Below are 136,567 nucleotides of genomic sequence, written 5' to 3' on the forward strand. Positions count from 1 at the left end.
TACAAAATTGTTCATGATTGCGTTTCATTCATACACTGTTCCAACACCCATCCCTCCACCACTGTAATTTCCCTGCACCAGCGTCCCCAGTTTTCTTCCCACCCTTTCAAGCCATACCCTACCCCAGCCTGCCTCTATAGCAGGCACCTCTCTTCTCTCAATCTCTTTTGTTCTCTCATTTTAGGCACAGATGCTGAAAGGTTATTACATATATCCCTTTACCTGCTAACAAGATTTAGTTCTTGTTCAGAGTGATAATTTTTTACTAGTGTTGTCATAGTGGATTCTCTCTATTTTAACTACCATCCCATACCATTAACCAACCATTGATGAATCCTCCTGGCCCGTTTTCCCTGGCACTGGGCATTAGTGTCATGCTACTGTATACATATTTATATATAATTATATTTTTATATATTTTTATATATGTATACATATATCACAAATCACTGTCTGTCCACTGTCCTCCCAATGTTCATCGATTTGCTCGAGCGGGCCCAGTAACGTCTCCATTGGAGACTTTGTTGTTACTGTGTTTGGCATGTCGAATACTTCACAGGTAGCTTGCCAGGCTCTGCCGTGGGGATGAGATACTCTCGGTAGCTTGCCGGGCTCTCCAAGAGGGGCGGAAGAATCAAACTCGGGTCGGCCATGTTGGCTGCATGCAAGGCAAACGCCCTACCGCTGTGCTATCAGTCCAGCCCATATCTCACAAATAAATGCAGTAATTCTATATCTGTCCCTTCCTTCTGACTAATTTCACTCAGTATGATACTCTCCAGGTCTCTCCATCTATAGGCAGATTTCATGACCTCACTTTTCCTAACAGCTGTATAGTATTCCATTGTGCAGATGTACAATAGTTTCTTTATCCATACGTCTGTTCTCAGGCATTCAGGTTGTTTCCAGCTTCTGGCTATTGTGAATAGTATTGCAATGAACACTAGTGCAGATGTTGTTTCTGCTGTGTGTCTTTGGACTCCGAGGGTATATTCCCAGAAGTGGTATTGCTGGGTCAAATGGGAACTCAATTTCTAGTTTTTTGAAAATTGTCCATATTGTTTTCCAAAAAGGTTAGAACAGTTGGCATTCCCACCAGCAATAAATAAGGGTCCCTTTCTCCCCACAGTAGTGCCAGCACTGGTTGTTCTTGTTCATTTGTATGTGTGCCAGTCTCTGTAGTATGAGATGATATCTCATTGTTGTTTTGATTTGCAACTCCCCGATTATTAGTGATGATTTTTAGAGCATTTTTTCATGTGCCTTTTGGCCATTAGAATTTCTTCTTTGAGAACGTTTCTGTTCATTTCTTCTCCCCATTTTTTAATTAACTGTGGCTTCTGATCTCTTTTGAGATTTATTGCTAGCTCTCTGAAGCATCGCCGATAAATGAGCTTGTATAACTGAGCCAGAGGTGGTTTCTGTGTGTGTGGGGGGGGGGGACTCTGGTGTTTACAAGAGTATAGGGAAGTGGGGGGTAGCCCATCCAGACCGTGAGAAAGTCTGGAGATTTTAGTCACAAAACCCACATATTGGAATTTTCCTGGGATACAGGTGGACATGCTAGGGACACCTGACCCACAGGTCTCATTTTCTAAACCAGTGTTCCTGGATCCTCTCTCAGCCCTCTCCTCTTTTTTTCTCCCAAACCCACAGGTTTCTCTACTGTGTAGCTTCATTCCTTGGATCAATTCATCACTGTATCACTATCATCCTGATGTTCATCAATTTACTTAAGCGGGCTCCAGTAATATCCCCATTTGTCCCAGCCCTGAGATTTTAGCAGCCTCTCCTTACTTGTCTTTCCCAATGCTGCCATATTGGAGACTCTTTCAGGGTCAGGGGAATGGTACCCGTCATTGTTACTGTTTTGGGCATATCGAATATGCCACGGGGAGCTTGCCAGGCTGTTTATCTTGCCAGGCTCTGTTTGGATTAATTCATAGGTTATTAACTTGGTCCTTTGTTATTCCCTTACTGTGCTTCTGTTTTATCCCACAAATCAGTCAGATCATTCTGTGTCTGTCTTTTTTTGACTGACTTTTAGGAAACAGCAATTTCATTTACTTGATTTATTTATCTTTGATTTGGGGGCCACAACTGGTTGTGATCAAGGCTTTAACCTGACTTTACACTCATGGTTCATTCCTAGAAGACTCGAGGTGCCAGGGATTAAACCCAGTTCAGCTGCAGGCAAAACAGTGCCCTATCTTCTCTGGCCCCAAGACAGCAATTTTAAACTTGTCTGCAGTGTTTAAAATAGCAAATATCAAAACAAATAGCAAATGACAAATGTAAACATTATCTTAGTCATTATCGCACTTATTTTAAAGAATATAATTCCTCTTTATGGTCTATGACTACAGCCATATTTTAAACTTTACACTCATTAATTTGCTCTGTTTTATCCTTCATTTCCTTTTCCTTCCTTCCCTTCTTCCTTCCTTTCTTCCTTCAATTTAGGCCCATATAAGCCTAGGTATGCTTTTTTGATTCTAGATGGGAAGGGAAACCTCTTATTAGAAATCTCACTTAGGGCTCTCCACCACAGCTATGGCACCAGAGTCACACGGACCTAATCCAGAGCCCGGCAGCTTGCGGCAGAAATGTGAATGGACCATGTGTTAAACTATGGTGTCATACCCCCCCAGGAGGGAAAGGGTGTCTGTCGTCTGTTTCTTCTGCCTTTTTGCCCCTGGCAGCATGGTGGCCACCGCCTCAGAGCTTATTGGAAAGCCAGGTATGAGCCGGCGGTGATGGGGCAACTGCAGCCTCATGGGATGGGGGCCGGAACTGGCTCATCTTTATGCCCTACCAAGGCCACGAGGTGCACAGAAACCAATCTCATAATTATCCAGCTCTTGGCAGAAGTCCCTCCAAACTTAATTAGTAAAATATCAGAAATCCAAAATCGATAGCAATAGCGGCAGCACAAGATCATGATGTTGTGAAAACTCATAACCAGCAATAGAAAACAAATTATTTCACAATGTCCTTTTGGCAATTCTGATTGTTGGGGGTAAATTCCAAACAACAATGGTGCATCTTTTGTCGAAATAATGAATGTAACCAAAATAGAGAGTTAATTAGAAATCATCTGCTTCACAGGCATCTGGAGGAGTGAGAGGGGGGGTATATTGGGGTTCTTGGTGGTGAAAAATAATTACTGGTGAAGGGAAGGATGTTTGATTATTGTATGACCGAGACTTAAACCTGAAAGCTCTGTAACTTTTCTCATGGTGATTCAATAAATAAATTTAACAAAAAAAATTCTCACCTACAAGAATGTGGTGCTGCCAGCAGGTCACCATGTACCCCCAGGGCAAGTGCATCAGCAGCCTGATGGTGCCTTCAGGCTTCCCCAAACTCGTCACTGTGCCTCTGGCCAAACCCAAACAACTCAGGACCAAGTTTCTCGAAAACTTAAATGGCCAAAAGTTAGGTACATGGGAGCCGCACTCACAAATCTCCTCTGACTCAGCTATACAAGCTCATTTATCAGCCATGCTTTAGAGACCCATAAATAAATCTCTATAAAGATCAAAAACCACCGTTAATCTCAGACCCAAGCAAAGCTGAACAGACAGTGGCAAATCGAAGGGAGGTGAGTCAGCCTGGTGCCCGCCCAAGCAGAGATCCCATCAGCCCCTGCCATACCCCTGGCCAGATGCCACTGTCTTGGGATGGACCTCAACAAGATATCATCTGCTGAAAATTCGGGCATGAGGGTTTTGTGACTGAAATCTCCAGGCTTTCTTCGGGTCAGAATGGGCTATCTCCCCCCACCCCCCTGTTCTTCCAGAAGTAGTGATGTCTACGCTCCAAAGCCACCACCCAGTTAAAAAAGCCTTATCTTCCCGATAAAAATACTGAACGCCCTGAACAAACATGATGACCTCTTAGCACCTGTACTGCAAACCATAATACACAAAAGGAGAGAGAAAAAGAAGAAAAGTGCCTGCCATAGAGGCAGACTGGTATACTGGTGGTCAGCAGCGGGCGAGGGGGTTGGTGGGGGGTGGTGAGAAGGAAACAGTGGACACTGATGGAGAGATGAGTGTTGGATTCCTGTATGACTGAAACCTAATAGTGAACAGCTTCGTAATGGTCTCTCTCATGGATATTGAATTAAAAGTTATGTACAATAATCTTCAGGATGCTTTTCCGTGCATATAATTCCAGCAACATACCCATGACTAGTGAACCTCCCTCACTCTCCTAATGTTCCTAGTACCCTCCCTTTTAATTTTGCACCCCACCCAAATAACGCATAAATGTGGGACTAGTTCTCCCACTGTGTAACCTTTGGACCCTGATGATAATTTGCTGTGTATCTTTACACCCCACACATGAAAGAGATCATTCTGTATTTATCCCTATTCTGACTGACTTCACTCAACATAATAGCCTCTGTATCACAGAAAAATGCACAATCAAGAATATACTTTAGGTTCTAAGACAGAAAAAGGTCAAAAATAAAAGGATAAACACATATAGAATATAAAGTGAATATTGAAGAGAGCTTGCATGCCTATGCAAATATCTCATAGAGAATTAAAATTAAACAGTGACTTGAAATGAAGAACACCTTGTAACACAATTTAAAATAATTTCTTTTCTATCAGAGAACCAAAAATATTGTTTTATCTGATCAGTGCTGCTCACTGTGCCCACCACCAGAATCCACCTTGATTCCAAGAGCCCCTCTCACCCCCCCCCACCCCAGCACCCTTGGTATATCACTGCTATGCCACTGATTCAGAGAATCCAGTGACATTAGGTATTGTGGTCCAAGTAGGGAAATGGTCAGTACACGTCCTCACCAGGGCTACAGTGAGAACCCTATAGGGGATCCATGAGACTACCAAGCCGAAGGTTGCGGAGGTATCTCTTTTAATTCCTGCTCTCAGAATGATTGAAGGTCAGACCATAAGGCCTAAACTAAGTGCTAAACTATGATGCCGTTGAATCACGATAGTAAACAATCCTTGCCTCCACCAGGCAATATGTAGGTGCCCTCTGGGGGATAGCTGGACGGTTTGGGGCTCCTGAGAGGTATATAGGCTTCATGGGCCGTATTCGTAAGCTGTAGCTTAGACAACAGAAGGGCTCACAGAGTGCACAGAGTGCATTTCTTGCTTAAATGGGTGAAACAGTTGAGAGGAGCAGCCACAGCTGCGGCTCTGGGAGATGAAAATGCAAACTCAGAGTCCCTGGAAGATGAGCAGGTGTGCGACTACTGCCATAGGAGCACCTTTTCAGGTGCTCTATCACACAGCTATGAAGATTGTGGAAATCAAGATGGAATGTTCCATCTTCTACACACACAAATGTGATTAGAGACAAAAATCGCTTTGTAAGTGGTCTAAGACTTATGGTTTGGTGTACTTTCTGCACTAGCCCTGAGTTTTAATTATTCAGGGCTGTCATAATGTAATAGCACATGCTTGAGGGCTTAAAGAAATAGATTTTCTCACAGTTCTATAGTTTTTGTGCTCAAAGTAAAAGCCACTGTGTTGGCAGGTTTTCCCCATCCCCCCCTTCCCACGTGTCTCCACAAGGTCTCTTGGCTGTGTGTGCTTTCTTTTTTTAAATTTTGTTTTCATAAAGTTCGCAATAATTGATTATATTCAAGATTTCAACACCATTCTCAGCACCATTACACCTTCCCATCATCATTATTTTGAATTTTCCCACCGTCATTCAAGCCTGCCCAACAGGCAGATGCTAGATAATTTATTTTGTGTTGCTTGTTGTGTGTGTGTGTGCTTTCTGCTGCCTCTCCTTATCCTAGAAGAAAATTATACTTATATATACTAGGTAGGACACCTCACAATGGCTCAAAACATTTACCTACTAAAGACCCTGACATGTGAAAAGTCATGTTATGGGGACTGTCTTCAACACAATGAATTGGATTTGGAGGGAGGGAGTGAATCCTCTGGACTCTCAAAATTCATATTTTAGCTATAAATATTCACCTTGTCAGTCCCACCCCCAAGATGTAACTCCACATTGAGAATCTTATTTAAATCTCATTTAAAAATCAAGGGTAGTGAGACTAGAAAAACATTTTATCCTAAAACAAAAAATCCGGTTCAAATAATGTCTGAGTCACTTACTACAGTGGCAGTACAGGTACAGAATTCTCATTTACATTCCTAAAATGGAAAGAATCAATGAACGCAAGGTAAAATTATGACCTAAAATGGAAAATTTGAGGCTTTCCAATAATCTTGCTGAATGCTGTGACACCTGGTTCTGTGGGTTGGGGCTGGGGTGGCAGTGGATCCTGGTGCCCTGAGATTATCCGAGAGACCTACTGGTACCTTCTGCTCTCTGAACATGCTGAGTCACACCTGCCTGCTGACCTCTCGGTCATCTTTGTGGGACATTATTTCTTCTTGACAGGTAACATGTCTTTGCAGCTGGATAGCTCTCGTCTCCTTGCAGGTTCCCAGAAATCTGCCAGCCTGCCGTCAAGTACTGTCCTGCCTTCAGTCCAACCTGGAAGAGTGTGCTGAGATGGTTCATTCATTCCAAACAAGTCTTTATCTTTTTTTTTCTTAGAGTTGTGATGCAAGGATTGAAACTGAGGACCTCTGTGTGACCTCCCCAAAACTGAACTAGTCTTTCTGATCTCTGTGCAGCCATGCCATTGTTCTTCAGAATAGACTTTTTGCTTTCCACAATATGGGCAGGGATGCTAACTAGTCCCTTCAATTTCTTCTTCCTCTCATGTTATACCTCAACAAATAAGGGGAAAACAGGCCTCACCTTTAACAGCCTGCCTATCTTTTCATCTCAATACTTTCACTTATGTCACAAGTTCATCCTTCTGTGTAACACAGGGACTCACAATTTGACCAATGTCGTCAAAACCTTTAGAATGAGGATTATGTTTCCTGAATTTTTCAGTAACATGCAGTACTACACTAGAATTACTTTCAATGTCCACTTTCTTACCAATATCCTCTTAAAGGCAATCCAGAACTATTAATGAAAATGCCTTAAAACTTTTCCAGTCTCTACCTTACTTGTAATTCCAAAGCCACCTATTCTATTTTTAGGGGTGTTTTATAATGTTATCTCCCTCTCAGTTCAAGAATTATATATTCTAATAGTTTCCATGGCAAAGCAACACATGGATCTATGAATTGAACAGAATAAATTATTTTTTTCATGTTTGTGGAGACTGGCAGTCCGTGATCATGGTGTCAAGGGCTTGCTTTCTACTACAGATATTTCCTTGGCATGCAGACAGATGTCCTTCTCTGTGCATGTGGCAGATAGAGCAAGTGAGCTATGGTGTGTCTTACTTTTGTATGGACACCACCTGATCGAAACAGCCCAATTTTAATTAAATCTTCCCTACACCTATATTCAATAATGTCAATGTTGAGCTTCTAATGTAAACATTTGGGAGAAATCCCATGCATAAAACATTGTGCTTTGAATCCTGCAGAATTTACAGGGTTGCTCTGACCTTCCCTCCATCCCCTCCATGAATATGAAGATGACAGATAAAGGTAAAGGTAAGGCCCTCCCGTTGATCGTTGATTTGCTCGAGCGGGCCCAGTAACGTCTCCATTGGAGACTTTGTTGTTACTGTGTCTGGCATATCGAATACTCTCCGTAGCTTGCCGGGCTCTCTGAGAGGGGCGGAGGAATCGAACTCGGGTTGGCCATGTTGGCCGCTTGTAAGGCGAACGCCCTACCACTGTGCTATCGCTCCAGCGATAGATGACAGAATCACTAGGAAATGTCTCACTGACCTGAAAAAAATGGAGAAACAATTGCTTTCTTTCAATGTTTGTGAGAGTTTTCTAAGTTTCAGTTCTTATTTTACTGTTTATTTTACTTTATTTATGATATTTTATATTAACAACATGGGATTGAGGAAATTATTAAAATTTGTAATTAGTAAAAATACAAATAAAAATTATGTAAACAACTTCACACCTGAACATGTATCTTTATTTGGCTACCACCAACCTTGTAAGAGGTATGGGCGAGTCACTGGGTACTGAGTTCTCCAATGCTGGTCTGTGTGAGAGGAGAGCACTAGAAAAACCTTCATCATCATCCCTTCCAAAAGTCTGAAGCTAGTCCCATTCATCCCCACCTCTTAGACACATTAGTTTAAAACCCTTCATCATGAAGCTCCATCCTTTCAGCTAATCAGAAGCCAGAACATAGTTCAAGTCCATCAGCTTCAACCCTTGTCAGCAGTGTTCCTCTCATAGATCTGGAACACCCAACTTGGCAGGAAGGTCGAGGAATCACCACTTGCTTCTCTCTCTGATATCCAGAACCCAAACGTCTCAGAGTCTGATTGCCCTTGAGGCCTAAAATGGCCATGTCCCCTTGCCTGCCATGACTGACCACTATACGATTATTCTCCCTAAGCTCAGAAATATTCCTGTGGTAAAGTATAGAGGCAATAAACATTCATGCTTTTCTAATTAAAGTCCACTTTTTTTTGCTTAAGGACCACACCAGCAACGCTCAGGTTCTATCCCGGCTTTATGCTAAGGTATCACTTCTGGCAGTGCTCAGAGGACCACATGCACTGCTGGGCATCCACCTGCAAAGCAAATGAGCTACCCACTATACTATCTCCCTGGCCCCCATTCTGTCCACTTTTTTAAAAAAGGAAGCAAGAACACACCAGTAGCAGTTATTTCCCCGTCTTTATTACATTGAAGGTAATGAATTATATGCACTTTTTTACTCTTGTATTTTAATGTAATAACATTTACTTAAATCACCACATACTATTTCATTCATTTTCTTCACCCTCATTGTTTTTATCAGATTCATTTTACTCTGTTGTGTGCACACACCAGTGTATTCAATTAGTTTACTCACGTAGCATCTAGATCTTACTCTTTAAGAATTTTTATGCTCTAATGGGTTCTCCAGCTTCTGGGACTACAGCTCTTTTCAATTTAGGGGGAAATGTGTATAAGGTGATCCTAGAATACCTTACTGGACCTGATAATAGGGAAGTGTAAAAAAACATGACGGAACAGTGGAGATATTTCAAAGGAGTTTTGACACACTGGCCAAATCTGGGGACAATGAGCACTAAACCAAACAGTAAACAAACGACTTTGATGAACTGGGGGCACAGCAAGAAACTTGTAATTCTATAATGAAATTATACAAACGAATGAAATCTCCTTTTGGTTGGATAAAAACAACAACTGTTAGTTTCACATTTTTCTCTTAACATTAACATCTTACATAACTGCATTTATCAAAATTGGCATTAATTTGAGATGACACTATTGGTAACCTCAGATGCAATTTGTATTCACAAGTTGTCCTTGACCAGATTTGGGATTTCAGATTGCAGTCAATCATATTGTTTAAATCTCTTTCGATCTGTGATAGTTTCTTGGTGTACATCTTTGTGATCACAATATTTGAAGAGAAACCATGCTGCTGGACCCCGTGTCAGGCTGTTTCATCTGGGTGGCCCCAGAAGGGGGTGGAGTGAGACCCCTCCCTGCCCCAAGGGACCCAATCCCAGCAGCCAAAAACCTTGAAAACTCAACTGCCACCATGCTCTCAGCCACTCTCCACATGCTCCAGTCAAGTCTCACCCACGAGTGAGCCCCCAGAAAACCCAGGTATGCGGGACTCTGTGACTGAGAACTCTGGGTTCAATGGGACCAGGAACAAGGATCCTGCACCCATATCCCCCTGTCTCTGGCAAATCAGCAGTCACACCCATAAGCCACCTCTGGCTGGCTCCAGATAATCTCCTCATCAGTCACCACAACAGTCACATGTGCTTCTCTCCCAGAAGGGAGCATAACATGACACACACCATAACAATGCTGCGAGACCCATGCCAGGCTATTTCATTCGGGGCACCCCAGAGGGGGGCAGGTCAGACTCCTCCCCACGCCGTCAGCTAAAAACTTCCAGAACTCACCCACTACCATGCTTACTGCCACTTTCCATATGCTCGGGCAGAGCCTCACCCACGAGTGAACCTATTCTTGGACTGTGCGACGAGAAATGCATACTTGACACTTCATACCACACACCCTACCCATACTCTAAGAGTACTGCACCACATTTGATGGGGTTCAAAGTAGGAGACAACCAATCTTAGAGGGAAATTTTTTACACACACACACACACACACACACATATGCACACAAGGCTCAACCTTTATTTTTATTTATTCTATTTATTTATTTATTTTGGTTTTTTGGTATCACCTGGCGATGCACAGAGGTCACTACTGGCTCTGCACTTAAGAATTACCCCTAGCGGTGCTCAGGGGACCATATGGGATACTGGGAATTGAACCCGGGTCAGCCTCGTGCAAGGCAAACGCTCTGTTGTGCTATTGCTTCAACCCTAAGGCTCAACCTTTAACAACATGTTAGTGATCTCTTATAGAAGGGCTTAATGGCTCCTCAGTGAAGAACAACAATCTTCACAGTCTTTCCTCTAAGGAAACTTTTTTTGTGCATTTTCAGCGGTTTTTTATAACAAACAATACAAAATATATTATTTCAGTTCTGCTTTGGGGCAGGGGTTGGGGTTCAGGATGGAAACCTCCAAAATATGGTGATGGAAAGTTGCAATGGTGGTGGGATTGGTTTGAATATTAAATGTAATCAAATATTGTGAACTACTTTATAAAATAAAAAAAATTTAGAGAGAATATGTCGGGTATTTGATAGAGGGCACCTGATTTGAGATTATGTGATGTCTTTTCATTACTAGATTTTCATTATTGAGTTTGGGAGAAATATCACAGCAGTGACTTTCTAAGACCAAGAGATACAAGACACAAGCATATAATAGGCTTAGCTCCATAACTAATCTCAAAGAGGCACCAAACTGCTGAATAATCCCAGTTCTACAGTTCCTGGAGCACATATGCAAATGTGACACCTCCAAATCTCACAGTCCTAACAGCCCAGTAGGAGCACAGCAAAAATGGGAAGGTTGTTGAGAAGCCCACAAAGGTCAATGAGCAAAGACAATAAAACGGAAGACTCAACTGGCATATCCCTGCTTAGTAAATCCTCAGAGTATGACTTAGCAATACCATTGTGGGATATAACAATTTTCACAAAATTTCTGTTATTGGGATATTTTTTGATACTTTGCCATTTTGTTCTAACAAGCAATATAAAGTCAATTATTTTGTGCCTCCTAAGGGGGCAGCCTTGGGATGAGTGGGAAAGTGAGAACATAGCTTGTGGGAAGGTCATACTTGTGGTGGGATTGGTGCTGGACCATTGAATGCCTGAAACAACTGTATTATGAAAAACTTTATGAATTACAGTGTTTAAATAAAGTTTAAAATGTTAAAAATACTTCAATTAAATGAGACACCTGAGAGAGTCCATTTCCAATTCAACTTGAAGCCAACTGTTCATAGAGAGCTTCACAGATTTCACATAATTGTTTCACAGACACTTCTTAGCACACTGTTAACCATGAATCTATGAAGAATAGATCAAGCAGCTTATAGAATCAAAAAGATATGAGAAAAAAGCAAGAAATAAAGTAGGGATCAAAGTACACTAAGCGGGGACTGGAGCAATAGCACAGCGGGTAGGGCATTTGCCTTGCACTCGGCCAACCTGGGTTCGATTCCCAGCATCCCATATAGTCCCCTCTGCACCTCCAGGGGTAATTCCTGAGAGCAGAGCCAGGAGCAACCCCTGTGCATTGCTAGGTGTGACCTAAAAAGCAAAAAAAATGAAAGTACACTAAGTCACTACATCTACTTTACTAACTGTAATATAACTTTAGTCTGATCACTTGATCACTTGACTTCACGTTAATCGTTGATTTGCTCGAGCGGGCACCAGTAACGTCTCCATTTGTCCCTGTCACGTGCTAGTGTAGCCCAATGGATTCTGTTCGTTCTAGGAACACAAAGAGTCTCAAACCAATCGTTCATGATCTTGATGAAAAAGGTTGACCATCTGGTAGGTGGGCGGCCACATGGTCTTTTGAGATCCCGTAATGGCTCTAGTCCAGTGGTCATCTCTAAATCTCATTACGTGACCAGCCCATCTGATTTTTGACGCCTTGGCAAACGAGATAGCGTCCCTGATTCCTGATCTTCGATGGAGGTCGAAGCTCTGGATTCTTTCTCTTGTTTGAGTGAAACGTGATACTCTAAACTTTCAATTCCTCTTTGGGAGACCCTAATAGGGTTCTCATCCTGTTTGAGTATGGCCCAGGTCTCTGAGGCGTATGTTAATGCAGGAAGAACAGTGGAGTCAAAGAGATGTTCCCAGAGCCGGAGGTTCTTCGTCCTCTTAGCTATTTCTTTGACGCTCTTGAAGGCGTTCCAAGCCGCTCTCTTCCTCCTGTGCAGCTCGGGTGCAAGGTCATTTGTCATGTTGACTTCTCGACCTAGGTACACATAGCTGCTGCATTCGGAGATGGTTGTTCCGTTGAGAGCGAATGGAACTAATGACTAAATGACTAAATTATTTAGTCTGATAAATAGAAACGAATAGTTTTAAGCAAAATGAGGATATATATATATATATATGAGGAGATATATATATATATCCCAAAAGAATGATTGAGATAAAACATCAAAAAGTGAACAGAAATGATCAATATTCATAAAATTTATTCATAAAATATCAATAAAAATTTCAAATGCCCAGACAGTATCTGTCAAAAACAGGACAAAAATGAATATAGTAAGAACATCAATGCAGTGTCAATAAAGTGTCAATCATAGAGCAGTGCTGTTGAAGAATAACTAAACAACAGAGGGTTTAACAGCAGACAAAAAGAGTGGATAGGTAAAAAGTATGAATAGGTGATTTCTAAAGAAAGTGTCAAAGGAAACCACCTAAATAAGGTACCAAAGGTAGTTAAAAATATATTGGGTGGTGACATGTGGTAACTTAACACTATTGCAAACATATGACTTTAGCTGTTCTAATTTAAATTTATGTTTCTACATATATAAAGTAAAGTAAAGTAAAGGCCCTCCCGTTGTTCATCGATTTGCCCTAGCGGGCCCAGTAACGTCTCCATTGGAGACTTTGTTGTTACTGTGTCTGGCATATCGAATACGTCCCGAGGAACTTGCCAGGCTCTGCCATGCGGGTGAGATACTCTCGGTAGCTTGCCAGGCTCTCCGAGAGGGACGGAGGAATCAAACTCGGGTCGGCCATGTTGGCTGCATGCAAGGCAAACGCCCTACAGCTATGCTATCGCTCCAGCTAACATTAAATTATATGAAACAATTTTAAAACTCTAAAATTAGATCAAGGAAATTATTATACATAAAGGGGATAGTAATTACATAAATATAAATATTTGGAATTTTTTTCTTTTTTTCACACCCTGCTATGCTCAGGGATTACTCCTGGCTCTGCACTCAGGAATTACTCCTGGTGGTGCTCAGGGGACCATATGGGATGCTGGGAATTGAACATGGGTCAGCCACATGCAAGGTCAACACCCGACCCGCTGTGCTATCGCTCCAGCCCCTATTTGGAAATTTTTATGTTTGCAATTGTATATATTTATATGTTAATCATCAAAGCAATTATAGAGGAAAACCAAATATATTAATAATTAAGAACTTCAACAATGATCAGAGAATCATAAAATAGATTTAAACCACTGTAGCACTGTCCTCCCGTTGTTCATTGGTTTGATCGAGAAGGCCCACTAACGTCTCCATCGTGAGACTTGTTACTGTGTTTGGCACATTGAATACATCACAGGTAGCTTGCCAGGCTTTGCCGTGCGGGTGAGATACTCTCAGTAGCTTGCCAGGCTCTCTGAGAGGGGTGGAAGAATCGAACCTGGCTCAGCTGGACCGGCTGCACGCAGGCAAACACCCTACCGCTGTGCTATTGCTCCAGCCTGATTTAAAACACTAAAGAACAAAAATACACGTGTAAACTGACATAGTACACACACACACACACACACACACACACACATATATATATATATTACAATCATAACCATCCTGTTATTCGTCGATTGCCTCGAGCAGGCCCCAGTAACCTCTCCTTCGTCCTAGCCCTGAGATTTTTTAAAAAGTGCCATATTCAAGGCTCTTTCAGGGTTAGGAGAATGAGACCCATCATTGTTACTGGTATTTGGCATATTGGGTACACCACGGGGAGTTTGCCAGACTTTGCCGTGTGGACAGGTTACATTTGGTAGCCTGCCAGTTTGTCCAAAGTAGAAATGAGATAATAAGTTGTCATAATAATACTGAAGTAAATAAATCAGTTTTTCTAACTATAAAGACAATACTGTGTACATTAAGTCTACAAAATTCATTTGTCTTTAGCCTACAATTTTTTCCCTTTCAACTCCATACACTCAATATCCTTTCACTAAATATGACACTTTTCATGCTGCTATTTCTATGATTTTTAATTTTAGTTCTACATGCTCGATTTGCTCGAGCGGGCCCAGTAACGTCTCCATTGGAGACTTTGTTGTTACTGTGTTTGGCATACCGAATACATCACGGGTAGCTTGCCAGGCTCTGCCGTGCGGGCGAGATACTCTCGGTAGCTTGCCGGGCTCTCCGAGAGGGGCGGAGGAATCGAACTCGGGTCGGCCATGTTGGCTGCGTGCAAGGCAAACGCCCTACCGCTGTGCTATCACTCCAGCCCTAGTTCTACATATTAATGAGATTATATAGTATTTGTCTTTGATTTACCTCAATTAGCATAATGTCTCTAATTCCATTCATGAAAGAGTATCTTTCTTTCTTGTAGGGCACTGCAGGGGACGATAGGGGGGGAACAGCTGGGGTGGAGGGTGTACCCCTGAGCCTTGGTCCAAGTGGATGAGTTCTAGGTGGCCCCTCCCTGGGAAGGGCCCCTTGGCTTCCTGGCAGCAACTCTTCCCTCTTCAGATAGTTGGATGCAATGTCCAGTCACTATGTCTAAAACAAAATGTCAGGGACCATTGAGCAAGCTAATTGCCAGCCAGCCAGGGAGGGTGAGGGACCAGAGCATCCTGCTCGACTGCTTGTGGGTCTGTGCAGGAAGTTCTCCTCAGAGATGTCCATCCATCGTCCCCCCCCCCCCCTTCAGGCCTATGAACCTAAGCCTGGTTGCAATCCAGCGAGTCTTCCCTGCTGGGACTCCCCGAATGTGTCTGGTCTCTGCATACAGGCTCCAGCTCACCCTCCCATTTCTGCTGTAGCTGGACACCTCCAAGTTTCACAGTACTGAAATTCTAGGAGGGGTACACCAAATTAGATAGAAATAATAACAAAAACAATAACACAAGAAGGTTCAACTAACGATGAACAGATTAGTAAATTCTCAAAGACAACCCCCTGGTGAGATATAACAATTTTCACAAATTTTCTTTTGCTGAAGTAATTTTAATATTTCCTTTAGCCAATACAATACAAATTATTGCATGCCTGCTAAGGAGGGGCAGGCTTGATGGAGGTTGGGAAAATGAAAATAATGGTGGAGGGAAAGTCACTCAGGTGTTGGGATTAATGCTGGAACATCAAAAGCCTGTAACTACTGGATTATAAACAACTTTGTATAGTATAGTGTTTAAATAAAGTAAATAAATAAAATAAAGTTTTTACATAACCACAATATCTTGTCTCCTTGAATTGCTTTTATTCTTAGTTGGTGGAGCAATTTGTCTGGTTAATTCCGAAAACACACACACACACACAAACACACACACACACATATATATATATAACGCAATATATGTAAATATATATATAGCATTCTATGCATCACAATCTTCTCAAGTGCATTTGAAATACTTCCCAAGACTGACCATACCACAAAAGATTCTTAGAAATTTCAAGAAGATCAAAATTACGTCAAGTATCTCATCTTAACACAGTGGCAAAAAGTATACATAAGCAAGAAAATAAAAATTGGAAGTTCACATACACATGTAAATGAAACCACTCTTCAGAACAGATAATGGAACAAAAAGGTGAAGTAGAAGTTAGGAAAATGTATAGAGACAAATGAAAATGGAATCATAACACTGAGATGCTGTACAGTGAGAAAGTTTACATGGGGCAGGAAAGATAGTACAGTGGGTAAGGTGCTTGTTTGTTTTACTTGCAAAAACCTGGATTTGAATTCCTGGCACCACATATAGTCTCCGATCTTTCAAGAGAAATCCCTGCGCACAGAGCTAGTAGTTAGTCCTCAGCACTGCTGGACTAACTAATGCATGAAGTCTCCATCATACATATGTTCATTATATGATGATGAACTGTCACTGTCACTTTCCTCCCGTAGTTCGATTTGCTCAAGCGGGCCCAGGAAGGTTTCCATTTTGAGACTTGTTGCTACAAATATTTACAATTACAAACATTTCCCCCCACCCCACCCCACCCCCGCAAAAATAGTGTGTAAACTCAAAAAAGGGACAGAGCACTGCGGCGGTGGCTCTATCTCTCCCTGCCACCCACATTCAGTAGTCTCACGCAGCTTCCCCCACCCTGGGGAGGTCGATGCCAATGGACAGGCAAGGGAAGGAAACGAGGGCCAGGCTGGTTGGTCTTAGTCACAGTTTATTCCAATCCTCTCTCCATCCACACCAGTCTCTCTTCTCCGCCTATGGCCCTGCTTCTTCCTTCCCCATGCCACTTCATTCTCCTTCTCCGTCCCCCTTCATCCTCCTTCTCTGGAGTCTGGATTCTGATGCTGATCTCCTTTCTCCTCCTTCTAATCCTCCAGCCCACTATTACAGTCTAGTTAAATCCCAAAGCACGAGGGGTTGGGGTAACAATTACACATAGGTGCGTTCACAATCAATAGGGGTAGATTTCTTTCCCTCAGGGAAAGCTGCTCCTAGGACATCCTCTCTCAGCAGGATGACCCACCCTAGAGCAGAATCCCATGCGTGTGTTTCTACTCTCCTTGTCTGACAAGCATATAAGTATATATAATATAAATCATTTTGTATGGATACAGTAAGAAATAGCTTAAACTTATAGAATTGCTCTCTTAGGGCCATCTCGATCTCAGACTACAGTGCTCAGGCCAGATAGTCTTTCCCATCCCTAGCAGGATCCTAGTCTCGTCGTTAGTTTTGGATCATAACAGCATTTGTCTATGATCAAACTCTTAACTTATAGTTAAGAATCGTGGCACTTTGGCGTGGCCCATTTTGATGCCAGGGTAGCTCACCGCTTGCCCTCGGTCTATTGAGTCCCTCGTCGGGACCCTGCTTTTGGGGGGTGAGGAACTAAGGGCAACTGAGGCTTAAGTCGAGAAAGCAGATGCCCGGGAGTGAATAATATTCAAAGCCAATTAAATCCTAAGTTACAAACATAATGTTAACAGTCTTCCTGTATCCATACAAAAAGGGCATTGCTTTAAAGTAAACTGTTCATAAGGCATAAGGAGAAGAGAAAGGCAATATTTCACGCATACATATAAAATCATAGATTTCTGAGGAATATAACCTTACAAGTTAACAGAGTCTGATTAGGGGGAAAACTGATTAACTGGTTGGGGAGGAGAGCATAGGGAAAAATTTACAGATAAACACAATGGAATGGAAATGCTTCAGGAGCACTGTGATGGGAGCACTGTGATGGGTGTAACCAAATAAACCTAAGCTCCTTGTGGAGAAAGGGAGAAAGGACAAGGCAATGTCATCCTACAGAAAGAAGTTCACATTGGAGTATGTCATACTGAGTGAAGTCAGACAGAAGGAAGGGACAGATACAGACTGATCTCGCTCATATGTAGGCCGGAAAGACACACAGCAAGGTAGCAACAAAAGGCCAAAGGCAACACAATGGGAGAACTGATCCAGACATTAAGTTGGTGGGATGGAGGGGGAGGGAGGTGATGATGTTAAAATGTTAAAGGTGGTGTTAAAATTATGCGCATGCAAAAACTCGTTAACACTATTGTAAAGAACTTTAATAAATTAAAATCACTTGATCACTTGACAGCCTGTTACTCATCGATTTGCTCGAGCGGGTGCTAGTAATGTCTCCATTTTTCCCTGTCACGTACTAGTATAGGCCAATGGCAGCTGCTTGGTCAAGGAACATGAAAAGCCTCAAACTGATTATTTAGGGTCTTGATGAAGAAGTCTGACTATCTCATAGGTGGCAGCCATGTGATCATTTGACATTCCGTGGAATCCAATTGGTAATGGCTCTAGTCCAGCGGTCATCTCCAAATCACATTACATGTCCAGCCCATATGATTTTCGACGCCTTGGCAAACGAGACAGCGTCCCTAATTCTTGACCGTCGATGGAGGCTGGAACTCTGGATTCTTTCTCTCATTTGAGTGAAGCGTGATGCTCCAAGCATAGCTCTTTTGATTCCTCTTTGGGAGACCTGAGTAGTGTTCTCATCCTGTTTTTTTAGGGCCCAGGTCTCTGAGGCATATGTTAGTGCAGGAAGAATGGTGGAATCGAAGAGATGTGCCCAGAGCTGGAGGTTCTTCATCCTCTTAGCTATTTCTTCAACGTTCTTGAATGTGTTCCTAGTCACTCTCTTCCTCCTGCACAACTCAGATGCCAGGTCATTCGTTTTGTTGACTTCTTGAACTAGGTACACGTAACTGCTGTATTCGGAGATGTTCGTTCCCTTGAGAGTGAATGGAATGTCAAGATCGAGTCCATTTCTCATAAACATTGTCTTTGTGAGATTCAGCTGCAGTCCAACCTTTCCACACTCATGGTCGAAGTCAGTCAGCATTTGTGCCGCTTAGCTAATGTTTGGTGTTATTAGAACAATGTCATCAGCGAAGCAGAGGTAGTGTAGTTGCCGACTGTCTATCTTTACTCCCATTCCTTCCCATTCCAGTTCCTCGCATGAAGTTCTTGAGGGTGGCACTGAAGAGTTTCGGTGAAATGGTATCACCCTGCAGAACCCCTCTCTTGATGTCGATGATCACTTCCTTGTAGAATGGTGAGATACTGGTAGTGAATCCATAATACAGCTCATGGAGGATCGAACACCCTGTTTGGCTAGGGATTCGATGATCGTTTCAGTCTCAACCCCCAATACCTCCACTACCCAGCCACCGTCATGCTCCAGGCCACTTTCTGGACCTCACATCATAAGACACTTAATACACATCTTCCAAGATTACTGCACCATATTTGATGGGGTTGAAGTATGATTTGAACCATGGGAACACCTGCAAGGGTGATTAGAGGCCGCCCAAAAAGCCTCTATCCCTCTCGCAGACCCCGGCAAGCTACCCAGAGTATTCTGCCCGCATGGCAGAGCCTGGCAAGCTATCCATGGCATATTCGATATGCCAAAATCATAAATACAATGGTTCTCATTCCCCTGACCCTGAAAGAGCCCCCAATACGGCAGCGTTAAATCAATTAAAATAACATTTTTTAAAAAGAAAATACAAAAATAAAGGTCCACATTAGCAAGCAACAAAATTTTCAAATAAAAGGGAAAAGACTGACCAACCCAAACATTGGTTCTGGAAAGATAAACAAAATTAACTAGGGGGAAAAGAAACACTGTCTTTCCACTGTCCTCCCGTTGTTTGTCAATTTGCTCGAGCGGACCCAGTAACATCTCCATTTTGAGACTTGTTGTTACTGTGTTTGGCATATTGAATACGTCACAGGTAGCTTTCCAGGTTTTGCTGTGCGGGCAAGATACTCTTGGAAGCTTGCTGGGCTCTCTGAGAGGGGCAGAGGAATCGAACCCAGCTTAGCCGGGCTGGCTGCACACAAGGCAAACACCCTACAGCTGTGCTATCATTCCGGGGGGAAAAGAGAAATGACCTTAAATGACAACATTTTTTTCCCTTCTTTTTCATGTAGGAGTACTACTATTTACCCAGCCACTGATCAGCTGATTGAATTGGGCATGAACTCCAACTTACTTTTTCTTTTTTTATTATTTACAATGTTGTCCATTAAATCACTGTGATAGCAATCACAAAACTTATGGGTTTAAGTCTCGGTCACACAATGAAACACCCATACCCTCACCAGTGCCCATTCTCCACCACCAAAAACCCCAGAATACCCCCATACCACACCCTCCCCTTACCTGTGGGGCAGATGATTTCCACATTAATCTCTCTCTACTTTGATCACATTCAACATTTTGACACCAGACCCACCATTATTATTTGGGATTTTACCCCAACACTCAGATCTGCTGAAATGACAAACTTTAAATGAAAAGAGGAGACATTTAAATCAGTAACGGAAATGCAAAGGAAAATCAGGCTACTGGGAACAACTCTACACAAACAGATACTGAAAAATAGATTATGGGTGAGAAAAGGATTTTAAAAGATCTATTACTTCTAAGTTTAATGAGTCAGTCATGAAATATCTCCCAGCAAAGTAAAGCCCAATAGAGGGTAGTTTCGTTGATGAATTTTACCAAATATTTGGTGAGACCTGAAGCTTTACTCCTGCTGCTCAAACGCCCAGCTCTCAGTTCCACCAGCTTCCACCAAAAAAAAAAATCATCTTGGAGTGAAGATCTCAAGATTAGACCAGCATCTACAAAACACACTGAAGAAAACATACAGAACTATTTTGGATAGGGACTTCAGAAGTGTTATTAGTGATTCCACAGGACAAAGAAATCAAGAGCAGAAATAAACAAATGGGACCACACCAAACTAAAAAGCTTTTGTATGGCAAAAAAAAAAAGGCTAAAATTAAAAGGTATCTTATTGAGAGGGAAAAAAACATTTGCAACCTATGCTTTTGATAAAGAAATTGATATCCAAAATATATAAGACTAAAATACCAATAACTCCATAAAAATAAAGATTGGTCTATAGTTACTGATGGCAACATTTATGTCCTTAGGGGTGATGCTACATGGAACACAGGATGAAAACCATATTGTATGAATACTACACCTGTACCTCATTTGCAAACACACCCACACTGAACTTTACTTCCCCCAGTACACAGGCACCGTAAACTCCTAAAGAGGCTCAGAAGGAAAATGACGGATGCTGACCCTTCACCCTCACCCTTTTCTGTGTCCTGAAAGGCAAGCAGTAAAGCTTCCGTGACTTGCTACTCCCAAGAGAGGATCACACAGTAAACTGCAGTCTTCTCTGTGCCCGTACAGCATCTTCCTCCCCGCTGGGGTTTCTCAAGACTCTTTCCAATTGCTCTTTGCTCGCCCTTTTGATAGCAGACATATCCTCCCCTGACAAAGTCCTGGTGGGGTAAAGGAACCAGAAGTAGCATTGTCCCGGTACCAGAACCGCCCAACACTATGGTTTCTTCTTGTTTGATGGGTTCGACGTGCTCACCTCTAATCCAGCAGATTGCTTCCCCAAATAAACAACACAAAATCCATGCCTCTACCCACTAGCCTTTCTAGTGCTCTCTTTGAAATTAAGGTGCTTGAACTATCAGAGGTCTGGGATTGCAGCATCTCACTCATGTGCTTGCAAGAAGCAAGGACTGAAGTACCATTGCTCTCTGAAAAACAAGGATCTGTGCCAAACAGTATCATGGAAAAAGAGCAAACACTTTACAAACTAAAAAAATATACCAAAAGTGTAGTTCCATTGTCAATTTAATTTGCTCAACTGAATCTGACCTGTTTGGATCACACCCAGTGATGCTCAGGGGTTACTCCTGACTGCATTCAGGAATCACTCCTGGAAGTGCTTGAGGGACCAGTGTGGGATGCCAGGGATTGAACCTGAGACAGCAGCATTCGAGGCAACACCCTACCTGCTGTCCAATCACTCCGGTCCCCAGACCTAATTTTTTATGTTTGCTTAACTCTTACACCTCCTGCCAACTTAGGTACCAACTGCACCATAATTGGGCATTCAGGTAATGATGATTTCATTATTCTTAGTCAACAAAACTGTTTCATTTACTGAAAAGTGCTGAAACACAGATCTTGGTTTCTAATTCTTTTAGGAAAAGAAAAGTGAAGCTCTGAGGAGTATGTTAGCACTAGTACATTTTCCCCATGTACTGCTGTGACCCGAGACACTTCTTGCTCTAGGAATAAGGATTTCAAATTAGGAACAACTTTCGGCTGGCTTTTGCATCACTGCAAACTGGCTCACAATGCAGCAGAGGTTTGTTTTGTTTTGGTTTTAAGCCACACTGGCTGTGCTCAGTAATTCCTTCGCACTCAGGAATTAATCTGGCGGTACTCAGGGACGGCAGAAGTTCTTGCTGTGGGGATGGAGTCTCCTAAAGGAGAGAGAAGCCGTTTGAACAATATAAAGAAATCACTGCACATGCCAGCGGGTAGAACATACATGTACTTTTAACCAGAGAGGAAAACAATTATGAGTTCATAAAAATGAGATCCTTTTGGGTTTCAGCACATAGTGCATGTCTAGAAATATGTTAACAACAGAATACCAGTTTTGTGAGGGAGAGAGCATTGTACTAATCAGAGAAAGTTGAAGGGAACACCCAGCACTGCATTAAACACACATCATTGAGCCTTTGGCAAAACTTAGCTTTGAACAATGAAAGATATTCCTCAATTCAACATTATATTTAGGAGGCAGATCATCCATAAAATGTATAGCAAATGCAAAGAAGTAAGTTTGAATATGGTCATTGTCTCAACTTGAGGCTTCATGGCTATTCCAGGAAGGATAAGAGCTTCCAGTAGAAAGAAACTTTGAAAATGTTAGTCAAACATGCTAGACAAATCTACATTCCTTTCAGTCCTAGGGACTGGACCCTAATGAATGATCAGGAAACAAACAAACAATAAAGCAAAACCCACTGCATTTGCTGGGGAAAACTCCTCTCAAATTGTGACCTCCATGGGTCCACAAATCACTAATGACTGAATTTTTCAAAGAAAGAGTAGCCTCTGTTGAAGGAGGTCAACAGGGAGAGAGGAAGGAGAGAGATTTGAGGGGCACACAACTAGACTGGTGGATAAAGTATTGAGATACAGCAAAGACCAAGCCAACCTGTGTGCTGAGAATGGGGAAACTTTGTCTAAGTTGCTAGAAGAGGCCATGTGAGCTGCGCTGCCACTGACCAGTTTGAAGGAAAGATCTGGTTCTGGCCCTCCAGTCAGAGCCCTTCACGGAATGTTTCCCCAGCCAGGCCCTCCTGGCCCTCCCCTCCCCCACTGCAGAATGTCTTGGCCCAACATTCTGAGATTTGAATCCAAACCTCTCCCTCACCCACTCGGATCCTGAGCATCTGCGTGAGCAGTTCACTGTCTGATACAGGTCCTGCCTTTCGCCACTGTGAAGGCTGATAAGCTGTAGTGGCCTCTGGCCTCGTCTACAGGGATGGGGTCAGAAGGAGGTAAGCCTGTGAGGGTGTCTGTGTATGTGAGAAAGTCTCTGCCACCTTGAAAGCCTTTGGGTTCAGAGTTATCCTGACTGGGGACACCATGTTTTGAAGGGGTAAAAGAGGAGAAAGGCCTAGGCTCCATAGATAGCTCACCTGCACAGCAATGGGAGCCCAGGAGGACCTGAGGGGACTGGGAGGGCATCCGTGGAGGTGTGTCAAATGACAGGGGGAAGGTCGTGAGTATGGACAGAAGGAGGTAGCAGGCATATTGTTGCTTTGTGTGTGTGTGTCCCTGCTTGTGGATGGGAGAACAAGGCCATTTGTCGTGTGTATGGAGGGTCTGTTTGGTGGTGGCACAGGGAACACCGAGGCATGCTGAGTCCTTGTCCCCTTCTGTGCTCTAGAACAAGTTTAGAAGGATTTGGACTTGGGCTGAGCTCAACCTGATGTGGGCAGCTCAGCAGAGATGGTCCAGCCTGAACCTTGTTGAGTGAGGTTGTCTGTGTGCACTTCTGCCATGATGGGTCCACGCGAGAGCTGGGCTACAAGTGGCTAACTGCCACAGTCAGAGCCTGACCCTCCTGCAGATGGGAACTCTCTCCTGGCTGAGCCCAGCAGCTGTCCTGGGTCAGCAGACTGGGAGACAGGTGACTTCAGCGTAGTTATGACTCAGACTCCTGAGTTGTTCTGGATTGTTCTTTTGGTGAAGTTTGTTCTTCCATGATCTGGCATTTCATGGTGCCCAGCCTGCATTTCAGCTCTGAGGTGAAGAATGATTGGTAATCACATCCCCCCTCATACCCTAGAGGGGTGTAGGGATGAATGTGTGTGTGTGTGTGTGAGAGAGAGAGAGAGAGAGAGAGAGAGAGACAGAGACAGAGAGAGATGGAGGGAGGGAGGGAGGGAGAGAATGTGGGGGGGTGAGGGGGTGTCTGTATGTCTGTGGGTGTGATTTGTTGGATTTTCCTGAGTACAGTCTGTGAAGGTCTGTTCCTTGAGGGGAGGTGGAATGTGCTGAGGCAAAATGAGCATCCTCAGAGCAGTTGGAGCCTCAGGGCCTCTGTCTTGAGCATGATGCACACAAGCTCTAGGGCGTCTCTAGGACGAGTCTCTGCCTGAGTTCCTCGTGTGCAAGAATGGTTGCAGATAATTTTCTCTCTCCTGGCACCTGGTTTATGCCTGATGTTTAGGATCCTGTCACTGGGATAAAGTCTTAGATTATTTAGAAGATGTCACCAATTTTCAATCTAACATGACCACCAGCTCCAGAACTCTGGAAACCTCCCAGTGTCTGACTGGTGAAATCTCTGGCCTTTTCCATACTTGCTATCGTCCCTGATGGAACTGGCGTAACTCATGGAGCCCAGAACCACTCTCCAGGCCCCTCTCGTGGGAAGGGAATGTTGGAGGTAGAAACTGTGACTAAGTGTTTGAGAGACAGGGTGGCAACACCCGCCAGTGTGGAGGGTTGACTGTGGGTTTACTGTGCACAGGCTAGGCAGTGGGTATTGTGCTCCTGTCTGGGTCCCGGGCACTTCCTGGGAAGGACACATTCTCAGAGGTGTTTGCCTTCTTAGTTAGTGAAGCAGGAGGCCCTGATGAGCCTACAGCCTGAGTAGACAGTCTGTCCTTTAGACTCTGTTGTCATGGGACCCTGTAGGTGCTGAGCACCTGTGGTGCGGCTGGTCCAGTCTCTGTGACTGACCCTGCAGAGTCTCTTGCCGACATACCAGTGTGTCCAGGTACATGTTGGGAAGCTCCAAAGAGGCTGGAGGGCAGGGTGCGAGAGGTCAGTGTGATCAGCATAGAGGCCATCCCAGGACACAAGGACCCTGGCCTTAGGATCTCCACAAAGCATAACCCAGTTGGAGGGGAAGGATGGCCTGTGTCAGGGACTCAGGGCTGAGACAGGGCATGCCGCCTCATTCCCATCAAAGGGCCTGATCTAGAGATGGTTGAGCCAATGAGGCACCACTGCTCCCTGCACCATCCCCCTCTCATTCCCCCTCCCTCCTCTCCACAGAGTCTTCCGTGGTGCTCCCAGAGATGACCATGAACCTTGGGGTCTCCGGAACTGCTTTCAGGGTCTTGCCCTTTCTCAATCCAGGGCCTCCCCCAGCCACCACCCTGGGAGCCGATCCAGATGCCCCCTCTGGTGACCTCGGCCAGCGCGCCTGGCATTCCTCTGGTGCTGTCACCTTTCCCCATGATGCCCGTGGTGGCAGGAGCTGCCGGTCCTGGCCCCCACAACCCTGGACCTTGCAAGGTCATCATCCAGGTCAGTCCTGAAGTGGGGCTTGTGGAGTCATCCCAGAACCAGCCTGTCATCCTGACACAGGCTCCACTCAACTGGGGGGCCGCAGAAGCTCCTACTGCGGTGGCCGGGCATCCTGCACCCCTCTACTTGGTGTCCTCTGGGCCAGAGACAATTATGCCCATCCCAGCTACTACTGTCACCCAGGCTGGGAAGGAAGACCATCGTCCTCAGGCTCCACTGCCAATGACCCAGGTGGCCCCCATCATCCTCCCATCCAGCAGTGGGACACTGACCCATTAGGTTTGTGGGGACAGTGGTCCGGCGGCCACCCGGAGCCAGGCACCCCCTGAAAGCTCCAGCAGCTCCAATAGCGTCTACGAGATCTTCCGGCCTTGGCAGCTCTTCAAGGCCCTGACCCGGAGGTATGTTCCTCAGACTCCGGACACTGAGGCCCTTTCCTGCTTCTTCATGTGAGTCCCTCGGGGGTCCTGGAGCTAATGGGAGCTTCCCAGGAGGGGACTGGGGTGACACCCAGGGTAGGGTCCATGGGAGAGCTGGAGGAAGGATGAGGACCCTGTGCCCAGGGATAGCACATACAGGAATCACCCTCAGTGCATCATGGCCTGTAGGACCGGTGACCACACTGCCCAGCACCTCAGCACAGCCCCACTCACTGGCTGTACTCAGGAATGCCATCCTGGGGTTCCGGCTCAAAGGCCCGTAGCGACCAGCCATGCCCTAAGCCTCACCTCAGTCCCCTGATCAGGGTTGGTCCCGACCTGTGGTCTGAAGGACAGACATTCCGTTCCGAAGACCAGACACAGCACAGATGTACCAGGATTCAGACAGGCTATGACTGCTTGGCCTTGGCGTCTTATGACGGATCCCCAGAGCTAAGAGTGGATGCCAGCACGGCCACTGGACTGGGGTATAGGAGGCAGAGTCCACTCTGGGAGGGGAGACCAGGCCGACATTGGGGGTCAAGGCACGGGTGTGGGGCGGCGGGGGCTCCCGGCAGACGCAGACCCTGACCGAGCCTGTTCTTGCAGCCCGGTGCTGCGAACCCTGGCCCGCCTGAAGCCCACCATGAGCCTGGAGGAAGGCCTGCGCCGGGCCCTGCAGGAATGGCAGGGCAAGAGCAACTTTGACCTCATGATCTACTACGACATGGCGGCCAATTGAGTCAGGCCTGGGCAGAGAGTGGGTGTGTAAACACACAAAAATAAAAAGGCCGGCGGTCAGGCCGTTTCCCCACTCCACGGAGATCGATGGCGATGGTCAGGCGAAGGAAGGAAACGAGGCCAAGCTGGCTGGTCTTAGCAGCCGTTTATTACATGGAAGAGATGTATGTCATGGAGGCCTCAGGGATCCTCAAGCATGTGCGCCTTTGTTCTCTCAACCTGTCCTCAGCCCCATCTTCCCAGGTTCTCTGATGCACGTGTCCCCCAGAGAGCCCTGAAATCTACCTTATATAGATCATAGTACCTCCAAAGGGCGCAATATAGTGATGTCATCAAAAGGAGTTACAGAAAGAACATTGAGGGGGCAAACCATACATTGTTTCTTTACATCCACATTGTTTCTTTACATCAGCAGGCCAGGAATCCTGGCCTCACCTTTACAAGCACTTGGATTTACATCCCAAAGACCAGCCTGGCCAGAGCTGGAAATCTACATCCCAAAGATCAGTCCTGGCTAGTACCTGAGATCGGCATATCCAAGACCAGCTAGGTTTCTGTGGAAAAGGGAAGCTGCTTCATTATACTGAAATCATTTACAGAAGGCAGTTTGGAGGGGAGAAAGTTCAGTCTCATCCAAGCTAGTCAGGACACATAGGAAAACTGCTTCTAGGACGTGTTTCTCCTCTCCTGGTCCAACCAACATAAGCACACATAATATTAATCATTTTGTATGGACACAGTAAGAAATACCTTGAGCTTATAGAATTGCTCTCCCAGGGCCATCTCAATCTCAGACTGTCGTGCTCAGGCCAGATATCTTTCCTATTCCTAGCAGCAGGGTCCTAGTCTCGTCGTTACTTTTGGATCATGACAGCATTTGCCTATGATCAAACTCTTAACTTATAGTTAAGAATCGTGGCACCTTGGCCTGGCCCATCGCGATGCCAGGTTAGCACATAACTTACCGGCTTGCCCTGGTTCCATCAAGTCCCACGTCGGGACCCTGCCCTTGTGCTAGGAAGTGAGGGCAACTGAGGTTTAAGTTGAGAAGACAGATGCCCAGGAGTGAATAATATCCAAAGACAATTAAATCCTAAGTTATAAAGCATAATGTTAATTAATTGTCTTCCTGTATCTATACAAAAGGACATTGCATTAAAGTAAACTGCTCAAAAGACATAAGGAGAGGAGAAAGACAATATTAACTTACAGTACAGCTTCAGTGTCTAAGCAGGATGAGACCTTACAAATTGGTGGGGGAAGAGAGCATAGACGAGGTTACAGACAGGCAAAGTAATGGGAGTGACTCGGGAGCATTGTGATGGGTGCAACCTGATAAACCTAAGCTCCGTGTACTCCAACATCTCACCCTTTTCTGTTTACAAAAACACAAAAATTTGAAATAGACAAAGGAACAATTCCAATCACAAAACAGTCACATATGTAGTAGTAGTAAAACTTCAGTCCGCCCCTGAACCCAGAGCAGTGCTTGTTGTAAAGTGTCCAATAGTCCTGCACTGTTCAAGGATAATCAGAGTCATTTAGTTGCTTTTTGAAGAAATGAGGTGTGCAGATCACAATTTGAAGAGTTGTTTTTGCAACAGCAGCAGTAGTAGTCACAGCAATGAGTCCCAGAGAAACAACTGTTAAAGAGTCCTATGAACTTCAGGAAGCACTGGATCAAGCAGGGAGCACTGGAACAGGAGCATCACAACTTCTGTCAGGAGCTCTTCAGCAGGGGAATGCAGCCATTCTCTGTTCAGGTTCACGGCAGTCATAGATGTGAAACCTAGCTTATGTGTGGAAAAAACACTTTTAAAAAGTTATCAGAGGCTTTGAGCATTGGGGTTTGGTTCATCTCCATGTCTGGGGGTAGAGAAAGAGGCAGGGGGAAACTCCGGGAGAAAGAGTTATCCTAGAGAGAAATTAAAAGGTGTTCCTATTAAAAGTTTTTCCTTCCTCCTTCAGGAGATGAGGCACCTGTGAATTCCAAGGAGAGGGTAAAATTAAAGAATTGTTAATCCAAAATATGGGGTCCAGGCATTGTCAACCCACAACCTATAAGCGAAGGGTATAAGGAATACTCTTAATTTGATCTCATGATATGTTAAAGGCCATTGCTTCAGGCCTTCTGATGCTGGCTCCTCTGATTTCCTTGTGAATTCCAGGTGAAATCAGCTTGGCGATGGCTTGGAGCTGGAATTTAGAGAGTTGTAAGACTGCAAAGGTCTGAAAGTTAATGCAGGTAGATGAATTCGGCTCCTGATGAAATGCAATGGGACCCAAAGTTTCTTAGTGGAGTTATCTGTTGAAAGAAAAATATAGCCTTTTCCTTGAATGAGGTGTCTCCCTGCTACCCTGTCTTTGTCAATTTTTAATCAAATTAGGAGAAAGTTAATAATTTTCTGAGACTGTGTATCTTCCTGAAAATGCTTTTCAGCTGCTGTATGACTCCCCTTGAGGTAAATTCAAAAAATTTTAAAGAAAACAATGTCAAAGAATAGGAGTCAAATGGGGCATTCCTCCTTATTTATTTATTTATTTATTATTAAATGTGCCCGATTCATAGGTCCGGGAGGACCAGAATGAGATCTGATATCAGTAATAAAAACAAGTTCAGAGCCCTTTTGTAAAAGAGCCTGTTGCTGCTGAAGCAATTGTTGAGCTATATAGCATTTGATGATGTACTTAGAAACTCAGTCACAATACCAGGGAAGAGACCAACATAAACTGAATCTGAGATGATATTAGTAGGCCCTGGTACATGGGCCAGTGAAAAAAACCAATGTGGCAAGTTATAGCCTTCATTGGAAGCTCTTTCCTGATATCAAAAATAACCTGCTTCATAACCATACACACACACACACATGAACATGCAGAAGTATCCTAGCGACAATGCCTTCTGTCCCTCACCAGACTCAGCATCTGTGATGGCTGAGTGGGTGAGCACCCAGGAATGAGGCGTCTCTGTGCCTCCTGGGTCAATAAGCAATGGCTGAGTGGGAGAATAACCACGTACCCATTGGCCCTGAAGCCGTTTTCCCAGAGGTGGCATCTCACAAACTAGAAGTAGAAGTTCACTTTCCCAAAAGTAAAACTGTACCAGCCTGAATCTTTGAATAACCTTCCTTGGAACTAGCACTTCACCATTGGTTCTGTTAAAAAACCTGAGAGTCGGTTGTCCAGACTGAGCTCCTGGCAGATATTCTTGGGAATCAAGACTAGAAACTAGAGAAGGCTTTCTCCACCTCTGACCTGACTGAGGTCTCTCAGGGAAGCTGAGCCCTTTTACACAAAGTTCTGCTCGGTTTGCAAGCGCAAATTCACCATAGACACAACGCTTTGATTCCAAAGTTTCTCACTTTTTTCCTGGCTCAAAACCTGATGCACGTTAGGTGCAGAACTCAGCTCCGCATGTCCCATACACGGGATAGCTTGTTCCCTGAACTCAACCGTTTGTCGGTGAGCCTCTAGATACGCTCCTTGAGGAACAGAGTCAGGGATCGGAGATGCCTTTTCCTTCCCTTCCAGACAACCATGAAAACCTGATGTGCTGCTTGTAACGTTTGCTTGAGCAAACTCCCTTTCTACCTGGGGGTTCCAATCTTGTCCCGTTGCACCAGAATTTAATCTGCAGGGACTCTGGGTGAGAGAAATGGTGACTGTATCAGAGCAGGGAATCTTCAAGGCGGCACTCCCTGCTGTGGCTGGTAGCAGTGAATCTACTGACTGGAGCTCTGAAGCTCCACACTGGGGAGAAGGGCTGCAGCTGGGAATGTCCCCTGATTTTGCGGGGCCTGGGGCTGGCCCCACTACAAGTTTCCCGAAATGGGGTCACCAGCTACGCCAAGATTGGAGGGGCAATCTCTGGCCCAATGGTTTCCATTATGGCATAGTGGACAAGGTCCAGGTGGTCGTCTCACAATTGCACGTTTGGGAGGTGCCCTGTAATCCTTACGGAGGTGGCCTGACTTCCCACAATTAAAACATTTGGCCTGAATACGCCTCTGTATGGCATAGGCCTCGACAGCATTAATACGTGCCTGATGTTTGACAGAACCAACATTCCGACATGCCTTCAAGTACCCCATTATGTCCTCCTTCTCCGTAATGGGGTGCAGAATGGCCTGGCAATCCTCAGTAGCATTTTCAAAAGTCAATTGTTTGGACAAAATCTCCTGCGCTTCCTTACCCTTAACCTGTCTTTCAATGGCTTCCATCAACCTTCCTATGAAGTCTGCATAAGGCTCTGTGGCACCCTGAATAATCTTTGTATAGCTTCCCTTGAATTCAGCATCTGCATCAATCCTCTCCCAGGCCCACAGGGCGGCGTCACGGACATGAGCAAAAACAGCACGAGGCAAGGTGACTTGCTTCTTAGGGTCGTGCCATTTCCCTTCACCTATTAACATCTCATAAGTCAATTTAATCCCTGAAAATTTCCGTCCAGCATGGCCTAGGCTCTGAAGTTTTGCCTTGGCCTCATCACTGAACCACATCCTCCACTGGATGTACTGAGAAGGGCTTAAGCACGTCTTAGCAACCACATGAAAATCTTGAGGTAGCCAGTGAGCCTTTTTATTCCAGCCTGTAAGATACTCCTTACAGTAGGAAGATGTAGGTCCGTAAAGGGCACAGGCCTTTTTGAAATTACTGAGTGAATCCATTCTTCACCCTTCATAAGACGGAGACTGATTCTCCTCCAGCTGGATGGGAAAAAAGAGACGGAGCTCATGGGGTCTGGGTGGGATTGACCACTTACAGTCGAGAGGTTTCAGCTGTAAGCTTCTATCGGGAGCGTGTCCCGAGCGGCCTGGAGGCCTCTTGGCTGAGGAGCGGCGGCTCCTATGAGAAGCCTCCTGTACCAAGCCGCTCTCAGACTCAGAATCTGAGGAAGTGGTAGCTGGCTCATCATATGCATCACTTTCCTCTGACGCACTAGAAGTGGAGTCAGACAGAGGAGGTGGGGGTCTCTCTGGCTTGATATCAGTAGGGAACGTTAATTCATCAGTGGCAGAGAGATTTTTGCTCTGAGAACGTGTTTGTACTGTAAATGCCTTGAGCTGCTTTCGGGGCTTGGGTACAGGAGCAGTCAAACATTGCGCATCAGGCTTCTTTCTAGGCTTAGGTATGGGAGGAGCCGAGGGTAAGGCTCTCTCAGTAGTGGGAACTTTCTTAATTTCATCCTTAATCTTAAAATCCTCTCTGTTTAGCTCCTGAGGAAAGCCTTCCATAGTATATCTAACATCCTTCTCCTCGGAGCTATCTTCCAAAGCCTTAAGAACGGAATAGACAATTTCCCAAGTTACCCAGAATTGTTTAGGGATTTGAGCCCCTTCCTTAAATTCCCTGAAGACATTACCTTTAACCTTTTCCCAAACCTCAGGCGCCAAAGTACCCTTATCTGGAAACCAGGGATGAAATTTATAAACAGTTTTTAGGCAGGACCGGAGTTGGTCCCGAGAAACACTATGTCCAGTTCTATTTGCAAAATGCTTAATCTATTCAATAAAAAAATGGCCACGATCAGTTTGGCGTGAAGAATTTTTAGAGGAATTCACGCGACTCTGTTTTTGTCCCATCTTAGTGGAGGAGTACAGCTAGCAGTTTAATTCACCGCACCACAAAATCTAAGTTCTCCCACTGAACTTTGCTAGAGTGGGGGTGTACCAAGCGCTGTTCTTACCTTTAGTTGTCCACCGGTTGGAGGCTCGTGCCGGCCCAGGAACGCCAGTTGTGTAAACACACAAAAAATAAAAAGGCCGGCGGTCAGGCCGTTTCCCCACTCCACGGAGGTCGATGGCGATGGTCAGGCGAAGGAAGGAAACGAGGCCAAGCTGGTTGGTCTTAGCAGCCGTTTATTACATGGAAGAGATGTATGTCATGGAGGCCTCAGGGATCCTCAAGCATGTGCGCCTTTGTTCCCTCAGCCTCTGTCCTCAGCCCCATCTTCCCAGGTTCTCTGATGCCCGTGACCCCCAGAGAGCCCTGAAATCTCCCTTATATAGATCATAGTACCTCCAAAGGTCGCAATATAGTGTTGTCATCAAAAGGAGTTACAGAAAGAACATTGAGGGGGCAAACCATACATTGTTTCTTTACATCCACATTGTTTCTTTACATCAGCAGGCCAGGAATCCTGGCCTCACCTTTACAAGCACTTGGATTTGCATCCCAAAGACCAGCCTGGCCAGAGCTGGAAATCTACATCCCAAAGATCAGTCCTAGCTAGCACCTGAGATCTGCATATCCAAGACCAGCTAGGTTTCTGTGGAAAAGGGAAGCTGCTTCATTATACTGAAATCATTTACTGAAGGCAGTTTGGAGGGGAGAAAGTTCAGTCTCATCCAAGCTAGTCAGGACACATAGGAAAACTGCTTCTAGGACGTGTTTCTCCTCTCCTGGTCCAACCAACATAAGCACACATAATATTAATCATTTTGTATGGACACAGTAAGAAATACCTTGAGCTTATAGAATTACTCTCCCAGGGCCATCTCAATCTCAGACTGTCGTGCTCAGGCCAGATACCTTTCCTATTCCTAGCAGCAGGGTCCTAGTCTCGTCGTTACTTTTGGATCATGACAGCATTTGCCTATGATCAAACTCTTAACTTATAGTTAAGAATCATGTCACCTTGGCCTGGCCCATCGTGGTGCCAGGGTAGCACATAACTTACCGGCTTGCCCTGGTTCCATCCAGTCCCACGTCGGGACCCTGCCCTTGGAGTGCTAGGAAGTGAGGGCAACCGAGGCTTAAGTTGAGAAGACAGATGCCCAGGAGTAAATAATATCCAAAGACAATTAAATCCTAAGTTATAAAGCATAATATTAATTAATTGTCTTCCTGTACCTATACAAAAGGACATTGCATTAAAGTAAACTGCTCAAAAGACATAAGGAGAGGAGAAAGACAATATTAACTTACAGTACAGCTTCAGTGTCTAAGCAGGATGAGACCTTACAAATTGGTGGGGGAAGAGAGCATAGACGAGGTTACAGACAGGCAAAGTAATGGGAGTGACTCGGGAGCACTGTGATGGGTGCAACCTGATAAACCTAAGCTCCTTGTACTCCAACAAGTGTGGGTCAGGGTGGCTGCAGGCCCGAGCTTCAGGGGCTGCACCCAGATGGCCGAGAGGCAGGGAGGGCTTGGCAGCTCCGGGAGGCCCTTCCCCTGCAGAAACTTGTTCCTCCCGGAGCCGGGACACTTTTCCCCAGCCCACTCTGGGGCTCCTGACCACAGTCTGAGGGTCACAGTCCCTGACCTGCTGTGACCCTCCAGGGCCAATGTGGGGGATCGCTGGGGGTGCTGGGGTCCGTGTCCACCCCATTCTCTACCCTCCTGGGGACTGGGCCATGAGCATCGCCTGTCCCTTACACATCCTGCTCAGTCCCGTTCAACCCGACTCATCAGGGCCTGTGTTCCCCACACCAGGTTCATGGAGTTTGAGGGGGAGGAGGAGATGGAGGTACAGAAACTGCAGTGGACGAATGGGGTGCACGGCCTGCCACTCCCCGCCCCACCCAGGCCTGGGCCTCAGGGGGCTCCAGGCCCACCGCCAGACCAGCAGACAGGTACGGACCCTGCTCCCAGCTAAGGGCCACAGGACCTGGAAAGGCCCTCGTGGGTCTTGACCTGCTAGGAGCCTTCACTCTCCCGATGACCCCCAGACCAGTGCTCAGCGGCCCCCTGTCCACGGGTTTCTCCCTCTCCTAGCACACCCCACGCTGCCTGAGGCTTCAGACTCACCTTTGAAGTGGGGTCGGAGACCCTGGGGACACAGTTGGTCCCTCCTCCCGTTGAGGGCCACCTCATCCCTCACGCAGCCACTGGATTCTAGGGCCCTGATCCAGCCCACAGGGACCCGTCCACAGCTCTGTGCTCAGTGCTGTGTGTCTGAGGGCATGGACGCAGGGTCCCCTCACATCCTTCTCTTCTTCCTTCCTCCTCAGCCTGTGTCCCCAAGAAGGCCAGACCCCGGGCTCTGGCAGTCCGCCCCAAGACACACAAACCTCAGCAGCCGCCCAAGAACAAGGCCCCCAAAGAGATCCCTCCTGAGGCCGTGCAAGAGTACATGGACATCATGGACGAGCTGCGAAAGGCCCCAGATTCAGTCTGCAGGGAGCCCATCGGCCGACGGGCAGCGGACAGGGAGGAGCAGCAGGAGGAGGCTGGCACATGCCCTGAGCCAGGATTCCTGAGCTATATGGATGAGCTGTGCTCCCACAGGCCTTTGTCACCAAGGTGGGGGTTTGGGTGCTGCTGTGGGGTCCGAGGGTGCAGGGCTGCTTCTGTCCAGGGCTTGGCAGTGATGTGCGGTCTTTGCTTTTAGCGCTGTGTGTAAGTGCACACCTGTGTTTGCATATTTCTGCTTGTGTTTGTGCGTAAGCGGGCAGAGGCCACTGTGAAGGCACCTGGAGCCTCTGCCCCCTCTCTGGGGAGCCTGAAGTCCCCACCCCTGCAGGCAGGGCCGGCCCCCTGTCCCAGCCTCACTGCCCCCACTCTGGACAGCAGGGCTCCCCGCATGCTGGGAGAGGCCCCTCCTGGCCTGGGGAAGGTTGGGGCAGCAGAGGGCTCCAGTGAGGAGAAAGAGGAGCTGACCAGCCTGGCCTTCCTCCAAGCCTCTTACAATAGCCTGCTGCTCTGGGGCTTACCCACGAGCCCTGGCCCTGACACTGGCCCCGAAACTGGCCCCCACCTGCCTGGAGGTCAGGGGGATGCCGAGCTCCCATCCACTCCCACAAGGGCCTTCAAGTCTACTGACCCTTCCAGGAAGCGTCCTCTGTGTGGGGGACCAAGGCAGGGCACTGCTGAGAAGACCCCCTGCCCAGGGTGCACCCCAGGGTGTGTAGGGGCTCAGCCTTGACTGTGGATCAGCAGGGCCCCTCCCGGCCCCCCCCAAGAGAAAGTTCCAGCCTTCCGTGGCCGAGAGGAGGAGGAAGGGGCACAAGAGACCAAAGGATGGCTGCAGGGGCTGCTCCCAGATGGCTAGGGGAGAGGAGGGTTGGGAGGGCCTTGGCAGCCCAGGGAGGCACTTCGCCTGGGGAAGCTTGTCCCTCGGGGAGTCGGGAGGCGTCTCCCCACCCCGCTCTGGGTCTCCTGACTACAGCCTGAGGGTCAGAGTTCCTGATCTGCTGTGACACTCCAGGGCCAATGTGGGAGATGGCTGGGATTGCTGGGGTCTGTGTCCACCCCATTCTCCACCCTCCTGGGGGCTGGGCCATGAGCATCCCCTGTCTCTGCCTTATCCTGGCACTCTGCTTGGACCCGGGCAACTCGACTCAGCGAGGCCTGTGCTCCCCACACCAGGTTCAAGGAGTTTGAGAACGAAGAAGACATGGAGGTGCAGAAGCCAAATGGGGTGCAAGGCCTGCCGCCCCGCACCCTGCCCAGGCCTGAGCTTCAGGAGGCTCCAGGCCCACCGCCGGCCCAGCAGCCAGGTACTGACCCTGCTCCCCAGCTCAAGACCACAGGCCCTGGGAAGGATCTAGGGGTCCTGGCCCTGCAGCGAGTCTACACTCTCCCGGGGACCCCAAGGCCTGTGCTTAGTGGCCCCCTGTCCCCGGGTTTCTCCCTCTCGCTGCATACCCCACGCTGCTCAGGGCATAAGATTCACTTATGACTAGAGCTCAGAGACCATGGGGACATGCTGGCCCCTCCCCCATTGAGGGTCCCCTCGTCCCTCACGCAGCCACGGGACTCTAGGGCCCTGACCCAGCCCACTGGAACCCGTTCCCAAATCTGTGCTCAGTGCTGTGTGTCTGAGGGCATGGATGCGGAGTCCCCTCACGTCCTTCTCTTCTTTCTTCCTCCTCAGCCTGTGTCCCTAATACGGACAGCCTCTGTGCCCAGGAAGCTCACCCCGAAACACATGAAACGCAGCAGTCCCCGGAAACCAACGCTGCTAGAGATCCCCCCTGAGGCCGTGCAGGAGTACATGGACATCATGGAGGAGCTGCTGAAGGTCCCCGACACAGTCTGGGGGGTGCCCCAAGACCAATGGGCAGCGGGCAGGAAGGAGCAGCAGAAGGAGGCCGGGACCTGCTCTGAGTAGGGGTTCCTGAGCTACGTGGACGAGCTGTGCTCCCAGGAGGCCTTTGTCACCAAAGTGAGGGTGCGGGCCCAGGGCATGCCCGCACCAGGGCTGCTCTTGTCCAGGCCTTGGCAGTGAGGCCTTGGCAGTGACATGCAGTCTTTGCTTTGAGCTCTGTGTGTGTATGCACACCTGTGTTTGCATGTTTTTGCTTGTTTTTGTGTGCACGTGTGCACGTGTGTCTCTCTGTGTACAAGCAGTGGCCCTTGTTTGTGCCTTTCTGAGTTTGGTCGATGTGTGAACATCTCTGTGTGTCTACATCTGTGTGTACTGTGTGGGCTCTGTGCAGACACGTGCAGAATCATGTACACGTACCTAGAGGTGGAAGAGAGTGTATCATTTGTATCAGGTGTGTGCTTGAATCCATGTGTGCTCACATGTGCTACTCTGTGAGAGTAGGTATATAGTCCGTGTGCCTTTGTGAGTGCGGGTGTGTATGTGTCGCTGTGTGTGTGTGTGTGTGTGTGTGTGTGTGTGTGAGCATTCCCGGCTTGTGTCCGTGTGAGACTGTGCAGCCGTCCAAGCCTGTGCAGCCGTCTAAGCCCGTGCACTGTGCTGGGGAAAGGTGTGTTTGCTTCCTCATTCCCTTCTGTTCCCTACGAGGACCCTCACCCCTGCTTCCCTCTCCCAGGTTGAGGCGATCCTTCATCCCAGCTTCCTGGAGCACCTGCTCTCCCAGGAGTCCCAGCTGGATCTCCTGGCCCTGGCTGAGGAGCTGGAGAAGGAGGAAGGACTCACCCCCACACAGGTGAGGGCAAATGGACCTCTGGAGGTTTCTGTCAGGGACCAGGGAGTTTAGGGAGGGTTCAGGTAAGGAGGTGAGCAAGGACCCTGGGCAAACAGAAAGGACTTTTCTGGGTAGGTTCGGGGAAGGAGACTCTATGGGGAGACGGTGACTAAGCCTGGGAACTCAGATAAGCCGGGCTGCATGGGTCAAGGAGGCGCGCCCCAGAAGCGGGGTCCCAGCAAGTGCGATGGCCTCCCTGCCCCCTTCATGTGAGGCTTCAGGGACAAGAGGACATGAATACTGGGTGATGGAGGATGAGGGAGGGTGAGAACGCTCTGAGGGAGCCACAGAGCTCAAGTATCTTCTGCTGAGAGGAGTAGGAGTCATTCTCTGTCCCACCCAGCACCCCCACATGCCCACACTGTCCCTTCTGTTCTGTAGCCAGAAACTGGAAGAAACATGAATGCCCAAGAACAGATGATTGGTTTAAGAAACTTTTGTACATCTACACAATGTTGTACTATGTAGCTGTTAGAAAAGATGAATCATGCAATTTACATACAAGTGGTTCTACATGGAAAGTATCATTTTAAGCAAAATGATTCAGAATGTGATGGATAGACACAGAAATATTCCATTCATCTTGGCAACATAAAGTAACAAAATAGGAGACTAACACCCAAGAGTGGCCGAGATTAGTACCAGGAATTTTGCTCCATGACTTGGAGGCCAGCCACACGTGCTAGGGGAAAAGAAAGCTCAGATAGAGAAGGGAGCACCAAATAAAGGGTGTTAAGAGGATCCTCCCAGGATAGGAGAAGCATGCTGAAAGTAGACTATAGACCAAACACAATTGCCACTCAATGCCTCTCTGGCAAACCACAGCACCCAAAAGGAGAGAGAGAACAAAAGGGAATGCCCTGCTACAGAGGCAGGGTGGGATGGAGGGGTCGGGGATGGGAGGGATACTGGGACCTGTGGTGGTGGAAAATGGGCACTGGTGGAGGGATGGGTTCTTGATCATTGTATAACTGAAACCCAAGCACAAAAATTTGTAAGTCTATAACTGTACTTCAAGGTGATTTACTAATAAAAAAAAAAAGAAATAAAGGCATTTGGGGGCTGGAAGGGATTTGTCTTTCACGCGGCTGACCCACGTTCGATTCCCAGCATCCCATATGGTCCACTGAGCATCGCCAGGAATAATTCCTGAGTGCAGAGCCTGGAGCATCCCCCTGAGCATTGCTGGGTATGACCCAAAAAGAAAAAAATTGTAAGAAAGAAAGAAAAAAAGACAGACAGACAAAAGAAAGAAAGAAAGAAAGAAAGAAGGAAGGAAGGAAGAAAGAAAGAAGACAGAAAGAAAGAAAGAAAGAAAGAAAGAAAGAAAGAAAGAAAGAAGGGAAAATTCAAAATAATGGTGGTGGGAAGGTGTATGGAGGTGGGATTGGTGTTGGAATACTTAATGCAATAAATTATTGTGAACAACTTTATAAAAATTAAAAAAATGTAAAAGGCAAATAAATATTTCCTTTTCCCTAATCAGTATGCCATCATCATTTCACTAAAGTATAAACATACTTCTCTGAACAAGTTCACGTTTATACTCAATGTTTATATTTCTCATTTAACTGAAAACCTCCACAAAGTTTTGCCCTGTATTCACCCTATATCTCCATTCACCTAACAAATCCAAGAGGCAGATAGGAGACACAGGTTAGGAGAAGAACAAAACTTGGGTGATGGAGCTGAGATAATTTCAGGCCATGATCGTTCTTCCCCGAGGTTCTTCAAGAGCTTTTTTGTTACTTTTACGTATTCCTTCTGGAGCGATAGCACAGTGGTAGGGCGTTTGCCTTGCACGCAGCCAACATGGCCGACCCGAGTTCGATTCCTCCACCCCTCTCGGAGAGCCCGGCAAGCTACCGAGAGTATCTCATCCGCACGGCAGAGCCTGGCAAGCTCCCCGTGACGTATTCGAATATGCCAAACACAGTAACAACAAAGTCTCCAATGGAGACGTTACTGGGCCCGCTCGAGCAAATCTTGAACAATGGGAGGGTCTTTACTTTACTTTACGTGTTCCGTCTATGGCCATGGAAAAATTAAGGTATTTCACAGTAGACAGAGAAACACTCAGACAAATTCAATTGACAAAGTCATGTGTGATTTACATCACATTTTAATATTAGAACCAAGGGGCTAGAAGATAACAGAAGTGAGAATACATGCTTCTCACAAAATCATTGCCAGTCATATCTCTAGCATGACATGTTCCCTGAGCATCAAGATAAAGCCTTACAGGCCCTTGAGCACAACCAGATGTGGCCCAGTGGTTTCCCCAGCATCAGTGGGGTGGCCTGCAGGACCTAACAACACTGCACCCTCAAACTGAGCAGGTAGGTCATACATCACTGAGAGGAGTTCTCAGGCCACCTAAACAGCATTTTTGAGAAACCCTAAATCAATTAATTTATCAGTTAAATTTGGACACCCAAACCAGAGAAACTTTGAGATCCAGATTCCTGACTCCAAAAACCAAAGGACCCCAGAATTTCAGTGTCTTCAACTTGAGTAAATTTGAAGCTTTCAGAAGGACACATATTTCACAAGAGGAACTAGAAGAGTCCAGCTCTCTGGAAATAAGGCACAGAGGGACAAGGTCCACTGGCCTCCATGCTAATTAGAGATTTTGATGAGCTAGAATCCCATTCCCCATCTCCCACCCACACCCACACCATAGCCACTCACTGTTCTCGGTGAGCTTTCCCCAGCCAGTTATCCAACAAGATGTGCCAAGGGGCAGCTCCATGCCAGGGGTTGGAAGGCAGACAGGAATGATATAGGAGCTGAAGTTCACAGGTTGGTGCAGTTGTAACACCGTTGCAAAATGGTGGAGCTTCTTAAAGTCTGGATGGATGATAATGCAGCTCACAGTCACCCTCCTGGCGTATTGGGTGTCCTGGTAGAGCGGCGTACTTCCCCCAAACACCCAGTAATCTGCAGGGGCATGAGACTTGCTGCAGGAGGGAAGGTGACAGTCATTATCTTCTGCATATGGCAGCTTGCGCCTCTACACCATCATCTGACCCCCAGCACTGCCTTGTCTGCACCACCCCACATGACTCTCCCTTTCTGTCAGCCCTTCTCTCTGGAGTACAGCAGCAGTTTTAATCACAACTCAGCACACGCCCACTATTGGAGGAAGGGATCACGGAGGACTGGAGGCCCCCATGAGGCTAGACAATCCTGACCTTCCTTGGGCACATGCAGAGAGCCCTGGCTCCGTCTTGGCTCTTGACCCGCCTTATGACCAAACTGCTCTAGCACCACTCCTTTCTTTCACTTCCTTCTTTTTTATTTTTATTTTTATTTTTATTTGCTTTTTGGGTCACACCCGGCAATGCACAGGGATTACCCCTGGCTCTGCACTCAGGAATTACTCCTGGCGGTGCTCAGGGGACCATATGGAATGCTGGGAATCGAACCCGTCTTGGCCACGTGTAAGGAAAACGCCCTACCCACTGTGGTATAGCTCCAGCCCCTCACTTCCTTCTTGGTACTCACCTGTTCTCAAATTGCACAAAATCATTGGTCAATGGGAGACCATGCGTGCAGGATGTCCTATGTTCTGACCATGAGGGATGAAACATCCCACCTTCCCAGTCACCACCTGGAAATTCCTCCCCACACAGTCGGTGACCAAACTCTTGCTTCCACAAGCTGACCTATGCCCACAGGACTACCCAGCTGACTTCCACACTCCAATGGTGTCAGCTCTGCTCATCCACAGAGGGAACTTTGGCTCTAACTAAATGGAGACACAGTCAGGTAGGTAAAGCCAACCTAATCCATAGTGGGTCTCAAGTGGGACATAGCACAGAGCAGATGTTTGTGGTTCTGTGTATGTACCGAAGATTCAGCTCCTGGTTACTACCCCTCCCAAACCTATGGGAACACACAACCAGACCCAGGACAGAGAACAGCTCTGTTCTTCTTCAAGGTCCATGCAGCTGGCCAATAGACATGTGGTGAGCAGAGACCCCAGGCCAGAGACTTGCAGAACACCAGCATCTCCCCCTGCATCCCAGGTTCCAGCCTCTCTCTGCCAACCAGGAGTGCAGGGACATTGAGGGAAGCCCTGGTGTGAGGTGACAAAGAGCCAGCTCTCATTGCACCTGGGAGGCAGGATGAACACTGCCATCTCGGGGGGCATACCTGTGTTGGGGGAAGGCACAGGGATGAGGATGGAAGATGAGCCAAGTCAGGTGAGGAGTGAGGACAATAAAGGAGAGGACAGGTCACAGGCAGAAAGACTTGGACTAGAAGGACACAGATTGTCCCAGCACACAGCCTTGAGGAGGTGGAAGCTCTAATCTCTTAACCATCTCCCCCTGCCAGCCCAGCTGCAAGGAGCCAAGAGACAATTCACTTTGTAAATCAGTGGGCGGTAGAGAACACCCAGTGGGAATTAATGAGCACAGCTCCACAGGGATGAATGCCCCGGTACTGCAGGCTGGCCTGCCATGGCCACTGGCCCTCCACGGCCTCCTGGCCACCAGTGATCATCCCTACGCACCTGGGCTTCCCGCACACTGTGGAGACCAGCCAGATGCCGTGTGGGAAACAGGGAGGTCCCCGTTTCCTCTCCGGTAGACCCTGGACCACTTCTCGGTGGGAAAGCCAGGAGCAGGGCTCAACCAGCCCCAGAGCCACAGGGCAGCTTGGTGTCTGATGTCCCTGCCCGCTGCCTGGGCAGCAGGAACCTGGACAGCAGAGCGCGCGTTAGCAAGCCCCGTGGGACGACGCGGAAGGGATGTGGTGGCCACAGCTGGTTCCAGCCGCATCCCGGCGACCCCATGCCCACAGCGCCCCCACCCCACTCCCACCCCGGCCCAGACACCAGCTTTGTGTGCGGGGCTGTCCTAGTATCCCGCCTCCACCTCCCCGCTGTCTCGGGAGGGGCGGTGGTGGGCAGTGTGGCCTGGACAGGGTGGGCCGGGTGCCCCAACCGCGTGGTCGCAGTGGCTGGCTGCCCACACGAAGACTGGGGAACACCGCAAGGAACAAACAGGCTGGGCCAGTCCACTCCAGGCTGTCCCCTGCCCAAGGTCATCCGCTCACCTGCGCCCAGGGCGCCCCAGGCACCTCCTGGGCCCGCGGGCTTTGGGGGCGGGACTTCCTGCCAGGGGCTTCCTGGTTCAGTGCCAGGGCCAGAGTGGCCCCGCCCCTCTGTCCTCTGACCCCACCCTGACCCTAAAACATAAATGACCTCTCTAATCCCATCCTCCTCCTTGGACACAGCTCTCTCCTGAGCCCTCCTTGATCTTGGACCTGCCCCTGCGCTGTCCCCGCCCTGGCCGCGCCCTGACCCCGCCCTAATCCCCTCGGACCCAAGCTCTCACACCCCGCCTTGACCCCACTCTGACCAGGTCAGGCCCTGGAGAGTTGGAGCAGGGTCCACGGAGCAGCTGAGTGCTTCTGCTCACTCAAGGGAGGGACCTAGGGACTCCAGGTGGCTTTTGGAAGAGATCTGGGCTGGAGAGGTCGAGCTCCGAGTTGAGTAGGGGCCTCAGGCGCAGCTGGAGCTGCGGGATGGATCCATCCTGAGATGAGAACGTTGGAGCAGAACGGGAGACCCCAGGAGCGAGCCGAGAGGAGGGACCCAGGGAGGCAGGATTGTACGGGGATGCTTCAACCCAGGAAGGGCAAGCCACCCCGCTAGATAAGGGGTACGCTTCTTAGCTTGTTACAGAGTTCAACTGAGATAGAATTCATGTCATAAAATTCACCCAATAGGAGGGACAATTCCATAATTTTCAGTATCATTTAGAATTTTTTAGTAATGACTTTCATTGGAAATAATCTGAAAGATCCTCAGTGAGTGAATCATCAGGGAAAATAGTATAATCCGTTGTAACAAATACTAACATCCAGTATAAAAAAGATTGATTCTATCACAGGATGTCAAGTGGATTTTGCTCAGTCATTTAGTGAGTAGTCATTTCTATAACATTTCATTTTCATAGCATGTATAGTCCCTTTTGGAGAATATCATTCTCAATAAGACGAAGTTGTAAAGATGGAAAACTGTGGCGTGGTGATCACTTGCCATGAAAACCATCTTACTCAAAATATGAGATTTAAATATTGATGAAGTTCAGTTTATTCATTTGTAAGCTTATTAATCTGGTGTTTTCTATCATCGTTAAGAATTTTAGTTTTGCACCTTTGTCAAAACTGATTTTCTTTTTCTGTTTATGTGTCTGGGATTCCTGGAGCGAACAGATGCCATTGGGCTACACTAGCACGCGACAGGGACAAATGGAGACGTTACTGGGGCCCACTCGAGCAAATCGACGACTAACGGGAAGTTAAGTGATTAAGTGATTAAGTGTCTGGGATTGGCAGAAATTTCTTATAAATTGCTAAGTCTGGTAATTAGATTCTTCCTCCTGGTTTTCTTGGCTTACTGTAGTATTTTTTCCTCCCCTTTTCAAATCCACAATAATATATATGCTGATTTGGAGATTTTTCCAATTTGTTGTTGATTTTCTGTCGCAAAGCCTATTCCTTGTCGTGTGTGGTCAGTGATGTTTCTGTTCTTTACTTCATGTCCTCCCTGTGTCCATCTGAGCTCTCAGCTCCCTGAGACCCATTATAACACTAGTGAACAAGAGACAAGAAAATGTAATTCACATTTTCCTCTGCTGTGAAATGTCTCTTCTGTCAGATGAACCTACAGGAGAGATCAGAGGCAGCTGATGTCAGAAACACCCTGTCTTTCATCTTCTCTGCCAAAACCGATGTTAAAACGCAACGAAGTGGGGCTGGAGCAATAGCACAGCAGGTAGGGCGTTTGCCTTACACGTGGCGTGGCTGACCCGGGTTCGATTCCCAGCATTCCATATGATTCTCTGAGTACCGCCAGGAGTAATTCCTGAGTGCATGAGACAAGAGTAAACTCTGTGCATCGCTGAGTGTGACACAAAAAGAAAAAAAGAAAAAAAGAAAAATGCAAAGAGAGCCGAGATAGGTACAGAGGTAAAGGCTTGCATGTGACTAAATCCTGCTTTGATCCAGGAAACATTTATGGTCCTCTGAGCACTGTGAGGAATAATTTCTGAGCACAGAACCTAGAGTAGCCCGTGAGCACCACTGGGTGTGTTCCAAAAACCAAAAGGGAAGAGAGAAAAATAACAAAAAAAGTAAAGAGAGAATATCTTATAAATCTACAGTCAAAGGCTTTACTTTGTCATTTATGAGTTCCTAGAAAAAGAAGAATGCCTGAGATAGAATTTCTTTCTGCATCACACCCACCAGACACCTTCGGAATGAGATTCAAATAATTTGGACTCCTATGTCATTTTAATTTTTGTTTATTTATAATCAAGGTCCTATCATTTCCTTCTGCTAATTTTTTCTTTCCATCTCCATATTCTTCACATGTGACCTCAAATTGATTATTTGAATCTTTCTTACTTTTTCTTTTCTTTTTTTAAAGGTAGGCCTGTATCGCTTTGATCTTCCCTCATTCCGATCACTTTCTTTGCTGCATGTCCTAGTTTATTTTTACTTTGTCTCCTGTTAATGTTCATATATCTTATGTATTTCCTCATTGTTTCAAGAGCTATTCAGAAGAATCTTGTTCTGCTTCTGTTTAGTGTGATTCTTACTGTTTGCTTTTGGGTTGATTTTTTTTTTCCTTCATAGCTTTGTAATGGGAAAAGATGCTTAATTTCACTTAAATGTTTATATTATTATTGATACTTTTGTAGAGATCTATGATTGAGTTGAACTGGACAAAGATCCACATGCACTGAGAAAAACGTGAGTGTTTCCTCATAGGTTCATTCTCTTGAAGCCTTTGAAGCTTGTGATTTCTAAATCGCCTCTTTTTCCAAGACCAGAAGGTGTCGCTGTGACCTTACTTCTGGGTTTCTTTTGGGTCCTGGTTGGAGGAGGGGAAAGGCAAGCCAGAGACAACTTCCCTTAGCCACCCACAGCCCTGGGCACATGAACTATTCACCTACTCTCACAGAGAAGCACGTGTGAACAAACATGGATTCAGGCACACACCTGACATAAAGACACACACTCTTCCACCTCTAGGTACGTGTACATGTATCTGCACATGTCCGCACAGAGCCCACACAGTACATACAGATGTAGACACCCAAAGATGTTCACACATCGATCAAACTCAGAAATGCACAAACAAGGGCCAATGTTTGTACACAGAGACACACATGCACACATGCACACAAACACAAGTAGAAATATTCAAGAACAGGTGTGCATACACACACAGAGCTCAAAGCAAAGACCACAAGTCACTGCCAAGTCCTGACAGAAGCAGTCCTGCACTTTCCCACCCCACAGCAGCGCCCAAACCCCCACCTTGGTGACAAAGGCCTCCTGGGAGCACAGCTCTTCCACGTAGCTCAGGAGCCCCGGCTCAGGGCAGGTCCCAGCTTCCTCCTGCTGCTCCTTCTTATCCAATGCCCGTCGGCCGAGATGGCCAACCTGGGTTCCATCCCAGTCATCTCAGATGGTACCCTGAGCATGGCCGGTGTAATTCCTGAGTGTGAGGGAATTACTGAGCACAGCCAGTGTGGCTTAAATCCAAAAAAAAAGAATCTCAAAATAAAACAGCAATAAAACAGCAGGAGCAAACAAAGCCCTACTACCTTGTGGACATTTTCTTATGATGCAAAAGCAAACATAAAGTGTTTCCTTATTGAAAACATTAGCCCTTGAACGTGAAGAAAGTCAGGTCAGTCGTAAATGGGGAAAATGGGAAGCTCTAACATATGTTAAAATACATACATAGAAAAGCTTCACCTTTGTTTCCCAAAACGTTTTGGAACCAACAATTAGGTTCCATCACTATTCCCTCATCAATAAATGAAACAGTTTTCTTGACTTAAAATAATGAAAATAATCCTAATCTGACATCCAATTGTTGTGCAATTGGTAGCAGGGTTAGCAGGAGATGCAAGAATTAAGCAAATATCAACAAAGACATGTAAGGTTCAGTTGAGCTTACAAAATTGACAGTGAAACTATGTTTTTGTATATTTTAATGCCTTAAAATATTTAAAATGTGCATTCATCATCTGTAATATTTATGGACACAGACACTTCATTTATAGAGAAGAGGTAGAGGTGTTCCAGCCATTGTCAGCTCACAAGTCCAAGGGTGTAATGATGCAATCCCAGATCTGTTTGAGTTTAAACATCATGATTACCAATTCCAAGAAAGCAGTAGGAGGGCCAGATGACAAGACATGGATTTCAGGTTGTTTACTTAAGGAAGCAGTCAGTGAGATTTTAGGTCCAGCAGGGCAAGCTACGCATGGTGACCCATGAAATATGAGGAACCTGTGGTGGTGGTGGTGCTGGTATCACGACTAAACTAATTCAGTATCCTTCATTCCACGAAGAATTTGTTAGGATGATAAATATCTGCTGTTGAAAGGGCAGAGCAAAGAGCAATTGGAAAGAAATTTGAGAAATCCCAGGGGGAAGAAAGACGGTGTACTGGGCAGACAAGGCACCAGCTCACTGAGTGTGTCTACTCTCTCCTGGGAGTAGCCAGTCATGGAAGCTTTTATGGATTCTTCTCCAGGACACAGAATGAGGGGTGTCCTTCAATTTCCCCACGAGCAACTTCGGGAGTTTAAGTTGCTTTGTGTAGCTGAGGAGTGAAGGTTCAGTGTTGGTGTGTTTGAAAAATTAGGCACATGTGTAGTGTTCATGGGATGTAGTTTTCAGTATGTTATATGTGCATCACACAACTAAGGGCATATATGTTGTCATCAGTAACTCTCGACCTGGTTGCCTTTTCCCACCATTGTCCTCAGATCACGTTCAGTCTGTTTCCTTGACTGAGGTTTTCTTAGTGTAATCAAAAATCAAGACTTTCTCTTCATTCAGGATTTTTTAACTACCTTCTTTTGTTTAAATAGCACGCTGAGATCATACAATATTTGTCCTTTCTCTGAATTATTTTGCTTGTCAGGATGCCATCCATCCATCCATCCATCCATCCATCCATCCATCCAAATTGCAGGAGTCTGCAAGATTTTACCTTTTCTTGTAGCTGAGTAGTGTTGTTTTGTGTGTGTTTATACTACAACTTTGTCTGTTTGTGTGTCCATTTGGAGGTTTCCTGAGTATTGTACTTAGCACTGCAGTGAATATAGGAGTGCATATATCATTTTGATTTTTCTATTAAGGGGTTTTGGTGGTAACATGCAAATGTGAAATCAGTAGGTCTTTTGGAACCTATATTCTTGCTCCACTACCCAACTGCTCTCATACTCCAGGCTGCTTTCCACACGCTTGGGCCAAGCCTCACATATGAGTGAACATATCCCTGGAGAACACATCATAGGACACACATATATATACATATATATACATATATATATATGTATCCACGAAGCCAACATGGCCAACCCAAGTTTGATTCCTCCGCCCCTCTCGGAGAGCCCGGCAAGCTACCGAGAGTATCTCGCCTGCAAGGCAAAGCCTGGCAAACTATGGAGTATTCTATATGCCAAACATAGTAACAACAAGTCTCATGATGGAGACATTACTGGGCCTGCTCGAGCAAATCGATGAACAATGGGAGGACCATGACATATATACATATACATATATATATATATATATATATATATTTATCAGAGAGTCTGGCAATCTACCGACAGTATCTAGTATCCTGCCCTCACTGCAGAGCCTGGCAAACTACTCGTGGTGCATTCGATATGCTAAAAACAGTAAAAATAATGAGTCTCATTCCCCTGACCTTGAAAGAGCCTCCAATCATTGGGAAAATACGAGTAAGGAAAGGCTGCTAAAATCTCAGGGCTGGAGACGTTTTTCATATGTATATATATGTATGTATGTATGTATGTATATATACTCACACACATATATGTATATATCAGTAATATTTAGTTATATATAGCTAAAAATATATGTCTTTCTGACTCATGTGACTTGAAATTCATTGATTTTTAATTTTTGCTTTGCATTTCTTAGATAACAAGTGACTAATAATATCTTTTCAGATGTCTGCTGGCTTTACTTAGCCATTTTTGGAAAATGGATACTCATCTCCAGTTTTATGTAATTGTTGAGTTTTTCTAGTTGAGCTTTATAACGCTTTATGTATATATAATAGTTAACCCTTTACCAAAAGCATGGTTTGCAAATGTTTTCTCCCATTTCGTAGGAAGTGTTTTAATTTTAAGAAAGTCTGATTTTGATTTTAAGGAAGTCTGATATTTTTGGCATGCATAAGCTTTCAGATGTAGGCCCATTTGTTTATTTCTGGTTTTATCTTATGTATTTTTTTCCTGAGTCAATCTTGTTAGATTTGTTGGTGTACCATTGTTCACAGTAGCTGTATTCTTCTTTGTATTTCAATGTTGGTTTAAATGTTCACTTTTCAAGTTTTATCATTTTAGGCTATTTATTTATTTTTCTTCTCAATTTTGTTTATTATTCCAGAACCAACTGGTAGATTGGCTAATTTTCCCTTTCATTTGAGAATTTTCTTATATTACTTTTTTTAATTTTATTTTTATAAAGTAGTTCACAATATTTGATTATATTTAATATTTGATCACCAATCCCAACACCATTACACCTTCCCACTACCATATTTCGGATCTTTTCACCCCAAACCCAAACCCCTGCCCCAAAGCAGAACCAAAATAATTTATTTTGTATTGTTTGTTATGAATAAACCGCTGAAAATGCTCCAAAAAAGTTTCCTTAGAGAAAAGTGTGTGACGATTGTTGTATTTCACCCAGGACCCACTAAGCCCTTCTATAAGAGATTATGAGATTATGAGCATGTTGTTAAAGGTTGAGCCTTGTGTGTGTGTGTGTATATATATATATATATATATATATATATATATATATATGGCTGGAGCAATAGCACAGCATTAGGGTGTTTGTCTTCCATGTGGCCCACCCGACTGACCCAGGTTCAATTTCTCCTTCCCTCTTGGAGAGCCCGGCAAGCTACCGAGAGTATCTCGCCTGCACAGCAAAGCCTAGCATGCTACCCATGACGTATTAAATATGCCAAACACAGTAACAACAAGTCTCAAAATGGAGACATTACTGGGCCTGCTCAAGCAAATTGATGAACAACAGGAGGGCAGTGACAGTGAGATATATATGTATATATATATATATTCATTTATATTTATATATGTGTAAAAATATATTTCCCTCTGGGATTGCTTGCCTTCCACTTTAAACCCCATCAAATGTGGTGTGCCACTCTTGGAAGATGAGTGGTGTCAGGTATGAGATGCAGCCGCACGGTCCAGGAATAGGTTCACTCATGGGCGAGGCTCAGCCTGAGCATGAGAAGAGCGGCCGTGAGCATGGCACCTGTTGAGTTCTGGAGGTTTTGGGCTGCCAGGGCTTGACGTGGGCCTTCAATGCTGTGAAATTTCTCTTAACTATGCAGCATGTCACGTGTTTTAGAAAGCTGTGTTTCCGTTTTCATTTGTTTCATTTTTTCCCCCTCTAATTTCCAGTAAACTTTCTTTCTTGTGCCGTTGGCTGTTCAGAGAGTTGTTTTATTTCCATGCATATATGTAGTTCTATTTTTTCTTTATGATTAATTTCTACTTTCTTGCCATTGTGTTCACATAAGTTACTTGGCATGTTTTAGATCTTCTTAAACTTGCTAAGAAAATTTTTGTGGTCTAACAAATGACGAGACCTAGCAAATGTCCCATGGCACTTTAGAGAAGATTGTGATGCATCGAATGCTATATATATATATATATATATACACATATATATGTACTAAATATGTATGCATGTATATTTTTCCTTCATTGCTTTAAATTTGATTTCTGATTCTCTGGCTTTGCTGTGTTGGTTGTGCTCTGGGTTATTTGCACTCTGACTCTGTAGGTGGAGACCCCAGATAGATTGTTTTGTTCCCTTCTTCCCATTCCAGGTTTGAATGAGTCCTAAATACACCAAGAGACCAGCACCCACTGAAATCTAGCTCCCAAGTGGGTTGAACACCAAAGGAGTTTATGGATGTCTAAGATGGTTAAAATAATAAGCCTGTGTGCATAGTGTGACTCATGTGAAAGCAAGAGAGAATTTTTCTCATTGGAAACCATCACTACTTCAGTCCCTAACATTTCAAGTCCTCATAAATGAGGATGATGAGTGACAGGTCTAACTTAAATCTTTGCAGATCATGTGTGCCTTCTCTGTTAACACAGAATTAATAACCAACAGTTCTAACGACTGCTTTGTTGGGGGAACAGCGTTTATTATTACAGTTGTTGCAATTCATCCCACCAAAATGCCCAAGACTTTCCACCACTATCCATGTGCTACTTCCATCTTCACCTCTTGTTTTATCCCAATCCTCCCCCAAGTGCATGGTAATATCAGCTTTGCAATTCAAGGTCAAGGGGGTGCCATTATTTGACACTCTCTATTTCCTTGTTTTCAATATCACAGATGAGTGAGATTGTGTGATTTTTGTCTTAATCCCTCTTACTTATTTCAGCTCCACTCACATATTTCATTATTTTTAATAGCTTAGTAAAATTCCATTGTGTATGTCTGCCTGTGTGCATGTGTGTCCTAACTTCTTTATTCATCCAACATAGATGTTTGCGTTGTCTCCATATCCTGGCTATTCTAATTAGTGTTTCAATGAACACAGGTATACATATATTTTTTCCAATTAATACTTTTTGGTTTTAGGGGGGCAATGCCAACAAATGAAATCTCTGAATCGTATGGAAATTATATTTTATTGCAATTTTTGACAAAGTGGAATAAAGTGGAATAATTTCCCCACAGTCCACATAGAGTGGCAGGGTAAGCGTCATAGTTAGGATGCAAGGACCCAATGGAGCACACCTATGCTTGAGCCCATTTCCATGGTATTTCACATGTGACTTGTGGACATCATCTATTTCTCAGGTAATATCAGCTGTGTCCTTAGATTCGGCAATATTTATTTCTGGCACAACTTAACATATGGCATTCAACATTTTGGAATTAGCTAATACTGTTATAACTAGGGGCTGGAGCAATAGCACAGTGGGTAGGGCGTTTGATTTGCACATGGCTGACCTGGCCGACCTGGGTCCGATTCCTCCACCCCTCTTGGAGAGCCCGGCAAGCTATCTCACCTGCACAGCAAAGCCTGGCAAGTACCCATGACGTATTTGATATGCCAAACACAGTCACAACAAGTCTCACATTGGAGACGTTACTGGGCCCACTCGAGCAAATTGATGAACAGTGGGAGGACCGTGCTACCCATTTTGGTGAAATCTCTGGAGTGTTTTCCCTAGAAGTTGAACTAGATTATATCCCCAGTGAGGGATCCTTTTTCACATTCCTGCCAACAGTGGTTGTTTCTACTCTTTATGACATATGCCATTCTCACTGGTTTGTGATAACATCTCATTGTTTTGATTTGCAATTTCCTGGTAATAGTTGATACTGAGCATGTTTTCATACACTTATTGATCATTTGTATGTCCTCTTTGTAGATGGGTCTCACCTCTCATTTTGTGATGTGATGATTGGTGTTTTGTTGGGCTTTTGCTTGCTTTATATATTTTAATATTAGTCCTTCATTTGATCTATGTTTGAAAATATTTTCTCCTGTTCAGTAAGGCAGTTTTAAAATTTTAGCCCATGTTTCTTTTGCTCTGAAATCACTTGTATATTTGCTTTCATCCCCTTTGTATTTTTATTTCTTTTACCAGTGAAGTCAAACTATTGCAGACACCTATGAGGTTCCTTTCCCAGACAGGTCTGCGTATGCTTTCATGAATGTATTGTATGGATTCTGGTCCAATCTCAACATCTATAATCCACTTTGAATTAAGTTTAGGGGGATATGAGATACATATTTCTTTGTTTTTTTTACATTTTATTTTTTCAGTTTTCCCAACATGTTAGTTGAAGAGGACTTGCCTGCCCCACTTTATGTACCCAGCAACTTTGTCACAGATTTCCAGGAGATTGCCTGGTTGTGGTCTGTCTTGACATGAAATAATTCACTCTCCTTGCTTAATGTCCTAAAGTTTGTTTTGGTGTGATGGATTAATCGAACTGTTACATTTGGATACCCTGGTACGATGCTAAGACAACTTGGAACTCCTGACTTGGTGGGTGAAAGGAGACTGGGTCCTTATAGAAGGTGCCCAAGGGTACCAGCCTTCCTCAGCAGCCCACACACTCCAGGAGAAGTTGAGCAGTCAGGCGAGGGAACAGTGAGATTCACTGACAACAGGTACCTTCCCTAACACCTTCTTACCTGGACAGACTTCCAGGAAAGCCCTTAGCTCCTCTCCCAGGGAGACTTTGGATTCCGAGTCCTTTTCAGAATGTGGGGAGTGAGTTTCTCTTCTGGATGGAGTTTGACTCTCAGGTGCCAGGACTGGCCCCAAGCGGCCCACAGAGTGCTGCCTGGTCTGAACAGTGCTTTGACAGTGGTTCTCACTCAGGGGACTGGGGGAGACTGATTACCTACTCAATGTACTCAATGTAGGGAAGGGTTAATCAGCCACCCATGTCTAGTTTTTGTCTTTTTTTGTTTGGGGAATTCCCAAGGATCTGGCATTCATTTCCCTGCTCACCATCCTTTTCTCTTTCCTGTTACCCCACTTCATCTGGTGAGCTGAGACTTTCTTCTCCTATCACTCTGCATGTGGAGGAGTGAGCAACCTTTCTGTCTTAGGAGACTGGTATGAAATATTTTGGAGTTACTCGTCTTTCTTATCTATCTTCAGAAACTCACCATTATTTTACCAAGATTTCCATTCCCCAGGAAGCCAGGAGTTAATAACTTCCCTGGAAGAAAGCATAAGGGGTCCCCGACAGTTTGATTTTTAGTGACAAGAGAACCAGAACTACTCCTCTCTGTTGGTGTCATACAAGTTGCTTTCATCATTTCTCTGAAACTTATTAGCTGACAGGTTCCTACACGGAACACTAAGAAATTCTTTTTTTAAATTTTTTTTTATTTTATAAGGTAGTTCACAATAAATGATTGTATTTAATATTCAAACACCAATCCCACCACCATTACACCTTCTCACTTCCCAATTTGGGATGTTTCCATCCCAAGTCCCAATCCCTGTCCCAAAACACAACTGAAATAATATATTTTGTATTGTCTGTTATGAAAAACCTCTGAAAATGCTACAAAAAATTATCCATAGAGGAAACAGTGTGAAGATTGTTCTATTTTGGCAAGGGCCATTATTACATTCTTTAGGATAACACTAACATGTTGTTAAAGGTTCAGTGATATGAGCTTTAGTATATATATCTGAAAATATTTATATATGCATATATATATTTCCCCCTATGATTTTGTTCCCTACTATTTGTACCCCATCAAATGTGGTGTGGTACTTATGGAGAATGGATAGGGAGTGTCTTATGATGTGTCACGTGGTCCAGGAATACGTTCACACGTCGACCTGAGCGTGTGGGGAGCAGCCTGGAGCATGGTGGCAGTTGGGTTGGAGACTTTCGGTTGCCGGGCTCAGTCCCAGCTTTTTCTCCTGGATGGGAGCAACATGACCCGCCATAGCCATGCCACCGGACACTGTGCCACGCTGTTTCACTCGGGACACCCCAAGCGGGGTGGGTGTGAGCCCTCCCTGCCCAAGGAACATTGAGAAGTTCTACTTTACACTTCTTATTCTCAAAACATATGGATTTAAAGGGCTAATACAGAGGATTCCAACACTTGAGCTTTTGAGCTTTTGAGATTGTTTTGTTTGAAAGACTGATACAGACCCAAGAATCAGGTAAAAATGAGCTAATCTGAGATGTGAGATAAGAGAACTACTTATTGGCTTCCTTTTCCTGAAGAGAGAGCAAGTGTCTTTTTTTTTTCAAATTTTATTGAATCACCATGAGATCATTACAAGCTTTCATATTTGGGTTACAATCACACAATGATCAAACACCTGTTCCTCCACCAGTGCACATTTCCCAGCACCAATATCCCTGGTATAACCCCCTTTCCCACCCTCCCCCTACCTCCATGGTGTTGGTGCTACACACCGCCTCCTTCTTCTTCAGCAGGCTATAGCCCCTCAACCTTTTCACATAAGCTGCAGAAAGACCGCCACCTTGAGACTCCTTGTTTGCTGAGAAAATGCCTCTATCAGAACTAGAAAAGCTGAGAATGGTTATGTACCACTGTCTTGGTTTTGTAATCACTTGTTCATAATATATCTTTGCCAACTTGATGCCAAGAGTGCTCTTTCATGACCCCTTTCCCTAAGAGACAGATGGGACAAAGGGGCATTTAAAGGGGGCGGTGTCTGAAGGGATACTGGATGGTCTCAATAGGCCAACAGGGTTCCATTTGCCCTGGAGACGACCCTATCTTTCTTTTTTTTTTTTTTTTAATTTTTATTAGTGGAACACCATGAGGTACAGTTGTAGATTTAGAAAGTTTTGTACTTGGGTTTCAATTATACAATGATCAAGTACCCATCCCTCCACCAGTGCCCATTTTCCACCACCATGGATCCCAGTATCCCTCCCACACCCATGTCCCCATCCCCCCCTGCCTCACTGGCAGGGCATTCTCTTTTGTTCTCTCTCTCCTTTTGGGTGTTGTGGTCTGCAAAAGAGGCATTGAGTGGTAATCATGTTCAGTCCATAGTCTACTTTCAACATGCATCTCCCCTCCTGGGAGGATCCTCAGCCTATCTTTCCTGGTCTACCCCGAAGTCTTCTGGCCATTTGGGGAAGACGAGGAATCAGAGAAACAGCAAAATCAATCGATGGACTATGAGTATGTATATGTGTGCATGTGAGTTTGCAGATGTTTGCAGTCAGTTTGTCCAATTGTCTGTGTGTAAAAGGCTAGAAAGTTAGAGTGAGGATGAAAGCAGAAGTAGAAGTCCCTCAAGGAAAGCCGCATGTGAAGTCATGAGTATCAGGAGCTTCTAATTTAGATTGAAGAAAAGAAAGTAGACCAAAATGTTAAAAATATTTAGAACTATTTCAGGTTTTTGGCAACTTAAACTTTAAACTGGATTAAGACTCAACTTTGATGTTTAGTGTTCTCATGGGGAAAAATATATACTCTGAGGACTTCTTATGGGTCACTGTGAGCACATCTGGAGCCCGTGCTAATTAGAGAAGGTCACTCTAAAATATCAGCAGCCTGCAAGTGTGCTTCCTTTGCAGTTTTTATTAACAAATGAAAACTAAACAGTTAAGATAAATCATTGTAATCAACTACATTCAATTATGAATTTTGTTGTTAGTTTGATTAATATGTATGTCAAATGAACTAAATAACCTTTATTCTTTCTTGTCTTTCAGAAAACCAAGCTTGTTTTGAAAGTTTTAGTTGTGTTGAAATAAATAGTCTCTGAGTCTTGGCTGTTGATGGGATATAGACTCAGAGACTATAAAACCCAGCTCCCGGAAGCGCACGGTCGCATTCGCAGCCACGAGACATCTTATTATCTCATTCCTACTTTGGCAAACTGGCAGGCTACTGAATGTAATCTGCCCACACGGCAGAGTCTGGCAAACTCCCTGCGGTGTACCCAATATGCCAAATGCCAGTAACAATGATGGGTCTCATTCTCCTAACTCTGAAAGAGCCTTGATTATGGCACTATTTTTTAAAAAATCTCAGGGCTAGGATGAAGGAGACGTTACTGGGGCCTGCTCGAGGCAATCGATGAATAACAGGATGGTCGTGATCGTCATGATCATGAAATAAATAAGTAGGTATTATTTTGTGGTAACTTTTGGAAAACAGGGCTTCCCAGAACTAAACTCTAAAGAAAAATTTGAACTGGAAGAAAATAAAAGGGGGTGAGAGTCTGAGAAGAGTTTCTAAGACAATCCATGAAATTCGTTATTTATAAATTCAGACCTGTTTGGAGATTCATGGGAGGCATTGTCATTAAAAAAATGGGGGTAGGGGTTGGAGAGATAGCACAGCGGGTAGGGTGTTTGACACTATTGGTAACTTCAGATGCAATTTGTATTCGCAAGTTGTCCTTGACTAGATTTGAGATTTCAGATTGCAGTCAATCATATTGTTTAAATCTCTTTCAATCTGTGATAGTTTCTTGGTGTACATCTTTGTGATCTCAGTATTTGAAGAGAAACCATGCTGCTGGACCCCGTGTCAGGCTGTTTCATTTGGGTCGCCCCAGAAGGGGGTCGAGTGAGACCCCTCTCTGCCCCAAGGGACCCAATCCCAGCAGCCAAAAACCTTGAAAACTCAACTGCCACCAGGCTCACAGCCACTCTCCACATGCTCCAGTCAAGCCTCACCCAGGAGTGAGCCCCCAGAAAACCCAGGTATGCGGGACCCTGTGACTGACAACTCTGGGTTCAATGGGACCAGGAACAAGGATCCCGCACCCATATCCCCCTGTCTCTGGCAAATCAGCAGTCACACCCATAAGCCACCTCTGGTTGGCGCCAGATAATCTCCTCATCAGTCACCACACAGTCACATGTGCTTCTCTCCCAGAAGGGTGCATAACATGACACCATAACAATGCCGCCAGACCCATGCCAGGCTATTTCATTCGGGGCACTCCAGAGGGGGGCAGGTGAGACTCCTCCCCACCCCGTCAGCTAAAAACTTCCAGAACTCACCCACTACCATGCTTACTGCCACTTTCCACATGCTTGGGCAGAGCCTCACCCATGAGTGAACCTATTCTTGGACTGTGCGGCCACAAATGCATACTTGACACTTCATACCACACACCCTACCCATACTCCAAGAGAGTACTGCACCACATTTGATGGGGTTCAAAGTAGGAGACAACCAATCTTAGAGGGAAATTTTTTACACACACACACACACACACACACACACACATGCACACAAGGCTCAACCTTTATTTTTATTTATTCTTTCTATTTATTTATTTATTTATTTTGGTTTTTGGGTATCACCCGGCAATGCACGGAGGTCACTCCTGGCTCTGCACTTAAGAATTAACCCTGGTGGTGCTCAGGGGACCATATGGGATACTGGGAATTGAACCCGGGTCAGCCTCGTGCAAGGCAAACACCCTATCTGTTGTGCTATCGCTCCAACCCTAAGGCTCAACCTTTAACAACATGTTAGTGATCTCTTTTAGAAGGGCTTAATGGCTCCTCAGTGAACAACAACAATCTTCACAGTCTTTCCTCTAAGGAAACTTTTTTTGTGCATTTTCAGAGGTTTTTCATAACAAAGAATACAAAATATATTATTTCAGTTCTGCTTTGGGGCAGGGGTTGGGGTTCGGGATGGAAACCTCCAAAACATGGTGGTGGAAAGTTGCAATGGTGGTGGGATTGGTTTGAATATTAATTGTAATCAAATATTGTGAACTACTTTATAAAATAAAAAAAATATTTAGAGAGAATATGTCGGGTATGGGCTGGAGCGATAGCACAGCGGTAGGGTGTTTGCATTGCACGCAGCCAACATAGCCGACCCAAGTTCGATTCCTCCGCCCCTCTCGGAGAGCCCGGCAAGCTACCGAGAGTATCTCGCCCGCACGGCAGAGCCTGGAAAGTTCCTCGTGATGTATTCGATATGCCAGACACAGTAACAGCAAAGTCTCCAATGGAGCCGTTACTGGGCCCGCTTGAGCAAATTGATGATCAACGGGAGGGCCTTTACTTTATGTCGGGTATTTGATAGAGGGCACCAGATTTGAGATTATGTGATGTCTTTTCATTACTAGATTTTCATTATTGAGTTTGGGAGAAAATCACAGAAGTGACTTTCTAAGACCAAGAGATACAAGACACGAGCATATAATAGGCTTAGCTCCATAACTAATCTCAAAGAGGCACCAAACTGCTGAATAATCCTAGTTCTACAGTTCCTGGAGCACATATGCAAATGTGACACCTCCAAATCTCACAGTGCTAACAGCCCAGTAGGAGCACAGCAAAAATGGGAAGGTTGCTGAGAAGCCCACAAAGGTCAATGAGCAAAGACAATAAAACAGAAGACTCAACTGACATATCCCTGCTTAGTAAAACCTCAGAGTATGACTTAGCAATACCATTGTGGGATATAACAATTTTCACAAAATTTCTTTTATTGGGATTTTTTTTTGTATTTTACCATTTTATTGTAACAAGCAGTATAAAGTCAATTATTTTGTGCCTGCTAAGGGGGCAGCCTTGGGATGAGTGGGAAACTGAGAACATAGGGAAAAATTTTCAGATAAACAAAATGGAATGGAAATGCCTCGGGAGCACTGTGATGGGAGCACTGTGATGGGTGTAACCAGATAAACCTAAGCTCCTTGTGGAGAAAGGGAGAAAGGACAAGGCAATGTCATCCTACAAAAAGAAGTTCACATTGGTGTATGTCATACTGAGTGAAGTTAGAGAGAAGGAAGGGACAGATACAGAGTGATCTCTCTCATATGTAGGCCTGAAAGATACACAGCAATGAAGCAACAAAAGGCCAAAGGCAACACAATGGGAGAACTGATCCAGACATTGAGTTGGTGGGATGGAGGGGGAGAGAGGTGATGATGTTAAAATGTTAAAGGTGGTGTTAAAATTATGCGCATGCAAAAACTCGTTAACAGTATTGTAAAGAACTCTAATAAATTAAAATCATTTGATCACTTGACAGCCAGTTACTCATCAATTTGCTCGAGCGGGCGCTAGTAATATCTCCATTTGTCCCTGTCACGTACTAGTATAGGCCAATGGCGTCTGCTTGCTCCAGGAACATGAAGAGTCTCAAACTGATCATTTAGGGTCTTGATGAAGAAGTCTGACTATCTCATAGGTGGCAGCCATGCGATCTTTTAACATTCCGTGGAATCCAACTGGTAATGGCTCTAGTCCAGCGGTCATCTCCAAATCACATTATGTGTCCAGCCCATCTGATTTTCGATGCCTTGTCAAATGAGACAGCGTCCCTGAATCTTGATCGTCGATGGAGGCTGGAACTCTGGATTCTTTCTCTCATTTGAGTGAAGCGTGATACTCCAAGCATAGCTCTTTTGATTCCTCTTTGGGAGACCTGAATAATGTTCTCATCCTGTTTTTGTAGGGCCCCGGTCTCTGAGGCATATGTTAATGCAGGAAGAACGGTGGAGTTGAAGAGATGTGCCCAGAGCTGGAGGTTTTTCATCCTCTTAGCTATTTCTTCAACTCTTTTGAAGGTGTTCCAAGCCACTCTCTTCCTCCTGTGCAATTCAGATGCCAGGTCATTCATCATGTTGACTTCTTGACCTAGGTACACATAACTGCTGTATTCGGAGATGTTCATTCCGTTGAGAGTGAATGGAATGAACGAGTCCATTTCTCATGAACATTGTCTTTGTTAGATTCAGCTGCTGTCCAACCTTTCCACACTCATGGTCGAAGTCAGTCAGCATTGTGCCTCTTAGCTAATGTTTGGTGTTATTAGAACAATGTCATCAGCGAAGCAGAGGTGGTGTAGTTGCCGACTGTCTATCTTTACTCCCATTCCGTCCCATTCCAGTTCCTCGCATGAAGTTCTCGAGGGTGGCACTGAAGAGTTTCGGTGAAATGGTATCACCCTGCAGAACCCCTCTCTTGATGTCGATGATCACTTCCTTGTAGAATGGTGAGACACTGGTAGTGAATCCATAATACAGCTCATGGAGGATCGAACGCCCTGTTTGGCTAGGTATTTGATGATCGTTTCAGTCTCAACCCCCACTTCCTCCACTACCCTGCCATCGTCATGCTGCAGGCCACTTTCCGGACCTCACATCATAAGACACTTACTACCGATCTTCCAAGATTTCGTCGATTTTTTCATTTCATCATCCTGTTATTCGTCGATTGCCTCGAGCAGGCCCCAGTAACATCTCTTTCATCCTAGCCCTGAGATTATATTCAAGGCTATTTAGGAGAATGAGACCCATCATTGTTACTGGTATCTGGCATATATGGTACGCCACGGGGAGTTTGCCAGACTCTGCCCTGTGGGCAGGCTACAATCGATAGCCTGCAAGTTTGTCCAAAGTAGTAATGAGACAATAAGATGTCATTAAAAAAGTTCTGATAAGATGTCTTGGCCGCTGATGGGATTACACGGCGCCACGGGGCCAGGTGGTGGGTGTGACCCCCGCCTACTGGAATTTGGAGGATCTGGGTGGAAGATGCTCGACTCCAATTCGAGTAGGCTTGGAGGTCTCGGCCCCGGAACCCGCGTGGCTTTGTCCCTCTGCCAGTACCTTCATGTGTGCGGAGAGTGGTCTCAGCATGGTGGTGGCTGGTCCTGGAGGTCTTCGGCTGCCGGAGCCCTGGTCGGGGCGGGGAGGAAAGCTCAACCCGCTCCCCTCCAAGGGACTCCGGGAAGGAACACCCAGGCGCGGGGGCAGAGACTGCGCTGTTCTCGTCCTGGATCTGGATTTTATAGTCTCTGAGTCTTGGCCGCTGATGGGATTACACGGCGCCAGGGGGCCAGGTGGTGGGTGTGACCCCCCGCCTACTGGAATTTGGAGGATCTGGGTGGAAGATGCTCGACTCCAATTCGAGTAGGCTTGGAGGTCTCGGCCCCGGAACCCGCGTGGCTTTGTCCCTCTGCCAGTACCTTCATGTGTGCGGAGAGTGGTGTCAGCATGGTGGTGGCTGTACCAAGATTACTGTACCATATTTGATGGGGTTCAAATATGATTTGAACCATGGGAACACCTGCAAGGGTGATTAGAGGCCGCCCTAAAAGCCTCTATCCCTCTCACAGACCCCTGCAAGCTACCCAGAATATCCTGCCCGCATGGCAGAGCCTGGCAAGCTATCCATGGCATATTCGATATGCCAGAAACATAAATACAATGGTTCTCATTCCCCTGACCCTGAAAGAGCCTCCAATACGGCAGTGTTAAATCAATTAAAATAACATTTTTTAAAAAGAAAATACAAAAATAAAGGTCCACATTAGCAAACAACAAAATTTTCAAATAAAAAGGAAAAGACTGACCAACCCAAACAAACATTGGTTCTGGAAAGACAAACAAAATTAACTAGGGGGAAAAGAGACACTGTCTTTCCACTGTCCTCCCGTTGTTTGTCGATGTGCTCAAGCGGGCCCAGTAATATCTCCATTTTGAGACTTGTTGTTACTGTGTTTGGCATATTAAATACGTCACAGGTAGCTTGCCAGGCTTTGCTGTGCGGGCAAGATACTCTTGGAAGCTTGCTGGGCTCTCCGAGAGGGGCGGAGGAATCGAACCCAGCTCAGCAGGGCTGGCTGCATGCAAGGCAAACACCCTACCGCTGTGCTATCTTTCCAGGGGGAAAAGAGAAATGACCTTAAATGACAAACTTTTTTTTCCCTTCTTTTTCATGTAGGAGTACTGCTATTTACCCAGCCACTGATCAGCTGACTGAATTGGGAATGAACTCCACCTTACTTTTTCTTTTTTTATTATTTACAATGTTATCCATTGAATCACTGTGAGAGCAGTCACAAAGCTTTTGGGTTTAAGTCTCAGTCAGACAATGAAACAACCGTACCCTCACCAGTGCCCATTCTCCACCACCAAAAACCCCAGTATACCCCCATACCACACCCTCCCCTTATCTGTGGGGCAAATGATTTCCACATTCCTCTCTCTCTCTACTTTGATCACATTTAACATTTTGACACCTGACTCACCATTATTATATGGGATTTTACCCCAACACTCAGATCTGCTGAAATGACAAACTTTAAATGAAAAGAGGAGACATTTAAATCAGTAACGGAAATGCAAAGGAAAATATTGAAAAATAGATTATGGGTGAAAAAAGGATTTTAAAAGATCTCGGGCAAATCGACGATCAACGGGAGGGTCTTTACCTTTACCTTTTACCTTTATTAGTTCTAAGTTTAATAAGTCAGTCATGAAAAATCTCCCAGCAAAGTAAAGCCCAATAGAGGGTAGGTTCAATGATGATTTTACCAAATATTTGGTGAGACCTGAAGCTTTACTCCTGCTGCTCAAACGCCCAGCTCTCAGTTCCACCAGCTTCCACCAAAAACAAATCATCTTGGAGTGAAGATCTCAAAATTAGACCAGCATCTACAAAACGCATTGAAGAAAACATGCAGAACTATTTTGGATAGGGGCTTCAGAAGTGATATTAGTGATTCCACTGGACAAAGAAATCAAGAGCAGAAATAAACAAATGGGATCACACCAAACTAAAAAGCTTTTGTATAGCAAAAAAAAAAAAAGAAAAAAATGCTAAAATTAAAAGTTATCTTATTGAGAGAGAAAAAAACATTTGAAACCTATGCTTTTGATAAAGAAATTGATATCCAAAATATATAAGACTAAAAAACCAATAACTCCATAAAAATAAAAGATTGGTATATAGTTACTGATGGCAACATGTATGTCCTTAGGGGTGATGCTACATGGAACACAGGATGAAAACCATATTGTATGAATACTACACCTGTAACTCATTTGCAAACACACCCACACTGAACTTTACTTCCCCCAGTACACAGGCACCGTAAACTCCTAAAGAGGCTCAGAAGGAAAATGAAGGATGCTGACCCTTCACCCTCACCCTTTTCTGTGTCCTGAAGGGGAAGCAGTAAAGCTTCCGTGACTGGCTACTCCCAGGAGAGGATCACACAGTAAACTGCAGTCTTCTCTGTGCCCGTAAAGCATCTTCCTTCCCGCTGGGGTTTCTCAAGACTCTTTCCAATTGCTCTTTGCTCGCCCTTTTGATAGCAGACATATCCTCCCCTGACAAAGTCCTGGTGGGGTAAAGGAACCAGAAGTAGCATTGTCCCGGTACCAGAACCGCCCAACACAATGGGTAATTCTTGTTTGATGGGTTCGATGTGCTCACCTCTAATCCAGCAGATTGCTTCCCCAAATAAAAAACACAAAATCCATGTCTCTACCCACTAGCCTTTCTAGTGCTCTCTTTGAAACTAAGGTGCTTGAACTGTCAGAGGTCTGGGATTGCAGCATCTCACTCATGTGCTTGTGTGAAGCAATGACTGAAGCGCCATTGCTCTCTGAAAAACAAGGATCTGTGTCGAACAGTATCATGGAAAAAGAGCAAACACTTTACAAACGAACAAAATACACCAAAAGTATAGTTCTATTGTCAATTTAATTTGCTCAACTGACTCTGAGCTTTTTGGATCACACCCAGTGATGCTCAGGGGTTACTCCTGGCTCTGCATTCAGGAATCACTCCTGGCAGTGCTTGAGGGACTGTGTGGGATGCCAGGGATTGAACCTGAGACAGCAGCACTCGAGGCAACACCCCACCTGCTCTTCAATCACTCTGGTCCCCAGACCTAATTTTTTATGTTTGCTTAACTCTTCCATCTCCTGCCACCTTAGGTACCAACTGCACCATAATTGGGCATTCAGGTAAAGATGATTTCATTACTCTTAGTCAAGAAATCTGTTTCATTTACTGAAAAGTGCTGAAACACAGATGTGGGTTTCTAATTCTTTTAGGAAAAGAAAAGCAAATTTATTTGAAAATAAATTGTCTTTCATTCATGTTGGGAACAGCATCTAGTTCATTCTGGAAAGCAGTGTGAAGATTCCTCAAAAAAGTAAACAAAGAACTTCCATATGACCCAGTGATTCCATTTCTTGGTATCTACCCCAGGAACACAAAAATATTAATTAAAAAATATACAGGCATACATATGTTCATTGCATTACTGAGGATAATAGCCAGGATATGGAAATAATTCAATTATCCAATAACAGATAATTGGATAAAGAAAATGTGATATATGTGTATACCTCCACTCCAAGAACACAAAAAATATTAATTCAAAAATATATAGGCACACCTATCTTCACTGCTGAATACAACAGCCAGGATATGGTAATAACCCAGTTATCCAATGACAGATGATTGGATAAAGGTTGATATATGACCGATGTGGCACAAAAACAATGAAAAAAAATCCTCAACAAAATCTTATGAAATTGAACAATCCATATTCATGTATTGGAAGAATCAACATTGTCAGAATGACCTTTCTACCTATTGTGTGGAGTCAATGACATTGTTATACTATTACTGTTGCTTCTTTGTTGTTTCATTGAATTATTTCCTTTTAATTTGTTTTCATTTAATTTGCTCCATCTTCCCAGCTTTTTTTTTTTAAGGGAGCCCATCAGCAGTGCTCTCCTTTGGAGAGAGTACAAAAATCCTAACAGCAATTGTTCTAATTTGTGGATAGTATCTTTTCGTTAGACCTCTCCAAAACTTTTTGGAGAGGTTTTGGCTTATTCAGCCTAGGTGTTGTAATTGTTATGTTTTCCAGGATTGACCCTGATTTTATTGCGAGATGATCTTCTTTGTCTCATGTCACCATTTTTATTGCGAAATCTACTTTACATAATATTAGTATTGCCATTTCAACTCTGTTTACCCCTCGCATTCCCCGTCTTGTTCCAGTTTTTAAATTTCAATTTCTACATATCGCTGCGTTTGAATTATGTAACCTGTAAGTAGCATATGGTTACATCGTGGTTTTTTTTTTCTTTTTGGGTCACACCCAGCAATGCTCAGGGGTTACTCCTGGCTTTGCCCTCAGGAATTACTCCTGGCGGTGCTTGGGGGACCATAAGGGATGATTGAACCCGGGTGGGCCACATGCAAGGCTAACGCCCACTGTGCTATCTCTCCGGCCCTCGTGGTTCTTTTTTAATATGTTGATCTCTGACTTTAAATTGGAATGATCAGTGTATCTACTTGATTTTAGTTTTGGTTTGGGGCCCACACCCGAGGTGTTCAGAGGCTACTCCAAATGTGGGGCTTCGGGGATCCCTCCCAGCAGCGTCAGAGGGACTGCGCGGTCCAGAGACCACACCTGGGAGCTGAAATGCAGTGGACACCGCCCTCCCGGTGTAGACACACCCCGAAGTGCGCACCACAGTCAGGGGCTCCAGACACGGGTGCGGGGTGTAGAGCCAACAGCCGGGCAACAACGCAGGGCAGAGACCCCTCCAGAGATGCCACTACTTGTCTATGTGCATAAGGGACCAGGATGCCGCCCCACGAGGCCGGGTAACTGGCCTGATGTCCGTTAAGGCTCCGCGCTTGGCAGTTGTGCACGTGGCACCACGCTGACTTTGAGGGGGGTGGGGGTAGGAAAGCCTCGAAGGATTCTGGGAGACGTTGGAGGGCGATCGTACCGCGAGACTGGGCACGGGGCAGACTGCAAGAGGGCCCAGGAGCTCCTGCAAGAGAGCCAAGCAACGGACTGCTGAGGGTTCCTGGGAGCTCCGGCCCTTTCACGCGAGCCTCAGTGCTGGCCCTCAAAATCAGCGCTGGTGGAAGGAGTCCTCTCGATTTTAAAATGAGAAATGCCCGTCCCACGCAGCTATCGTGAGCGTTTTGGAGCGGGCTGAGGAAAAGACCCTAGCCCCAAATGGGGACAATTACTATTATGATTTTTGGGCTCACTAGCAGTTGCAAAGGTCCCCTAAAAGAACAATCCTGGCAAAAAACTCTAGACCCTATAAACATTCTTAGAAAGCACATGTCTCTGACTGTATTCAGAGTTTCCCCCAAAGCATTTTTATACTTAGAGTATTACTGTGGAAAAACAGTATTTCTCTTACAGCATTTGTTTAACACTTGGAGTTTACTATGAATTCTCATGCAACTCGCTTTAAATTCATATTCTTGTTCTTGTTTTTTTTTTCAGGGACAAAACACTTTCTAAGTAGCAACACAAGTCCCTTCAAGAGAATGTTCACTAGGAGGAATGCTCCAAATCATTCCCCTCTTCTCACAAACCCTACTTTCTGTAGTAGCTCTACTTCTGCAATATTCAAGAGGAGAAATGTCTGCCATGAGATTTGGTCAAGCTCCTCTGAATCTGAAACACCTCCCTGCCTGTATTCTTACTGCAAAACAAAAAACAAACCCACAAACATGCTTCCACATCATTGGACATCAGCGATGGAAGTAGATGAAGGAGAAGATTAGAAGATGAAAGTAAGGATCAACAAGTCTCTTTAGGGGGCTGGAGCAATAGCACAGCAGGTAGGGCGTTTGCCTTGCACGTGGCCGACCCAGGTTCGATTCCCAGCATCCCATATGGTTCCCCGTGCACCGCGAGGAGTTATTCCTAAGTGCAGAGCCAGGGGTAAACCCTGTGCAATGCCCGGGTGTGACCCAAAAAAGCAAAAAAAAAAAAAAAACAAGTCTTTTTAAAGATTGCTACATAGATTCCATAAAGATAATATCACACACAATGATAATATGGATTCTAAAGAGCATGCATATGTGACGCCGTAAGGAAATACACTACACTTATTAAGGACTAGAGTGGCAATACAGGGGATAAGAGTCGACTTGCATATGACTGACTCTGGTTTAATCTCTGGCGCCATACGTTCCCAAGGTAATACAGGGAGTGATACTTGAGCACAGAGCCAGGTTTGCAATGCTGGAAATGACCCCAAAACAAACTAAATCATGAAGAATTAACTAAATAACAAAAAAAAAATCACTGAGAATATGAAGATGTGATTTCTCCTTCAAAGCTTTGGCTTCCTATGTGGATCAGAGATTATGTTCTGAATTTTACTAAGAAGAAGTAGACTTTGTTGAAGTAGGTCAACAGGGAGTGAGAATTTAAAGAGGTTTGAGGGCCACACAACTAGACTGGTACTAGATTGGTGAGTAAAACATTGAGGTACAGTGAAGAGCAAGTTAAACCTGTGTGCTGAGAATCTGGAAAGTTGCTAGAAGAGGCCATGTCAGCTGTGCTACCAACTGACCAGTTTGAAGGAAAGCTCTGGTTCTGGCCGTCCAATCAGAGCCCTTCATGGAATGTTTCCCCAGCCAGGCCCTCCTGGCCCTCCCCTCCCCCACGGTGGAATGTCTTGGGTCCGACATTCTGAGGTTTGAATTCAAACTTCACCCTCACCCACTTGGATCCTGAGCATCTGCGTGAGCAGTTAACTCTCTCATCCTGGTCCTGACTTTTGCCATTGTGAAGGCTGATAAGCTGCAGGGGCCCTGGCCTCATCTACATGAACGATGTCAGAAACAGGTAAGCCTGTGAGGGTGTACTTGTATGTGGTGTGTGTGTATTTGAGAGGAAGTCTCAACCAACCTTAGATCCTCGGGATTCAAAGGGTCACACTCACTGGGGACTCCATCTTGTGAAGTTGTAAGAAGGGAGAGAGCCCTGGGCTACATGGATGTCTCACCTGTATATTGGGGAGAGCCCAGAAAAGCCTGAGCGGGTATTCAGGTTCGGAGATAATAACAATAATCATTATTATTTATAATTATTTGTTCTGTCCATGGAGGTGGGTCAGACTGACTCAGGGGAGAGTCAGAGTAAGGCAGCAGGCACATTGCTTCTTCATGTATGTGTCTGTGCATGATGGAGGGAACGGAGCAGTTTTTCATGTGTTTGTAGGAGTCTTGGTGGCTGAGTCATGATTTTAATGGTGACATAGGGAAGACCCAAGGATGCTGAGCCGCATGACATTGCCTCAACCCCACTGTGACTGTCTAAAGTATCTCAGCTAGGGTGAGCTAGACCTGATGGTGTGTAGTGTGTCCTGTGCCCATCACCAGGAGTGTGCAGTGTGTCCTGTGTGTCTGTCACTGGGAGTGTGTAGTGTGTCCTGTGTCTGTCACTTGGAGACCTGCTGGGGGCATCTCAGCAGAGATGGTCTGAGCCAGAAAATGATTGAGACTGTTTGTGTCCAGTTCTGCCATGAAATGTCCTCTCCGGAGCCGGGGCCTGACTCTCTCTCACTCCTCCCTTGGCCCAGGCAGCTGTCCTGGGTGGGCAGGGCTGGCAGACAGGCAACTTTAGTCTAGTTAGTAGGACTTGAAATCCCGAGTTGCTCTGGATTGTTCTCCCTTTAGAGGAAATTCACTCTTCCTGTCTAGCATCTCGTGGTGCAGTCCCAGCCTGCGTTTCAGCACTGAGGGAAAGACTGATTGAATTTCACATTCTCCGTCACAGACAGGGAACGTGTGTGTGTGTGTTTGTGTGTGTATGTTTGTGTGTGTGTGTGAGAGAGAGAGAAAGAGAGAGAGAGAGACAGACAGACAGAGAGAGAGAGAGAGAGAGAGAGAGAGAGACAGAGAGACAGGCAGACAGAGAGACAGCGACAGAGCCAGTGGGGCGTTGGGGGGCTGATTTTCCCAAGGAAACTCTGTGAAGGCCAATTTGTTAGAGAGCAGGTGGAGTGTAACAAGGCATAAAGACCATCTTTGGCAGTAGCAGGAATGTCAGGCCGCTGTCCTGACCATGATGTCCACAGGCTCTGGGTTCTCTCCTGCTACGCTCTCCTAGGCTCCTCAGCGCATGGATGGCTGCAGACGACATTGTCTCTCCTGGCAGCTGGCTGATGCCTGGTGTTTAGTGGCCCGTGTCTGTCCCTGGGAGCTTGTGGCAGAAGATCCACAGACAGTGTCACTTCATGTCCGATCTAACATGACAAGCAGTTCCAAGGAGTGTGATGGTGTATTCTCTGGCCTTTTCCATCCCTGCTGCCATCATGGGAACCCAGGGCCCCAGAACCACTTTACAGATCCCTCTCCTGTCAAGGGGACTTCTGAGGTCAGGAGTGACTCGGTGTCTGGGACAGTGTGGCAGTACCAGCCAGTGTGAAGAGTTTGCTGTGGGTCTGATAGCACAGGGCCGGGCAGTGAGTGGTGTGCACGTATCTGAGCCCTGAGCTCTTCCTGAGTAGGAAATATACCCGAAGAGTCTCGTCTCCTTAGTCTGGGAAGCAGGAGGGTCAGCACTGAGCCCCAGAAACTGCCTCTCCCAGCACAGTGTTTTGGGCTCAGGGTCATGATGAATAAGAATCCAGCCGGCAGGTGAGGAATTCCACCTGGGGTCGGAGACCGAATGCTGAGGACACTGCGTGCTGCCCTGTGCCTTGTAAAAGGGCCTTAACAGGGACCATCAGGACTGATGGACACTGGGGAGTAGAGGGACACGGGCTGCTACGCCTTTACATTCTCCCTCTCATCCCTCCTTCCTTCCATTTCCACAGCGTCTCCAGTGCTGACCCCGGAGATGACCATGGACCTTGGGGTCTCTGGCTCTGCTTTCGGCGACTTCTTGCCCTTCCTCAATCCAGGACTCCCCCAGTCACCACCCTGGGAGCTGATCCAGACGCCCCCTCTGGTGACCTCAGCCATTGCTCCTCACAACCCTCTGGTGCTGTCACCTTTCCCCACAATGCCCGTGGTGGCAGGAACTGCTGGCCATGGCCCCTGCGACCCTGGACCTTGCAAGGTCATCATCCAGGTCAGTTCTGAAGGGAAGATTCTGGAGTCAGCCCAGAACCAGTCTGTCACCCAGACACAGGCTCCACCCAACCAGGGTGCAACAGAGGCTCCTTCTGGGCATCCTGCACCCATCTACTTGGCATCCTCTGTGCCAAACACCGTTACAACCACCCCAGCTACTACTGTCACCCAGTCTGGTATGGGAGACCATCTGCCTCATGCTCCACCACCAGAGGCTCAGATAGTTCCCACTCTATTCTTATCCTCTGGTGGGATACAGCCCCAGTGGTTTTGTGGGGACAGTGATCCAGTCCCTGCTTGGAGCCAGGCCCCTCCTGAAGCCTCGCGCAGGCCCAACAGTGTCTATGAGAACTTCCAGCGCTGGAAGATTTTGAAGGCTCTGACCCGGAGGTACCTTCCCAGGACTCCTGACACTGAAGTCCTTTCCTGCTTCCTCATGTGAGTCTTTCAGTGGTCATCGGGTTCATGGAGCTTCCCAGGAGGGGACTGGGGTGACCCCCAGGGTAGGGTCCAGGGGACAGATGTTCTCAGGGATGCCATCCCGGGATTCTGGCTCAGGAGCCCGTAGTGACCAGCCATGTCCGAAAGTCTCACCTCAGTCATCTCATCAGGATTGGTCCTGATATGTGGTCTGAGGGACAGACATTCTGTTCCTAAGACCAGACACAGCACAGATGTGCCAGGGTTCAGACAGGCCGTGACTTCTCGGCCTTGGCATCCCATGACATATCCCCAGAGCTGAGGGTATACGCCAGTACAGCCACCAGGGTAGGGTGTGGTATGCAGAGTCTACTCTGGGAGGGGAGACCAGGCCACCATTGGGGGTCATGGAAGTCAAGGTATGGGTGTGGGGCAGTGTGGGCTCCTGGCAGATGCAGACCCTGACCAAGCCTGTCCTTGCAGCCCGGTGTTTCGCACTCTGGCCCGCCTGAAGCCCACCATGAGCCTGGAGGAAGGCCTGCGCCTGGCCCTTCGGGAATGGCGGGGCACGAGCAACTATGACCGCATGATCTACTCCGACATGGCGGCCAAGTGAGTCAGGCCTGGGCAGAGAGTGGGGGTCAGGGTGGCTGCAGGCCCGAGCTTCAGGGGCTGCTCCCAGATGGCCGAGGGGCAGGGAGGGCTAGGCAGCCCCAGGAGACCCTTCCCCTGCAGAAACTTGTTCCTCCCGGAGCCAGGACACTTTTCCCCAGCCCACTCCGGGGCTCCTGACCACAGTCTGAGGGTCACAGTCCCTGACCTGCTGTGACCCTCCAGGGCCAATGTGGGGGATCGCTGGGGGTGCTGGGGTCCGTGTCCACCCCATTCTCTACCCTCCTGGGGACTGGGCCATGAGCATCCCTTGTCCCTTACTCATCCTGCTCAGTCCCGTTCAACCCGACTCATCAGGGTCTGTGTTCCCCACACCAGGTTCATGGAGTTTGAGGCCGAGGAGGAGATGGACGTGCAGAAACTGCAGTGGACGAACGGAGCGCAGGGCCTGCCACTCCCCGCCCCACCCAGGCCTGGGCCTCAGGGGGCTCCATGCCCACCGCCAGACCAGCAGACAGGTACGGACCCTGCTCCCAGCTAAGGGCCACAGGACCTGGGAAGGCCCTCGTGGGTCTTGACCTGCTAAGGAGCCTTCACTCTCCCGATGACCCCCAGACCTGTGCTCATCGGCCCCCTGTTCACGGGTTTCTCCCTCTCCTAGCACATCCCATGCTGCCTCAGGCGTCAGACTCACCTTTGAAGTGGGGTCGGAGACCCTGGGGACACAGTTGGTCCCTCCTCCCATTGAGGGCCACCTCATCCCTCACGCAGCCACTGGATTCCAGGGCCCTGATCCAGCCCACTGGGACCTGTCCCCAACTCTGTGCTCAGTGCTGTGTGTCTGAGGGCATGGACGCGGGGTCCCCTCACATCCCTCTCTTCTTCCTTCCTCCTCAGCCTGTGTCCCCAAGAAGGCCAGACCCCAGGCCCAGGCAGCTCGCCCCAAGACACACAAACCTCAGCAGCCCCCCAAGTCCAAGGCCCCCGAGGAGATCCCTCCTGAGGCCGTGCAGGAGTACATGGACATCATGGACGAGCTGCTAAAGGCCCCCGACTCAGTCTGCAGGGCGCCCCTCGGCCGACGGGCATTGGACAGGGAGGAGCAGCAGGAGGAGCCTGGGATCTACCCTGACCCGGGGCTCTTGAGCTATGTGTACGAGCTGTGCTCCCAGGAGGACTTTGTCACCAAGGTGGGGGATTGGGTGCTGCTGTGGGGTAGGGAGGGTGCAGGGCTGCTTCTATACAGGGCATGGCAGTGATGTGCAGTCTTTGCTTTGAGCTCTCTGTGTAAATGCACACCTGTGTTTGCATATTTCTGCTTGTGTTTGTACGCATGTGTGCACATGTCTCTCTCTGAACACAAGCAGTGGCCCTTGTTTGTGCATTTCTGAGTTTGGTCAATGTGTGAATATCTCTGTGTGTCTACATTTGTGTGTAATGTGTGGGCGCAGTGCAGACACGTGCAGAATCATGTACATGTACCTAGAGGTGGAAGAGAGTGTATCATTTGTATCAGGTGTGTGCTTGAATCCATGTGTGCTCACATGTGCTACTCTGTGAGAGTAGGTATATAGTCCGTGTGCCTTTGTGAGTGCGGGTGTGTACATGTCTCTGTGTGTGTGTGTGTGTGTGTGTGTGTGAGCATTCCTGGCTTGTGTCTGTGTGAGACTGTGCAGCCGTCCAAGCCTGTGCAGCCGTCTAAGCCCCTGAACTGTGCTGGGGACAGGAGTGTTTGCTTCCTCATTCCCTCCTGTTCCCTATGAGGACCCTCACCCCTGCTTCCCTCTCCCAGGTTGAGGCGATCCTTCATCCCAGCTTCCTGGAGCTCCTGCTCTGCCCAGAGTCCCAGCTGGATCTCCTGGACCTGGCTGAGGAGCTGGAGAAGGAGGAAGGACTCACCCCCACACAGGTGAGGGCAAGTGGACCTCTGCAGGTTTGTGTCAGGGACCGGGGCGTTCAGGTAAGGAGGTGAGCAAGGACCCTGGGCAAACAAAAAGGAGTTTTCTGGGTTGGTTCGGGGAAGGAGACTCTACGGGTTAGACGGTGACTAAGCCTGGGAACTCCGATAAGTGGGGCTGCATGGGTCAAGGAGGGGCGCCCCAGAAGCGAGTCCCAGCAAGTGCGATGCCCCCCATGCCCCCTTCATGTGAGGCTTCAGGGAGAAGAGGACATGAATACTGGGTGAAGTGAGGATGATGGAGAGTGAGAAGGCTCTAAGGGAGCCACAGAGCTCAAGCATCTTCTGCTGAGAGGAGTAGGAGTCACTCTCTGTCCCACCCTGCACCCCCACATGCCCACACTGTCCCTTCTCCCCCCAGATTGTGGACAAGCGTCTGCAGGCCTCAAGGGCTAAGGAGGTCATGAAGGCTTGTCCCCAACACCAGGTGACAATAAAAGACTCCTGCCCCCCTGAGACTGACTCTGGACATGCCTCATGGCCTGGGCAGGCCGAGGCCACTGTGATGGCACCTGGAGCCTCTGCCCCCTCTCTGGGGAGACTGCAGTCCCCACCCCTGCAGGCAGGACCAGCGCCCTGTCCCAGCCTCACTGCCCCCACTCTGGACAGCAGGCCTCCCCGCATGCTGGGAGAGGCCCCTCCTGGCCGGGGGTCGCTTGGGGCAGCAGAGGGCTCCAGTGAGGAGAAAGAGAAACTGACCAGCCAGGTCTTCCTCCAAGCCACTCACAACAGCCTGCTGCCCTGGGGCTTACCCAAGAGCCCTGGCCCTGACACTGGCCCTGACACTGGCCCCCACCTGCCTGGACGTCAGGGGTATCCCGAGCTTCCATCCACTCGCACAAGGGCCTTCAAGTCTAAGGCCCCTACCAGGAAGCATCCTCTGTGTGGGGGCCCAAGGCGGGGCACTGCTAAGAAGACCCCCTGTCCCAGGGAGCACCCCACGGTGTTTAGTGGCTCAGCTTTGTCTGTGAAGCTGGAGGGCCCCTCCCTGCCCCCCAAGAGAAAGTGCCAGCCTGCCATGGCCCAGAGGAGGGGGAGGGGGCACAAGAGACAGTAGGATATCGGGGGGCTCCTCCTGACCACCTCCCAGGGTCTGGCTGCACCCAGAAGCCTTGTGTTCCCCATGATCTTCAGCTAAGACTGCTCTGGAATGGGGGGGGACTGTACCTGGAATGGGGGGTTTGACTGGAGCAGCCTCTTTGTTTCATTGTGTAAATAGTGAATAAAATTCAGTTCATTGGAAACATCTCAGTGTCTGTCCTCTCACTTGTGCTCCTTGGGAGGCCTGAGAGCACAAAGGGTGAGGGGAATCACAGGGGAGGGGGGAACCCTGAGAGTACTGTGCTCCCTGGAGAGTGGAGGAGTCCTTCCCATCTGGAGGAAGATGTGCTCAGTCACCTGCAGGCCCACACCATCCTGAGGGCATAGACAAGGCTCTCATCTTGCTGCATTAGCCTGGACCAAATAAAAAATTAAAGCTCATTGGGTATTTGCATATCATATTCTTCACTCACATAAAATGTACAATGCTTTGATTTGACATCATAGAATTTAAATGTTTTTGTAACCAGACATATTTGAACATTTGCCATCACTCTTAAAAAAATATGTGGGAGGGATAGTACAGCAGATATGTCGCTTGCCTTGCCCATAGCCAATTCCCAGCACCCCATATAGCCCCCACACTGTGATAAATGAGTCTGTTCAGAGATCCAGGAGTAAGATGTGAGTATACCAGGTGTACCCCCAAAACCAAATAATCATATAATAATAATAAAGGGGGCCGATTTAATGTACTGATTTAATTGTTAAGTGTTTTACCATTTAAATATGGTCCTGGTACCTGTAGAGAAGGTGTTTGAGAACCATTCTTCATTTTCAGTGACAAGATATTTGAAACTCAGGACCTTAGAGATTCTCAGGGAATTAGACTCCTAGTTTTTAAAAACTAGTTACAACTCTAATTATTGAGAAACAGTAGGAAAACAACTCTTCAGTGTTAAACATTTTAATTCTCTGCACTTATCACTATTAACGGGCTGGAACAATAGCACAGTGGGTAAGGCGTTTACCTTGTAGGCGGCCAACATGGCTGACCCGGGTTCGATTCCTCTGCCCCTCTCGGAGAACCCAGCAAGCTACCAAGAGAATCTCGCCCACTGGGCAAAGCCTAGTAAGCTCCCCATGACGTATTCAATATGCCGAAAACAGTAACAACAAGTCTCACAATTTGTTATGAGACATTACTGGTGCCCGCTTGAGTGAATCGATGAACAACGGGAGGACAGTGCTACTATTAATGAGGGCTGGAGCAATAGCACAGCGGGTAGGGTGTTTGCCTTGCATACAGCAGACCCAGGTTCGATTCCTCAGCCCCTAGTAGAGCCCGGCAAGCTACCGAGAGTATTTCGCCCACATGGCAGAGCCTGGCAAGCTCCCCGTGGCATATTCGATATGCCAAACACAGTAACAATAAGTCTCACATTTGTTGTGAGACATTACTGGTGTCTGCTCATGCAAATCGATGAACAACGGGAGGACAGTGCTACGGTGCTATTACTAATGAAAAGTTAAGCATAAAATGTGTTTCTTAAAATATTTAGTGAATTTGAATTCACGTAAAATTACATTGCAGAGAGGGAAGGGACGAACTAGAAATTACAAAAAGGCAGTGGCAGAGGTGTTTTGACACGTTAGTGGGGATGAAAGTGAATAACATGCACCCCCCAAACAGAATTATTAAAACAATTTGGGGGCAGTTGGGTCACACCCAGAAGTGCTCAGGCTCCTCATGGCTCTGTACTGAGGAGTCACTCTTTGTTTCTGTTTGTTTATTTGTTTGTTTTCTGTTTGAACGAGAGGAAGCTTTTTGGGTCTCACACGGCCATGCACAGGGGTTACTCCTGGCTCTGCACTCAGGAATCACTCCTGGTGGTGCTCAGGTGACCATACCAAATTCTGGGAATCGAACCCGGGTTGGCAAACGCCCTACCCGCTGTGCTATTGCTCCAGCCCCGCTGAGGAGTCACTCTTGACTGCTCCAGTGAACATACGCTGTCCCGGGGACCAAACTTGTGAGCTTACCCTGCATTGCTGCTAAACCCTGGCAGACGTCTGGGGCCTCCTGGGGCCTTATTGCCTCAGAAGGTGCCCGTCTGCTGGTCCATACAGGACTGCCCCTCTGTGGGTGCTGCGCCTGGGCAGAGGCCGGGGCACCTCGGCTGTGCTCCCCTGTAAGGCTATGTTGGCTGCTGGGCCTGCAGGAGGACAGGACACCCCCCTGAAAGTGGTTCTGGGCTGGGCGTGTGTCTGGCAGCACATGGCCTTTGCGCCCCTCAGTACGCATGTGCAGCCATTGGGCTGGTTTCAGGGTCTCTCTTGGGGTTGGTGGGGGGGGGGGGTCTTCCCAAGGAATGCTCAGGAGGTCTGGGGGCACCATGAGGGATTCTTTATATTTTTAAAACATTCGGTACCATGATTTCTAATGCTACTGCGATAGGGTTTCATGGACAGAGTGTCTCTCCACCACACCAGCACCAGAGTGCCCACCGCCCTCTGCTACAGTGATGGAGGTCCATGAACACAGTGTCCTACACACCAGCACCAGAGCACCCACTGCCCACTACCCACTGCTACAGTGATAGGGGACCATGGACACAGTGTCCTACACACCAGCACCAGAGCACCCACTGCCCACTACCCACTGCTACAGTAATAGGGGACCATGGACAGTGTCCTACACACCAGCACAAGAGCGCCTGTCTGTCTGTCTGTCTCCCCCCCACCCCCTCTCACTTCCCTTTTAGGCAGTGTGGTTTGCAATACTGTTACTGAAAGGGTATCATGAGTATCCCTTTACCTCCTTTCAGCACTGCCCACTGCTACAGTGGTAGGGGTCCATGGACACAGTGTCCCTTCACCACACCAGCACCAGAGTGCCCACTGCCCTCCCCAGCCATGGCTCCAGTCCCCTCTCCCCCAGACCGTCTTCCCCTGCCACCCAGGAAACTCCACTCTCTAAACTCTTCCTTAGTTTTTATTGTCTCTGGCATTTATTATTTCCTTATTACAACTCTTTATATGCCACATCTGAGGGATAGATCTATGCACACCTATGTAAACTTCATCACTGGCATTTCTTGGCCAATTCAATGGCAATTCAGTGCCAGGGTGCCTCCAGGGCTGCACCCAATGATGCATGCTGAACATGCCCCCAAACAGCTCTAAGAGCTTCCAGACCCATGGAGGTCAGTTCTTTCAAAGGGGTGATTAACAGGAAAGAGATCACTGACATATACCCAAACCCAACAGGACTGGTGTCCTGATGAGAAGAGACACGGACTCACACAGAGGCACCCACACATGAGAGGCCTTGGGTGCGATCAGCCCTGCTGCCCCTGCATCTCAGACCTCCAGGTTCCAGAGATGTCTCCATCATTTGCGTTATGGGCCTGTCCTATTGTTTCTGAGAGATGGCAGAGATTGATCATCATCTGGGAAGATATGCTCACCTTCGACACAGAGGAGAGTCTACCAACGTGGACACAGACAACTCTTTCAGCAGGTGCCCAGTGACCTCAGTGGCCTGCCCTCCTGCCAGTCCTTGGGACAGTCACAGATGGAAATGAATCAATCATGCAGTCAACCTCGGCCATTGGCCCAGGACCTTGTACTAACTCAGCATCAGAAGTGATGGTCAATGAATAAGTGCCGAGAGACTGAGCCTGTGAGAGGCTCTGGGTGTCTGAAGCCTCTACAGACCCTACGATTTTCAGAAAGGTATGTACAGCAGTATGCACCACCCAGAATCCTTCCTCTCAGTCACTTCAGCCTCTGGGTTTCTCAAAAATGTTCAGACTCTTTGGAAAATGCTCCTACCTAGGTGTGGTGCAGAAACCCTATACTGCTGGGGCGGGGGGGGGGGCGTCATCACCACAAAGTGTCCTGAAATCCTCTCAGGGAAAACCAGTGTGGGCCGAAGCCCTCTTACTGCATCAAACGGAAAGGCTCTTCTAGGCAGGGGAGTTGGGGAGCAGGAACTGTAGCTCTGAGGCTCCTCTAACCTCACTGCAGACAAATGCTCCCTGAGTACCCTTGTGTGATTCCTAGTACTGGAGCTTTAAGGCACAGAGGCACATACAGAGAAGACCAGAGACCTCTCTCAGATTGACACGTGCAATCAAATCTCATAAGAGATGGGAGCTGTCTAGAAGGGAGGGGCGTTGCTCATGGCTGGCGGCAGAAGGCTTTGCTGAGCTGGGATTCCAAGCAAGAAACTGAAAATGACCTTGTGATCCTGGAGTCAAGGGAGCAGAGGGTACAAAGAGGAGGGTCCAGTGTGGTAGGAAAAGCAGAAGCAATGTGGGGAGCAAGGAAGGCAGTTAGGGATTATACTGGTCAGCCAACCATGGAGAAGTAGATCTGCAGCCGGGCGGGTCTTGAAGTACTATGAAGAAAAGACAGCACTGACTGTGAATTCAACAGAGGGGCTACAAGAGAATGTCAGACATCATAGATGGGGGAAGAGTTCCAAAGACCTGAGATTTGGGAGAATATTTACAGAAAGGCACTATGAGATCTGTGGGTTCTAACCATTCTCACCAGGGGAAGATAAAATCAGGTCCTGGGGTCTTGTGATCCAGTTGTTAGCAGGGAGGGAGCAGGAGAAGAGCAGAGAAGGCCAGTGGCCAATCCTATGACCAGGAAACAGGGCCAACAGCCCTCCCTTATATTGGCGAGAAGAGTTGGGGACTCTTGCGGCCTGGGCAAGATCACAGCTGCCAAGGAAACAGACCACAGAGTGATGGGGGCAGAATGGAGACACAACTGGGTGTGGGGATCGAAGAAACAAAGGGGGAGGGGGAGGAGAGTCGGAAAAGGTAGAGCGAGGGAAGGTGGCAGCAGATCAGACACTGTTCCTGCGCACCTGCTCTTGGCAAGGAAAGTTGTGAAGACTGAGGTGGAGAGCCTTTGTGCACCCAGAGTCAGAGCACAGCAGTGGGGCACTGTGGGAGCATGGAGAGATGAAGATGCAGGGGTGAGGGGAGCGGGGGTGAGGACATGAACATCAGTGGCCGCCATCCCACTGCTCTGTGTTCTCAAGAAGAGGCAGCGAGCTCTTCAGCTGAAAGGGAGAGGAGGAAGTGGATGTGCCTCTTTTTTAAACTGAATCACCGTGAGATACAGTTACAAAACTGGAACTCAAACTTCATGTTTGAGTTTCAGTCATACAATGATCGAACACCCATCCCTCCAGCAGTGCATATTTTCCACCACCAATGTCCCCATTATAACCCACCCCCAGCCTCCCCCTGCCTCTTTGGGAGACAATTTCCCCCATACTCTCTCTCTAGTTCTGGACATTTGGTTTGCAATATAGATACTGAGAGGCTATCACATTTGGTCCTTGATCTACTTTCAGCACACATCTCCCATCCCGATCGACCTCTCCAACCATCATTGACCTACTTATCCCTTCTCTATTCCAACTGCCTTCTCCCCCAGCTCACAAGGCAGGTTTCCAACTATGGAGCAATTCTTCCTGGACCCCTTGTGTCTACTGTCCTTGGGTGTCAGTCTTGATGGAGCACAGAACCTGAATAAGATGGCGCAAACAATCTGACAATGTGAGCATCCGCACCCCTGCAACCTGCCGTATCATGGCAAAGGGACTCTGATGGAATTGAGGACTGGAAATTGGAGATGTTCCTGGATCATGTCAGTGGGTCCTATATCATCACAGGGTCCTTCAACTGGAAGGAGGCAGGTGACTTAGGTGAGAGAACACATGTGGTGACAGAGCAAGACTCGGATATGTTCCCTGAGTATGCCAGAAGGGCTACTGGGCTAGGAATGGGGCAGCATCTGGAAGCTGGAATAGCCAAAGTGACCATGTACCGTACAAGATCGAAAGGAAACAGATGCTGCATCTTGATCTCAGATTTTCACTTCCAGAGACAACATAATTCATTTCCAGGGGCTGGAGCGATAATACAGCGGATAGGGCTTTTGCCTTGCATGTGGCCAACCCGGGTTCGATCCCCACATTCCATATGATCCCCTGAACACTGCCAGGAGTAATTCCTGAGTGCATGAGCCAGGAGTAATCCCTGTGCATCACTGGGTGTGACCCAAAAGCCAATGCATTTCCACTATGTGAGTCACCTAATTGGAAGTGAGCTGTCACAGCTTCCCTGGTGCCTGAGAGCTGGGCTGTTCTTGGAGAGTGGGAATGTGCCAATCATCCTTTTCCCCAGAAATCCCCACCAGGAGTCCTTGTAGCCTCCCACTCACTACCAGTCTCCAGCTCTCAAATTACAGAGGAGGGTTTCAGCATTTCAATTACCCCCACCTCACTCTGCCACTCTCTAGCACTCCCAAAGAACAAGGTTTCTCATCCTAGCAAAGCCTCAGCACTGCTTCAGCCCCCTACCCACCATCAAAAAAGCCTCCTCCTGTTTCCCTATGCCTCCTACTTTGTCCATCTCTCTTCCATAAATAAATACCTAACCCTCTCACTACACACACGAAAGGCCAATTCCCCCACCAACACATGCAACTCACAGGGCAGAACCACTCACCAGCACATTTCCCCTTTCAGGATCCATTCATTCTCCATGAACCAGTTTTCTCCCATCCTTCCAGATCAGCAGTCACCCTTCCATTGGTCTCTCTCCCCTCCTGTGCATTCACTCATACACCCTTCTATCCCTTGCTTATCCATTCCCCTTTGTCCATCAATCCATCCATTCTCCCATCATTCTCATAGAAATCCCCGATCAGCCAATATATCTTCCCTTTCCATTGATCTGCCACCATCCAATGACATAACCACCATCTTTCCTGTTATCCTCCCACATGGCTTCCAGTACTCATCTGCCATCTCATTAATACCTTTAGACAACAAAAATACAGGAGAATATTTTTAGTTCAGAGGTAAAAAGGTAAGTGAAATCAAGAGAATTATTTTAGAGCTAGACCTAGTAAGTAATGTGAAGAAAATTCAGTAGGGAGATGCAATTATAGGGAAAATATATTTAGCTGATATGAAAATTCAAGCTCCTCAGAAAAGGAGGAAAATGACAAACTCAAAGGAACGATGCACTATTTCATGAATAAACAACAACTCAAAAACTTCGTAGACTCAAAACCAATCTAAAAAGAAGGACTAAAGGGGCTACTGTAAGACGAAAAATCCCTACAAGCACAACAAACCTGTACAGAAAGATGGCACAAAACCCCATAGAATCATCTCTCTCAATGTCAATTAAGAGACACAGAGTGGCAAAATGAATTAAAAAACTGAACCCAACATTCTGCTGCCTACAGGGAACATATCTGAACAGCCAGAGCAAACACAGACTCAAAGTCAAAAGATGAAAAACAATCCTTCAAGCAAACAACTCCCTCAAAAAAGCTAGGGTGGCCATACTAATATCCGACAACATAGATTTCAGGCTGAAAAAGATTAGCGGGGACAACAAAGGCCATTTTTTTTTAATAATCAAGGGATATGCACAGCAGGAAGAAATCACACTCCTAAATATATATGTACCCAATGGGGGACCATCAAAACACTTAAAACAATTTCTAATAAATTTCAAGGAGAATATTGGTAGCAACACAACTGTAGTTAGAGACTTCAACACTGCCTTATCACCTCTGGATAGATCAACAAGATTAAAACTCAGAAGGAAGTGCGGGCTTTGAAGGAGGAAATGGAAGAGAGGCCTTTCCATCCCCCAAAATGTGAATACACATTCTTTTCCAGTGCACATGGAACATTTTCCAAGATAGACCATGTGCTGGGTTACAAAATATACCTCAAAGAATCAGGAAGACAGAAATTGTATCCACTATCTTTTCAAACCAGGATGCACTGAAGTCTAACAGCAAAACCTCAGAAAGTTGTGTGGACACTAAATCGTACACAGCATGGGGCTGGGAGAACTGTCTGGAGATATTGCCTGGACATAAGGATCTTGGGTCAGAGAAATTGTTGGGTCAAAGAGCTGAGCACATGTTCTGCATGCAGGAGTAAAAGGTCACTATCCAACACTGCAGGTCCCCTAACGCTGCAGAAGTGACACCCTCACACCCACAGTCAGAAGTTTCCCTGAACACCTCATGGTGTGGTCCAAACACACAGAGAAACACATACAGAGAAATGTTGGTCTATAAAATCATAAAACACACAGAAGAAAACTCAGGGGGTATATTCTGGGATTTCCACTTTAGGGACCCATTCAGACTCAACTCCACTGGGCAGGGAAAAGCAATCAAGAATGAATGAATGGTGTGAGTTTCCAAATAAAGGAGTGGGCATACATGTGGTACTCAAGTGTTTGGTGGCCGAGAGCCCCCTCCCAGGCTAGACGACACCAAGAGGTGGACAAAGGATCAGGGGAACTGGGGAACTGGGCCCCAGGCTTGTCAGTAGTCAGTTTATTTCTCTCTCCCCAACGAGTCTGATCTCTCTCCTTACTGCACAGCCATAGTTGTACTTTTGGTCGTAGTCCCAGTCATCATAGTTCCATCATCCTAGTCTCCTCATAGATCTCAAAGTCCTTTACTTCCAGTCATCGTCCTTGTATTCCTTGTCATCCTCCTAGTCCCCTCTTCCCGTGAAGGATGGGGGTACAGAGAGGTGGGGTTGAACATTATCATAACAACAAACAGAGATAAAGCTAGTCATTCAGGGGAAGTTCTAGGAGATGAACTCAAGGACAAAATCTCATCTGAGGGTGCAGCACTCCAGATTACTAGGAGATCCGTTCAAGGGCCGGATTGCATCTAGGGAGTATTGCTTTCTCCTTTCCTCAGCTAGTAATCCATTTAAACAATCATACTAACTTACTTCTTATAAAATTTCTAGTCATTTTTGTATGAACACAATAAGAAGTATATTAAGCTTAAAGACTGGCTCTTCCTGGGACATCTTGCTATATATTCCAAACCACAGTCCTCAGGCCAGGCTAGTTTATCCTAAACTCAGCAGAGTCCTTATTCAGCAACTTCTTCTTGGGTCTTGACAGAGTCTGTTCCATGACGATGCTCTTAACTTATTATACTTCATACAGTTAGCTTGTCCCTTTCCGATGCCAGGGTAGTTTACAGCTTACCCTGGGCCCAGCCAGTCCCTTTCTTGGGACTCCACTTTTGGAGAGCTAGGAACTAAGGGAAACTGAGGCTTAATTCAAGTAACTATGGATGCCCAGGAGTAAATATTATTTTGGAGTCAATTAACTTCCATGTTACAAAGCATAGCATCAACTGTCTTTCTGGGTCTATACAAAAACGACATTGCTAAATAAGCCATGCAAATGACATAAAGGAAAGAGAAAAGTAATAAAGGATTATTAGTGCTTGATGGAATTGGGTGTGTCTCAGGAGCACTGTTGTGGGAGAAACTCAATAAAACTAAGCTCCCTGCGGGAGGAACAAGGACAATCCAATGTTATCCAACAGAATGGGACAACATAAAACTAAAATGTATTTACAAAGAAAAGGAAACTACCACGGAAACAAACAGCAAACAAAAATACACAACTGACTAACAGGCAAAAGCTATTTGATCGTCATATATAACAAAGGATTAATGTCCAGAATATACTAACTTACATAACCAAACAACAGAAAAAAACAAAATAAAAATTATTAAAAAGACATAAACAAACACTTCCTCAAAGATGGCGCACAGACACATTAAAAAAGTCAACATTACTCATAATTAGGGAAATGACACATAGTTGGGAAAAAGGTTAAAGAAGAAATGAGTGTTGGCAAGGATGTGGAGAAAAGGGCTCTGTTAGTGGCAATGAAATTAGTGTAGTTGCTGTGGATAATGATATGCAGTCCTTAAAAATTTAATACAGAAATTTCAACTGATCCAAAAGAACCACTACTAATAAGTTATCCAAAGACAATTAACAGTTGGAGGGACGAGACAAGGATGGCCACTCTCTCCACTACTGTTCAATATAGTACTGGAAGTACTTGCAATAGAGATTAGGCAAGAAAAACATATTAAGGGCATCCAGGTAGGGAAGGAAGAAATCAAGCTCTCATTATTTGCAGATGATATGATACTATACTTAGAAACCCCTAAAACCTCTACAAAGAAACTCCTAGAAACAATAGACGTGTATAGTAAAGTTACAGGCTATAAAATCAATACCCCAAAGTCCATGGCTTTCCTATACATAAATAGTGAAAGAGAAGAAAGTGACATGAAGAAAACAGTCCCGTTCACAATTGTGCCCCAGAAAATCAAGGACCTAGGAATCAGCTTAACTAAGGAAGTAAAGGACCTGTACAAAGAAAACTACAAAACCTTACTTCAGGAAATAAAACAGGACAGGAGGAAATGGAAAAATATCCCCTGTTCATGGACGAGGAGAATTAACATTGTCAAAATGGCAATACTTCCCAAAGCACTGTACAAATTCAATGCGATCCCTATTACAATACCCATGACATTCTTCAAAGAAATGGAGCGAACACTCCTGAAATTTATATGGAAAAATAAGCCCCCACAAATAGCGAAAGCAATTCTTGGGGGAAAAAATGGGAGGACTCAACCTCCCTAACTTCAAGATCTACTACAAAGCAGTAATAATTAAAACAGCATGGTACTGGAACAAAGGCAGAGCTGTAGACCAATGGAACAGGGTTAAATATACTGACATCTTCCCCCAACCATATGATCATCTAATCTACGATAAGGGGGCAAGAAAAGTGAAGTGGAGCAGGGAAAGCCTCTTTAACAAATTGTGCTGGCAAAACTGGATGGCTACATGCAAAAAAGTGGACTCAGATCTCTGCCTAATGCCATGTACAAAAGTAAGATCAAAATGGATTAAAGAGCTCAACCTCAGACCGGAATCCATAAAGTTCACTGAAGACAAAGTTGGCAAAACCCTCCATGATATTGAAGCTAATGGTATCTTCAAAGATGTCATGCCACTTGCCAAGCAAGTGAAAACAGAGATAGACAAATGGGATGATCTTAAACTAAGAAGCTTCTTCACCCCAAAAGAAACACTGACCAAAATACAAAGACAGTCTACAGAATGGGAAAGGACATTCGCCGAATACACATCCAACAAGGGGTTGATATCAAGGATATACAAGGTATTGGTTGAACTCCACAAGAAGAAAACGCCCAACCCCATCAAAAAATGGGGCAATGAAAGGAACAAAAACTCTCTCAAAGAAAAAATCTGAATGGCTAAAAGGCACATGAGAAAATGCTCTACACCATTAATCATCAGGGAGATGCAGATCAAAACAACAATGAGATATCATTTCACACCACAGAGACGGGCCCACATCCAAAAGAACAAAAGCAACCGGTGCTGGTGCGGATGTGGCGAGAAAGGGGCCCTCCTTCACTGCTGGTTGGAATGCCGACTGGTTCAACTCTTTTGGAAAACAGTATGGATGATTCTCAAAAAATTAGAAATTGAGCTCCCATTTGACTCAGCTGTACCATTCCTGGGAATATGTCCCAGAGAGGCAAAATGTATAGTCGAAGTGACATCTGCACTTGTTTGTTCATTGTAGCACTCTTTACAATAGCCAGAATCTGAAAAAAACCTGAGTGCCCGAGAACAGATGACTGGTTGAAGAATCTTTGGTACATTTACACAATGGAGTACTATGTAGCTGTTGGAAAAGATGAATCATGAAATTTACATACAAGTGGTAATACATGGAAAGTATCATTTTAAGCAAAATGAATCAGAAAGAGAGGGATAGACACAGAAAGACTGCATTCATCTGGGGAACATAAAGTAACAAAATAGGAGACTAACACCCAAGAGTGGCCGAGATTAGTACCAGGAATTTTGCTCCATGACTTGAAGGCCAGCCACACGTGCTAGGGGTAAAGAAAGCTCAGATAGAGAAGGGAGCACCAAATAGAGGGTGTTAAGAGGATCCTCCCAGGATGGGAGAAGCATGCTGAAAGTAGACTATAGACCAAACATAATTGCCACTCAATGCCTCTCTGGCAAACCACAGCACCCAAAAGGAGAGAGAGAGAACAAAAGGAAATACCCTGCTACAGAGGCAGGGTGGGATGGGGGGGTGGGGGTGGGGGATGAGAGGGATACTGGAACCCGTGGTGGTGGAAAATGGGCACTGGTGGAGGGATGGGTTCTTGATCATTGTATAACTGAAACCCAAACACAGAAATTTGTAAGTCTATAACTGTACTTCAAGGTGATTCACTAATAAAAAAAAAGAAATAAAGGCATTTGGGGGCTGGAAGGGATTTGTCTTTCACGCGGCTGACCCACGTTCAATTCCCAGCATCCCATATGGTCCACCGAGCGTTGCCAGGAATAATTCCTGAATGCAGAGACAGGAGCAACACTCTGAGCATTGCTGGGTGTGACCCAAAAAGAAAAAAAATGTAAGAAAGAAAGAAAAAAAGACAGACAGACAGACAGACAAAAGAAAGAAAGAAAGAAAGAAAGAAAGAAAGAAAGAAAGAAAGACAGAAAGAAGGGAAAATTCAAAATGATGGTGTTGGGTAGGTGCATGGAGGTGGGATTGGTGTTGGAATATTTAATGTAATAAATTATTGTGAACAACTTTATAAAAATAAAAAAATTTTAAAAGGCAAATAAATATTTCCTTTTCCCTAATTAGTATGCCATCAACATTTCACTAAAATATAAACATACTTCTCTGAACAATTTAATGTTTATACTCAATGTTTATATTTCTCATTTAACTGAAAACCTCTACAAAGTTTTGCCCTGTATTCACCCTATATCTCCATTCACCTAACAAATCCAAGAGGCAGATAGGAGACACAGGTTAGGAGAAGCACAACACTTAGCTGATGGAGCTGAGATAATTACAAGCCATGATCGTTCTTCCCTGAGGTTCTTCAAGAGCTTTTTTCTTACTTTTACGTGTTCCTTCTGGAGCGATAGCACAGTGATAGGGCGTTTGCCTTACACGCAGCCAACATGGCCGACCCGAGTTTGATTCCTCCGCCCCTCTCGGAGAGCCCGGCAAGCTACCGAGAGTATTCGATATGCCAAACACAGTAACAACAAAGTCTCCAATGGAGATGTTACTGGGCCAGCTCGAGCAAATCGACGAACAACGGGAGGGCCTTTACTTTACTTTACGTGTTCCTTCTATGGCCATGGAAAAATCAAGGTATTTCACAGCAGAAAGAGGAACACTCAGACAACTTCAGTTGACAAAGTCATATCTGATCTACCTCAAATTGAAATATTAGAACCAAGGGGCTAGAAGACAACAGAAGTGTGAAACACATGCTTCTCACAAAATCATTGCCAGTCATATCTCTGGCATAACATGTTCCCTGAGCATTAGATAAAGCCTTACAGGCCCTTGAGCACAACCAGATGTGGCCCAGAGGTTTCCCCAGCATCAGTGGGGTGGCCTGCCGGACCTAACAACACTGCATCCTCAAACTGAGCAGGTAGGCCATACATCACTGAGAGGAGTTCTCAGGCCACCTAAACAGCATTTTTGAGAAACCCTAAATCAATTAATTTATCAGTTAAATTTGGACCCAGGGATCGAATTGTGCACAGGAGACCCACCCTACCCAGATAAATACCCCACTGGCAGATTTCCACTCTCGACACTACTTCCACTACCCAGCCGTCGCCACACTCCAGGACGCTTTCCGGACCCGCGTGGCAGCTCCGGCCGAGACCCACGCACAACTGAAGACCCACAGAACAAGATAAGTGGAACTCTCCGAGACCTTGGACTCCAGGCTCGGCGGACCCAGGGACAGAGCTTTTCTGCTTGCTCCCACCACCACAGGTGACAAAGGGATTCTAATCAGGAGCCCCACCCTACCCTGCCCTGTCTGCTTCCATCAACCACCCAGGGATCGAATTGTGCACAGGAGACCCACCCTACCCAGATAAATACCCCACTGGCAGATTTCCACTCTCGACACTACTTCCACTACCCAGCCGTCGCCACACTCCAGGACGCTTTCCGGACACGCGTGGCAGTTCCGGCCGAGACCCACGCACAACTGAAGACCCACAGAACAAGATAAGTGGAACTCTCCGAGACCTTGGACTCCAGGCTCGGCGGACCCAGGGACAGAGCTTTTCTGCTTGCTCCCACCACCACAGGTGACAAAGGGATTCTAATCAGGAGCCCCACCCTACCCTGCCCTGTCTGCTTCCATCAACCACCCAGGGATCGAATTGTGCACAGGAGACCCACCCTACCCAGACAAATACCCCACTGGCAGATTTCCACTCTCGACACTACTTCCACTACCCAGCCGTTGCCACACTCCAGGACGCTTTCCGGACCCGCGCGGCCGCTTGCGGCCGCGCGACACATCATAAGACACTAAAAACCCATCTTCTGGAATTGTCGTACCATATTTGATAGGGTTCAAATATGGTAACACCTACAAGGGTGATTAGAGGTCACCCCAAAAGCCTCTATACCTCTCGGAAAGACTGGCAAGCTACCGAGAGTATTCCACCCGCACGGAAGAGCCTGGCAAGCTATCCGCTGTGTATTCGATATGCCAAAACCAGTAACTACAACTGGTCTCATTCACCTGACCCTGAACGATCGGTTTGAGGCCCTCCATGTTCCCGGAGCGAAGAGATGCCATTGGGCTACACTAGCACGCGACAGGGACAAATGGAGACGTTACTGGCGCCCGCTCGAGCAAATCGACGACTAACGGGAAGTTAAGTGATTAAGTGAAGTGATTAAATTTGGACACCCAAACCAGAGAAACTTTGAGATCCAGATTACTGACTCCAAAAACCAAAGGACCCCAGAATTTCAGTGTCTTCAACTTGAGTAACTTTGAAGCTTTCAGAAGGACACATTTTTCACAAGAGGAAGTAGAAGAGTCCAGCTCTCTGGAAATGAGGCACAGAGGGACAAGGTCACTGGCCTCCATGCTAATTAGAGATTTTGATGAGCTAGAATCCCATTCCCCATCTCCCACCCACACCCACACCATAGCCACTCACTGTTCTCGGTGAGCTTTCCCCAGCCAGTTATCCAACAAGATGTGCCATTGGGCAGCTCCATGCCAGGGGTTGGAAGGTAGACAGGAATGATATAGGAGCTGAAGTTCACAGGTTGGTGCAGTTGTAATACCGTTGCAAAATGGTGGAGCTTCTTAAAGTCTGGATGGATGATAATGCAGCTCACAGTCACTCTCTTGGCGTATTGGGTGTCCTGGTAGAACTGCGTACTTCCCTCAAACACCCAGTAATCTTCAGGGGCATGACACTTACTGCAGGAGGGAAAGTGACAGTCATTATCTTCTGTATATGGCAGCTTGCGCCTCTACACCATCATCTGACCCCCAGCACTGCCTTGTCTGCACCACCCCACATGACTCTCCCTTTCTGTCAGCCCTTCTCTCTGGAGACCAGCGGCGGTTTTAAACAGAACTCAGCACACACCCATTACTGGAGGAAGGGATCACGGAGGGCTGGAGGCCCCCATGAGGCTAGACGATCCTGACCTTCCTTGGGCACATGCAGCGAGACCTGGCTACATCTTGGCTCTTGAACCGCCTAAACTGCTCTAGCACCAGTCCTTTCTCTCACTTCCTTCTTTTTTATTTTTTATTTTTATTTTGATTTGCTTTTTGGGTCACACCCAGCAATGCACAGGGATTACCCCTGGCTTTGCACTCAGGAATTACTCCTGGCGGTGCTCAGGGGACCATATGGGGTGTTGGGGATCGAACCCGGGTTGGCCACGTGTAAGACAAACGCCCTACCCACTGTGCTATCGCTCCCGCCCCTCACTTCCTTCTTGGTACTCACCTGTTCTAAAACTGCACAAAATCATTGGTCAATGGGAGACCATGTGTAAACCTATAGGAACACTCAACCAGACCCAGGACAGAGAGCAGCTCTGTTCTTCAAGGTCAGGGACTCCATATCTAGTGTCCATGCAGCTGGCCAATAGACATGTGATGAGCAGAGACCCCAGGCCAGAGACATGCAGAACACCAGCATCTGCCCCTGCATCCCAGGTTCCAGCCTCTCTCTGCCAACCAGGATTGCAGGGACATTGAGGGAAGCCCTGGTGTGAGGTGACAAAGAGCCAGCTCTCATTGCACCTGGGAGGCAGGATGAACACTGCCATCTCGGGGGCATACCTGTGTCGGGGGAAGGCACAGGGATGAGGATGGAAGATGAGCAAAGTCAGGTGAGGAGTGAGGACAATACAGGAGAGGACAGGTCACAGGCAGAAAGACTTGGACTAGAAGGACACAGATTGTCCCAGCACCCAGCCTTGAGGATGCGGGGGCTCTAATCTTTTAACCCTCTCCCCTGCCAGCCAAGCTGCAAGGACCCAAGAAACAACTCACTTTGGAAAGCAGTGGGCGGTAGAGAACACCCAGAGGGAATCAATGAGCACAGCTCCACAGGGATGACTGCCCCGGTACTGCAGGCTGGCCAGCCATGGCCACTGGCCCTCCACGGCCTCCTGGCCACCAGTGATCATCCCTACGCCCCTGGGCTTCCCGCACACTGTGGAGACCAGCCCGATGCCGTGCGGGAGACAGGGAGGTCCCCGTTTCCTCTCCGGTAGACCCTTGACCACTTCTCGGTGGGAAAGCCAGGAGCAGGGCTCAACCAGCCCCAGAGCCACAGGGCAGCTTGGTGTCTGATGTCCCTGCCCGCTGCCTGGGCAGCAGGATCCTGGACAGCAGAGCGCGCGTGAGCAAGCCCCGTGGGACGACGCGGAAGGGATGTGGTGGCCACAGCTGGTTCCAGCCGCATCCCGGCGACCCCATGCCCACAGCGCCCCCCACCCCACTCCCACCCCGGGCCCAGACACCAGCTTTGTGTGCGGGGCTGTCCTAGTATCCCGCCTCCACCTCCCCGCTGTCTCGGGAGGGGCGGTGGTGGGCCGTGGGGCCTGGACAGGGCGGGCCGGGTGCCCCAACCGCGTGGACGCAGTGGCTGGCTGCCCGCACGAAGACTGGGGAACACCGAGAGGGAAAAACAGGCTGGGCCAGTCCACTCCGGCTGTCCCCTGCCCAAGGCCATCCGCTCACCTGCGCCCAGGGCGCCCCAGGCACCTCCTGGGCCCTCGGGCTTTGGGGGCGGGACTTCCTGCCAGGGTCTTCCCGGTTCAGAGCCCAGGGACAGCGTGGCCCCGCCCCTCTGTCCTCTGACCCCACCCTGACACTGCCCCCTGACCCTAAGACACACCTGACCTCTCTAATCCCATCCTCCTCCTTGGACACAGCTCTCTCCTGAGCCCTCCTTGACCTTGGACCTGCCCCTGCGCTGTCCCCGCCCTGGCCCCGCCCTGACCCCGCTCTAATCCCCTCGGACCCGAGCTCTCACACCCCACCTTGGCCCCACTCTGACCAGGTCAGGCCCTGGAGAGTTGGAGCAGGGTCCACGGAGCAGCTGAGTGCTTCTGCTCACTCAAGGGAGGGACCTAGGGACTCCAGGTGGCTTTTGGAAGAGATCTGGGCTGGAGAGGTCGAGCTCAGAGTTGAGTAGGGGCCTCAGGCGCAGCTGGAGCTGCGGGATGGATCCATCCTGAGATGAGAACGTTGGAGCAGAACGGGAGACCCCAGGAGCGAGACCCCAGGAGCGAGCCGAGAGGAGGGACCCAGGGAGGCAGGATTGTGCGGGGATGCTTCAACCCAGGAAGGGCAAGCCACACCGCTAGATAAGGGATACGCTTCTCAGCTTGTTACAGAGTTCAACTGAGATAGAATTCATGGCATAAAATTCACCCATTAGAAGGGACAATTCCATAATTTTCAGTATAATTTAGGATTTTTTAGTAATGACTTTCATTGGAAATAATCTGAAAGATCCTCAGTGAGTGAATCATCAGGGAAAATTGTATAATCCGTTGTAACAAATACTAACATCCAGTATAAAAAACATTGATTCTATCACAGGATGTCAAGTGGATTTTGCTTAGTCATTTAGTGAGTAGTCATTTCTATAACATTTCATCTTCATAGCATGTATAGTCCCGTTTGGAGAATATCATTCTCAATAAGACGAAGTTGTAAAGATGGAAAACTGTGGTGTGGTGATCACTTGCCATGAAAACCGTCTTACTCAAAATATGAGATTTAAATATTGATGTTCAGTTTATTCATTTTTAAGCTTATTAATCTGGTGTTTTCTATCATCGCTAAGAATTTTACTTTCGCACCTGTGTCAAAACTGATTTTGTTTTTCTGTTTATGAGTCTAGGATTGGGAGAAATTTCTTATAAATTGCTAAGTCTGGAAATTAGATTCTTCCTCCTGGTTTTCTTGGCTTACAGTAGTATTTTTTTCCTCCACTTTTGAAATCTACAATAATATATATGCTGATTTGGAGATTTTTCCAATTTGTTGTTGATTTTCTGTCGCAAAGCCTATTCCTTGTCGTGTGTGGTCAGTGATGTTTCTGTTCTTTACTTCATGTCCTAACTGTGTTCATCTGAGCTCTCAGCTCCCTGAAACCCATTATAACACTAGAGAACAAGACACAAGAAAATGAAATTCACATTTTCCTCTGCTGTGAAATGTCTCTTCTGTCAGATGAATCTACAGGAGAGATCAGAGGCAGCTGATGTCAGAAAGACCCTGTCTTTCATCTTCTCTGCCGAAACCTATGTTAAAACTCAAAAAAGTGGGGCTGGAGCAATAGCACAGCGGGTAGGGCGTTTGCCTTACACGTGGCTGACCCGGGTTCAATTCCCAGCATTCCATGTGGTTCTCTGAGTACCGCCAGGAGTAATTCCTGAGTGCATGAGCCAGGAGTAAACCCTGTGCATCGCTGGCTGTGACCCAACAAAAAAAAAAAAAAGGAAAAAAGAAAAAAGCAAAGAAGAACCAGAGCTAGGTACAGGGGTAAAGGCTTGCATGTGACTAAATCCTGCTTTGATCCAGGAAACATTTATGGTCCTCTGAGCACTGCCAGGAATGATTTCTGAGCACAGAACCTAGAGCAGGCCCTGAGCACCACTGGGTGTGTTCCAAAAACCAAAAGGGAAGCGAAAAAAATAGCAAAAAAAGTAAAGAGAGAATATCTCAGAAATTCACAGTCAAAGGCCCTTGCTTTGTCATTTATGAGTTCCTAGAAAAAGAAGAATGCCTGAGATCGAATTTCTTTCTGCATCACACCCACCAGACACTTTAGGAATGAGATTCAAATAATTTGGGCTCCTATGTCATTTTAATTTTTGTTTATTTATAATCAAGGTCCTATCATTTCCTTCTGCTAATTTTTTCTTTCCATCTCCATCTTCTTCACATGTGAGCTCAAATTGATTATTTGAGACTTTCTTACTTTTTCTTTTCTTTTTTTAAAGGTAGGCCTGTATTGCTTTGATCTTCCCTCATTCCCATCACTTTCTTTGCTGCATGTCCTAGTTTATTTTTACTTTGTCTCTTGTTAATGTTCATATATCTTATTTATTTCCTCATTGTTTCAAGAGCTATTCAGAAGAATCTTGTTCTGCTTCTGTATAGTGTGATTCTTACTGTTTGCTTTTGGGTTGATTTTTTTTCCCTTCATAGCTTTGTAATGGGAAAAGATGCTTAAGTTCACTTAAATGTTTATATTATTATTGATACTTTTGTAGAGATCTAAGATTGATTTGAACCTATTTGAAACAACGTTTCATATGCACTGACAAGAATGTGTTTCCTCTAGGTTCATTCTCTTGAAGCCTTGCCAGCTTGTGATTTCTAAATCGCCTCTTTTTCCAATACCAGAAGGTGTCGCTGTGACCTTACTTCTGGGTTTCTTTTGGGTCCTGCTTGGAGGAGGGGAAAGGCAAGCCAGAGACAACTTCCCCTAGCCACCCACAGCCCTGGGCAGGGAGGGCAAACCTGAGCACAGAGTTCACAATTCTCCCCATCTCAGCCCCTGTCTATGGTGTCGGTGGACAGCATCTGGGTTTCCCTCTGACCTCAGACTCTAAATCCCCAGGGAAGAGGGGAGGGCAGTGGGGGAAAGAACACACCTGCCACAGCCAAGTGTCCAGAGCCAAGTGTCTGTGTCCAGTGGCCCGTCTTGATAGTTGGCACAAACCTACCCTCTCTCTGTGGAGTTCACTGGGGGTGGGGGGGTGAAGTTCTACCTTCCCCAGCCAGGTCAGCTGACAGCTATGGCTCCACTCATGGGGCTCCATCAACTCCATGTGTCTCTCTCTTTCTCCCCCTTCAGAAAAACAGGTGTGTGGTCCTTAGGCATCCTCGGATGATGAATCACTGAGTGTGGTGAGAGAAGTATGGAACCTTCTGGCACTACTTTAAGGGTGATGTTTGGCGGTAGCTGCTCATTCCCCATGATGATGAAATCATATTTGTTCATTGATCCTCTCAGGCTTACAGTTATCTTTCCTTTTTAAATTTAGAAAAAGTTTGTTAAGCATTAAGGCGCTGTTACTTACGTAGTTATTCATAGTTGACTTTGAGGTATACAATGTTCCATACAATCTCACCACTGGTGTTGACTTCCCTCCACCAGTTTCCCTAAGATTCCTTCCATCCCCCAGCCTGTCTCCTTGACAGGCACATTTTATTATTATCATTTTTTCATGTAAGAGTACTGCTATTTATTCAGCCATTAATTAAGCTGATTGAATTGGCATGAACTCCACATTACTTTTTAAAATTTTTTTAATTGAATGTCCATGAGATAGACCATTACAAATCTGTTCATAATTGAATTTCAGTCATACAATGATCCAACACCCATCCCTCCACCAGTGTACATTTCCCACCACCAGTGTCCCCTGTTTCCTTCCCACCACCCTCCAATGCCCCATCCCTCATCACCAGCTCCCTCTATGGGAGGCACTTTTCTTCTTGCTCTCTTTCTCCTTTTCCTTCTGTGTGTTATGATTTGCAATACAGGTACTCAGAGGTCATGGTGTTTGTTCAGGGAATTCAGTATTTTTATTGACTCAGTAAGGCTGGAGTATCTTTTCAACTGTGTGGCAGCTTTGGGGTGTGGATGTGACTGCTGAGGCTTCCAGAAGTACAGGGAAGTGGAGGCAGGTAGCCCATCCAGACACTGAGAAAGTCTGGCGATTTCAGTCACAAAACCCGCATACCCTAATTTTCAGCAGGTTCTGTCTTGGTGAGGTTCATTCTGAGATGGTTTAGTCAAGCCAGGGGTATGGTGGCGATCCTGGTCTGTTCAGCCAAGTTTGGGTCCGAGATTAACTGCAACTTTTGATATCTTTCGAGATTTATTTATGGGTCTCTTAAGTAAAGTCTGTAGTAGAGCTGACATGGTGGCACTGGAGTTGGTTCGTGGGGGGTGAATGCTGGTGCTTCCATGTGTATTGGGAAGTGGGGGGAGGTAACCCATCCCAACTATGAGAAAGCCTGGAGATTTCCATCAGAAAACCTACATACCAGAATTTTCAGCAGATTTTATCTTTGTGAGGTCCATCCTGAGATGGTGAAGTCAGGTCAGGGGTATGGTGGCTATTTTGGATTGCTTCCAAGCAAGCAGCTGCTGGGGGCTCTGCTTGGGGGTGCTTCAGGCTAACATGATTTACCCCTATCTGTTCAGCCATGAGTGGGTCTGAGATTAATTGTGGCTTTTGATTTCTTTCTAGAGTTATTTATGGGTCTCTGAAGTAAGGTCAATGAGCTTGTATAGCTGAGCTAGAGGTGACTTGTGGGCATGGCTCCCACATACTTAACTTTTGGTCATTTAATTTTTTGGCAAATTTGGTCCCACATTGTTGGGGTCCAGTCAAAGGCACAGAGGCAATTTTGGGGTATCAGGAAGCCTAAAGTCACCATCAGGCTGCTGATGCACTCTCCCCGCAGATGCAGGTTGACTGATGGCAGCACCATACCCCTGGACAGGCATATTTTTTTTAACTTGGTTGTTGTAGTATGAGTCTTATGCTTAGAGTGTTGTTAGCTGTATAATACAGATATGCAGATAAACCTCACCTCTATACTACTGTACGTGCTCCCTACACTTGTTACGCCCCTCCATTCTTTTCTTCTCACTCCCCTCAGTTTCTTTCCTTCCATTTATTTCTTATTTGTGTAATCAAGGGCCAAGTGTCATCTAGGCATATCCCCTTTGTTACCTTGCATTCTTTACCCTGTTCTTCTATATACCACAGACAAGTGACATTTATCTGTGGCATTTGTCCTACTTCTGACTCACTTCAGTTCCATTCGAGTTGTGGCAAACTGCATGACTTCACCTTTCGTTATAGTTGCATTGTATTGTATTGTGTTTGCATATCATACTCTCATTAATTGCTCATCTCATGTTGGATACCTAAGTTGGTTCCGTGTCTACCTATTGTGTTGAGTATTGCAATGAATAATGGTGTGCATTTGTTCTTTTGAATGAATGTTTTTGTGTCTTGGGGGTAATAGCAAAATGCAGCATTTCTGGATCATATGGCAGCTTTGTTCTTACTTTTCTGAGAAACCTCCAAACCGTTTTCCACAGGAGCTAAGCCAGGCAACATTCCCACCAACAGCAGGTAAGGATTCCTTTTCCACCACATCCCAACAACAGCACAGATTATGCCCTGTTTTTTTTTTTTTCTGATAGGTGCCATTCCGTTTGTGTGATATTATTATCTCATTATCATCTTGATTTGGATTTCCCTGAGAGTAAGTGATAGCACTGTAGCACTGTCCTCCCGTTGTTCATCAATTTGCTCGAGCGGGCACCAGTAATGTCTCTATTGTGAGACTTGTTACTGTTTTTGGCATATCGAATATGCCACGGGTAGCTTGTCAGGCTCTGCCATGAGGAAGAGATACTCTCCATAGCTTGCCAGGCTCTCCGGAGGAATCAAACCTGGATCAGCCGTCACAGTCACAGTCACAGTCCTCCCGTTGTTCATCGATTTGCTTGAGCGGGCCCAGTAACGTTTCCATTGGAGACTTTGTTGTTACTGTGTTTGGCATATCCAATACGTCACCGGTAGCTTGCCAGGCTCTGCCGTGCGGGCGAGATACTCTCGGTAGCTTGCCGGGCTCTCCGAGAAGAGTGAAGCAATCGAACTCGGATCAGCCGTGTGCAAGGCAAATGCCCTACCCGTTTTGTGCTACCGCTCCAGCCCAGCAGAGACCAGTGATAAGTGATAATGAACCCTTTTTCATGTGTTATTTCATGGTCATCAGTCTACTTTAGAGATGTGTCAATTTCTTTTCTCTCAGAATGTTTTAATAGGGTTTGTGAATTTGGGGGGCGCTATAGATCTTGGATATTAATATTTACTTGATGTGTTGCACGTGAATATTATCCCCCATGCAGTCTGGTGTCCTTTAGTTGTAGACCATGTTTTTAGCTAGGCAGAAGCTTTTTAATTTTATGAAGTCCCATTTGTGTATTTTTGTTTCCGCTGTCCTTGTCAATGGGTCTGATCATTGGAAACACCTTTGAAGCCCATAGCACTGCTTCCTTCTCCAGGGTGGAGGGGTCAAACTAAGTCCAATTTACCACCCATAGAGCTCTGGAGTCAGCATGCAGCAGCCTGGCAGGCAGCCACCAGTTGGCATGTATCCAGTCCCTGTGTCTGCTGGGCAGCATTGAGTACAGGTCCCTCACCAGAACCCAGCCTGCCCACTTGCAGAAAGGACAGGAGTGCACAACTGGCCACAGGGCACACATTACCTCCTCTTGGGGCCACACCGAATCCCCTCTGTAGAAGGCTGGATAAACACTGGGCTCTACCTGGCTGGCCATAACTAGAGTCAACCACATATCAGGTTTCTACTAGAACCTGGGTTTGATCCTGCCCCATCAAGTAAGGGTTGGCCAGGAGCTCACCTCTGGCCCAGAGCTGTGGACCATCTGCTCATATAAGTCCCTAGCCTCTGCACAGCTTGGACCTGCCTACGCAGGTTTGCGGAAACTCTTCTCACCTAGCTCTGGTGAGCTTTTTGATTTCCCTTCCATGATCCAGTGCCCGAGCCCTTACCCAGCCCACAACTGGACATGCAGTTTGGACCCTCACCAGGACTGTTCCAACAGTGGGGTGTGGAACATGGCCCTTTGGCAACTGCAGAGGCTGCTGCCATTTCCGGAGCCTATCCCAGGTGGCCCTTTTGGAGACAACACATATAGGGAACACAGGACCTGGGCAAGGTGGGCGCCAAAGCCTGCTGAATCACCAACAGTGCAAGGAACACCTGCAAGAGTTTGACAGACAGGTGACAGGTGTGCCTGCATGTGCACTGGGATGGCTTTTGTCTGACCCAACCCAGTCCCAAGAACGTAACACAAACAGCAAGACTATTCTGGGGCTCAAGGATCCTCAAGGCCAGATACTGGGACCTTTGTTCCCCACCTATCACATGAAAATGCATCCCTCAGTCTTTATCCTTTTCAGATAAAACATGGCCCCCTCTCCAGGGACTTTGAGGTGTGCCTTTTCTTGGGAGCAGACTGTGTTAATACCTCCCAAGCCCCAGCTAGACCCTTCCCTACCCCCGACCCCCTCCCACTTCAGAGGAATGAAGAGCTGGTCTCAGCCAGCTGCCACCCGTGCTCTAACAACTAAACGCCAGTTCCCCAGGGCTTTCCAGATGCTTGTTCCAACTTTTTCAGGTCCTTTATTAGTGCCACCACCTCAGAGCCTCCTCCATCCAACTCAGCTCCACAGACTGGCTGCCCCTCTACGGTATGCTCCATGAAGGGGTGAGCCCAGGAATCCCTCGGCTCCCTGACTGTGACAATGGGGCTTCCTCAGTGCTCCCTGGTGGAGAGCAGAGCTTTCTCCAGACGTGCCAGTGTTTAAACTCCCAGCCCTTGCTGTGGTGGGGCCAGATGGCAAGGAGACTCGCCAACAGGAACAACCTGGAGGTTATGGGCCAGTCTATGGGAGTGAGCACAGGCTTCGCTGCTGTGTCTAGGTCCCCTGCAGGGCAGCTGGTCTGCTCTGATATCTGGATGCTGGACTTTGCGTGCCCAGTAAGGAGCATGCAGGAGCAGTAGAAAGGTCTGACCACCTTATTTCATCTGTGCCGCAGAGTCTGGACATACTTCATTTCCACCGCACTGATCACAGTCTTAGAGAGAGTAGAACAAAGCTGGTATGGTGCCCAGGGAACTGCTCTTGTTTCTAGGGACCAAATACATGATCAGGCATGTAGCCAGGTTGAGCCACTTCACACCAGAAGCTACTGGTGCTGGGGAGGAGCCTAAAGTGTTACCCTTCAACATTCCCGACAAGAAATGAATCTCAGAACTGAGCAGCTCGCTGAAGAGATGTCTCCAGATCTTGCACCAGGCCGATTTCACCGGGGTGCCTCAGACAGGGGCAGGTGTTGTCCCTCCACCTGCCCCCTACGAATTCCATAGCCCAATGGAAAACCCAGGTATGTGAGACCAGTGACTGCTAACTCTAGTCCTCAAGGGATCAGGGACAGCTGCTCCTTCCCATCTCCCCACCTCTATGTCATGCCCATGAACTGCCTCCAGGTGCCATTTAAGCACAGTAACGGCCTTGACCCAGAGACTCAAAAATGAATCTCAGAACCGAGCAGCTCGCTGCAGAGATTTCTTCAAAACCTAATTATTTAAAATTTTAGAATTCTAGGAGCGTGCAGCCACTTTTGTGGCCATGTGACTTCTCATGCTATTCATAATAAGCAATACAAAATAAAGTGTCTGTCTGTAGGGCAGGCTTGAGTGGTGGTGGTGGTAAACTTAGAAATAATGGTGAGGGGATGGTGTAATGGTGGTGGGATTAAAACATTAAGTGTAATCCATTATTGTGAACAACGTTGTGAAAATAAAATTTAAAAAATAATTTTATTTTATTTTATTTTTAAGTAACTTTTTAAAAAATTTTTATTAGTGAGACACCATGAGGTATAGTTGTAGACTTACAAATTTTTGTGCTTGGGTTTCAATTATACAACGATCAAATACCCATCCCTCCACCAGTGCCCATTTCCCACCACCACAGATCACAGTATCCCTCCCACCCCCCATCCCCCCCATCTCACCCTGCCTCTGTGGCAGGGCATTCCCTTTTGTTCTCTCTCTCTTTTCAGGTGCTGTGATTTGCAAAAGAAGCATTGAGTGGCAATCATGTTCAGTCTATAGTCTACTTTCAGCATGCTTCTCCCATCCTGGGAGGATCCTCCCAACACCCTTTATTTTAAAAAATAATTCTGGGTACCAAAAAAAACCCACCCATTCCTGACAGGAACCGCCTGTGATTTTGAACTCTCTCCAAATAGGCAGAAAATAACAGACCACCAAAGGCACTGTATATCCTAAACTATCAGGGATACAGAAAACTGCAGGTCCAGGACACCCATGCTCAGTTCCAGAAAACAAGACAGGACAGACAAGGAAAGATTAAGGACTTTGCTGTTTGTCTTAGTGTAAAGAAAGCACCAAGACAGGACACATGTTCTCTGGATAACACAACTCATTGAATCCCTAATACAGTTATCAGAACCTTCGCACTCGGGTTGCATTACACAGTGCATAAAATCTCTACTCCAGAATCCCAAATTTGGGATTCTCTGCCAGCAGTGAGAGGGTTTTTCCCAGGCTTGCGTTCTCAATAAAATTCTTTGAGAAACTCACTTAAAATCTGCATATCTGCTGTTAGCTAGTACCAGGGAGTAGAAAGAAGCTCAGTGTTCATCAACCATTGAAGGCATTGCCAGATGCAGCCCTTCTGCACATGGAATATGATTCTGTAGTTAACGTTTGAGCTGTGGATGTGCTGGTGTAGGTGTACCAAGTAAAGCTGTTTTCAGTGAAAGAGTCCACAGATAGCTACGAGGCCGCAGATGGTCAGAGTGTGGGAATCTAGAGAAAGAAAGAGGAGTGGGTGTTAGGGAGCGGATCGTGATCTCCCTTTAACGACAAAGAGACTCCAGAGACTGCAAACAGCAAGCAAGGTTTATTGTAAGACTGGCTAGCCAGGGTCAAGCCGCCTACACAGACATGCAGGTCAGTTAGGTGAGGCAAGACCCAGAACTTCTTCAAAGGGGATCTTACATAGGCCTTCACTGGCCATTACAGCAAAGCCCGCGCATTTCATAGACAATAGACTTGTAACAACATGTGCTTTCTTAACCAATACAATTAAGGGTACATCACTTCTTAGCCTATAGTTTAAAGATCAGCATTTTGCATCAGTGCTTAGGAACTGACAGGTTTTTAAGGCAGTCCTGGGTCTTGCAACATGGATCTTCTGAGAGACATCCGGTTATCTGGTCTGACCCCCACCCTTGAGTACCTGTATCTGAATTCCTTGCTCAGGGGCTGAAATACCAGCTATTTTGCAGTGCAGGCTCCTATAAAGCGGATCTGAAAAAGCTTATCTAGACCTGTTCCTTGAAAAACAAGTTATTTTGCAATGCAGGTTCCTATTAAGCTAAGCTAAATTCATTCTGGTGGTAGACCATTTTGGGTCTGTCCCTCACATTGGGGGGTTCAGGACTCAAGGATCCGTGGGGAGACAAAGGGTGATGGCTGAGGGGAGGAGGTTATGGACAGCTTCTGATGATTATGAGCTCTATTCTAAAGTGTGGTGAAAATGTTTTAAAATGTATTTTGGAGCTGAAGAGGTAGTACAGCTGATGGGGCAGTTGCCTTGAACATGGCCAACCTGGGTTTGAATCCTGGCACTCCATATGGTCCCCTGAGCCCAGAAAGGAATAATTCCTGGGCAGATCCAAAGTAAGCTCCAGGAACCACTTTGTGTGACCCTAAAACAAATAAGATTGAATTTTGAGAATTGGGAAAATTGTATACACATTAAGGTGCTTGTGTTGCAAGTGGACAGCTCTGGTTCTACTGATCTCCAGCACCACGTTGTCCCCTGAGCTCTACCGGGAGTGAGTACTAGAACGAGGAGCTCTGTAGAGCAGGCACTGTTGGGTGTGCCCCGCGAACTCAGGGAAGAAATAGAAAGAGTAATGTTATAAAAATATGTTATATCAGGTCAATGGAATAGAGTTAAATATCCTGACAGAAACCCTCAATTATATGATAATTTGACCTTTGATAAAAGAACAAGATATAGGAAGTGGATCAAGGAAAGCTTCTTCAACAAGTGGTGCTGGGAAAACTGAGCGGCTCCATGCAAGAAAAAAGGAACTTAGACCTCTATCTACATCCTCCACAAAAGTTAGGTCAAAATGAATCAAAGACCTCAATATCAGACCTGAATCCTTAATGTACATGGAGGAAAATATAGGGAGAACTCTTAATGACATTGAAGCTAAAGGCATCTTCAAAGATGAAACACCACTGACCAAGCTAATCAAATGGGACTGCATGAAACTATGAAGCTTCTGCAACTCAAAGGAAATGGTGATCAACTATTGGGATCGGGAGTTCCCTAGCCCTGGGAGGCGCGGAGAGACCAGATAGACACAATTCCTGCAGGAGTAAAAACGGGGTTTATTTAGACCAACATGCTGGGGCTCCACAGCATACCCCCAAAATGGGCAGTGTCTGAGAGCCCCGAACTTCTTCAAAGGGGATCTTATATAGGCCTTCACTGGCCGTTACAGCAAGGCCCGCACATTTCATAGCCAAAAGATTTGTAACAACATATACTTTCTTAACCAATCCACTTAAAAGTACCTCACTCCTTAGCCTATAGATTCAAAGATAAGCATTTAAGTACATGGATTGTCAGCACAAGCAAGGTTGTAGCCCGAATCATTAAGCCTTAGGTAATCTCCCTTGACCATCCTCCCTCGTTTTGAGTTACCCAAGTCTGCAGGGTGCTTTAGTGAGACAATACACTCCAGGAAAGGGCAATTTCCCCCAACCACTGCATCCTGAGTTATCCTTTACCCAAGTCTGCAGGGTGCTTTACTGAGACAATACATTTCAGGAACAGTAAATACACCTGAATCCTGTCACACTTGGTTTAGAAAGAAGTTATGCCCTGTTCACTTTCCAAGTCCCCTCTCCCCCAGGTGCAAAGCAGCCAAGCAGTTTTACAGAAAGCAATGTTGCAAGTTAGCTGAAGCACGCAAAAATTTGATGCCCTAATATGGATTCTTTCATTCCCCACTTCTTTTCATGAGCATCTCTAATCCTAGAGATCCTGGGGGGGTCGGGGCCTAATTCAAGGACCCGTGGTTAAGAGTAGCTTCCCTCAGTGGGTAGAGTCCGGTATTGTTGCCCCGAATTAGGAGGATCTTCAAGACTCAAACCAATTCTCCCAGGCTTCTCCGACGTCGTTCAAGGCCTTCCCGTAGCTTGGCTATAGAGTCTCTGACAACCTCAGTGTGGTCTGCGTAGAAACAGCATCCCTCCACCAGATCAGAGCAAAGCCCTCTGTTCTTGAGGAACAACAGGTCGAAGGTCGAGTCCTCTCAGGTTTTGGGAGACTATCTCGGACAGGGATGTGAGAGATTTCTCGATGAGGTCTTAAAAAGAGTTAAAGCAACAGAAACCAAAGCAACATAATGCCATACCCATCTCTATCATTAAAACAATGAAAAGGATTAATTCTACAAACAGGTTTGGTTGATAATATGACTTCCTGTGTCCAGATTTTTCTAATGGACCCAGAAACACCAAGCCATTCTCTGGCTTTCTCAGTACAGATTGGAAAAGCTTCTGCCCATACACTGAAGCTATCAATGACAACCAACAGATATTTATACCTTCAACATATGAACACTTGATCATTTGCATAAGGTCAAGCTGCCGATTCACCTCTAAGTTCCTTGATGCTGAACAGGTGTTAGGAGAGGAGGCTCAGGATTTCCACTAGGTTCATTAATGGCACAGAAAGCACAGTTCTGAATTACTTCTACCTTACTTGCTGTTCAGTTCCTCCCCATGGAAGATGGTTCTCACTAGTGTTAAAACATAACCCTTTAATGATATTCCATTGCATTGGTCCAGGAGTTGTTAATCCCATGATGCAACAGAAATTATGAGCTGATAATATTCTTGTTCTCTCCAAATGACTGTTCACAGAAAATGAGATGCAATAAAGTATAGAAAGAAAATTCACAGTATTTTAGAACTAGATATTAATCTACTCTAATTTAACCAGTTTAGATGCCTTTCTCTACACTTTGGCCAATTCAGACCGGGGGAAAGCAATTCTGCACTTTGAGATGAGCTTCACCCTAGTAAAGCTCTGGCTTTCAATGCTCGGATCAGACTAGTGACCGCGTGTATAACATTGAGTTCCTTTACAGATTAGGCTGTTTTACCTACAGACAGTAAGCCAAGTTTTATCTAAATTTCCCCAAAGGGGGTACCTTTTAGATCGAGATTAGGAGACATTTATTCAATCACCTCTGTAGAATTAGTATTTGATTCTTACAAAAAGCAAGTTACAGAAACAAGGTTTTCTCTCCACCTTCATTTTAAAACGTTGCAAGATAGTTTAACAAGCCTGGCTTGTTCTTTTGCATAAACACAGTAAGATTAGAGAACTCTCCATTTGGGATACCCAATTATTTACTGAGAAGTCCTGGGGATCGGCTAAAGACAGGAGACACACCAAAAGTGGCATTAATCTTATCTGGCACGTCAGAGCTACCCAGGCCTGGCCAGAAGATGTCCCGCGATGAACTGTATGGATGGCCTCGAGCCTTTGGGTTGTGGCTTTGGTCCTCGTTTTCCACAGAGATGTCCTGGCAGAAAGGAATCCATCCCATCCCTTCTTCAGGGCTGGGAGAAATCCTGATTTCCAGGTTTTTCCTTGACACTGAGAGTAGGCCCAGACTGAGATAGTCATTGCAGAGTCCTGGATTCCTCATTCTCCATAGCAGTGATGTTTTCCAGTCTTTTCTCGAGCCAGCATGCCTCTAGGGTCGCCCTGACGTTTGTAGGGTACTTGAAACAGTACCTGTGAAGTCCCTGCTCCTGTCATTTAGACAGAACCCCTGACTGTTTCCCTGGAAGAGGGCTTTGGAGTCCCATGGCTGGTTTTAACCGTCTGCATGAGGGGTAGATCCTATTACAGAGAGGAAAGACTTATCTGTATTTATGCAAACCAATGTAGTGCCATGAAGCATCAAAAACATCTGAAGGTAAAAAAGAAGAGAAAAGCAAGCTTTTCACCTTACACACAGCGAGATGTAATGCACCCATTTGCTGTGGGTCCTAGTCACAAGAAGCTTAAATCTGTAGCGATAAAGGATACAATTTAGCAGCATTTTTAAACCTTGACTTCCCATTTTCTAAGAGCACTGTACCAGGAGTCTGGACAATCTGTCCAATATCTTTTCCATAAGAGCTTACCAAAAAGGCACTAGAACAATTCTGCAGGTGTACTTTAAAGTTTTTTATAACAATACAGTTTGATCAGTTCCTTTTTTCTTAAAACACAACCTCAACTCCTCTGCACATTCCTTTACATACATTCTGTAACTTTCATTCATTTAAAAATCAACTTCACTTTAACAGAATTCCTTTCCTTTTTCCCACTAACGATATCTCCATCCATTATCTTTCTGAGTTTTGACATACATCTGTACTGAACTTAGCACAACATGATCTCCAAAGTTTGGAACACCAGTTACCAATCATCTCATTTAACATTGACAAAAATACTCTGCAGTACCATTTCAAAAGCATTATATCAGTTCTATAGGTATGTAAAAGGTTTTAGAGATGCTCACAACTAAAGTTCTTACAACATACATTCACTGGGCAAAAGTTCACTTCACATTAGAAATTAATCAAGAGACATCTTAGAATTCTGATTTCTAGGAAAACACGGATATAAAGATCAAAACGCTCATAGATTACCATGAAACAGAAAGGATTTCACACTTGAGGACAAAGCTCTCTGAAGGTCAAGACTAGGTTGATACCTGGAGACAAAGCTTGGCATAAAATAAAATTATCAAAATAATAGCATGCACTTTTAAGCAATAGACAGGCTGATTAACAACATAGTTAGTAAAATTTCCCACATTTTCCATGCAATTCTCCATTCTCAGAAACTATTAGAGAAGGCTGACATCTGAGGTGAACCCATTTTATAACTCTTAGTAGTTCTAGAAATTTGAGTTACCAAGAGTCTCAGAGATCATATAGAGCACTGGTAGGACAAACTTTGCAACCAATTTTATAACTCTAGAAACTCATGTTTAAACTAAACCATTACTTTTTGAACCTGTTTTCATGTGTCATAGTTATTTTAACTCCTTCTAGGTCAAATATTCTAATCCAATGCAGATACAAATATGTACATTAACATAACAGCATAAGACCTATAAACAATCAATTTTTATAAAACATGATAAAACCTTCTTTGGCTCAATTTCAATAGTTCTTGTACCTTAATTATTTAAAATCATGAGCTTTCTACACCAGATACTTTTAACAATTCCATGAGAATACAAACATGCTTTCAGAAACAGAAAAAGCCCTTTGGATTTTTTTAAACCAAACTTTGATATTAGCATAAGAAAATATTTAAACCTTTCACAAGTACTTTCACAAGCTAAGAGCACTTGGGACCAGTCTGCTAGAGCTTGGAATCTGCATCCCAAAGACAAGTATCTGAGCTTTGTATACCAAAGACTAGCCTGGCTAGAGCTACAAATCTACATCCCAAAGATCAGGCCTGGCTAGCACCTGAGATCTGCATATCTAAGACCAGCGAGGTTTCTGTGAGGAAAGGGAACTGCCTCTTACAAATTTTTCATAAAAGTTAGCTGAGGCTTGTAAGATAAGTTCTTGCTTTCTCTGAACTCTATTTCAGTTTAGTTTCAGGCTCTAGTTCCATAGCTCTTCTAGATAGCACAGATTCTTAAGTTCAAAAAGGATTTCAACTGTTAATAATATAATCATCAATGTTCTTCTAACAAGAAATTTAGATTGAGAATTCTGCTTTCTCTGTAGGCTCGACCTTCTGATAAGGATTAACCCTTGTCTAACAGGTTCCAAAAACAACTGAATTTCTTAAATCACTGGGTTGCATATCACTAACTTCTCTAAAATTTCTACTTCTGATTTCAGCCTGGTTCCAACTCTCGAGTGTTCCACATAGACAGACAGATAGACAGACACAGACAGACAGACAGACAAATAAGACAATGAACTGACTAAAACACCACACGTACATGTGCACACATCTGTAGTTGATCCTTCAATCTGACTCTTCAAAAAAATGGAAGGGAGAAACTGATAGACTGAGAAAGGAAGGGCGAAGAAACCTGAAGGGCTGATTGGGAACTCTGCTCCCCATTTCCCAGCCTGACCAGCCAGTCTCCTGCTTGTAAAAAATGGGTCAAGAAAGCGCTTTTGTTAATATAAGCCGGCAAAATAAACTATGACAAAGATGTTACCATATTTTGGCCAAGACTAATTTTGAGGCAGGGAGCTAGTATCTTATCAGACATGGGGATAGGCTTCTTTGTTTCTGATGTCAAACAGTTAATCATAAGATCTTGCATTTTCCTGCCTCCTCTGCTTTGATACTCTCCTATTTCTTTTGTTACCTGCAAAGATCTGACTGCAAAATGATCTGGTAATGCAAACTGCCATTCACTGGCTATCTTTCCCCCACTATCCTCAGGCCACATGGTGTTTTACAGAGGTCAACAAGATCTCCTTATCTAAAACTACCTAGTTGGAAGCTCCTCAGATGTTTTCCTAATTGCAAGCAATAATCTATGAAAAAGGAGGGATCCTTGGCAAAACTTCTCCCCAGGTCTATCACTTTGGCTTTTATTCAGAGGCTCATGTCCACCTGGGCGGGCCTAGCATTGGACAGACCCACAGCTGTGTGCCCGAGCCGAACTTCGTGCTGTGGTCTTAAAAACTCTGCTCCTTAAAAAAACAGTTCTGCCTTTCTTAGCTTTCTACTTTTCCCACTTTTTGCTGGCTTGTGGCTTCTGTCCCTTTACCCTTTTTTTTTTCTGCCTTACAATTGAACTGCCTTCATTAACATTTCAATTGACCTCTCTGCCTGGAAATTGATCTGCCTTAGTTTCCCAATCTTCTCACTAGTGGGCTTTCCTCTGGTCCCTCCTATAGTGGATGGTGATGCAAAACAGACAAAGGAGGGGTGCCTCTTTGCAGAGACCATTCAGATGCTAGCCTGGCCAGGGGAGAATGGAGCCTTAGTGGTTCAGCATTCTGAAGCCTGATGGGAGGACCTATCAGGGTGCTCATACACACACGCATTCACACAGAGGTTATCACATTCCTCCCCCAGTCCCCCTAGAGATTTCCAAGGGAGCACACCTTCACAGCAGGTCTTCCACAGATTACCTCCTTTATCTGAGCCACAAGGTTTGGAGAGAAGGAACCTCATGGGGGCCAATCCACACTGAAGGAAGCCCATTCTGATGAACAATAAGTGTCAAATTTACTTTTCTTGATCATCAAGCCCAGATCCTGAGCTTTCCTGTGGATCTCAGAGAAGTGATCAATTCTGACCCGTATTAAACAATCTTAATAAACAGAATTAGGAGAAAGATAATAAATACACACACTATGGACACATGCACAGATCACACTTCGGCACTCGCTTGGACCGGTCCACTCTTTCACACGTGTGCGCACCACACTCACCAGTCACCCTGGGACTCCCGAATATGCCCAAAGGGCGTGCACATGATATTTCACCTCTGGAGGGTTTAGTTCTTCCAACTGAAGAGATCGGATGTAGGGAAAGGCCAATGATGGCCCGGGAGTGGCATTAGAGAGTTTGGGGTTCAGGGGCAAAGGAGGAGCAGAGTCAAACAGGGGGACCCTTCTCCCGCCAGGGACTCCTGCCTAAGGCTCCTGGTCCGGGTGCCCCCGGGGAGCAGGCTGGTAGATGACTCCCTTGACCTGGAAGATAAGAGGCTAGTGGAACAATCCCTCGGGGGGCCAACCATCCTGCAGAGCAAAAGGTCTGCCATTTAGGCTTTTTAACAATCAGAAAAAGATTCTGAGCACGAGAGAGACCTCTGACCAGTGGGAGAGAGTGAGTGAGAGAGGAGTGGACGGAGATTGTCCCATGGTTCCAAAGACAGTGTCTCGGAAGAGAAAAAAGACGAGCGTGATCCAACCTACCAAAAAGAATGACGCAAGCGCAAGGAAAGAAGAATAGAGAAGTAATAGAGCGGAGGATGATTCCTTCTTTGACACACCAGATGTAGCCTCTCCGAGGCTACCACAAAAGAGGCTTCCAGGCATCCCTGGCCCTCATCCACCTCTGGGGTGTCCCCCAGGGCTGCGGCCTGTGTATTCCGGACACGTCTGTCAGACACAAGGCTCACACGCATACCACAGTGCCACTGATCGGGCATGATTGCCACTCAGTTCCTCTTTTGCAAACCACAGCACCCAAAAGGAGAGAGAGAACAAAGGCGAGTGCCCTGCCACAGAGGCAGGGTGAGATGGGGGGGATGGGGGTGGGTGGGAGGGATTCTGGGATTAGTGGAGGTGGAGAGTGGGTACTAGTGGAGGGATGGGTACGCAATCATTGTATAGCTGAAACTCAAGCACAAAAATTTTAAGTCTAAAAAGTATTTGTAGGGGCTGGAGAGATAGCACAGCGGGTAGGGCGTTTGCCTTGCACGCGGCCGACCCGGGTTCAATTCCCAGCATCCCATATGGTTCCCTGAGCACCGCCAGGAGTAACTCCTGAGTGCAGAGTCAGGAGTAACCCGTGTGCACCTCCAGGTGTGACCCAAAAAGCAAATAAAATAAAATAAAATAAAAAATAAAAGTGTTTGTAAAACAAAATCACTTCTCTCTCTCATTTTTAGTTTTGAAAAATACAGCCAATTCCATCACTTACTTAATCACTTAACTTCCCGTTAGTCGTCGATTTGCTCGAGCGGGCGCCAGTAACGTCTCCATTTGTCCCTGTCACGTGCTAGTGTAGCCCAATGGCATCTGTTCGCTCCGGGAACATGAAGGGCCTCAAACCGATCGTTCATGATCTTGACGAAGAAGTCTGACCATCTGGTAGGTGGGCGGCCACGCGGTCTTTTGACATCCCGTGGAATCCAATCAGTAACAGCTCTAGACATCCCGTGGAATCCAATCAGTAACAGCTCTAGTCCAACGGTCGTCTTTAAATCTCATTACGTGACCAGCCCATCTGATTTTCGACACCTTGGCAAATGAGACAGCGTCCCTGATCCTTGATCGTCGATGGATGTCAGAACTCCGGATTCGTTCTCTCATTTGAGTGAAACGTGATATTCCAAGCATAGCTCTTTCTATTCTTCTTTGGGAGACCTGAATAGCGTTCTCATCTTGTTTGCGTAGGGCCCAGGTCTCTGAGGCATATGTTAATGCAGGAAGAACAGTGGAATCAAAGAGATGTGCCCGGAGCCGGAGGTTCTTCGTCCTCTTAGCTATTTCTTCGCCGTTCTTGAAGGCGTTCCAAGCCGCTCTCTTCCTCCTGCGCAGCTCGGGTGCCAGGTCATTTGTCATGTTGACCTCTCGACCTAGGTAGACATAGCTGTTGCATTCGGAGATGGTCGTTCCATTGAGAGCGAATGGGGCATCAGGAACAAGGCTGTTTCTCATAAACATTGTCTTCGTAAGATTCAGCTGTAGTCCTACCTTTCCACACTCACGGTCAAAGTCGGCCAGCATTTGTGCCGCTTGGCTGATGTTTGGTGTTATTAAAACAATGTCATCAGCAAAGCGGAGGTGGTGTAGTTGCCGACCATCTATCTTCACTCCCATTCCTTCCCATTCCAGTCGTCGCATGATGTTCTCGAGGGTGGCACTGAAGAGTTTCGGTGAAATGGTATCACCCTGCCGCACCCCTCTCTTGACATCAACGATCACTTCTTTGTAGAATGGTGAGATCCTGGTAGTGAATCCGCAATACAGCTCACGGAGGATCCTGATGTATTGGGCTTGAATGCCCTGATTGGCTAGGGCTTCAATGACCGCTTCCGTCTCAACAGAATCAAAGGCCTTCTTTAAAGGCCATTAAAGGCTGGGTAGTGGAAGTAGTGTCCGCCAATTCCATAAAAAATGTTATTTATATTAAGAAATACTGGGCTTGTATCTGTATTGCAAATCATAATGCCTAAATGTAGAGCGAGAGAGTATGGAACAAATTGTCTGCCAGGGAGGCAGGGGGAGGGTGGGAAAGGGGGAGTATACTGGGGAGACTGGTGGTGGGAAATGTGCACTGGTGGAGGGATGGGTGTTTGAACATTGTATGATTGTAACTCAAACATGAAAGCTTGTAACTGTATCTCAGGGTGATTCAATAAAATTTAAAAAATAAATAAATGAATGAATAAAAATTAAATTAAAAAAAGAAAAGGAACAGGGGGGCTGGCTGGAGTGATAGCACAGTGGGTAGGGCATTTGCCTTGCACGCGGTCGACCCGGGTTCAATTGCCAGCATCCCATATTGTGCCCCGAGCACCGCCAGGAGTAAAACTTGAGTGCAAAGCCAGGATTAATCCCTGTGCATCACTGGGTGAGACCAAAAAGCAAAAAAGACAAGACAAGACAAGAAAAAAAAAGAAAAAGAAAAAGAACAGGGAGTGGAAGGGAGTTACCTTGTAGTTTCTCGGTTTGGCATCACGAGGTTCTGGGGCCATGATGGAACCTAGACACAGCACAAGGTCCCAGAGGTTTCCCTTCCGCAATTCTCCGCCTGGCTCCCGAGCCTGACACCAGGACTGCTCTGAAGGCACCTTGTCCCCTGAGTGTCCTCCTCCAGGCTAGCGTCACAGCCTGAGTCAGACCACAGCCCCGCCCCTGCAAGTAGGAGCGAGCAGAGCAGCGGCGCCCCCGTGTGGCCATAAAGCCGAAAGCCCCTCTGTTTGGTTGTGGTGGCCGAGGCTAGGCGTGTCATTCTCAACAGCACATCAGGGAGTGAAGGGGTCACTTGGTCATTACTAACAATTGTCACCCTCACCACCTAATTAGACACATTCCTCAGTTTCTCCCATTGAAGACACATGTTTTACTTTATACATACAAACATTTATTGCTGTAGTTAAGGTGATACATCTAGTGTTAATGTACAGTTACTGCATCTCACCACCCCCAAAGTGCCTAATACCATCCACCATGTCCTTATATTATTTTTGGGTTTTGCATTTTCTTGCCATTCCTCTTTCCCTCACTGCTTCTTTAGAAAGAACACTATGGGCTGCTCTGCAGCTTTGTGTGAAACATTCTATTTTGTTTGTTTATTTTGGTGCCACACCTGGCCATGCTCAGGGTTTACTCCTAGTAGGACTCGGGGGACCATATGCGGTGCTGAGGGTTGAACCTTGGTCAGCTGCATGTCAGGTAAACACCCTATCAGCTGTACTAATATTCACCATCTCTGATGTTTCTCCTTTAGCCAGATGACTATGGGCCTATTTTTAAATCTCAGTGTAAAATTTAAGATTATAAGTAAATATATCTTCAGTGGTTTTTGTTCCGAAGGAAAGAAATGCCTTGTTTCCAAAGAAGGAGAACTAAAGCTGACATTGGTGAAGAGATTGGTGATAAAATATTAACCACAGTAACTTTATAAATCATTGTTCTTTAACGAATAAAAAAAATTTTAAGGAGAATCATCAGAGGTGGTAAACTGGTTCCTCTTAGCTAGAGTTATATCATCTATGCGGGAACAGCAAGCCCAGTCTAGGATCTCGGTTTCAGTTTGCAGCTTATTTTCTCTAATTTCAGATGATATTGATTTTCTTCTTCCTTCCTTCCTTCCTTCCTTCCTTCCTTCCTTCCTTCCTTCCTTCCTTCCTTCCTTTCCTTATTCCTTCTTTCCCTCTTTTCTTTCTTTCTTTCTTTCTTTCTTTCTTTCTTTCTTTCTTTCTTCTTTCTTCCTTGGTTTTGTAGTTTTGGGGGGCCACACCCAATGGTGCTCAGCCTTTTTCCTGGCCCTGTACGCAGGGATCACTCCTGGTGGGCTTGGGGGGCCATGTGGGGTGCTGGGGATTGAACTCGGATCAGTTCCATGCAGAGCAAACACCCTCCCTGCTGCTTTGCCCCCCAAATGATGTTATACCGTCTATTTCATGCTAATATTAAAAATACCTATAACACTGTATGAACATAAATGACCAATCATATATATCTTGTTTGTTGTTAGAACCATATTGACAGGAGGTAGGAAATGAACAAAGACTGTTATTGGTGAAGCATTCGGGAGCCTCTCCTCCAGTGTTAGAAAATGTTAGATGGAGGCAGAGTTGTTGTGAGAGGGGGTTCAGATCTCTGCCCCTGAGATAGAGCTTGGAGACTGAGATTTGGAGGGGAGAGATGCTCAACCAGCCATTGTCTGCAACCCCAAGGAGATTTGCACACCAGGGGAGACTGAGTGATGCTGAGTGAGGGAGCCCCCTCCAGCTCTGAGTTGTATTAAGACATTTGGTTCACCCAACCAGCTCCCACTGCTGAACAGGGACCCTCCAAAGTATTGTGCTGCTCACACCCGGCAGAGGCAGAGAACTGATTACCCCATGCAAATTCCTGTTCCTAGTTGACATTGTCAATGACTTCTGGCTATTCTTCCTGGGGGAAAGTTGTTCCATGGGACATCGAACAGAATGCAGACCCTAAGGAGTTTATTAGTGTTGTTTGAACTCGGTAAATGAATTTTTTTCCTACCTTTTTCATACCTTAGTAGGCTTGGAAATGTAATGAACTACCTTATAAAAAACAAAGCAAACAAACCATGCTTTCATATTTGAATTTCAGTCATAAAGTGATCAGATACCCATCCCTCCACCAGCAACTATTCTTTCCACCAATGTCTCCCCTTTCCAACCCTCCCATTGCTGCCATGGTAGACAATTTCCCCCATACTCTCTCTTTACTTTTGGGCATTGTGGTTTAGTTTTGCCTGATTTTAATTCTCTGTTGTTATGATAGACCCAAAATATCATCGCCATATCTGCACAGTGGGTAGATCAGTGTAGACTATAGTAGAGACACTGTCCTATTCATGCAACATCAACCGACATGCTGTGCTATAGCAGTTACAATGTCTACTCCAAGTGACATCGATGTCACCTCCACTTTTCTCACAAGTGCTTCTCACTCTCCCACACTGGCACCCCACAGCACACAGCACTTTCTCTCTTAGAAGAGGATCTTGGGTTCAAGATCCCATTTTCTAACCCCTAAGTTTTAGAGTAGGTGGGATGGCTGAATACTAACATCACAAGTCTGAAAACTCATCTCTTGATATCACAGAGGCTACTGTGTGCAGGGTTCAGGCTGGTCTTGAGGGGACAGTGAGAGGCAAATGCCTCCTGAGAGTCAGAGATGGGGACACACACTGAGAGAATGAGCTATGAATGTGTGGACAAGAGATCAGGCAGCCTCCTGCACAGAAGCAACAAAGAAACACCCAGATGGGGCTGAGGAGCAGACCCAGGCCTGAGCCTAGACTGACCAGCACAGAAGCCCTCGCTGCTCATGGTCCTGGGACAGGATGAGCCTGGGTGTGACCTGAGTCCCTGTGACCAAGGGCCCGTGGGATGTGGTACGACTGAGGGACCAGGACAAGGAGCAGGAGAGATGACCCAGACAGAGGAGTGGCCACATCAGAACCCACAGTGGCTGAGACAGAGACAGACTGGGCACAGGTATGTCCCCCCCCTCCCCATAACCTCTAGCCTCTCCTGTCACATCTGGGACAGATTCAAATCAAAACAGAAAACACATGGAAGGTCTCAGGATTTCCATTTATTCCTTCTCAAATTTCAGGAATTTCCTTTATTAACCCTCAATCCCACAAAACAGGAATTAGAAAAATGCAAATCAGATGCTTATTTCAGTAAGGGAGAAACATTCATTCAGAAAAACAAGAAGCTAACACAGATGGAGATGGCTGACTCCTGTCTCTGCTGGCACAGCCCAGAGCATCAGCAAGAGAATGCAGGTCAGTGTGGGGAGGGCCCGGTGGGCAGGGGTGGGCCAGTCTCTCCCATCACCGTAAGTGGCAGGACAGAGACACACTCAGGTCCCAGGGCAGAAAGAGAATCAGCAGTTCTTGAATCACAATATCAGGATGTGAGGAAACCCAGCAGGGCAACTGTCTCACACTGTAAGAGAAAGAATGAAGAGACTCAGGTGAGTCACAGAAGTGGTGACATCCTGAGCAAGCTCCCAGCATCCCTCTCAAAGAACCGCCAAGCCTAATCCTGTCCCCTCTGCCCAATCCCACCCATTCCAGCCTCCAGAGTCTCACCTCTAGGATTCGAGAGAGACTCATCAGAGCCTTGGGAACTGTCGCTGTCTGGGGAGGAACAAACAGGGCAAGGTCAGAGCCACAGGGGTGGGGACTAGAGGAGGACCTAGGGGTGCAATAGCTCCCAATCCCTATCCCCAGGATTCTAGAGCCCCAGGCCTGCCCACACTTACTTGCAGCCTGAGTGTGCTGTCCTCCTTTCTCACCTGGGGGAAGGAAACATCCCAGGGAAGATCAGGAAGAGCACTGGGTCCTGAGGCCACAGAGCAGCTCTCTAGGTCCGGATCCCAGGGAAGCGTCAGAACTCTGAACAGTGAAGGCAGGACCAGGAAACACGCAGGAAGAAAATGCTCCACGACCGAGGAGCCTTCTCCTGGCGGTGTGTGCTCAGCAGGACAGTCCCTGTGACCTGGGACACTGGGACCCATGTTCATCCCCCACTTATGGAGGTGAAAGTGTCTTTCGTGAGCAAACCTGAGAGCGGCACACACAGGGGGAGTGTGAGCAACTGCACGGGGGCGGGCGGTGCTCCTGCTAATGGGCAGGAGAACTAATATAGGGGGAAGCCTAAAGGGGGACAAGACTCAAGACCTGCCAGGTCGGACAGATTCCCATCACCTGCTTCCCCCATCTTACCTGAGCGCTTCCTCCTACTGATCACAGCTCCCACCACAGCTCCAGTGATCACAGCCCCGAGGAGAGCCAGGCCAACAATGATGCCCACAGTGAGGATGGTGGACTGAGAAGGGTGCTCTGGAAAGGAAAGAAGGAGAGGGTCTGACCTCCAGCCTCAGCCTGACCCTCAACAGTTCCCCAGAGGGGCCAACCCTGATTCCCCTGAGAACAGTCTCTGTGCCCCGTCCCCCTCCTTACCCCATCTCAGGGTGACAGGCTCCGGCAGCCCCTGGTGCTGCACACGGCACGTGTATCTCTGCTCTTCTCCAGGAGGCACCACCACAGCTGCCCACTTCTGGAAGGTTCCATCCCCTGAAGGCCTGGTCTCCACCAGTTCTGTGTCCTGGGTCAGGTCGTCCCCATCACGCTGCCAGGTCAGGGTGATCTCGGCAGGGTAGAAGCCCAGGGCCCAGCACCTCAGGGTGACCTCACGGTCAGAGAAGGGGTGGTGGGTTATGTGTGTCCTGGGAGCTTCTGAGGAGGGAAAATGAGAAAATTCACACTTTGGGTCACTTCCACAATGGGGTTGAACAGGATCATTGGTTTGGAATAGGAGGTAAAAATCCAGACACAAACTTGGCTGGAGAAACTGGATAAAATCCTATTGCTTGGAAAGTTCTAGAACAGGGTTTGGGAAGGTCAGGGTCTCTCAGGACACACTGACTCTTGTCCTGCCCTGGGAGGAGGGTGAGAGGCTGAGAGCAGCAGGAGTCAGAGCTAAGACCTGAGTGTATTCACAGATGGCTGCCGGGTCCAGGAACACACATTCATTATTTCAGAGGAGGTCGCCCCTCCCCCCAAGGACACTCGGGTCCTTCACAGTCCTGTGGACACAGGGTGGGCCTGAGGGGAGGGCGGGTCTCTGTGGTACAGAACATGGAAACCAGGCGGGTCCGTCCCTGTCCTGACTGAGGAAGGGGCGCTGTTCTGACACTGAACCCCACTATATTCTTCCTTGTGGGGAGTCGCCCCCCCCTAGGGGCGGCCAGGGGTCCTCACCCTCAGGGACCGGTACCTGCGCGCAGCAGCGTGTCCTTCCCGATCTCCAGGTGTCTGAGGAGCCACTGCACGCACCTGCCCTCCAGGTAGTTCCTCCAGTGCTCAGCCCCACCCTCCTGCTCCCACTTTTGCTGGGTTCGCCAAGCCTGCGTGCCCGCCGCCGCCGTCCAGGAGCGCAGGTCCTCGGTCAGGGCGAGGTAGTGGGCGCCGGCGTAGGCGGCTTGACGGTACCCGCGCAGGAGGCGCCCGTGGGACCCCACGTGGCAGCCGGACATGCCCTGGTGTGAGGGTCTGGCCAGCCCCGCACAGATTAGACTCGAACCGAAAACGGAACCGGGCCCGGTCCCCGCGGCGCCTCCAGGTCAAGGTCGGGGCGGGTCCTCAGCCTCGGGGACGCTCGGACCCGCCTCGGGCGACCCGGCCGGTCCCTGTGCCGGCTCGTCCCAGCCGAGCGCGGCGTCGAGGTTCCCTGGAAAGTCTGTGCGGAGGCCTTCGTGTTCCGCGTCTCCCGCTCCCAGGGCTCGGGTCCCCCTGCTCCGCCCACGGCGCCCGGGCTCCATCCTGGGACTCGCCGAGTCGCTGTCGCAGCGCACGAACTGCGTGTCGTCCACGTAGCCGACGGCGATGTAGCGGGGCTCCCCGCGGCCGGGCCGGGACACGCCGGTTTGGAAATCCTCATGGACGGGGGGCCTGGGGGAGGGGAAGGGGTGAGACCCGGCCCGACCCGCCGCCCCGCGCGCCCTGGGCCTTGGTGATGGGGGGAGCTGGAAGGGGGGAGCGAGACAGGAAAGCGGGGAGGGACCGAGAAGGCGAGACTTAGGGGCGCGGGCGGAGTTGAAGTTTGGGGGGACAAGGACGAACATCTGGGGGGGCATCCGGGCAGGGAACCGGGGAAACTCCTTCTCTGGGGTCCTGCACAGCAACGCCTGGAAGTTCCCACCCTTCTCCCCGCAACGAACTCCCCTCCCGACCCCGCACTCACCCGCCCGGGTCTGGGTCAGGGCCAGGGCCCCCGAGAGCAGCAGCAGGAGGGGCCGCAGCTCCCACACACCGAAGGAATCAAGTGGATTCTGACGCCCTCGCGATCGCCAGCAGTTTAGAACCGGGAGCGTCGCGGACGCTGATTGGCTGAGCTAGACAGCGACGCCCAATGGGAGTGAGGACTGGGCATACGTCACGAGTATCCAGGCAGAAGGCGCTGACACAGGTTGCTGAGGGAGAAGTGAAATTTTGAGACCAGGAATCCCCAGGACTGATCTCCTGCCCCCAACACCACCCTGGGGATACTGGGAGCCACACCTAGGACCTGGGACTTCACCCTCTCACCTGCTCCCTCACCTGATCTTTGTCACACTGTCTCCCCGTGTCCAGGGCTGAGACTGACTCAGGATTTTCCATGGTTTTCCTTTCAGGATCTCGCTAAATCTTACAAGTTCCTGAGGAGCCCAGAGATGCTTCTGGACGTTCAGGTTATGCCTGTCAGTGTTTGCCCTGGGAGAAATCTGAGTTAAAGCCTTATATTGTTGATGGTGATGAATTATTACTATCATTATTATTATTATTATTATTATTTTGGCTTTTGGCCAAACCAGGCAGTGTTCAGTTGTAACTCCTGGCTCTGTGCTCTGTGCTCAGGGATCACTCTTAGCAGGTTCACGGGACCATACATATGAGGTGCCGGGTATCAAACCCGTGTTGGCCATATGCAAGGCAAAGCGCCTTACCTTCTGTAATATCTCTCCTGCAGAGTTCAAGCCTGAAAATGATTTCAACGGGAACAATATTAACAACAGATTAATGCGAACAGGATATCTTTTGGAGGTCCAGAGGTCACACCCAGTGAATCTCACTGTCTCTGTACTCAGGAGTTACTCTAATAAGACCTCTAATAAAGTATTTTCTGTCCAGTCCCAATCCTTAGGAGCAGTGGCCACCAGCTCTGTGCTAGCAGCAGAGCTAATGCCCACCAGCAACAGCCAAACTCAGTGTCAGCTCACTGCACAGAGGTAACAGACTTTGACCTCTGATCAACAAGGCATTCCTCGGTTTCTGCACTAATGACCAGATAGTTCTCAGGATGTGACTGGGGTAGCACTAGAATTTCTCAGTCACCTGGAAATCCTCAGGAGTAGCTTCCTCAACCTGAGTGGTGAGTCTGCTGGGTTTCCTTGAAGTAAACCTACTAAGACACACTCACACACTTGGTGAATGCAAGCTCTAAATATGACAAAAATTGGGAAATGACTGAAACATTGCTTTCTCTTCTCCTCTACTAGTAATTCACTAAATAATCCACAAAATAATGGGTTACGTTTACTTCTGATAAATACTGCCATTTATTTTGCATAAACACAGTAAGAAATACACAAATTCCTTTCATCTAAAACTTAAACAGGGTAAAAGTTTAGAGCAGGGTGATTTTTTTCTGGGGACATCCCATCATATTCCCATACAACAGACCTTCAGGTCGGTATTGTTTAAGCTTTTCCTGTCCCATAAAGTCTTATCACTTGTTTCGTTTGAGTCAGAATCTATTCCATGACTGTGCTCTTGACAAATTATATTTCTTCGACAGACAAGTGTTCAGAAGACAAGAGTTCTCATGACAGACGATGAAGCAGTAGTAGAGAGATAATCAAAGCAGTAGTAGAGAGAGAATCAACTATCAGTTATCTGGGAATAAAAATAACCATGTTACTTGGGAATAAAAATATCTCCACTTTCAGTAAGGAAAGTGTCTTTAACAAATTGTGCTGCCATCACTGGACGGCTACATGCAAAAAAGTGGGCTCAGAACTCTGTCTAACACCATGTACAAAAGTAAGATCAAAATGGATTAAAGACCTCAACATCAGACCAGAAACCATAAGGTACATTGAAGACAAAGTTGGCAAAACCCTCCATGACATTGAAGCTATTGAAGCTAATGGTATCTTCAAAGATGCCACGCCACTGGCCGAGCAAGTGAAAACAGAGATAGATAAATGGGACTATCTTAAACTACGAAGCTTCTGCACCTCAAAAGAAACAGTGACCAACATACAAAGACAGTCTACAGAATGGGAAAGGATATTCGCCGAACACACATCTGACAAGGGGTTGATATCAAGGATATACAAAATACTGGTTGAACTCCACAAGAAGAAAACATCCAACCCCATCAAAAAATGGGGCAAGGAAATGAACAGAAACTTTCTCAAAGAAGAAATCCAAATGGCAAAAAAGCACATGAGAAAATGTTCTACATCATTCATTATCAGGGAGATGCAGATCAAAACCACAATGAGATACCATCTCACACCTCAGAGACTGGCCCACATCCAAAAGAACAAAAGCAACCGATGCTGGCACGGATGTGGTGAGAAAGGGACACTGTTTCACTGTTGGTGGGAATGTAGACTGGTTCAGCCTTTTTGGAAAACAGTATGGACGATTCTCAAAAAATTAGAAATTGAGCTCCCATTTGACCCAGCAATACCATTCCTGGGAATATATCCCAGAGAGGCAAAAATGTATAGTCACAGTGATATCTGCACTTGTTTGTTCATTGCAGCACTCTTTACAGTAGCCAGAACCTGGAAGAAACCTGAACGCCCAAGAACAGATGACTGGTTAAAGAAACTTTGGTATATCTACACAATGGAGTACTATGTAGCTGTTAGAAAAGATGAAGTCATGAAATTTATATACAAGTGGTACAACATGGAAAGTATCATGCTAAGCGAAATGAGTCAGAAAGAGAGGGATAGACATAGAAAGATTGCATTCATCTGAAGAATATAAAGAAACAAAATATGAGATTAAAACCCAAGAATAGCTGAGATCAACACCAGGAGGATTACTCCATAGCTTAGAGGCCAGCCAGGCATTCTAGGGGAAAGGGCAGCTCAGATAGAGAAGGGAGCACCAAATAAAGGGTGTTTGGAGGATCCTCCCAGGAGGGGAGATGCATGTTGAAAGTAGACTATGAACTGAACATGTTTGTCACTCAAAGCCTCTTTTGCAGACCACAACACTCAAAAGGAGAGAGAGAACACAAGGGATTGCCCTGCCACAGAGGCAGGGTGAGATGGGAGGGATGGGGGTGGGAGGGATATTATCCATGGTGGTGGAAAATAGGCACTGGTGGAGGGATGGGTATTTGATCATTGTATAATCGAAACCCAAGCACAAAAAATTGTAAATCTACAACTGTATCTCATGGTGTTTCACTAAAAATTAAAAAAAAATTAAAAATTAAATAAAATTAAAAAAATTAAAAAAAAATCACTAGACCATAACACCGTAACATCAATCAACAGCCCAGTTTCCAAATTTATGTAAAAGATTTAAATGGCAAATAAGAATTTGCTGCAGTTTCATATATTATTTAAATGTTCCTCTTGAATAAACTATATGTATTACCATAAAAAAATATCTCCACTTTCATCGGCCACCGCCAGATCCCACGGCTGCTTCTCCCGAAAGGGAGCATAACATAAGGCAAGTGTTCAGAAGACAAGAGTTCTCATGACAGACAATGAAGCAGTAGTAGAGAGAGAATCAACTATTAGTTATCTGGGAATAAAAATAACCAAGTTACTTGGGAATAAAAATATCTCCACTTTCATCGTCCACGACCAGATCCCACGGCTGCTTCTCCCAAAAGGGAGCATAACATAAGGCCCCCATAACCGTGCCACTGGACTCCGTGCCAGGCTGTTTCACACGGAGCGCCTCAGAGCGGGGCAGGTGAGAGCCCTCCCCGCCCCAAGAGACCCAGCTCAGGCAGCCAAAAAAACTCCACAACCCTACTGCCACCACTCTCAAGGTTGTTCCCTACGTGCTCAGGCGGAGCCTCACATATGAGTGAACATATTCCTGGACACATCAAAAGACACCCCCTACCCAGTCTCCATAATTACCACACCACATTTGATGGGGTTCAGATAGTAGGCAAGAAATCATAGAGGGAAATATGTATATATGCATATATATTTCTTCACAGTTTTCTATATGAATACTTTTTTTGGCAAGCATGTTCAGCAGTACTACATAACAGACAATATGAAATATATTATTTCAGTTGTGTTTGGGACAGGGATCGGGCTTGGGATAGAAACATCCTGAATTTGGTGGTGGTACGATGTAATGGTGGTGGGAAGGGTGTTTAAATATTAAGTGTAACCAAATATTGTGAACTAACTTATAAAATAAAAAAATTTAAAAAAATCTCCACTTTCTTACTGAATACCTTTAGCAAGGGCTAAATTATGTACCATTGTATTTCTAACATAAAAGCTCTGTTTTAATTTTTTTATCCATGTAAACTGTTTTATGAAGTATAAAACTACAAGTACCATGAGAATAATTTTTGCAGATATTTGTAAGAATCTATTTTAGCTCTGTAAAAATACTTGCTGTTGCCAAGGGTTTCTTGTGCTCTACACTACATAGGAATTCTACACTAGAATTTTGTAGAAAAATAATTATTTCTTGTGGGTGAGTAGGCCATCTCATGTCGAAGACAGGGTAGCATAATGCTTGCTACAGGACAATGCTGTGTCTCCTTCTATTTGTGCAGTGCAACCCCTTCCACAAGGAGCACATGCAATGGTGCTATGAAATGACATGAAAACCTGTTCACAAGGTCTCTCATGCCATTTACCAGATATTTGACACCATAATTCTAATAGTAGAATAATAAATGTATTTAGAAACCTGCTTTAAGAATCACCTTTTCTCAAATTCTAACACATGCACAGACAAGACAACATTGTGGTAAATCAAGAGACAAAACCAAGTTTACAATGTGACAAAGCTTAAATCTTAATCACAGGCACAATAAATTTTGCAAATGATCAATGATTTTACTTACAATTAAATATCTTATGATACAGAGTAAACTAGGCAGAAAGTTTGCTCTGTACTGTAAATTAACCGGGATACACTGTGCAGCCTTCAAAGTTTAATTTCTAGGAAGACAAATATTGAAGGGTTTAAACATTCACTTAGATAATTATAAACAAGCAAGAATTTTGGGCAGGAGCTCTAGTACAGCAGTAGGACATTTGCCTTGCATGTGGCTGATACGGGTTTGATCTTTGGCACCCCATATGGTCCCCTGAGCAATGCCAGGAGTAACTCCTGAATGCAGAGTCAGGAGCAACCCTGAGTAGTGCCAGGTGTGATCCAAAAAGCCAGGAAAAGCAAAACCAAAAACACATTAAACAAAACAAAACAAAATAAAAAACCAAGACTAGTTTAGGACATGGTAACACAGCTGACACAAAATAAAATCATCTTTATATATTGCACTTTCAGGTCACTCTGTCTCACTCTCCTCCCGTTGTTCATTGATTTCCTCGAGCGGGCCCAGTAACATATCCATTTTGAGACTTGTTGTTACTGTGTTTGGCGTATTGAATACTCTCGGTAGATTGCCGGGCTCACCAAGAGGGGGCACTTTCAGGTACTTTACAAAATAATTAGCAATATAATCTGTAACACTGATTACAATAATTTCCCAATTTTCTTGCTCAATTATTTTTAAAAAATTTTATTTTTATAAAGTCGTTCACAATACTTTATTACATTCAATATTTCAACATCAATCCCACCACCATTGCACCATCATTATTTCGAAGTTTCCCACCATCACTCAAGCCTGACCCAAAGGCAGATGCTAAATAATTTATTTTGTATTGCTTATTGTGAATAATAGACTTAAAATTATCCGAAAAGACTTCCTTAAAGGAAAGTGTGTGAAATTTGTTGTATCTCACCTTGCAGCCATTATGCCCCTGCATAGGAGATCACTAATATGTTGTTACAGGTTGAGCCTTGTGAGCTAATACAAAAAAAGATCTGTTGCCTTCTACCTTACACCCCATCAAATGTAAATCTCTGGCTGATTTATTTATTTATTTGCTTTTTGGGTCACACCCAGCCGATGCTCAGGGCTTACTCCTGGTTCATGCACTAAGGAATTACTCCTGGTGGTGCTTGGGGGACCATATGGGATGCTGGGAATAGAACTCAGGTAGGCCACATGCAAGGCAAACGCCCTACCCGCTGTGCTATTGCTCCAGCCCCTCTGACTTCTTTATTTATTGGAGCCACAACTGATGGTACTTGGCTCAGTGTTCAGGTAGCTCCCAGCAGTGATTGGGGAACCATGTGTTGCTAAGGATAGAACCGAGGGCTCACATATGTAAAACCTGCACAACAGTCCTCTTAGCCATCTCCCTGAAGTTCGTTCCTTATATTGATGGGAGGTAACTTGCATTGAACTTTGAGAATGGGGCAAGGTTCAGGTCAGCTTCCTAGTTTAGTTGGTATTATTGAGTATTAGAAATGATGCTTTCTGAAATGCTCTCATTCTTTTTCTTCATATATTTTGTTGTGGGCCTTCTCTTTGTCTTTATTCCCCCCCCCCACCCCCATCCCATTCAATTTTGTTTTTATCCTTAGCACTTTTACTTTAGCATGTGAGCCCTTGTCTGGGAAGGGATCTTTGGTGGGTCACTTTTGACTGTTCATGAGGCTAGACTAGACCAACTCCTTGGAGTCTTTCTAATCCTGCCTATTTCTTATGCCATCTTATGTCATGGGTACACTTGTTCCAGTGCCAATAACTGCTCTCAAACTGGCTGGTTGTATTTTTCATTAAAGTTCCTTTTCTGAAGGGGTGGCAGACCCTATCAGATGCAGCCTTTTATTTTCTCTGGCTTCTCCTTTATTGAGACCTCTATTTACATGCAGGCTTTGTGACTGTTGGTGATTTGCTATTATTCATCTGTAGTTTGTGGTTTCTTTTGTTATGAAAGTTGCCCTGGTTTTCTTATTTCTCTAGTTCCTTTACGTAGAATAAGTGCTTTTATTTAAATGCACAAGAAAATTAAACTTCAAAAGGAAAAATACCTTTGTGAAAGATCTAGGTAGGGCTGGTGATAACCAGTTTCTTTATGGGGACCGTCCCTGGCATTGCCCAGGTACCTAGGGGTACTCAAGCCCTGTGCTGGAGGCACCTGTTGGGCTGGCAGTTTGTGAGTTTGTGGTGTCAGGAGGTGCTGGGAATGAGTCCAGGCCTCCCACGTGTAAGGCATGTTCTCTACTACTGGAGCCTTTTTGTGAACTCAGTCCACAATATTGTGTTTATTTTCTTCTTAATACTGAATTAATCTTTCTTTCCTAGTGACTAAAATCATTTTTTCCTGATATTTCTGCTTACCTTTCTAGGTTCCCTCTATCAAGAGCCTGGCAAGCTACCGAGAGTATCCTGCCTGCATGGCAGAGCCTAGCAAAATCCCCGTGATGTATTTGATATGCCAAAAACAGTTACAATAAGTCTCACAATGGAGACGTTACTGGCGCCTGCTTGAGAAAATCAATGAACAATGGGAGGACAGTGCTATACTGCCTATGAGATCACTAACATGTTGTTACAGGTTGAGCCTTGTGTGCCTATATATATATATATATATATATATATAACAGTCCTCCCGTTGTTCGATTTGCTCGAGTGGGCCCAGTAACATCTCCATAATTACCACACCATATTTGATGGGGTTCAGATAGTAGGCAACAAATCATAGAGGGAAATATATATATATATATGCATATATATATTTCTTCACAGTTTTCTATATGAATACTTTTTTTGGTAAGCATGTTCAGCAGTACTACATAAAAGACAATATGAAATATATTATTTCAGTTGTGTTTGGGACAGGGATCGGGCCTTGTGTTTGAATATTAAATGTAATCAAATATTGTGAAGTAACTTATAAAATAAAAAAATTTAAAAAATATCTCCACTTTCTTTCTGAATACCTTTAGCAAGGGCTAAATTATTGTATTTCTAACATGAAAGCCCTGTTTTAATTTTTTTGTCCGTGTAAACTGTTTTATCAAATATAAAACTACAAGTACGATAAGAATGATCTTTGCAGATATTTGTAAGAATCTATTTTGGCTCTGTCAAAATGCTGTTGCTAAGGGTTTCTTGTGCTCTTCACTATATAGAAATTCTACACTAGAATTTTGTAGAAAAAAATTTATTTCTTGTGGGTGAGTAGGCCATCTCATGTCGAAGACAGGGTAGCATAATGCTTGCTACAGGACAATGCTGTGTCCCTTTGTATTCATGCAGTGCAACCCCTTCCACAAGGAGCGCATGTAATGGTGTTATGAAATAACATGAAAACCTGGTCACAAGGTCTCTCATGCCATTTACCAGATATTTGACAACATATTTCTAATAGTAGAATAATAATCATATTTAGAAACCTGTTTTAATAATCACATTTTTTCAAATTCTAACACATGCGCAGACAAGACAACATTGTGGTAAATCAAGAGACAAAACCAAGTTTACAATGTGACAAAGCTTAAATCTTAAACACAGGCACAATCAATTTTGCAAATGATCAATGATTTTACTTACAATTAAATATCTTATGATACAGAGTAAACTAGGCAGAAAGTTTGCTCTGTATTGTAAATTAACCGGGATGCACTCTCCAGCCTTCAAAGTTTAATTTCTTGGAAGACAAATATTGAAGGGTTTAAAGCATTCACTTAGATGATTATAAAACAAGCAAGAATTTTGGGCTGGAGCTCTAGTACAGCAGTAGGACATTTGCCTTGCATGTGGCTGACCCGGGTTTTATCTATGGCACTCCATATGGTCTCCTGCCAGGAGTAATTCCTGAATGCAGAGTCAGGAGTAACCCTGAGTATTGCCAGGTGTGATCCCAAAAGCCAGGAAAAAGAAAACCAAAAATACATAAAAAAACAAAACAAAACAAAACAAAATAAAAAACCAAGACTAGTTAAGGACATGGTAACGAAGCAGACACAACATAAAATCATCTTCATATATTGCAATTTCAAGTCACACTGTCACACTGTCCTCCTGTTGTTCATTGATTTGCTTGAGCAGGCCAAGTAACATCTCCATTTTGAGACTTGTTGTTACTGTGTTTGGCATATTGAATATTCTCAGTAGCTTGCCGGGCTCACCAAGAGGGGACACTTTCACGTACTTTGCAAAATAATTAGCAATATAATCTATAACACTGATTACAATAATTTCCCAAATTTCTTGCTCAATTATTTTTTAAAAAATTTTATTTTATAAAGTTTTTCACAATACTTTATTACATTAAATATTTCAACACCTATCCCACCACAATTACACCTTCCCACCATCATTATTTTGAAGTTTCCCACCACCACTCAAGCCTGCCCCAAAGGCAGATGCTAAATAATTTATTTTGTATTGCTTATTATGAATAATAGACTTAAAATTATCCAAAAAAGTGTGTGAAATTTGTTGTATCTCACCTTGCAGCCATTAAGCCCCTGTATAGGAGATCACTAACATGTTGTTACAGGTTGAGCCTTGTGAGCTAATACATAAAAAGATCTGTTGCCTTCTGCGTTACATTCCATCAAATGTAAATCTCTGACTTGTTTATTTATTTATTTATTTATTTGCTTTTTGGGTCACACCCAGCCGATGCTCAGGGGTTACTCCTGGTTCTGCACTCAGGAATCACTCCTGGTGGTGCTTGGGGGACCATATGGGATGCTGGGAATAGAACTCAGGTAGGCCACATGCAAGGCAAACGCCCTACCCGCTGTGCTATTGCTCCAGCCCCTCTGACTTCTTTATTTATTGGAGCCACAACTGATGGTACTTGGCTCAGTGTTCAGGTAGCTCCCAGCAGTGATTGGGGAACCATGTGTTGCTAAGGATAGAACCGAGGGCTCACATATGTAAAACCTGCACAACAGTCCTCTTAGCCATCTCCCTGAAGTTCGTTCCTTATATTGATGGGAGGTAACTTGCATTGAACTTTGAGAATGGGGCAAGGTTCAGGTCAGCTTCCTAGTTTAGTTGGTATTATTGAGTATTAGAAATGATGCTTTCTGAAATGCTCTCATTCTTTTTCTTCATATATTTTGTTGTGGGCCTTCTTTGTGTCTTTATTCCCCCCATCCCATTCAGTTTTGTTTTTATCCTTAGCACTTTTACTTTAGCATGTGAGCCCTTGTCTGGGAAGGGATCTTTGGTGGGTCACTTTTGACTGTTCATGAGGCTAGACTAGACCAACTCCTTGGAGTCTTTCTAATCCTGCCTACTTCTTATGTCATCTTATGTCATGGGTACACTTGTTCCAGTGCCAATAACTGTTCTCAAACTGGCTGGTTGTATTTTTCATTAAAGTTCCTTTTCTGAAGGGGTGGCAGACCCTATCAGATGCAGCCTTTTATTCTCTCTGGCTTCTTCTTTTTTGAGATCTCTATTTACATGCAGGTTTTGTGACTGTTGGTGATTTGCTATTATTCATCTGTAGTTTGTGGTTTCTTTTGTTATGAACATTGCCCCGGTTTTCTTATTTCTCTAGTTCCTTTACGTAGAATAAGTGCTTTTATTTAAATGCACAAGAAAATTAAACTACAAAAGGGAAAATACCTTTGTGAAAGATCTAGGTAGGGTTGGTGATAACCAGTTTCTTTATGGGGACCGTCCCTGGCATTGCCCAGGTACCTAGTGGTACTCAAGCCCTGTGCTGGAGGCACCTGTTGGGCTGGCAGCGTGTGGTGTCAGGAGGTGCTGGGAATGAGCCCAGGCCTCCCACGTGTAAGGCATGTTCTCTACTACTGGAGCCTTTTTGTGAACTCAGTCCACAATATTGTGTTTATTTTCTTCTTAATACTGAATTAATCTTTCTTTCCTAGTGACTAAAATCATTTTTTCCTGATATTTCTGCTTACCTTTCTAGGTTCCCTCTATCAAGAGCCTGGCAAGCTACCGAGAGTATCCTACCTGCATGGCAGAGCCTAGCAAAATCCCGGTGGTGTATTTGATATGCCAAAAACAGTTACAATAAGTCTCACAATGGAGACGTTACTGGCGCCTGCTTGAGAAAATCAATGAACAATGGGAGGACAGTGCTATACTGCCTATGAGATCACTAACATGTTGTTACAGGTTGAGCCTTTCGTGCCTATATATATATATACATATATATATGTATATATATATATCACGGTCCTCCCGTTGTTCATCGATTTGCTCGAGTGGGCCCAGTAACGTCTCCATCGTGAGACTTCTTATTACTGTGTCTGGCATATCGAAATACGTCACGGGTAGCTTGCCAGGCTCTGTCGTGCGGGCGAGATACTCTCGGTAGCTTGCCGGGCTCTCCAAGAGGGGAGGAGGAATCGAACTCGGGTCGGCCATGTTGGCTGTGTGCAAGGCAAATGCCCTACCGCTGTGCTATCGCTCCATCCCATATATATACATATATATATACACATATATATACACATACATATATATATACTTTTTTTATCAACATCAGTTGCCTTCTACCTTACATCCATCAAATGTGCTGTGCTACTCTTGGTATATCAGTGGCATACAGTATGAAATGCCCAGGAATTCTAAATTTTTAAATAGGGTGCTAGAGCTGAAGTTACATTTTTAACTGGATGGTGGTTTGGGGTTCGGAAGCATCTCTGTAGCATGTTGGCTCTCTTCCAAAATTTATTTGTGAGTCTCTGGATCATGGTCTTAAAAAGGTTACTACTTCTTAAGTAGTAACTTTTTAAGTAGATAATGAGCTTAAAAAGGTTCGTACTTTTTTCTGTTTTAAGTAGAAAACAATGAATTCCTAAGCTGGAGACTACTTCCAGTCAGGAGTGGAGAAAAGTACGGAACAGAGCTACTTCTAAATTTACTCAATAACACTAAAATTTAAACTACAAGAAAATCTCAAAAATAAAATATTTCTAAGTATGGTCAATTCTGGTTTATACGTTTGCCTTTCAACTAAGGGAAACTGACTGAAATTAGTTAACACATAACTTTATTTTATAGCTACATAATTCTAAACTCTCCCCCCCTTTTTTTAAATGACAATGCCTCCCATGAAACTCCAAACAGGTCTGAATTTATAAATAGCAAATTTCATGGATTGTCTTAGAAACTCTTCTCAGACTCTCACCCCCTCTTATTTTCTTCCAATTCAAATTTTTCTTTAGAGTTTAGTTCTGGGAAGCCCTGTTTTCCAAAAGTTACCACAAAATACTACCTATTTATTTATTTCAACACAATGAAAAACTTTCAAAACAAACTTGGTTTTCTGAAAGACAAGAAAGACTAAAGCTTATTTAGTTCATTTGACATACATACTAATCAAACTAACAACAAAATTCATAATTGAACTTAGTTGATTAGAATGATTTATCTTAACTGTTTAGTCTTCATTTGTTAATAAAAACTGCAAAGGAAGCACACTTGCAGGCTGCTGATATTTTAGAGTGACCATCTCTAATTAGCACGGGCTCCAGATCTGCTCACAGTGAATCATAAGAAGTCCTCAGAGTATATATTTTTCTCCATGAGAACACTAAACATCAAAGTTGAGTCTTAATCCAGTAAACCTGCAATCGTTAAAGTTTAAGTTGCCAAAAACCTGAAATAGTTCTAAATATTTTTAACATTTTGTCTACTTTCTTTTCTTCAATCTAAATTAGAAGCTGCTGATACTCATGACTTCACATGCGGCTTTCCTTGAGGGACTTCTACTTCTGCTTTCATCCTCGCCCTAACTTTCTAGCCTTTTACACACAGACAATTGGACAAACTGACTGCAAACATGTGCAAATTCACATGCACACACATACATACTCATAGTCCATCGATTGATTTTGCTGTTTCTCTGATCCCTCCCCTTCCCCAAATGGCCAGAAGACTTCGGGGTAGACCAAGAAAGATAGGGTGGTCCCCAGGGCAAATGGAGCCCTGTTGGCCTATTGAGACCATCCAGTGTCCCTTCAGACACACCCCCCTCAAATGCCATTCCGCCCCGTCTGTCTCTTAGGGAAAGAGGTCATGAAAGAGCTCTCTTGGCATCAAATTGGCAAAGATAAATCCTGAACAATTGATCACAAAACCAAGACAGTGGTACATAAGTATTCTCAGCTTTTCTAGTTCTGATAGAGGCTTTTTCTCAGCAAGCAAGGAGTCTCAAGGTGGCAGTCTTTCTGCAGCTTATGTGAAAAGGTGGAGGGGCTACAGCCTGCTGAAGAAGAAGGAGGGCGGTGGGTGCCACCAACACCATGGAAGCAGGGAGAGGGTGGGAAAGGGAGTTATATCAGGGATATTGGTGCTGGGAAATGTGCACTGGTGGAGGGACAGGTGTTTGATCATTGTGTTATTGTAACCCAAATGTGAAAGCTTGTAACGATCTCATGGTGATTCAATAAAATTTGAAAAAAAAAAAGACACCTCTCTCTCCAGACAGAGGAAGCCAAAAATTAGTTATTTTATCTCACATCTCAGATTAGCTCATTTTTACCCTATTCCTTGGGTCTTATCAGTCTTTCAAGCAAAACAAACTCAAAAGCTCAAAAGCTCAAGTGTTGGAATCCTCTGTATTAGCACTTGTTAGTGATATCCTAAAGAATATCTTAATGGTCCCTGCCACAATAGAATAATCTTCACACTGTTTCCTCTATGGATATTTTTTGTAGCATTTTCAGAGTTTTTTTCATAACAGACAATACAAAATATATTATTTCAGTTTTTGTTTTGGGACTGGGATTGGGATTTGGGATGAAAACATCCCAAATTGGGTGGTGGGAAGGTGTAATGGTGATGGGATTGGTGTTTGAATATTAAATAAAACAAACAAACTGCCCTCCTGTTGTTCATCGATTTGCTCGAGTGGGCCCAGTAACGTCTCCATTGTGAGACTTCTTGTTACTGTGTTTGGCATATTGAATACTCTTGGTAGCTTGCCAGACTCTCCAAGAGGGGCGGAGGAATCGAACCCGGCTCGGTCGGACTGGCTGAGCATAAGGCAAATGACCTACCGCTGTGCTATCATTTATTGTGAACTACCTTATAAAATAAAAAAAAAAATTTTAAAAAAGAATTTCTTAGTGTTCCGTGTAGGAACCTGTCAGCTAATAAGTTTCAGAGAAATGACCAAAGCAACTTGTATGACACCAACAGAGAGGAGGAGTTCTGGTTCTCTTGTCACTAAAAATCAAACTGTCGGGGACCTCTTATGCTTTCTTACAGGGAAGTTATTAACCCCTGGCTTCCTGGGGAATGGAAATCTTGGTAAAATAATGGTGAGCTCCTGAAGATAGATAAGAAAGATGAGTAACTCCAAAATATTTCATCCCAGCCTCCTAAGACAGAAAAGTTGCTCACTCCTCCACATGCAGAGTGATACGAAAAGAAAGTCTCAGCTCACCAGATGAACAAAAACTATACATGGGTGGCTGATTAACCCTTCCCTACATTGAGTAGGTGATCAGACTCTCTCAGGCCCCTGAGTGAGAAACCATTGTCAAAACGTTGTTCAGACCAGGAACTCTGTGGGCCTCTTGGGGCCAGTCCTGGCACCTGAGAGTCAAACTCCATCCAGAGGGGAAATTCACTCCTCACATTCTGAAAAGGACTTGGAATCCAAACTCTCCCTGGGAGAGGAGCTAAGGGCTTTCCTGGAAGTCTGTCCAGGTAAGAAGGTGTTCGGGAAGGTACCTGTTCTCAGTGAATCTCATTGTTCCTTCGCCCGCCTACCAAACTTCTCCTGGAGTCTATGGGCTGCTAAGGAAGACTGGTACCCTCGGGCACCTTAACAAATAAAAAAGAGGTTATATATAGAAAAGAAAATTTTTAAATAATTAAATGTAAGCTATTTAACTGACAACAGAAGAGAAACAATCACTGAATTATAGAATTTATAGAAGGACAGTAAAGAGACAAATGCAATAGTATAGCAGGTAAGGTTCTTTCTTGCATGAGGCTGACTTGGATCCAATACTCAACACCACACAGGGTCCCCCAAGTTCCACCAGGAGTGACCTCTGTGTACAGAGCCAGGAGTAAGCCCTGAGCACTGCCTGTGTAGACCCCAAACAAAAAATTAAAATGAAAAAAACCAGTAACAAACCTCCCCAAACAAAAGTACAGATCCAGAATGGATTCAGTAACATGCAACCAACCCAAATCCTCAGCACCCATATGTTTTCCCAAGCCCCAAAATTTTCTTTTCTATATATAACCTCTTCTTTATTTGTTTGTGGGCCACATCCACAGGTGCTCTGGGTTCTGGGCTTACTCTGACTCTGAGCCAGCAGTAAAACCTGAGCTCCTCTGGGAGTGATGCAAAAAAACCAATAACCTAGACATCAACCTAATATTCACAACAAATGTAAAAAACTTACACGAGTATTATCAGTCATTTTACAAAGGAAAAGGAAAGAAATCCTGGAAATGGGAAAATATTACATGTTTATGGATTTGAAAAAATAACATTGCCCAAATGATAATACCCAAATTATACATATTTAATGCAGTTGTTCAAGATTCTGATGACATTCATCAACGATTTAGAAATTTTTTTTTGTGAAATTAATACGGAATCATTAAACTCCCTGAGAACTAAAAGCAATTCTAAGAAAAAAGGAGGGAAGTATTGCATTTCCTGACTTAACACTGTACTATAGTAAATTTTCTCATTGTAGAATGTATGGTTCTCAGTGAGACCCCAGCAATACCCAAAGGGGCTGGGGTGAAAATTAGTTAACTGGAGGAGGTGGTGGTGGGGATAGCATGAGACTATAGGGTTAACCAATAAGATAGGGAGATACAGGAAGAATCAAGATTGGAAGGGGGCACATTAAAGAAAAGGTCAGAAACAATGTTGCAAAGCATAGTGATCAAAATTGTGATCTACTGAAAGAAAAGCAAACTCTCAGGCCAATGGGGTAGAATTGACAACACACAGATATAACTCACATATTTATTGAAAATCTGTGACAAAGTTGCTGGGTACATAAAGTGGGGCAGACAAGTCCTCTTCAACTAACATGTTGGGAAAACTGAAAAATAAAATGTAAAAAAAACCAAAGAAATATGTATCTCATATCCACCTAAACTTAATTCAAAGTGGATTATAGATGTTGAGATTGGACCAGAATCCATACAATACATTCACGAAAGCATACGCAGACCTGTCTGGGAAAGGAACCTCATGGGTGTCTGCAATAGTTTGACTTCACTGGTAAAAGAAATAAAAATACAAAGGGGATGAAAGCAAATGTACAAGTGATTACAGAGCAAAAGAAACGTGGGCTAAAATTTTAAAACTGCCTTACTGAGCAGGAGAAAATATTTTCAAACATAGATCAAAAGAAGGACTAATGTTAAGATGTATAAAGCAAGCAAAAGCCCAACAAAACATTAATCATCACATCACAAAATGTGAGGTGAGACTCATCTACAAAGAGGACATACAAATGATCAATAAGTGTATGAAAACATGCTCAGTATCAACTATTACCAGGAAATTGCAAATCAAAACAATGAGATGTTATCACACACCAGTGAGAATGGCATATGTCAGAAAGAGTAGAAACAACCACTGTTGGCAGCAATGTGAAAAAGGATCCCTCACTGAGGATACGATCTAGTTCAACTTGTAGGGAAAACACTCTAGAGATTTCACCAAAATGGGTAGCACGGTCCTCCCACTGTTCATCATTTGCTCGAGCGGGCCCAGTAACGTCTCCAATGTGAGACTTGTTGTGACTTGTTTGGCATATCAAATAAGTCACGGGTAGCTTGCCAGGCTTTTCTGTGCAGGTGAGATAGCTTGCCGGGCTCTCCAAGAGGGGTGAAGGAATTGGACCCAGGTTGCCAAGCCGGTCGCATGCAAATCAAACGCCCTACCCACTGTGTATCACTCCAGCCCCTAGTTATAACAATATTAGCTAATTCCAAAATGTTGAATGCCATATGTTAAGCTGTGCCAGAAATAAATATTGCCGAATCTAAGGACACAGCTGATATTACCTGAGAAACAGACGATGTTCGCAAGTCACACGTGAAACACCATGGAAATGGGCTCAAGCATAGGTGTGCTCCATCGGGACCTTGCATCCTAACTATGACGCTTACCCTGCCACTCTATGTGGTCTGTGGGGAAATTATTCCACTTTATTCCACTTTGTCAAAAATTGCAATAAAATATAATTTCCATATGATTCAGAGATTTCACTTCTTGGCATTGCCCCCTAAAACCAAAAAATATTAATTTGGAAAAATATATGTATACCTGTGTTCATTGAAACACTAATTAGAATAGCCAGAATATGGAGACAACACAAACATCAATGTTGGAAGAATAAAGAAGTTAGGACACACGTGCACACAGGCAGACATACACAATGGAATTTCACTAAGCTATTAAAAAATAATGAAATCTGTGACTGGAGCTGAAATAAGTAAGAGGGATTAAGACAAAAATCACACAATCTCACTCATCTGTGATATTGGGAGTCAGAAAACAAGGAAATAGAGAGTGTCAAATAAAGGGAAACCCCTTGACCTTGAATTGCAAACCTGAGATTACCATGCACTTGGGGAGGATTGGGATAAAACAAGAGGTGAAGCTGGAAGTAGTACATGGATAGTGGTGGAAAGTCTTGGGCATTTTGGTGGGATGAATTGCAACAACTGTAATAATAAACACTGTTCCCCCAACAAAGTAGTGGTTAGAACTGTTGGTTATTAATTCTATGTTAACAGGGAAGGCACACATGATCTGCAAAGATTTAAGTTAGACCTGTCACTCATCATCCTCATTTATGAGGACTTGAAATGTTATGGACTGAAGTAGTGATGGTTTCCAATGAGAAAAATTCCCTCTTGCTTTCACATGACTCAGACTATGCACACACTATGCTTATTATTTTAACCATCTTAGACATCCATAAACTCCTTTGGTGTTCAACCCACTTGGGAGCTAGATTTCAGTGGGTGCTGGTCTCTTGGTGTATTTAGGACTCATTCAAGCCTGGAATGGGCAGAAGGGAACACAACAATCTATCTGGGGTCTCTACCTACAGAGTCAGAGTGCAAATAATCCAGAGGACAACCAACACAGCAGAGCCAGAGAATCAGAAATCAAATTTAAAGCAATGAAGGAAAAATATACATGCATACATATTTAGTACACATATATATATAGCATTCGATGCAACACAATCTTCTCTCAAGTGCACATGGGACATTTGCTAGGTCTGATAATTTTTTAGACCACAAAAATTTTCTTAGCAAATTTAAGAAGATCTAAAACATGCCAAGTAACTAATGTGAACACAATGGCAAGAAAGTAGAAATTAATCATAAAGAAAAAATAGAACTACATATATGCATGGAAATAAAACAACTCTCTGAACAGCCAACGGCACAAGAAAGAAAGTTAAATGGCAATTAGAGGGGAAAAAAATGAAACAAATGAAAATGTAAACACAGCTTTCTAAAACACGTGACATGCTGCATAGTTAAGAGAAATTTCACAGTATTGAAGGCCCACGTCAAGCCCTGGTGGCCAAAAACCTCCAGAACTCAACAGGTGCCATGCTCACGGCCGCTCTCCTCATGCTGAGGCTGAGCCTCACCCATGAGTGAACCTATTCCTGGACCGTGCGGCTGCATCTCATACCTGACACCACTCATCTTCCAAGAGTGGAACACCACATTTGATGGGGTTTAAAGTAGAAGGCAACCAATCCCAGAGGGAAATATATTTTTACACATATATAAATATAAATGAATATATATATATATATATATATATATATATATATCACTGTCACTGTCCTCCTGTTGTTCATCGATTTGCTTGAGCAGGCCCAGTAATGTCTCCATTACTGTGTTTGGCATATTTAATACGTCATGGGTAGCTTGCTAGGCTTTGCTGTGCAGGCGAGATACTCTCGGTAGCTTGCTGGGCTATCCGAGAGGGATGCAGAAATTTAACTCGGGACGGTCGGGTGGGCCGCATGCAAGACAAACACCCTTCTGCGGTGCTATCGCTCCAGCCCTATATATATATATATATTTAAATATACACACACACACACA

At 45.7% G+C, this 136,567-nt stretch overlaps 2 pseudogenes; one reads left to right on the plus strand and one right to left on the minus strand.

Annotated features, from left to right (window-relative positions):
- The first annotated feature begins 25,468 nt into the window (after window positions 1-25,468).
- LOC130036154 (NUT family member 2G-like) lies at window positions 25,469-100,635 on the plus strand (annotated as a pseudogene).
- A 13,913-nt stretch (window positions 100,636-114,548) lies between these two features.
- Window positions 114,549-118,020, minus strand: LOC130036155 (class I histocompatibility antigen, Gogo-B*0101 alpha chain-like; annotated as a pseudogene).
- Window positions 118,021-136,567: the final 18,547 nt, after the last annotated feature.

This window comes from Sorex fumeus, unplaced genomic scaffold, assembly GCF_029834395.1.
Source record: "Sorex fumeus unplaced genomic scaffold, SorFum_2.1 ptg000063l, whole genome shotgun sequence".
Classification (NCBI taxonomy): domain Eukaryota; kingdom Metazoa; phylum Chordata; class Mammalia; order Eulipotyphla; family Soricidae; genus Sorex; species Sorex fumeus.